Source organism: Lepidochelys kempii, chromosome 10 (genome assembly GCF_965140265.1).
Source record: "Lepidochelys kempii isolate rLepKem1 chromosome 10, rLepKem1.hap2, whole genome shotgun sequence".
NCBI classification, from domain to species: Eukaryota; Metazoa; Chordata; order Testudines; family Cheloniidae; genus Lepidochelys; species Lepidochelys kempii.
In genome coordinates, this window is record NC_133265.1 from 64,705,794 (window position 1) to 64,847,254 (window position 141,461).

Here is a 141,461-nt window from a genome sequence, read left to right on the forward strand (position 1 = left end):
CAAAATATGTAATAATCAAGTTAGTTGAGAGATTATTGCAAAGTTTATAACTAAAAAATATATTATATCCAAAGAGATTATATCCAGAAAAGAAGCATATGTTGGTATTTTCATTTTTTATATATAGCAAAACAATCTGATCACCTGAGTATTCATAAGGAACATAGAAATCCATGGATGCAGAACTTCTGTGCATCCTAGAAGGAGAGGCAACGTTTTCTGTAAAATATGAGCTATCATTTTACATACACCTCTACCCCGATATAACGCGACCCGATATAACACGAATTCGGATATAATGTGGTAAAGCAGCACTCCAGGGTGGGCAGGGCTGCATGCTTCGGTGGATCAAAGCAAGTTCGATATAACGCGGTTTCACCTATAATGCGGTAAGATTTTTTTGGCTCCCAAGCACAGCGTTATATCAGAGTAGAGATGTAGTTTCTTCCCTGATTACAAAGAAAACCTTTGAAACGGGAATTGAAGCAGCATTACTTTTGTGGTCTGGAGACCAACTGAAATGACAACTTTAAGAGCTACAAACTTCCCTATCTCACTTTAGCGTGGAGTCCATTCAGTCAGAAAAATAAAAAAATAAAAAAAATCAATCAGTACAGAATTCCCACAGAAGTAATGAAATTAAGCAATACAGCGACACCAGTTATAAATTAATTAAGGCCAGGGATTTTGTCTTCATACTTCTCTGTAGAGCAGCTAGCACTTTTTTATTGTTGTATAAGTGTTTATATTTGACTTCTTGACCCAGATCCCCAAAACACCAAGAATTATCATTATTAATCAAATTTTACATAAAGGGATTTTTTTTGTTTGTTTGTTCATTCTCTGGTCAATCACCTGATAGTTAGATTGACCCAATGTACTGTAGTATGCATCAACATGTGCTGGGGCCAAAGTTGAGTAGGAACAATAACATGATTCTAAACTTTGATTACAATCATCAGCATTTATTATTAGCATTTACTGCATAATGTGTAAATAAGAAGAAATACAATAATTAAACTGAATTTTATTTTCTGATTCCAGATATTACTAGTAATTAAATTTTAACTCAAAGATTGCATTTGTAGGAAACAAACTGAGGCAAACATTTAAATCCAAAATTGTGCAGAAAATAAATCTTCAAAACAAAATAAAAAAAAGATAAATCTTCCAAGCTTATGTATAAAGAACCCACAGAAAAAGATGATTTCAAATAATTTGTAATATGCACGTGATTTTTCACGATACATAAGTTAACAAAATACTTACAGCTCAGAATTCTATTTATTCAATGTATTGTGCTGAAAAAGTTATTCTAGGAACTTCTATTGATTCTGTTCATAAGTAGATGGGTACAAAGTGGCAGTGCAGGAAGTTCCACAACTAAGTCCCTAATTCTGCAAACACAGATGCAAATTTTTATCTTTACTACCTTGAGTAGTACTATTACTCAACATAGTAAGGTTAAGTAGGTGCATAAGTAATTGCAGGATTAGAGTAATACGTTGTCCACTTTTACATAAGCACTATCTGGTTACAGGAGAATTTAAACAGACTGAAATTTGTCTTTTGATACACAATAAATTTAACATAATGCTTTCTGTACACGATTCCAAGGGGAACAGAGGTGGGATTATGTGTACATGAAACCCTGATACCCAGGAGCATATCTTGCATTTCTTTCTAAAACAACTCCCCAAGTCTACCAACAAAAATATAGGGTAATTGGTTTTTTGTTAAGTCATTGCCATAATTATTACATTCCCAGAAGAAAATGAAAAACTGTGATTAACACCATGTTGCATTTTGATGTTTGCACAGCAATCTGAAAATGCAAGACTCTACACATGGCCTTAAACCAAGAATAATACAAACCACAAAAAACAGGAGTGTGAGCATTTAGAGCCAAGTGCACAACAAAGGAAAACCTGACCTAGGTTACCCCAAGGTATGTAAAATATAATCTACACAAATACAAGAATACCATGGAATAAATGCCTTCATTCGTCACCCCTTTTATAAATGTTTTTATTTTGAATCTGACCTCAAGTGTGTTTATTTACCACAATCCATACTTTTAACATTTCAAATGTCAACGCAGCTTTCAAACAGCCACCATGTATTAAAAGACATCTGTAACAAAATATACTTTCCTCCAAGGTGTGAACTGGGTAAAATGAGGAGCTGAAAGTTGTACTGATTTGAGATCAAAGACTTCCTATGTTCAACCACTGACATCAGACCTTCAAACTTTTACCAGGCAAGAACCATCAGTTCTAGAAAGCCCTTTTGCTTTATTACATTGGAAAGCTGAAATTCCAAGCTTCTTAATAACATTCCACATCTGTCCCTGACAGGTCCTGGCTTACTGGATCTTAAAATAGCACTGTAATTTACAGGAAAGCTGTTAATTTTTAAAACTTTTTCAAAATGTGTTACAAGTACAGATTTGTCTCTATGCACCTGCACAAGAGCATTCCTGTTTCTAAGCCAACCTGGCTTTACAGATGGAGGGATACAAAAAAAAAAACAAACTACAAAAAAAAGCAGCAATGTAAAGTTACAATACATCTCCAGAAAAACGTGGTGTAAACAGAACAGATTATGGTATTTGAAGACATAAAGATTTCACTACTCAAAAGCGATCTGTGGAGTGATGATCAACTCCCACCCATATAATCCTCACAGAATCACATACTTACTGTCTGTGTTACACGTACGGGCTTGGATTCAGCGAGCAGACACACGACCATGCAAGGAAGCGCACTGCTCCCAGTGATCACACCGAGAAACCTCGCCATCGTTAATATAATACAATTGCCTGGCCTCCTGCCTTGCCGCAGGGCCACGCTCTCCGTGTTCCCAAGGAGAGGCTAATGGGATGGGGGAAGCAACCCCCCCCCCTAGAGCAGCACCTCACCGCAGGGCAGCCTTCGTGAGCCTCCCCTCCCCCCGCTCTTAGCCCCTTCCTCTGACCTGCTCGTTATCCCCTTCTCCACACACACCGCCCCCAGGCTACACCACAGCGGCTAACACTAACGGGGGGGGGGGGCTTCTACTTCCCCTCCCAGGTGATGGGGGCTCCCCGGAGGGGGAGGAGCCTTGCCCGAGGTGGGGGGGGGGGCGAGAAGGAGAGGACGGTCTGCCTCTCTACCACGGCCTAGGCGGCCGGCTGAATCCCCGCGCTCAGGTAGCCCCGTTGCCTAGCCCCCTCCCGCTTGTCTCCCGGCTCGGAGCCCAGGCCCAGCCCCGCACACACATTTTGACGCCATTGGCGCTACCACCGCTCTCGGTCGCCGTTGCCACCATCTCCTCATCCTGCTGCTGAGGCTGGTTGTCTGGGGCGGCTAAGGCCTCCTCCGCTCCCCCCGGTGGCGGCGCGGCCGCCGCGGTCTCCGGTTTATCGTTCTCCGCCATTTCCTTGCCGAGCTCCTGTGCCGCCGCTGCTGCTGGGTTTGAAAAGGCCCCTGAGCGCCCTGGCCTCTCCGCGCCGGCCCGGCCAGCTCTCGCGAGAACGAATCCGGAAGGGGGGGTGAGCGAAGAGGGCTCCTGGGTTACCATAGTGACACCATTGTACTGGAGAGGCCTATCGTCTCCATCCTCCCCTCTGCTAAGCGGGGACATCTTACGGGCGAAGGGCTCCCCTTAATTAGCCACTTCCAGCTCGAAGTGTAACCCCCCCCCGCCACAGATATTACCCAGCTCTCTCTGTGCAGCCACCCTCCTTAGAGAGCCTGCCAATTCTACTGCCCTGAGACCCCTTCCCCATGCTCAGCAACACCCCCAGCCTCACTTACCCCCCCAAATAAACACTCCCACCTCTGAATATTCAATAACCCCCTCCCAGCATACCCCCAAAACTCCCATTGCTACATTTTCAATCACTCCCCACCCCACCACTCACCCCCAACATAATCCATGTTCACCACTAATTGTTCCATGAACACACCTAGGATTACAACAAAAATGTCTACATGCAGCGTTAACTGTTCAACAGCCACCCTCTCAGTCCCAAAGATCTCTCCCTCAAAAATAACCCAAGGGCTGCCCTAGTTTTTCAAAAATAACTTAAGGGCTGCCCTAGTTTTTGCCCCAGCAGCAACTATTTCCCTATGAGCAATTCTAACAGTTAGGAATAGCCCTGGCATAGGAACACCCTGGCCACTCTCCTGGCACACTTCTTGAGGTGAAGACTGCTGATGAGGATAGCAAAGAACCAGCTATACTGTGTTGTTGTTGTGCCCCCTCGTTTCAGGTGTATTCCCCAGAAGGGCTTACAGTGGCCTCAGTGCAGGAATGAATTTCAGCATGTCCGGTTGTGACCCTGCCACCCAGAAAACAGAAAACTCATAAAAAACAGAAAGTGTATTTTTCTTCAGGCTCTTCTCTATATTTTTCTATGGTTTGCATTATCACTTGCTACACAGTGCTGTTTATCTCACTCCACAGCTTCAAGACATTTCTGTGTATCCTCTCTCGTATCCCGCTGCCCCTGCCAATGTTGTGACATGGTGTTATTTATCTTGATCTGCAATTTTGAGATGTCTGAGTCGCTTTCCATCCCCAGTATCTCAATATTAATGCAGTACCATGAAGCATTATTATTTGATTATTCAATGCTGCCGCTAATGTATTTGTTTATTAGTATTTAACACTGCTGGGTGGTTCTTATTGTTATTGTAAGTTTAATTATTGTTAGGATATTCAGAGCTTCTGCATGGGCATTAATTTTATCATTAAATCCAAATGATGATAAAAGTCTGCACAGCACTTTACAGATATATAAGAAGATACGGTCAATACCCCAAAGATCTATAACCAAAGGACCTGATCCTGTCTCACAGCCTGCAAATGGAAACAAAAAAGCCTGAGATATTCCTTTCAGCATAGGTTGACTCCCTCTGCCCATCCATTTCATCCAATTTTCTCCGTATCATTTGAAAAAATATTAACGTTAAATTATTTTGGATTTAACTTAGAAATTTATAAAGCAGCCACCAGTCTGGTATCTCAGCATCTTTTAAATGAGGAAGAATATTATATGCCATATGGTGAATCTAGACTATTCTAGAGCTCAGGATCTATCTTCTTTGTGGGACTCTCTTTTGCCCTATATTTTCATGTTATGACACCACCAGCCTTGAGAATACTCCAGAGATTTTGGAGGAAATCCTGAGATTTTAAGGAATCTCCTAAAAGGCTAGACTCAGGCTATGTCTACACCAGTGGTTCTCAGACTTTTGTACTGGTAACCCCTTTCACGTACCAAGCCTCTGAGTGCAACCCCCCCCTTATAAATGAAAAACACTTTTAAATATATTTAACACTATTATAAATGCTGGAGGCAAAGTGGGGTTTGGGGTGGAGGCTGACAGCTTGCAACCCCCCATGTAATAGCCTCGCGACCCCCTGAGAGGTCCCAACCCCCAGTTTGAGAACCCCTGGGTCTACACTATAGGGACTACAGCAGCGTAGCTATGGAGCTGTAGCTATGCCAGCATAACCCCATGGTGTAGACAGGCTACAGCGACAGAAGGAGTTTTTCCATTGCTGTGGGAACACGACCTCCTTGAGTAATGGTAGCTAGCTCAACAGAAGCATTCTGCCATCAGTCTAGCTGCTTCTACCCCAGGGGTTAGGTCAGCATAACTATGGTATTCAGGTTGTGGATTTTTAGGCCCCTGAGCGCAGTAGCTAAATTGACCTAAATTTTAAGTATACACTAGGCACATCAAAAGCCTAGGATTAGGCAGGTACAGCTAAGTCCATCCTGCTCAGGGGTTAAATGGAAGGAATGATAACATTCTATTCAAGCTTTACCTACAGCTGCATAATAGATGGATGTTTCTGCTATAATGATCAGTAATGAACTAGTTAACATTGTCCGTAAATTGTTGTCAATATGTTTTAGAGCTATCATGCCACTGAGATGAAAGGGAGTAATTCATACCTTTATATTATTGGACCAAGTACAGAAACCTCTGCATAATGGGTTTTGCACAAGGGATCTAAAAATGTTGAGGAAAAGGGAGTCTTATACCCCAAACACAGTGCATTGGTGCAAAGTGGCTAAGGGATGACTCCTCTGCCACTTCATGGCCCATATGCTCTAGTAACAGCTAAGATTCTTGCGTACTTCCTACACGGAGGTTTAGAGTCTAAACTTTAGACCTGTGTACACGTATTGAGAGAGCTTTACTGGCTCTACTGTCTTGCTCCCACCATGCCATCATTTATGGCAGTGTGTGTCTTTGGCCTGGTCTATATACAGATTTTGCACTGGAATAACTATTTTTGTTAGAGGTGTGATTTTTTTACTGATATAGTTATACCAGTACAACCCATAAGGCAGATGCACCAGTATAGCTAATTCCTCTTCCTGTATAGGAATAATGCCATTTCTACACTACAAACTTTGGTATACACAACTTATGTGAGTCTGAGGTAAGACAAAATATGATCCTCCTCCAACCCCACTGCTTCCTATTAAACAAAGGTTTCTCCCCCAAACCTGCAAAAATTGGGATCTTTATATTTGTGAGAGCCAAAATGCCAAACACTTGGAAGGGACAAACTGCAGAGGGTTGTTTGTTAGCAGAAATCTCTCACAAGCAACACAGCAGCAGTATAACAAATACAGAACTGAAACCTACTGATATCACTGAGCTTTATAGCTTTATATCTGCTGCTGATTGCTTCCAGCTGTCCTCCTTGCCATTTTAGCATTTTTTCAGTTTGTCTTTTGTCTTTTTGTTTTAAAGAATAAAAGACTTCATCAGGATTCATTGTTTTTCTCTCTCTAGCCTCCTTCTGAGTTTTCAAACAATAGTGCTGGTTCTTGTACATGACTATATGTCCCAGGGTCTGCTCTGCCTTTTAGTTCATTCCCAGGTATAAGTCAAGGTCTAGGTTTTGATCCATTAAGCTTTAATGGTTTCAACCCTACCAAACTGGATATGGACTCTCTCTTCGTGTTTTAACACAGCAGCGACAGCTTAAATTGACAGTTCCCAAGTATATCAGTTAGGGCAGTGGTCCCCAAACTGTGGGGCGCACCCCCATAGGGGGTGCAGAGGAATGTTCAGAGGTGTGCGGCAGGACCCAGGCCAGCCCCCACAGGGGTTGGGGAGGGAGTGTCACCCAGCCCCACTCTGCTGCCCCTACCTCTGCTCCAGCCCCACCCCCAGGTCCCAGTTGTGACTCTACTCTTGTATCTGGTTCTGTCCCCACCTGTGGCTCTGCCCCCAGCCATGGCCCCAACCGTGGCCCTGCTCCCGGCCCCACCTTCCAACCACGGCTTTGGGGAGGGGGGGAGGGTTGGACAGCGGTAAGGGGGGATGTGAGGTAAAAAATTTGGCAAGCACTGAGTTAGGGCCTGGGCTAGGAGGCAGGGCTTTCTCAGTGGATGGTCTCTGATCAGTCCAACAGAGCCTGGGTTTACTAAACTTTTACTCAGGGTGTCTCTATGCTGAAAAACGCTGCACCACTGTAGTGCTTCAGTGTAGATACTACCTATGCAGATGGAAGAGGTTCTCCTGTTGGTATAGGTAATCCACCTCCCCAAGAGGCAGTAGCTAGGTTGACAGAAGAATTCTTCCATCGACCTAGTGCTGTCTATGACAGGGGTTAGGACAGTATAGCTATGTCTCTCAGAGGAGTGGATTTTTCACACCCCAAGAGATGTGGCTATTCCAAAGCAAATTCTTAACATAGACCAGGCCTCAGGCTTTTTTTGGGTGGAATGTGAGTGGTTGTTTGGTGGAGAAGGTCTCCCTGTTTGGCGTTTTAAAGATTATTTATGCACTTAGGCCCCAATCCAGGAAAACACTTAAGCGTGTGCATTACTTTTAGAACATGAAGAGTCCCAGAGATCAGTTTGACTACTCCTGTGTATAATTACATACGTGTCTAAGACCTTTGCTGGATAGGGGTCTTAAAGTCTAGGAAATCTTTTCTTTATTTCTACTTCCAGATTAGTTTTCCTATGTCTAAAACTTTGCTGCCTTATATTTCTTACTCAGAAATGGATCATGTGAGATCTTGGAGTACAGTGTCCTGAAGGGGCATGGAGGAGGAGTGAAGGGGGCTGGTGGAGGCATAGAGAGGAACAGGGTGAGATGGAGTGGTATTTCATTGTTAAAACTTTAAACATTAACAATTTCCAGATATAAATAATTTAGCATTTCAGGTTTGCTATGTGGATAAAAGCCTTTCTCCATCAGCATGTTCATTCCTTTCCGTTGTCCACTACCCATCATGCATCACCCTACTCAACCCTCCTATAGACTTGCTGAAAGCTGTAGGACAGGAACCCTGATTGATCAATGTCAGATCTTTCAGAACAGGGCTCCCTCCATTGACCTTATGCACCAACTCAATTTAAGTTTCTGGCAATCGTTAAAAAATGGGATTTTTAAAAAGCTGTTAAAAATATTAAGTTTGCATGTGTGTAGTAATGGAGCCTGGTTACCTTTCAAAAGAAGTTACATTTTCTTTACAGTTCTACAACTAAACATTAAAAAGTCTGAAAATAAACAGTGACATAAAAACATAACATAAGAATGGCCATACTGGGTCAGACTAAAGGTCCATCTAGCCCAGTATCCTGTTTTCCGGCAGAGGCCAATGCCAGGTGCCCCAGAGGGAATTAACAGAACAGGTAATCATCAAGTGATCCATTCCCTGTCGCCCATTCCCAGCTTCTGGCAAACAGAGGCTAGGGATACCATCCCTGCCCACCCTGGCTAATAGCCATTGATGGACCTATCCTCCATTAATTTATCTAATTCTTTTTTGAACCCTGTTATAGTCTTGGCCTTCACAAGATCCCCTGGCAAGGAGTTCCACAGGTTGACTGTGCATTCTGTGAAAAAATACTTCCTTTTGTTTGTTTTAAACCTGCTGCCTATTAATTTAATTTGGTGGCCCCTAGTTCTTGTGTTATGAGAAGGAGTAAATAACACTTCCTTATTTACTTTCTCCACACCAGTCATGATTTTATAGACCTCTATCATATCCCCCCTTAGTTGTCTCTTTTCCAAGCTGAAAAGTCCCAGTCTTCTTAATCTCTCCTCATAGGGCAGACGTTCCATACTCTCCCCTTTAATCAGCGCTTCAGTCACTTGGTGGTGGTGTCTGTAGATAGAAGTGGAAGAGAGAGAGAGCATGGCAAACATCTCTCCCTTTTATCATGTCCTTTCTTCCCTCTTGGCTTTCCCCCTCCCCTCCCTTCAGAGTCAGGTGAGTATTACCTCACTTTTCAGAGTAACAGCCGTGTTAGTCTGTATTCGCAAAAAGAAAAGGAGTACTTGTGGCACCTTAGAGACTAACCAATTTATTAGAGCATAAGCTTTCGTGAGCTACAGCTCACTTCATCAGATGCATATCGTGGAAACTGCAGCAGACTTTATATATACACAGAGAATATGAACCAATACCTCCTCCCACCCCACTGTCCTGCTGGTAATAGCTTATCTAAAGTGATCATCAGGTGGGCCAGTTCCAGCACAAATCCAGGTTTTCTCACCCTCCACCCCCCCACACAAATTCACTCTCCTGCTGGTGATAGCCCATCCAAAGTGACAACTCTTTACACAACCTGCATGACAATCAAGTTGGGCTATTTCCTGCACAAATCCAGGTTTTCTCACATCCCCCCCCACCCCCATACACAGGGGGATGTGAGAAAACCTGGATTTGTGCAGGAAATAGCCCAACTTGATTGTCATGCACGTTGTGTAAAGAGTTGTCACTTTGGATGGGCTATCACCAGCAGGAGAGTGTTGCGGTTCAGTGATGAGACAGAACACAGCTTTATGCAAGCAAACAGGCTGGTCAGCGGAGATGGGCTGTTCTGCCCCCCCTGCCTTCCACCTTCTCCTTTTATTATATTTCTCCCCCTAAGCATTACACACTGCTACACAAAGGAATGTATGACGTTGATTCATATGCTTAGTTACCATCCTCTATCTACTACAATCCTGGTTCTCAGGCCTTGAGCCCAGGCTAAAGAAACCTCCCACAGTTGCTGTCCAAACAATCAAGTTCTCAGGGTTCATATCTAGCCCTTGTCCTTGGATAGAGCAATGTGTGCATTGCTCCTAGGAAACAGTCAGGGTGTGCCCCGCCTGCTTCCAGGTGGAATAGCTAGACATTAACCCTTCAGGAGAGTGAATTTGTGTGGGAGGGTGGAGGGTGAGAAAACCTGGATTTGTGCTGGAAATGGCCCACCTGATGTTCACTTTAGATAAGCTATTACCAGCAGGACAGTGGGGTGGGAGGAGGTATTGGTTCATATTCTCTGTGTATATATAAAGTCTGCTGCAGTTTCCACGATATGCATCTGATGAAGTGAGCTGTAGCTCACGAAAGCTTATGCTCTAATAAATTGGTTAGTCTCTAAGGTGCCACAAGTACTCCTTTTCTTATTACCTCACTGTAGTCCCAAACTGACCAAGGGAAGGGGAGAGTCCAACAGATCCTTTGTTGATGTCTAGGCCAGTGTCTTTTGTTCCTGTGAGGCTGAGCTGGGTTTGTCCCATACATGTCCTGATGAGGTGTGAACTGCCCCTCTGCTCTTGGAGAGTTTTGCCTGGGCCTCTGCTCCTGAAGAGTTTTTGCCTGGACTTGTTTTAAGCCATGAGGACACATTTTCAGACTCATAACTATATACATGAAATTACAACCTATAACATTACTATAACAACAATGCTCAGTGCATCATGAGCCTTCCGAAGACACCCGACATGACAAACATTGCATTGGATATCACACAATCGTATTATAAGGATGAACATGGGGGTGCAAGGTGTTCTGCCAAGGTACAGAGCATCACACATACCCCAATCATTTCTGTTGCCCTTTTCTGAACCTTTTCCAAGTCCAATATATCTTTTTTGAGATGGGGCAACCACATCGGCAAGCAGTATTCAAGATGTGGGCATACCATGGATTTATATATATGACAAGATATAGCTAGCTTCCCACTGCCACTCACTCCCACCCCACTTGCTTTGCAGCACCCAACCAACCTTAATTTTGCCTGATGAAATCTGCAAAGATCAAAATACTAAATTACTAGATGACTATAAAATTTCAATTCCTATTCAAGGGATCCATTTCCAATGTACCCTTAATTCTCTTTAGGAAAGCAATCTAGGGTCAAATCAGTTCAAACTCTAAATGAAGCCAGTGGGAGTTGTATTGCTGAATTCAGTAGAAATTCAGCCTGATGGAAAATGGAAAATAAGCGGGTGATGAAGGTTCCATCTGTTCAGGTATCTAGCATACCAAACACAGTTAACCGGTTTGCCATCCAAGAATTCACTACTCCAACTCAAGGGGGGAAGTGGTGGCTTCATTTATTTTCATTTTTCATTGTTTTTCTATTCTAAAGTACAACACCTTGGACTACACAGGGAATTTTAAAAAACAGCACTATTACTGACAACCAGCAGCTCTCTCATTCTCAGCTGCTGGCTACCAGCTGTTTCTCTAGTTTGGTTTCCATGAAAAATGGAAGTCAAACAGATAAAAATGCAGTGAGGGGAAATGTTTAAATACAACTGCAAGTGCCAGTTTCAAGAACCAGTTACAGGAGATCAGGCTATTCAAGCCTGTAATAGTATAAATGTGAAGAGAATAGTTCCAATTTTTAAATGATTGGCCTCAGCATCCATTCTTACAGTAGGGTACCTGAGGGGAGGAAAACAGCATGAGGATTTCCCCAAATCATTCCAAGAGGAGGTAGGGGTGAATGAACAGCACTTCTTCTGGCTCTATCAATCTGTTTCTTCACTTCTGCAGGTGGGTATTGTAGTTGTAAGAATGCTTGATAGAGCTCTTGTAGGTGTTTCCCACCATCAACCTCAGCCTGGTCCAGTCCACACAAGAGATCCACTTCCTGGACACTACAGTGCTAATAAACGATGGTCACATAAACACCACCCTATACCGGAAACCTACTGACCGCTACTCCTACCTACATGCCTCCAGCTTTCACCCTGACCACACCACACGATCCATCGTCTACAGCCAAGCTCTGCGATACAACCGCATTTGCTCCAACCCCTCAGACAGAGACAAACACCTACAAGCCAGAAGAGTTCCCAGAAGTCACCTACTACAGGACAGGCCTAACAAAGAAAATAACAGAACGCCACTAGCCGTCACCTTCAGCCCCCAACTAAAACCCCTCCAACGCATTATTAAGGATCTACAACCTATCCTGAAGGATGACCCAACACTCTCACAAATCTTGGGAGACAGGCCAGTCCTTGCCTACAGACAGCCCCCCAACCTGAAGCAAATACTCGGCAGCAATCACATACCACACAACAGAACCACTAACCCAGGAACCTATCCTTGCAACAAAGCCCGTTGCCAACTGTGCCCACATATCTATTCAGGGGACACCATCACAGGGCCTAATAACATCAGCCACACTATCAGGGGCTTGTTCACCTGCACATCCACCAATGTGATATATGCCATCATATGCCGGCAATGCCCCTCTGCCATGTACATTGGTCAAACTGGACAGTCTCTACATAAAAGAATAAATGGACACAAATCAGACGTCAAGAATTATAACATTCATAAACCAGTCGGAGAACACTTCAATCTCTCTGGTCACGCGATTACAGACATGAAAGTTGCAATATTACAACAAAAAAACTTCAAATCCAGACTCCGACGAGAAACTGTTGAATTGGAATTCATTTGCAAATTGGATACAATTAACTTAGGCTTGAATAGAGACTGGGAGTGGCTAAGTCATTATGCAAGGTAACTTATTTCCCATAGTTTTTTCCCACCCCCCCCACCCCCGACGTTCTTGTTAAACCCTGGATTTGTGCTGGAAATGGCCCACCTTGATTATCATACACATTGTAAGGAGAGTGGTCACTTTAGATAAGCTATTACCAGCAGAAGAGTGGGGTGGGGGGGAGGTATTTTTTCATGCTTTGTGTGTATAAAAAGATCTTCTATACTTTCCACAGTATGCATCCGATGAAGTGAGCTGTAGCTCACGAAAGCTTATGCTCAAATAAATTGGTTAGTCTCTAGGGTGCCGCAAGTACTCCTTTTCTTTTTGCGAATACAGACTAACACGGCTGTTACTCTGAAACCTATAACACTATGGATCTTGAAGAATCTGCAGAAGGCAAGAGCTATCCACATACAGGCTGGCTACCTCCACAATGGCTCAGGCCTGCCCCTCCTCTGATTCGCAGCTGTACCATCAGCCCCTTCTCTGGCCCCAGCTATCTGAAGACCCCTTTAAAGGAAGATTCCGCTGTGTCAAGAGGTTCAACAGAAGAGGTAACAGAGCTTAGCAGAAGAGCCTGGAGCTGTTTTACCTCTCCCTAGTAAATGATGATGAACTGGTAAGGAGATAATGAGGACTCTCCCAATGTCTAGCCTAAACCTGTCCACTTCCCATTTCTCCTCTATGCAAATCTTAACTCATGGAGAGCCTTTTGCAGAGTCCCAGAAAAAGGGTGGTGGTACTGCGGAGGCAGCAGGGGAGAACCACACATAGAAGTATATTTACAAGTATATTTTGGAGGCAGAATGTGGCCCATCATATCCTTTGAAAGGATCTGTTTTTAAAGGGACCAAGTGTCTTTACATATAATAATCCCTTTAAAAATTAATTTTATATATGTAACATTTTCAGTAATACACATTGTTTATTCTGTGATCATGAAGGGCCAATACAGGATAATAATCACACAGATTTTTAGTAGTAATAGTAAACATTTCTATTATAAGAGTGCCCAAAGTCTTAGGACCCCATTGTGCTAGGTGCTGTACAAACACTGGGGAAAAAAAGAGATTCATATATAAATATAGCAACACACAGCAGGAAAAAATCCTCCCCCCATTTCCTCAGAAAAAATATTTATTTATTCACAAATATTTATCATATTTATTTAACAATAGTTAAAACTCTATTTTAATTAAAGCAATAAAAAAACCTTTTGAGATATGCATTTATAACAGGACTTCCCCTGTCTTTAGCCTTTAACCTTGTGTTTCAGTACATATGTAAGGTATACAGCTAGCCAGTGTAACCGCAAACCTTGTCATCCTTGATACTTACTTGGATACCAGTCCTGTGCCACTGAGATCAGTATGAATTTCCAATGGGGTGCTTAAGTACTGGAATGCACAGAAATGGAATGATCAGTTAAAATGTGCCTGAGTGGGTTTTTTAAATTTAATATATTAAAACTTAATTTATTAAATTTAAGACAACTTAAAACAATTCTCCATCCGGTAGCCACATACACGTTAATACCACCTTCTAATATGGCAAGTGGAATCCTAATTTTTTAAACTTATCTTTACAAACGGAGATCTACAAGACATATGTAACTTAGGCACAAACTCGGCAAAGAAGCTTCAGCACTAATGACAGCCCCTGGACATGATTATTATTAATAATGATGGATTATTAAGCTGCTGGGAGAAGGGGTGCTAGCAATGCCAGAGGCAGACACAAAATAAGAAGAGACCATCCTTCAGCTCACCCCAGTACCTCACAGAAACCAGTTGAATGTTATGGGCTACACCTTCATCGTTTACACACACCAGTTGCTTGTAGGAGAGCAGGATTTGGGCCCGGAGTATTTAACATGGCTCTTCCGGTCTCATTAATCACTAGATGGTAGAAAGCGTGAGGTCGAAAGCCGTGACAATGTGCTCCCATCGGGCTATGCCGCTCCCTCGGGGGATCCAGGGCTGATGCGGCTAGGATTTTAGCAGTGCACTGATTATATACCCGCGCTGCCTATTTAACCAAACAGCACCCGAGGGCTAAATTAACCGACATAAATAATTCAGATATCCCCCACAGAATGAAAGGCTAGAGCCCCTGCATTGTTCTGGAAATGTGCAACTGAATGCAGATAGTCACAGAACACCTTAGTCAATTTCAAATCCCGCCTCCCTGCTTTTACTTGTTCTGCTTGAAAGCCAGCCTGTGGGAAAAGCCAGCCTTGCAGTCTGTGTGACATTGTTGCTTGCATGGTAAGGACCCCTCTGACACGTCAACGGAGGTGCTGCTGTGCCTCCAGGTGCCATGTCCCAGAACCTTATGTTTCGGGAGGGAAGGTAGCCTGCAGGCTCCGGTGATCCAAGAGAGAAATCGCTGGGCAGCCGCTCTTGCGGCTGCTGCAGCATCTGGATGGGAGTGCAGCAAAGATTTGCTGATGCCTCTCACGTAGTATTTTGCAGGAAGTTTCCATACTTCTTCAGGTGAATCGGTAGAAGGGGGGCGGGGGTTGGAGGGAAGCGGGGCTGAATCATCCTAAAGGGTCTTTCTTACTTTCTTTCTTTAATCCAGTTCGAGAATTTCCAACCGCATCTTGACCCAAGTGTTTGGAGAGGAGTCCCCAAGCGATGCGTCCATCTGTCTGAAGAAACGGCCACGGATGACCCCTGGAGCCTCTGGTGGGGGTTGTAGGGATGTGTCGCGTGGGGAGCCTCACTGGGTTTGTGGCCACAAGGGAGGATCCCAGCAGACATAGGCTCAATCCTGAGCTTTCAACAGCTTGAGAACCTACTGCAACTTCTGCAGTTCATCAGCATGGGGAGAGGGGACAAGGAAGAATGGGGTTTGTATTACTAAGTTTTCATTCGATAAGGATGCTTCTCTATCTAGTTACAAAACAAGAAGGGCGGGGGGGGGGGGGCTGTGCACATCTTGGCTGGAGAATTGCCCTGGTTTTGTCTGTTTAAATTTTGCAGGATATCTTGAGCTTGCTATGCTCTTTTGTTATGATTTCCTAGCTTTGCTGTAGATCTGCTTTTAATAATGCATTTAATGACTGTATTATGGCCAGGTAAGGGATATTCTCAGAGAAAGCTTCTCTTAGGGTAAGACAAAACAGGCAGTTTGTAGCAGAAATTAAATGTTTTTTACAATACTGCTTCTTGAAATTGGCTGTAAATGATTATAGACTGAATTCTATGTTTTTGTAAATACAGAAGTGTCCTGGTGCAAAAGGATGCCAAAGAGAAGTGAAAGCTATAGATAACTGTATATCAACAGTTGCCTTGCAGATACTTCATATCTTATGGTACAAATATAGTACATGCTCATGGCCAGTGTACTGCATTACTTTATGTTCACAAGTCGAAGAAGGATGATGACACTGAACCTTTTGTTTTTCTATTCTGTGTCTCACTTATCCAGACATCCCTAGCTCATAAGAATAAAAAGTGCATTACGGAGCACAGGATCTACCACCAAATGGATACTCTAGGTATTGTGCATTTACTAGGAGTAAAATCCTGTCTTTTTATATTGTATATAAAGGGGGTGGCAATCCCTTGCTGGCTCAGATTTGCAGGGGAATGCACAGTGGAATGGAATTTACTGCTGCTCCAAAAAGATGCAGTATGTCCTGTGATTACATACTGTAGGCCACACCTGGCCCTACTACACTCTCAGAATGGCTAATTACACCCTTCTGATACAAAACAGTGCTGGGCAGCATGGCACTGGGCTCCCTGCATAACATTCTCTTGAATGCCAGGTTTGGGATCATGACCTGCTGGATGTATAGGGTGGGAAGAAGAGGCTGACTTTCCTGCAATGATTTAGGGATGCAGTATGTGTATTAACTGAAGTGAGGCTGGCTCTGCAGTCACAGAGATGTTCTCGTGACATTTCCAGACCAATGTTGTCATCTCAGATGGTCCAGATGGTTTGGATAAACTTCCAAATTCATGGAAACTGGAGAGAACTTTTTGAGGCGTACCCATCACTAATCCTCTCCCTTCATTACCTCCTTCAAATTCCTGCTACAGCAGTTGTACCACCCTGAAGGGCCACTCCTCCAGAGACAGCTTTTTAAAGATAATTTAGATATATAAAGATGCATCCAGGCACCTAAGTGCTTTTGAAAATCCCAGTATGTGCCTGTCAGCATCTTTAGGCACCTAAATACCTTTTAAAATTCTTAGAAGCATTAATCTGGAATCCAGGCCATTTGAAGCATCATCAGAATGACAGGGTCACTGCACCACTGCTTCAGCCATGCAACCTCCAGTACTTCCTGAATGATAACTATCTGCGTACCATGGAATGACTTTTTATTACTATTATGTGATTACAGGAGCCACCTGAAACTCATTAAGCACAATTAGTTTTTTTAACCTGGCTTTTAATACGTAACGTGAATTCTCAGTCAACCCAGGCTTGATCATGCAAGGATCTGAGTCCTCTCAACTCTTGGTGACTTCAGTGGGACTTAAGTGTACTCAGCACCTCACAAGATTGGGCCCTTACACAATGATCTTTACAACAAAACCTGTTTGTTTTTGAGGGTAAGGCTAATATCCAACATGTGAGGAAGACTCTTAAGGAAGTCTTATAATCAGCAACCTTTGGAGGCTGTGGTCAGACTTCTTAGACCCTTTCCCAAGAACATGTGGAATTACTGTTGACACTTTCTTTTTCCAAAGTTTGGAAATGTGAGGGTGGGTAACTAGGGTTGCACAAAAAGTTCATATCGAAACCCTCAAACCACCCATAATCAGGGTTGGATTCTAACGGAACTTTAAACATCAGCCCAGGTCCACAAACATTTGGTGGATATGGGTTGATGCTCTTACAATAATCTTAGGCACTCCAACTTATCTACCTATTTATCTAGGCTTCTATACTGTACTCACTACCATCTTTTGACCTCCTTAGCACCATTCATCCAGCAATGTCCAGTTGCTCCCGACCCTCTGCTTACCATTGTCATCCATGGGGGTGAAGCATTTGTTCCACTCCTGCTTCCTGGTGGCCCCCTTTCTGGTCTTGCAGGGGCACCAGATGGCCTTTTCCACAACAACAGGCTATTCAGGGATCCTTGCTTCTCCCAATCCAGAGGGATTTTGAGGCGCAGTTGAGTGAAACTACATGGAAGCAAACTGTAGAACCTGGACCAATAGGGATTGGTTTGGTGAAAACTCCTGACAAATGAACCCTACAAGTTCTAGTTCCTATAATGCATGCCTCTGATCTCTGACCTAGTGGTTATCTACATACTTTGTTGGATTAGGACCCTCTAACATTCATGGTCTTTTTTCCTCATGATTTTACTCTAGCGCAGATGACATTATGTATGCATAACTGCTGGCTGCAGCCTTCAGTCACCAATCTGTAAACAGATTTATAATGTAAACATATCCCATTCCCCCAAACAAGTAAAATCTTACTTTTATATGGTACACATGTAGTACCAAATTCTCCACTCCAATCTGTGAGCATGCAAGGCCTGAAATGCAGTGGAAATACTACATCTCTGCTGCTCAGGATGGGGAGAAGGAGAGCTGAGGACTCAACAGAGACACACAATATGGATTGACAGGCCCAAGGCCCCTGCACAAGAAATATACACTATTACTCCATATAGCCAATGGCACCCACAGAGTTGTTCCACCCCACTACTGCAGGTTGGGGCCAAGAATTCTGTTCCTCAGCCCTGTATGCATTTCCTTGTACTCCCTGTCAATTTACTCAGGCTTTGCATGCTGAAGATTTGACCCATAATTGCCAGTATGATGAACTGAATAATAAATAAATAAAATAATATCAGTGTGGGCTAATAGCAAACGTTTAGTAGAGCAAGCATGCAAGGACCAATAGCAATGCTTGTTTCCTAGTCTGTGTGAGAAATCAGCCCAAATATTGGTCTAATCCTATTAATTAAGCCATAGGGTCCAGTGCATAATACTCCTGTTGGTGATTTAATACAGGGTTTTATGTGTCTCTTCTTCATTCCTGAATTATGTGATCATCCTAGCTCATTAAAATAAATGGTGTTACTTGCAGGTTTGGTTTGGCTTGTAAACTGTATCTTATCTTGGAACCTGCTTCTGCACTTGTTTCTCAGGCAAAACTCCCATGGACTCCAATGGGAGAGGATTTTTGCCAAAGTAAGACTGCAAGATTGGGAGTTTATGTTCCTCTGGGAGTTGGGGGCAGAGCCCCTCTGATTTCTGTGGACTTCACATAGGCACAAGTGTCCCCCTCCTGCAGAACCAATTGCAGAGCCAGGGCTATAGTTTGTCTCAGAGACTTCTGTATCTTTTATGGGTGTACTTTCTTTTCTGGCACTGTGTCTTCTTGCTTTAGTGTACAAATCATTTCCCAGTATAAGCCTTTCATTTTTTTAATTTCTCAGAGTCCTTGGACTCCTGCAAGGAGAACTTTATTCTTGGCTGGATCCTGTTACATATAACGGATTTGGGCAACAATCTGAGAATTCTGTGATTTTACTCTCCAATCTCTGCAGCTGTTAAACTTTCTGGAAAAACTGGAAACGTGCCTTACATGAAAACGTGTGAATCAGGTGGTTTCATCTATTACATTTGTTTTCTTCATATAGATATCAATTATTGTTATTCAATTGCTGTTGACGTTAATTTTGGTTACTACGGGCCATATAGTGGCACCTGGTCTCTCACCAAGTAGCACCATACGCCGTAAATTGTACCATTTGGTTCAACGGCACAACTCACAGAACAAGACATTACTCAACAGGAGTAAAGATCTCATGGCTCTGATGGACAAGCCTCTAAGTATGAGGAATTAATTTTGCTAATGAACAATGCAGAGGTTTGGACTGGGAGTCAGGGAGAGGAAAGAGATGGTGGTGGTGAGGTGCTTAAACCAACATTTTCCAAACCTTAAAACAGGTGCAGGTTGTAGGGCCAAATCCAATGGGTATAAATCAGTGTAGCTCTAGTGAAGTCAATAGCTCTACACTGACTCACATCAGCTAAAGATCTGGCCCCCAGTTTTTAACCGTATCCTTCCTTCTATTTTATCCTTACTCCTTATTATGGACTAAATTAAATGGAAGCTGCAAAAGAAAAAAATAGGTTTGCTTTCTGTCCTTTTCTTTTCTCCTTCCCTGTTTTTTAATTTTGGTTCTTTATGATCTATATAAAGAAATATGGAGGTTATCAGTAGGGAAAGAGAAGATCCAAACAAGGATCTTTTACTGGTTACTGTTTGTTTTTTCTGGGATGACTTGGAAATTTATAATGGGAGCTTCCTTGGAGAAAGGGTGTTGAACAAAAGGAATGTTTTCCCCAAGTGTTTTAGTTACATAGGTGTTAACAGCCAACAAAAACAAACAAACCATCAGCCTAAAAATTATTTGTCCCCCCCGGTGGTACTTGCTATGTTATTATCCTACCAGTTCTCTAGTTGTCCATAGAGTCGTCAGGGAAGGCAGGATATCAGTTTCTAACAGGAAACCAAACAGACAAAAATTATGAAGAGAAGAAAAACCTCTTTTGCCTTCTTTATCATTATAAAGAAGCTAATAAAAAGGGGTGGGGGAGTCCAATTTCTTTCCCCTTTGCAGATCACCTATAATGCTATGACACCTTGAGGTCTGCTGAGTTGTGGCAGTGGTGATGAGGCAGGTGTGACACCTGAGTGGAAGTGGCTGGAACATAATTCCCATGTAAGGCTAAGGCAGGTGTATTGCTCCCAAGAGCACGGGAGAAAGCATGTTCACAAATGTTACTTGTACACTTCTAAATATGGTGGAATGTGTGCACAGTCAGCACCAGTCTCAAGGCATTAGCTGGTGTGTATGGGTGGGGCCCTGGCCATGTTCCCTAGCCCACCTGGCCACACCATCTTTGCAGCTTTTACTGCCACTACATGGGCTAGCGAGCCCTGCCTCACTCCCCCCCACCAACACTAAGGGAGCACAAATCCCAGCATGGGCTACCTCCAGCGTGAGTGCACTAGAAAGGAGGAAGGGTTCCCTGCACGCCCTTCCCAGGCTAGTGCACTCATGCAAGGGCAAACCATAATTTGGCCCTGTGTATTTTGGGCCCTTCTACATTTCTTGCACTCTCCCGCCCAAACTGCCAGTGAAGTTAGTGGATGTTTTTAAAGTGCCACGAATGCAGGATTGCACCCTTTGTGTACTGCTTATTAATGATGCTTTGAATGAGGAAGCTGTTTTAAGGCTCCTAAATCAGTGTCTTGGGGAACAGCAACATTTTAAAAGGGAAAATAATGGTGATGAGAACAGCATAATGAGGGAAAGAAAAAGATTCTCGCTTCTCCCATTAACCTTTCCGCATACACTAATGGGTGTAAGGATTTCTAATTTCAGTTTGGTGGGGACATATACACTGTGCACCCTTGGGAGCTGGCACATGGCTCAGCCTGCCAATCTGAATGTAGCTTTCGACAGTCTGTGGCCCCAGCCAGACTCTAATCATGTTTATGCTCTACTGAGTAACAATCGCATAGGACAGGAATTCAGAAAAGCAAGTACGCAACTGCACAAGCACATTATCTTTCATTTAACACTACTTACACATACACATGATTAGTGAGAAGTTAAACATTCAGCTGGTCATTTTTACAAGCATTTTTAGGCACGCATTTGTCTGAAAATGGAGCCCAAACAATATTATATAAAAATGACAGTTTCATTCTGTACGTTTGGTTTATTGCCATTAGAGTTCTAGGCTAAAATACATGGGCCCAATCCATTAGTCTGACTCAGGTAAAATGCCCATTGAAGACAATGGGTGTTTCACCAGATTAAGGACTCAGATACTGATAGTGCAAGCTCTCCAGCATAAATTTCCCATTTAGCTCTGCACATGGAGGCCTTGCAAGCACTGACCAGGATTTTGCCCAGTCTGATAAAATGCCATCTAGCGCTGCCTTGCAAAATTTCACATGCCCCTGGCCAGTAGTTTTCTATTTTGGGTGGGAGGGACAAGCAAGTAAATTATCAGTTTTTCATTGTCATTGTCAGGATTAGCAACTCCAACTAGCTTTCGTTCAGGGACTACCAATTTCTAATGACAGTGTTGCCAGGCTGATTTGGGGGTACAAAAATGTACTTTCACTATTAATGCCCATGGAGTTTTTGTTTTCAAATTTTTTTTATGCTCTAAGGACTATGTTACATTTGTCCATAACCAAACTGACTCCACTTTTGTGTACAGGCAAAGAAGGAATACGAGTGAAAATTCTGAAGACTCACCAGTATGTGACACCCAATGATGAGCAGTAGCTACTGCAGCAACGCTTCAGCCAGCATGAGTGTCAACGAAGTATCCACCTTCTCACTGACTTTAGAGCAAAAAACTGGCTTTGCCTTCGTAGGGATTCTGTGTGTTTTCTTGGGACTACTTATTATTAGATGCTTCAAAATCTTACTGGACCCCTATAGTAGCATGCCTTCTTCCACTTGGGAAGATGAAGTCGAGGGTCTTGATAAAGGAACGTTTGAATATGCTCTTGCATGAAAACTCAAGAGTATCCTGCCTTACTTTTGATGTTGATTTCATTTTGAAAACCTAGTACTGATACATTTGTACTATATACCTATGTTTTGAAGATATGATGGTGGCATCCATTTTGTTAAATAAATATTTGTTGTAGACTTATAAAAGCATCTCATGCTGCTTTTATTTTGGTAATTTGCCTTTTGTGAAGCTGGGGTAAGAAACAGCTAATAGCAAAGAAAGACTTTAGGGAGACGATTCACTAAACATTCAGTGAGGAGAAGTGGCAGAGAAATCTCTTGAGAATCAGACCCGTCACCTGTCTCTTCATAGGCAGAATTCATGCCACAACATCACATCAGTGACAAAGAGGGATGGGTGGGAAATATTTTTGGAGGGTAAACATAATAGTAACTCCCAACTCATCCAAACATGATTTCTTTAAGTCCAGAAACTGACCTTGGAGACCTCATATGCAAAAATTGAATCAGCCCAATGTACTGGACGAGTTTAGCTTGCAAGACTAAACAGCACAACAGGATCACAGCACAAGGGGAGATGCCTGCAGGTACTCATGTGTCTGCATGTGGAAACTCTTGTTTTCAGTTACTAAGAGAACAGAAAAACCACCGTAGGAGCTAATGGTTATTGCAGTCACTAATGAAAGTCCCATCCTCAAACACCTGGAGGTGCTGTCACATTGGCTAAATCCATGTGAGAGGAGCATGCTGCTGCTGCTGCTACTATATCCGGTGTTTCCACAGTCTTTTCAGAACAATGTGTAGGGCTCTTTCTTGCTCCCAGTCTGAGAAAACTGTTTACACTTGCCGAAACAAAACTTCCTTTCTCCTGCTCTAATCAAATTCTTAGATGACCAAGCAAGAGTTATTGGGGTGGGAGTGGGGGGTAAATGTCATTGAAGATGGTTTGGTTGCTATACATAAGATATATGGTACACTCAGCATTGCAAGACACGTGCCCATCTCAAAAATCCAACCAGAGCCTCTAATTCCATCCCCACATCCTCATACAGCTGAAAATTGGTTAGTGGCTTTGCAGAAAGCAAAGTCATTCGGAGAGATTCACAGAGATGAGGGGAGGGGAAGAGAAAAAAGCAAGGACCCAGTCCTCCAGTCTAATTGAGCTGTGCTTAGAGCAGGACCTAACGGGGTGTATAGCTATTTTCGCAGCACCTTTGTGCTTCTCTGGGGACTGATTCAGAAGTTGGAACAGCCTTTGCTGCTCTAACTTGTGTTGGATGGTAATAGCCCCCAGTAGCCATAATACCAGCTGGGGATTGCCAGAGTACAGAGGCAATCTGCAAGTCCCTCTATGCCAATGGATCAAAAGAGGATAGAACCTAGACCTGGTTATGCCAGTTGTGCATCATCCAGTGATTCCCCCCATGCTAGAAAAGCCTCAACAGGCAGGGCAGGACAGCTTTTCAGTCTCTTTGCACTACCAGAGTGGTGCAACGGGGCAAATCAGGGGCCAGGATCTGGCCCTACCATTGGATTTTATTTGGATTGTCACTCTGAGGAATTTTGTGGCAGAGGGTTCTCGTAAGACAGAAGAAAGAGAGAAAAAACAGAAGCTGAGTAGTAATACCTCAAGGTCACCTCTTAGCGCAAATAGCTGCTGTGTGAGAGTGTCAGAACTTGACAGTAATTTGATTCCACTTTTGAGAAACTTGGAATCAGACTTTTGTTTAGGCATTGTCACTCTCACTAAACAGCTATGCATGCTAAGAGATGCAGAGACAAGAAGATGAGTTGTAGTGATTGTTTGTTTTACAGTAATTCAGCAAAATCCATATTGTGCCACATGCCATATTTGCTAGACAAGTGGCAGTGAAGGGAACTTGGCTAAGGAAAATGCCACTCACAGGGGAAGACACTGTATTATATGGGAAAAGCCAGGAATATCATGCCTGAGGCTCATAGCAAGAAAGAGAACAGTACTGGTGGTACTGACTCTTGTTGGTGGTCTTCTCCATCCAAAGTGTACAATGTAAAAAGCTGTGTCCTGGAACATGTAACATTTAAATGGCTTGGGTTCCAGTGTGAGAAACCTTTGAGGCCACATAGCTCCAATATACTCTATTTATTTTTGTTTTAATTCAAACATAAATCAAGTACCTACCGTACAAAATTATCCAGTGCAGAGCCTTAGCACACTGTACACATGCTCATAACTATCCTTTTCATCTTGGTAACAAGAAATAATATACTGTTTCATTTTTGCTCTGGTCCATGAACTGTACTTAGTTCTTTGACTTGACAATATTTTGTAGCCATATACCAAATTCCATTTTGATTATAAAGCAACATTAGTTGTTTCTCCATCAAAAGGAAAGACTCAAGCCTACAAGAAGGAGTGCACAAGGCTGGAACTTTTCAAAAGGCTTTCCTCAAAAATACAGGGCAAGGTTTTGAACAGAGAGAGACTCAAAAAAGTTCACACACAGCCTGATTCTCCTCTCATGTATTCTTATCCCCAATTTACTGATGGGGAAATCAAGGCACGGAGCCAGGAAGGTTAAATGACCTCATCAAGGTCATAAGGAGAGTCAGTGGTCTCATCCATGCTGGGGATCTAAATTAATTCAGGATTATGCATAAACATGTTTCCAGCTAAACCAGTTTCTAACAGTGTTGCTGGGGATGTTGACGGGGCTAACCAGCATTCTAAAATGTGTTATAGCTGAACCAAGGAGCTGAGCAGGCCATGATTTTAAACAGTGCCAGCAAAGTGTGACCCCAAGAAACTTTGTTTTTTTAAACAAAATTCCCAAACTCTTTTCAAAGACCTGTCCAAAGCTAGGCTTAGAGCGCCAGAGTACCTGGCACCCAAACCTATACTCAGACCATTAGGCTATGCCTTCTTCAGCATGAAGATTTATATTAACTCCCTGGATAGTGCCACTGTCCAAGTCTCAGATGTGGTGATAGGCACATCACTCACACAAGCTGAAGTTTACCTAGTCTGGAGGCTCAAGGACTACGCCCAGTAGGCATGAGTTTCAATCCCAAGAGGGGAGTTTACTGATAATTATGTAGCTGGCAGATCCCACAAACACATCTTTGCAAAGTCAGAGTAGTCTGTGAACAAATAAACATGCTCATTTCAAATGCAACAGCTACTTGGCCCAATTCTGCTACATGTACTGTTGAGATGGACGACTTGTGGCTAAGGCACTGGATGGGGATTCAGGAGATCCGGATTCAATTCCCAGCTGTGCCACATTACCAGTGAGACCCTGGACAAGTCACTTACTCTCTGTGTGCTTCTATTCCCCATCTTTAAAACAGAGATCATAATACTGCCTTTCTCTCACTCTGTGTCTGTATAGACCCCAGTCCTGCAAAGGCGTCACCGATATTTAACTTTATGCACACGAGCAGTCCTGTCAAACCGACAGTGTCACCTATGTGCTTAAAGCTGAACACATTTAAACTGTGAGTGGGCCCCCTAGGAACTACCATAATAGAAAAAATAAATAACCACAGTTACAATGAGTAGTACCTTATTCCATGAGCCTTTTCCATTTACTTTAATGGGACTATTTGCTTGACTCACTGTTCAAATTCCAAATACAATCTGCTAAAATCGGATTTCCAGTCGTGGAGTTTTAGAAATTTCAATGTAAATTCAGCCACCTTTTATTGTACGTCCTTCCCCAACCCCGAAAGTATCAAAGAAAACAAGTCTAAAATGAAATGATCTTAAAGGAAATAAACAGGAAGGACATACTGACACACAAGTGCACATAAGCAGATCCATAATTGTGGGACAATAACTGATACAGCAGCCTAGAAGCCTGTAGCTATATTTTATAAATTCTAAAGAAAAACAAACCACCATATTTTTCTCCTATGACACGCAGGCACAGTTTTATTTCTTCCTTCTAAGAATTAACAGGTTCATTTATAGTTGATATTTAACAAGCTAGAATGTCCTTCTAAATCAGTCACTTAGGAGCATTTTAGAGCATGTGTCAAAGACAGGGGTTGGGCAAGTCACTTGATATTTTGCACAGAAGAAAGAATTAGCCAATGACGTAAAACCCATGCTGCATAAGTGAGAAGGACGGTCTATATACAGAAGTACATAAGAGGCTGATTGCCCTTCACTAGAGCATGGGACTGAGAGGTAAGTTAAACTACTGAACAGCGTAAGCTTGTTAATTTATGCATAGTGCAAGAATACTAATAATACTAAATTTAATGGCGAATAACAGCATCTAACAGACCTCTGGAAATCTACTGCAAAAAACAAATCATTATTTGCAAAGGCAGCAGAAAGGTAAGAGACTTTTATTTTCCTGGTGGCAGAAACACTTACCGTAAAAGTAAACTTGGAAGGTGAAATTATGGGCCCACTGAAGCCAATGGCAAAATTCCCATTGACTTCAAAGGGCCAGGATTTCACCCAGAGTCTACAAGCACAGAATTAGGACCAAATCTGGTTTTTACTGAAGTCAGCAGCAACACTGCTATTGACTTTAGTAGGATAAGGATCTGGCCCTTATGTAAGAAAATATTTCATTTCTGTGCACTCTTTTTATATTAAAGATTTTTATGCTAATGGGAAAAGCATACAGTCTATGGTCAGAGATTACCAATCAATAACATAACAAATGTAATATGGATCAGAGGTGACCAAGAAAAAATAGTACCAAACAAAGAAGCTGAAAGAAGGAGCTTCTTGTTTCTGGTGGAGTTCACAAAACATTAAGCCGGAAAGAACAGCTTGCTTTGAAAAAACAATATCTTTGGAGGGTTATAAAGAAATTTTGTTGTGACGAGAGTTTACAGCAGAATATTCTATATACACAGAGAGAGAGAGGGTAGATGGGAGTCACGGAATCAGGATCTGATTTACATTCAAGTGCTATAGCTAAGTCTCAGAATGAGCTTTGATTGTATTTGGTTAAGGGGCTCTTCAAGTTATAATTCCCCTGTGTGATTATTAGATATTTTATATAGGTAGGCATATGTAGATCTATCAATATATATGGTTAATTTGTCTTTCAATTCCCAGTTCATTCTTCTAATGGGTTTATTTATTTACCCAATGTTCAGTTGGTATAATCCTTTTATAATATTGCATGTTTTTTCCCCAAAATTTCCTGCTATCAGATATATTTTCAAAAGGGCCCAAGACCCAGCATGAGATCAACAGAGACAGGATTAGACTTTTACTGGATTGTTCTACAGGATGGGATAGCCTAATTTTGGCAATTAATTGATCTTCAACTATTAGCGGTAGCTATGCCCAATGACCTGTGATGGGATGTTAGATGGGGTGGGAACTGAGTTACTACAGAGAATTCTTTCCTGGGTGTCTGCCTGGTGAGTCTTGCCCACATGCTCAGGGTTTAGCTGATCGCCATATTTGGGGTCGGGAAGGAATTTTCCTCCAGGGAAGATTTGCAGAGGCCCTGGGGGTTTTTCGCCTTCCTATGAAGCGTGGGGCACGGGTCACTTGCTGAAGGATTATCTGCACCTTGAAGTCTTTAAATCACAATTTGATGACTTCAGTAGTTCAGACATAGGTTAGGGGTTTGTTACAGGAGTGGGTGGGTGAGATTCTGTGGCCTGCATTGTGCAGGAGGTCAGACTAGATGATCACAATGGTCCCTTCTGACCTTAAAGTCTATGATTCTATGATACACAGGGTTGTAAAATTACATTTCTTTAGTTTCTGAAAGTAGTTATCAATATATGCATTATTTCAAGCCTCATATTGGTCTGGCACAGGATTTAGTAGATCACAAATAATTAGTAATACATGCCATTTCAGTCATCTAACTTGACAGCTTGTTCTCCTTGGACCCAATCCTGAAAATTTAACCATTTGCAGGATTGAGCTTTATATATATGCCCTTGTTTTCCTTTGCGGGGGAGGGGGCAGTTCTAAATCCCTCACACATTTAGTTCTAACCATCTGCCACTATTTATTTAAAATGGTCTTAAATGGGTATTTGGGGACACAAGGAATGCAAGATCAGATTTGTAAAATTATTCTTTGAATCTTGTATTGTCTAAAACTATTGCTAATATATATTTCAGTAATGAATAATTGTCATTTTGCTTTAGTTATTTGAACACAATATGAACCATTGGGCTGTACATTATTCAGAGAAGTACTATGTTTAGTCCCTGAAAAGATAATATACTCAGGCAAGTTACTTTTATGTATAGTGTTAGCCTATTTAGGGCCTGATCGAAGCCCACTGAGATAAATAGTAAGACTCCCATTGATATCACATTGACTCAGACTTTGGATCAGGCCCTGTTTGTAAAATGTTATAAGGCTGCTATCTCACTGGGTTTTTTAAGAAATCATGGAAGACTTACATTACTGTGTAAGTTAATTAAATATATAAAAGTTTTACTTGTGCTTTTGATGACAGAGTCATGCAGGACAACCTTAAGAAGAATACTTAGGAGTGAACACTTCAAGAAAGTCTCCATTGAACTTTGCTAGATTAAGAACCAAGATCTTTCAAATGCAACAGCATTACTGTCTTATTGCAGATAACGCAACACTATCTCCAACTACAGAAGAATAGAAAGATTGGTGACCTAAGCACATAACATCATTGAAGATGTCAATGAATAATTCTCCAAATGTATTCTTGGACCCAAGTCCAAATAGGTTTCAAGTTAATGTAATTAACGAAAGCCATGACAATAATGCAACACCCCAAGAGGATGCCGATCCTCCACATTATGAAGAAACATCATTTACTGAAGAAGCACATGGCAGACACAGGATCAGTCACAGGCCTGGAAATAGAGCATTATATGAAAATTTTATTCAAAATGGGGATACCGTTAAATCGGATGGAAATTTACATCCCTATGATACTCATAGTAACACATATTATCTAAAAACCTTTGGCCATAACACAGTGGATGCAGTTCCTAACATTGATTATTATCGAAACACTGGCAGCATCAGTGGGGCCAAAATGAACAGACCAAGCTTGTTAGAAATTCATGAACAACTGGCAAAGGTAAGTTGCAAGGAATGATACATTTTCCATTACATTTGCAGGCTAATTTTGTTTATTAACATATCCAGCCCCTTATCTTGTGAACCCTGTGCAAGAGAAGAAGTATAACTAAATACTTCCCTTATTTAGACTTGTACCTGCAGGATGTTTTCTGTTCTGTATTCTGCTAGGAGCAAAGATCTTTGTTAAACAGGTTTGTATCTGATTGAAAATAATGAATGTACTCAATCAGTAGGAACATATGCCTATTTCTTGTCTACAGCTATAAAGCCACAGGATTTATTTTATGTTTGACTTACAGTTAAATGTGTAGAAGTAGCAATTTAAGACATAATTTAACCTAAATCAAATATGAAACTGTCTATTCTAGCCTAACACCTGATCATAACCAGAGTTCTATTGATTAGTTTGTTGTGTTCATGCAATAATCTGTTAATAACTGTTGTATTAAAGTTTTATAATGTAGAATAAATACCATTATCAACTAGTCAGAAATACAAAGCTTTACCCATTTGTGCTATGAACAAAAGCTACCAAATTGTAAGACAAGGTGACAAGATGCCATTTAAGATGAGCTTCAAACACAAAAGAATGTGTGTTGGTTCTGAAAGTATTTGCTTTAAAGAGGTATATGTTAACAGACAATTCTCGGGGACAAATTCATCCTTAGGGTACTGGTTACCCCACTGACATCAATGGATTCAGGCTAGTGATGACTTTGGCCCTCATTGTTTATTGTAACAATGATTTTTGGGAGGTTCTGAGAGGCACCACTTCAGTGATCGTCTATCAACCATTTATTCAGAAGTCATTTGGTGAAATCCTTTTTTACTGCCCAATGCAAAAGAGTTGTTTAGAATTCACTCATATACTATGGTGATGGGACTATGGAAGCATAGAGGCAAGACAGACTTACAGAAAACTAGTTAGAACCACAGAGTACAGCTGCTCTCGACAAATGAGATACCTAAACTGCTTTTAATGATTTTCTAGAGTTGGGGTTATTTCCCCGCTCCTTTCTAAGGGGATTGTGGCCCTAGTTTTGATTAACTGATTGAATGGGAGAGTTTACCACTGACTCACAAGACTGATAGGTCTAATGAACAGAACTTCCCCTCCAGCAGTCACTCCATGCATGTTCCACTTTATCTGCACAGCCACTTCTGGTAAATTGATATTAATTAACAAGAAACAGGCCCTTTGTCATCATAATCCTCATTTCTGTTGCCCTTCACACCTACTTTTCCCAAAACGATTAACCAGAAATGCATTGTCTAGGTCTGATCCTCCCTTCCCTGCACACCCAAAACTCTCCTTAAATGTATTTGAAAAGTTTATAACAGCGAGTCTCAGATTGTAATGGTCAAAACCAACCCTCTGAATAGCAGGGTTTCACGAATGTCTGTGCTACTTCATGTGCACTAACGTAATTCATTTCTATAAAAAAAACCTTAATGGACTGCTGGGGGCCTGATTCTGCACTGCCTTGCTCTGTAGTGACACATGTATAAAGTGAGCAAAGAGTAGGTGTAAAACACAACTTCACTGAGAGTTTTGGGTTGACAAAGACTACTAGATCAAGCCCTCTATATAGTTCTTCTTTGCAACAGTTAAACAAAGTAATTGAAAACCTACTGGAATAAATTATTAGGGATGGTTCAACTAATTTGAATAAAATGAGAATCCCTCTTACCCCCAAAACCATGCTGACAAGTTCGCTATAAAAAGCATTGCTGAGATGTAACCTTCACCCCTTTTTTAGAGTTGAAGTCAAACCATTTTCCCCCTGAAATTCTAAACTGTTCAGATGTGTCTTAGGGAAGAGGCAGGAGAAAGGGATTCATGTCTAGCTTCCAGCTGGGACTAGAAGTGCCAAAATACAGTAAGAAAAAAATGGTTTCTTTTCTATTTCTGGCCAAATGTGGAAGCAGAAGTCTCCAGAGCAAGCCTGCTCTCATTACATTTCCAACTCAGTTTTGCATATTTGTGAGGTCTGAATAATTTGGATAAGCATTAGACTTTTGGATGCTGGTTCAAATGCAGTTCAACCTCCAAACCTCTTGAGGTTCACCCATCCTAGGAAGGATCAATCAGAAGTACTGAAATCAAGCCTAAAGTTAACCATTTGAAAATCAGGGCCTGATTTTCCCCCCCATCTCCCACATAGAGACTCCCATTTACAATAAGGCCTCTGCCTGAGCTGTGCAAAGTGGCCTTAACATAAATGAGAATCAGGTCCCTTGTGTGGTCACTTACAGCTACGCAACATGAATGCCAAGTGGGTATAAAACACCTGGTGTAAATGACTGGAAAATTCCAATTTGGTAGCTACTCACTTTGCAGATGTACAAGTGAAAACTCAAAGAACAAGGCAGTGAGGAATCTGGCCTTCCTTGTTCAGATAAGTTTCTTGTATTATATAAATGAATGACACTGGTGCATGTGAAGTAGCACAATGAAACCCTGGTGTCCGGGGCTTAAGTCTTGACCATTGTAACCTAATTCAGTCTGGGGTTTGCTGCTGGACAGCTTTTCAGTTTGGGTATCTGTTTTTGTTTACAGAATGTAGCTGAACTTTAGCTGTTTAGTTTTTTGTCCTTTGAGGGTTTTTTAGTGAGCGAAGGTCAAAGCAAGAACTGTCTGGCTCATTTCAGAAGCTTCATAACATTACTTATTTAACATAAGGTTTTGCAGGTCATGACTACCAGGGGAGAAGGAGGCATATTCTAGTTGTTGACACACAGCACTAGCAGTTGGGATTTCTGGGCTGTAATCCTGGCTCTTCCTCTATTCACTGTATGACATAAGCAAGTCACAAGTTCCCTTGGTCTTAATTACCCCATCTGTAAAATGGGTATATTAATATTTAACTGGACTTGAAGCAAGTGCTGTGAGGTCTAAGTTATCAATGTTTGTAAAGTGTTCTGAGATCTTAACCTGAAACATTGAAGAACACAGGATAAGAACATCGAGAAGGCAATTCTGGTATTTAGAAATATAAATAAATTAGATGTAATTGCACGATAGGTTAGGATAGTAAGCACTATGCAAGCACAGTAATTTTAATTGTCACAGTGTTTTTAGTGCACATGGGGTATTATGGAATTGTTATAATAATTGATTATTAGTGAAATAATCACATTTCATTCCCTTTATGTGGAACAACTCCATGTAAGCTTTAGACCAGTGGTGGACAACCTGCGGCCCACATGCATCCCATCAGGGTAATCCACTGGCGGGCCACAAGACAGTGTTTACATTGACCGTCCGCAGGCATGGCTGCCTGCAGCTTCCAGTGGCCACAGTTCGCCTTCCTGGCCAATGGGAGCTGTGGGAAGCAGTGCGGGCTGCAGGGACGTGCTGGCCACCACTTCCATTGGCCGGGAACGGTGAACCGCAGCCACTGGGAGCTGCGGGAGGCCATGCCTGTGGACAGTCAATGTAAATACTGTCTTGTGGCCTGCCAGCGGATTAGCCTGATGGGCTGCAGGTTGCCCATTAATCCTTTAGATTACAATTTGCACTAGCAGAATGATTATGAAAATTAGTTCCTGTGCAGATGAACTTAGGCCAAGAATTGCAAAAATTACTAGTGATTGGGGGCAGGAGAGTCTAAGTTTTGCAGTGTCTATTTGAGACCTCTTAAAGGTGTGTGATTTTCAGAGGGTGGTATTTTCAGAGCACTTTCTGAATAGCAGCCTACTTCATGGTGTCTCAATTTGGGCCCCCCAAAACTGGGGCAAACTAAAATCACTAGTCACTTTTGAAAATTAGAAATTAGTGATGGAGAAGACCTATCAGAATATCAAACTTCGCCCCCTGCCAGGGTGGGTTGTTCCCTGGAGTACATTGGTTAGTGCTTTGTGTTAGCATATGCACCAACTGCTTCTATGGTAGAAATAACTCAACCATTCCCCATGCAGTTTGTGAAAACAAGCAAGGACTTGATTTCAATGGGACTTTTTCAGTTAGCATTATAATGACTCTAAATTACACAATGGGCCTGCTCTAACTCCCAGTTAAATCAATGGGAGTTTTGCTATTGACTTTAGTTCTGCCCTCCGCCCCACAAACATGTTGCTATTATACTGTGCAAGAGGGAGGTAGGACTTAAAGAGCTTGCCCAAGGTATGCCCATCCATCCTCACAAGCAGTGGAGCCCGCCCTGTGGTAGCTCCCTGCAAACCACAGTGTAGCAGGAACTTATTACGTGAGTCAACCTATTGCTTAAAAACACCTAATGGGGGTTTTGAAGGATGAAGTAGCACCCATGGCAAACTAGCTTCCATGGCTGATCATCCACAAGTGGGAGGAAGAATTCTGCATTATGCACACCCTGGTGTTACTCCTGCTAGACACAGCCGTAGTAGGCTCATCAACCTCCATATGTGGCCCAGCCTACACTAGAGGGAAACAGAGTGTCACACTGAGTGGTGTGAGTTCCACTTGAAGTCCTAGCTGTGCATTTGACGGTTTGAGGAAGGATGGTGGCCTTACTAAATACATTAAGCCTGGGCTCGTGATTTGTATGACCATTTATGCAAACCCCACACAATTTACCATATAAAGCCCTGTAAACCTGCACCATTGCTAGTGTTTGATGCAGTATATGTCATACCTGGCTGGTACATTAAATACTATACCCCTTTTTTCTCAGTGCAGTTCACATAGAGGTAAGCACATCTCAGTAAGAGAAAACTAGATTCAAACAACAAACCAAACAAAGTTGTCAAACATAACTGGCCTGTCTGAGCCCATTGCTGGAGGCAAGAAGCGACATAATTTGTGACTCCAACTGTCTGAGTCCCACATAAGCCTTTCCATTGTGCTTTGATGCTGGTTTAACATCAGAAGATAAAACATTCATGTTTAATACATTTTTTTAAATGTATAATTTTTCTGATGCCAGAATTTAAGCAGGCTAAAAGGAACATCTGAGATCCAGCTCCTTCACTACTGGAGTCAAATGTGTGTAATCTTTTAACAAGATGTGTCATTTTTAGCTTGTATTAAGCTCCAAAATGCCAATTATAGTTAAAGATATATTTTGTAAGAACTATTTCACAGCTGGTAGTTGGTGAGAATTGCTTGGGTCTAACAGTTACCCCACCATAAAAAATAAATTTAACCTTTCTTCATCTCCTTGGCTGTTCTCCACACTTATTATGTAGATTGGATGAGTTCATCGTTACTAGCCACACAAGATACTAAAGCTGAAATGTTCTGAAATGAAGACGGGAAAATGTTTAAAACAGCAATAACTTTTGATTTGGGTGACTTCTTGAAATGTTCTGTCACCTTTACTCCTTACCCTTAATGCATGAATTGCCCAGGTAAAGCCATTTGGTAAATAAATAATCATTCCCTAAAGCACTCCAATTTAAAATGCACCATGGCAAGTTTAGGACCATAATTTACGGTAATGGAATGTGAAAGCACAAATTAATTTGAAGTATGTAAGGAACAACTAGTTTGAAGTGGCAATGAGTGAACCTTTTATTTTTTGTCTTTGAGGACTTGATCCCATGAATGTGCAATAAACAAAAATTCATGTGACAGTATTATGGCTGCTAATCCTCCTGGCCTTTACTTAACAATTGACTGTATTTTGAGTGAATGTAGCCGCTATCATCTTGGTTGGGATTTTCAAAAGCACCTAAGTGACATAGGAGCACAATGGGATTTGTGCTCCTAAATCACATGGGTAGTTTTGAAAAGCCCACCCACAGATGCTCTTAAGAAGATAAATTCTCTCCAAAGAAGTTCAGCATTGGTCTTCATCAGATAAGGTGGTAGGTAGTACCAGAAGGAGAATATAAAACATCAGGTCTGATATGCAGGTATGTATGCAGCAAAGCTATCAACTGTTTGTGTATCTGAGGTCAGAACTAAGCCCATATTTTCTACACAACAAGCATACTTAATTCCGATTGACTTGGTGTTATGGGTGCTCAGCACCTTTGAAAATAAGGGACCATATCTCTCAAGATGGACTCTTAAAAACTGAAGTGGCCAAAATTAGAGTCCACTTCTGAAAATTTTGGCTTTGCTCAGTATCACACATTGAGTGAATGGCAGATCCAGAAATAGAATCTAGTTCTCCTATGTCCCACACGGGTAGCCTTATCCCCTGGAATACATTGTCTTTCATAAGAAGAGATGCTTCTGCTTTATGGTACTCTTAATGTTGTATGAGGGTCATTGAAAGTAGTTGTTCCTGATTTTGTAAGATGTGTGATAATGATTGTTGCTGTTACTGTTGTAATGAAGTATGTTTCTATAGTGTTATCACATTAAAGCAGGTACTTCACAGTTTTAATTACACATACAGTAAAATCTTATACATTATATATTTCTACATTAATACATATATGTGTATGCTACGGGCCAAATTCTGGTTGGGCATGCACATGCCAGCTGACAATAAGCAAGGCGAGTGTTGGTGGGAACCCACCCTAGACATCCGCCAACAGAGTGGCAAAAAGCCCCATTTTCTGACACCTTCCCCTGCTTTTCTCCTTCCTAGCAAGGGACCATGATTTCTTCACCCCGATGGCCTTCTTAAGAACATAAGAATGGCCATACTGGATCAGACCAAAGGTCCATCTAGCCCAGTATCCTGTCTTCCGACAGTGGCCAATGCCAGATGCCTTATCACCCTTGAGTGCTCCTTTAGCATCTTGATCGTCCAGTGGCCTCACTGGTTGTTTAGCAGGCTTCCTGCTTCTGACGTACTTTAAAAAAACAAAAACCTGCTATTACTTTTTGTGTCTTTGGCTAGCTGTTCTTCAAATTCTTTTTTGGCATTCCTAATTATATTTTCACATTTCATTTTCCAGAGTTTATGCTCCTTTCTATTTTCCTCATTAGGATTTAACTTCCACTTTTTAAAGGATGCCTTTTTGCATCTCACTGCTTCTTTTACTTTGTTGTTTAGCCACAGTGGCTCTTTTTTGTTTCTCTTACTATATTTTTTAATTTGGGGTATACATTTAAGTTGAGCCTCGATTATGGTGTTTTTAAAAAGTTTCCATACAGTTTGCAGGGATTTTACTTTTGGTGCTGTACCTTTTAATTTCTGTTTAACTAACCTAATTTTTGTCTAGTTCCCCTTTCCAAAATTAAATGCTATAGTGTTGGGCCGCTGTGGTGTTTCCCCCACCACAGGGATGTTAAATTTAATTATATTATGGTCACTATTACCAAGTGGTCCAGCTATATTCACCTCTTGGACCTGATCCTGTGCTCCACTTAGGACTAAATCAAGAAATGCCTCTCCTCTTGTGGACTTCAGGACTATCTGCTCCAAGAAGCAGTCATTTAAAGTGTCAAGAAACTTTATCTCTGCATCCCTTTCTGAGGTGATATGTACCCAGTCAATACGGAAATAGTTGAAATAATCCCCCATTATTATTGAGTTTTTTATTTTAATAGCCTCTCTAATCTCCCTGAGCATTCACAGTCACTATCATCATCCTCGTCAGGTGGTCTGTAATATATTCCCTACTGCTATATTCTTATTATTCAAGCATGGAATTACTATCCATAGAGATTCAATGGTAGTTTGGTTCATTTAAGATTTTTACTACATTTGATTCTATGCTTTCTTTCACATATAGTGCTACTCCCCACCAGCACGACCTGTTCTGTCCTTCTGATATATTTTGTACCCTGGTATTACTCTGTCCCATTGATTATCCTCATTCTACCAAGTTTCTGTGATGCCTATTATATCAATAGCCTCATTTAATACAAGACACTCTAGTTCACCCATTTTATTATTTAGACTTCTAGCACTGGTATACAAACACTTTAAAAACTTGTTACTTTTTAGCTGTTTGCCTTTACATGATGTAATTGAATGGGACTTTTTTTCTTTTGACTGTTTCTCGTCATATCCTACCTGTATTTTATCATCTTCCATCCTCTCCTCCTTATTAGGACATAGAAGGATGAGGAAGAAATAAATGGAGATTCCCTATCTCCTACATGCACACAACTTGACACATTAATTGGGAACCCAGCTATGTCTATGCCCTAGTATGTTACCCCTCCCCTTTGCATAGTTACTCTCTCTGGAAATGTCCTCACACCCCACCAAGTCCTGAAAAGCACTGAGTTCCCTGAACTACCAGCTTCCTCCATCTCTCTGACCCTCTCACTCACCCCAACGGGCTATGTATCTTTCTTCACACAGGGCCTAACCTGCAACTGTATGTTGTCTGCCCTTATGCGGATTCTCCCAGAAACTTCATATGATGAAACCGAGCAATGAGGCATAATATAGAGGTCAGGGACATGGTCTCTGTGTAAGTCCACAGGTACTCCCTGACCCACCAATGGCTGCAAGGTGCAATCCTCTAACACAACTTATTCCTATCTAAACTGCAAGCTGCAGACCTGGAGCTGAACTTTCTCAAAAGCTAAGGGGAGGGACACTGAGGTTTTTTGTTGTCCCATTAGAGGGACAGATCTAACTCTGCATCCAGATCTGAACTTTCCCAAAACTTTGGGATGTTGGTTCAGCCATTCCTGTGTGTGTAGGGAGGAGGTTTTTCAAAGCCAGGATGTGAGTACACATGAACTCTGCATTTGGCATGTGGTTATGGCACCAGCATGCCAGTACTTGACCCTGTATGCTTATACTTCTATTAGAGCTAGTTAAACAGTAGAACAGATTTTTCATTTAGTGTATTATCTGATGCATTTTTGCTACTATTCATCAAATAACATTCTCACTAAAAAGTACTTAAGCTACAGAGTTGGTCAAATTCTGCAAAGATATATTTGGTGACTGTATTATCTGATGAAAAATGGTGAAATTCATACAATAACTTATTTGCCAAGTAGTATTCAGCAAATTCTAGTTTCTGTAGACAGCAATACTTCTTATGTTATATAAATATATTTTATTATTATTATTATTAACAGCAATAATTTACATTGCAGTAGCATTTAGAGGCCAACCAGGTCAGGACCTCAGTGTGCTATGTGGTATACAAACATATAAATATGGCATATATGATGTCTACCATTAACGCTTACCCATACACACATAGACAGGATTTAAGTCCAGATTATGATACACTTACTCATTTTGATTATATCTTGAGTAGTTCAGCTACTATTTAGTGTAAGAGGATAACATTCTCTTCCAAAAAAAAAAAAAAAAGCAAAATACACTTTTATTTTGGATCCCTATTTTTCATGTGTTCCTTATGCAGCCAGTTGTCATCTGCTTGGTATATTGTTTAATCAACTGTACAGAATATATGTATATATATATTTTGTGATATTTTAGAACATAGCAGTGAACCCCGGTTCAATCGAGAGAGTTACTAATGGAGATGGCACTCCAGGAGATGAAGCAACAGCCAACAAGGAAGAAGAAAGCAAAGGGGGATTTGTGAAGTTTGGATGGGTGAAAGGTGTGCTGGTGAGAGAAACCTAAACCTTCCTACCAGAAAATTATCTGTATATTACAAAAATTAATATATCAACAATGATAAAATCCCTTAAAAAACAGGGGGTTGTTTGCTGCTTTTAAAAAGCCTACTCACTTTCCGCAATGCACCTTATCAAGTTTCATAATACTGTTTGTAATTTTATAATGATGTAAGATCGTTTGTTTAAAACTTAGGTGAGATGCATGTTGAATATCTGGGGTGTGATGCTTTTCATTCGACTGTCCTGGATTGTAGGTCAAGCTGGAATTGGTATGTATTTTTTCAATATAATTTTCAACAGCATAAAGAATAAGGGTAGAAACTACACATGATCACAATTAATATTTAATCTGAAATGTGAGTTTGCATGTTGCACTAACTTTGGTCTTCTAAGTGTTTGCTAGGGTATAAGAGCTACTGGAATTTTTAAGACCCCCAGCCAAATTACAGCTTAGAGGGATGTATGTGTCAACTATACACACAAACATATTACAACCCCCATCTTTGGTGAAATTTGTATTTAGAACCAGTAACGGTTCTCAACTTCATGACTGAAACCAATTTATAATATGTATACTCATGCACAGTTGACCTTTCTACTTCATACTTTGCTAATCCATGAACCCAAACTATCACTCACACACTATTTTTAATTACAATACAGAAACAGTTACTAGTGGCACCAGGAAATATCTTATTAAAACTTGACTAAGCTTTTCAGATACATTAACAAAGTATATTTTGTGGTGCAGGAGGACCTTTTATTTTCATTGTGTCTGCATCCTGTCCAACTCCCACTGAATTTAATGTAATGACTCACCAACTTCAGTAAGAGTTGGACCCTGAGGACTCAGTCCTGCATGGGACTGAGTTCCCTAACTCCCACTGAAGTCAATGGGAGATTATTGTGCTCACCACCTCACAGGGTCTTCAGCATCTTGCAGTATTAGGCTTTTATTCAGGAATGTAAAATCATAGCATCACAGAGTTTAAGGCCGGAAGGGATCATCAGATCATTTAGTCTGATCTCCTGTGCATCACAGGCCACTAACACCACCTAGCAACAGGACACTAAATTCAACAACGGAACAACTAAAATGAGACCAAAGTATTGCAGCCCATGGGAGACTAGACTATTATGTGCACAGGCAAGAGAATAGGAGGGGACCCAGGTGCAGCAGTGCCTGAGGCCCCTGCAATGCCAGGGAAATGATTGAGATATACCCATATAATCCTGGCAAGTGACCTACACCCACACGCTGCAGAGGAAGGCCAATTCCTTCCCGACTCCACATATGGCGATCAGTTAGACCCTGAGCATGTGAACAAGAACCAGCAAGCCAAGCGGCTGAGAGAGAGAAGGCTTGATGCCACCTCAAAGACCAGGCCCACACCATCCTATGTCATCTCCAGCCATGGCCATCCCTGATGCTTCAGAAGAAGTAGTTAAAAAAAGCCCTCCCAGAATATATTGAGGTGGGAGAAGAAATCCCTTCCTGGCCCCTGCCGGGGGCCAGCTGACACCCTGAAGAAAGACCTTTCGGAACATAAGACATCAACCAGAAATGAGCCCCAGGGCTGTTGAGCCCTGCCCCCCATCATCATAAGCAGCCCTGTCATACAACTGTACTCAAGTTGTTTGCCCCCCAGAGCTTCTATTGGGAGGCTGTACCAGAACACCACCCGCTTCTTCTAATTTTCAGCCTGCGCTGGCTCATGGCCAATTTATTCCATATGTTCTTGTGCCTTTTTAGCTTAAATAACTTTTTACCCTCCCTGGTATTTACTTCCTAATGTATTTATAGAGAACAATCGTAATCTCCTCTCAGCCTTCTCTCTGCTAAGCTAAACAAGCCAAGCACTTCCAGTCTGCTCTCAAAAGACAGGCCCTCCATTCTCCATAGTCCTAGTAGCTCTTCTCTGTACCTGTTCCAGTTTAAATGCATCTTTCCTGAACATGGGCGACCAGAACTGTACATAAGACCTGATGTGAAATATTACCCGTGCCTTGTACAATGGCATTAATACTTCTCTAGCTCTATTGGAAATGCTTCTCCTAATACTTCCTAGGATTGCATTTGCCTTTTTCATAGCCACATCATACTGGTGGCTCATAGTCATCTTGTGATGAACCCACACAACCAAGTCTCTCTCCTTCTCTGTCACTTTCAGTTTCTGGAGCAGACCATGCACAGATTTACTTTATATGAGTAAGCTCTTCAGGACAAGTCTCTCTTTTTGTTCTGTGTTTGCACAGTGCTTAGAACAATGGGGCCTTGATCGAGGCCCATGGGCACTAATAGAATATAAATAATGACAGCAATAATCCACAGTCTCCAAATCATCAATAGCAGGTATTTGCAGTGGTTGTTCTACTAGTTTTATCTCAATATAAATTGGTATTCGAGAGGAACTTGAACCCAAACTTTGGATCTGGGGTCTGACCATGCCTGATCTCTGGGGTGATTCAGAATCCAAACGTGGATGGATCTCTGGGCTGAAACAAAACCTCAGCTTCAAGCACCCCCTCAAGACTTTTCAAGGGCTGAAATCTCATCTTAGGCAACACTTCCATTGGCATCACGGAAGCTTTGCTTGCGTGAGGACTGCTAGATGGAGCCCTGAATTTGCAATTAGGAAACCTGTGTGTAACAGGTCTTCTGAAAAAAGAAAAAAACATAAACTTACTTAGACGTAAGGTTGAAAAGGCAAGAAAGTTCCTGAAAGAAAATGGAAGAACTCTGCATATTTTTACAGTGTTTCACATTTGGCTCCAGTACTGTGCCTGTCTCTGACAAAAGGGTGCTTGCTGATTTTATGATGCATACCAAATGAGGGTTTGCAGCCACGGGGCACACATAAGTGTATGCTTTGCCATGAAAACTCTGCATCTTAACATTGCCAAGACTTTGCTCCAGGGTTTCACGCAAAATTAGTTTTTTAAGGGCAGTTTAGTAACTTATTGAGATCATCAAGAAGCATTACTTTGTTTTGAGGTGTGAGAATAGCCATAGGCAAGAGTAATTCATTTTAATGCAATTTACTTAACATCCATATGTCTGGGTTTCAATATAAACTTTAATCAGATCTTATCATTCCTTTTCACAACAGCAGTTACAATGGCCATAGTTTCACATTTAATTTTACAATTCTAATTCACTAATAATCAAACCCTCCCTTCTTACTGTTTATTGCTTTGTTGTTGTTTTATTTAAATTACATGTCTTGTACATAAAGCAGGTAGTTTGAATAATCTCCCAATGCATTTTCTGAATATCCTATAAGCAATGGGCATTATGTCGCAAGAAAAGCTATTAAGGAAAGTAGAGATGTAGCTCATCACTAACATGGCTTGGGGATTTCACTGGGCACTGCTGCTAACATGGAAGTTAAATGAGTCAGTGAAGCTACCATCTGGGCCCCATTTATATCCCAATCATTAGAAGGACGAAGAGAGCAAACCTTTTTCTTGCTAAGTTGTCTTGGGTACAAGCTGTTAAAGAGGAAAAAGGTTGAGACAAGGTTCTCTAATCATAAGAACTTATCAACTATGAAAAGAGGAGTTAAATCTTCTACTGAGAGGGTTACATTTCCAAAACCATCCTGTTAATTTGCACCTGTCATTTTACAGCTCCCCCAAACCTGATAGTTAGGCAGAGGTGAGAAAAGGGGCCAAGTTTAGGCCATTAGAAAATTTTGCCCCAAATGTTACCATATAATAATGAAATAAATAATATTCATAGTGTTTTGTTTTGCCTAGCTCATTTATCCCTTGCACTGTGCCTATTGAATGTTTCCTTTTTTCTGGATTGGTAACAAATTCTGTCCAAACAGACACATCACTTGTCTAATGAGCAGAATATATAGCCCTATTTAGCACATTTGTTTTGATAAAGTATGTTATCAAAATGTAATTGAAAAGCTCTGGAAGGTACTTTATACAAATTACAGGGAAAACATTCAATCTATTTTGAGAGTGATGTGTCTGAATTATTCAATTTAATGAGTTAACAGTTTATTTAAAAGTCAGATTGTGGCCTGCCATTCACCAGGGTGAAAAATACCCATTGGATTCAGTGGGATTTGTGTGCGCAGACTATGATAGGATGTGGCCCCAGGAACTGACTTTGTATACAGAAGCATATACCAAATAGGTGCATCCTTGGTTAAAATTAAAACTCACAAGTCAATAGTATAAGTGTGATTTACCATTTAAAATATCTAACCTCATGCTATATATCACTTATATCTCCTGCATGATGTTGCTCTGCCTTAAAGTGCTGTGATAACATGGCTATCATTTTAGAAACAAAGAACATTGGTTTGGGTATTCGATATCTATAATAATCCAATATGAAATGAAGTCAGCCATCTAATCTGAAATGAAGCCAGCAAGTAGAACTGGGGCAGATAAGTCCATACTTTGTAGTACCTCTAATGGTTTGCTAGTTACAGTGTCCATGTTTCGGTTCTGACAAGCTGTGGCCAATATTTATGGCTATAGGCTAAGTTTAGCCTTCCATTTTAAAGTGAAAATGCACATACCTAATGGGAGCAATAGAATTACTGAGGCAGGAAATGCTGAAGTAGGGACGCGTGAAGTAGTTCGGATACAATTAAGATTTCACACAGAGAAATTAGATGAAAACAGAAATACTCTTGCTGGAAGGTTGCAACTTAATACTATCTTATTCCTTAAAATTCAGAATGATAACACACAAGAACCCAAGACAGAGAGAATATAGGCTGCTCCCAAAGGCAGCAAGGCACAGCTCAACCCACATGGCTTTAAGATGGTTCCTTCCAGCCTGGCTGTCCCCTACTGACTCAGATAATCCAGATCATATGACTTCCTTCAGAGCCCCCAAGCCTGCAAGCAGGAGCAAGGAATTCCTCACACTTAAAGTGAAAGTTTGTCATTTTTAATCAGTTTCCAATACGCCACAGGAAATACAAGCAAGAAAATAAGAGAAAAGCTGTTATAATATTTCTTGCCTGACTAGAAGTAGGAAAGTAGTTTGGAAGGAAAACCTCAGAAGAAGCCCTATTCTCATGGGCTTTCTAGTCCAATTTTGCCGAATGAAGAGAACCTGCACTGTATGGACAAGGTCCAGAAAAATACGCAAACCTATCTGAACTGTAAAGAACCTCAGAACCTTTTGAGGTTCACCTTTTACTAAAATAAAACTCCAGGTATTTTGATTAGTTACATGTAATTCCACAGTATGTTGAATTTTAGTTAAACAAATGGCTCTCAAAGTTTACCTTTTCTGGTCCTCTCGTTAAAATGAAGATTCTCTCAGAGCCATATCCCCTCCTAATTCCAACCCAACCCTTTCCAAGGGCGTCAGCCCCAGAGACGGGGCCTGTAACCTGAGCCCTGCTGCCCAGGGCTGAAGTCCTCAGGCTTCGGCCTCGGGCCCCAGCCCGGGTCCCAGCAAGTCTAAGCCAGCCTTGGTGACACCATTAAAAACGGAGTCCCAAACACTGTTCCCTCTAAGCTGTGCGCATGCACACAGATCCTAAACCCCACGCACACGGCGAAACACCGCGCGCACAAAAATTTGCACAGAAGAAATTTTTTGCGCACATGGCCTGTCAAAAATTAGAGGGAACATTGGTCACAACCCACTTTAGGATCCTGACCCACAGTTTGAGAACTGCTGATCAAGGCTAAATGTATAGCAGACACCTGACAAAAGTGCATATTTCTGTACTATTATTGTGGTCAATCAGCTGGTCAGATACCATGGTGATGGGCGCAATATGAGAACCAAAGCTGAGTAAAACGGAAACCAATTAAACTTTTTTTTTTGTTTTTCCCTATATAAGAACTTGTTCAAGATCCATGTTTTAACCCCATGACTGAAATATGGTTCTCTAAAATGCTTATAGCATGTTTATTCCAACCATCTACACAAGAGAAAAAGACATTATAACATTGCTTGGTTGCTTAATTTTTGTAGTATTAAAGGGGTGGATCAAAGAAAGACATGAGGCACCCAGGCAGAAAGTTGCTTTTTTATTATTATTTTTATTAGTTTCAAGAAAGTCTCTGGAAATCATAGGAGAGTCCGTGACTGGGCTACTTCTGTCAGAAAACATCACTGCTTGAAGACTGGTGGATGCTTTGCTATTGTGATAGAAGTAGCTACATGGACCAGCTGGAATTGCTCCATAGACCAGAAGTGGTCTACAAACTATCATTTCAGTTCAGAGCTCTGATTCTAGTTTGAAAGTTTAATTTAAAGACAATATGGAATATGGATCACAAATAAAATATTTTATCTTTTCATTACTGACAGGTCTTGGAGTTGTCATAATTCTTCTTGCCACCACAGTAACCTCAATTACTGGGTTGTCAACTTCTGCAATAGCAACTAATGGGTTTGTCCGTGGAGGTAAAATCTTTAGGGTTTCTTATGTTCTCAAGACTCAAAAAAGGTTTAATTATATTCTTATGAGAGAAACCAGAGGTCATATTCCCTAAAATAACACCACTACTAAGGATAAACCAAACTGGACACCTAGACCCCAGAAGAACCAGCAGGTAATACATCTAGCCAACACTATCCACAATTTTGGAATGTTTGAGTTGTCATTTTAATAAATCCCAGTTTCACTTCAATTTGTAAAGTACGTTTCAGCTGTTCCTGTATGAGACTGGAGGAGGAATGGATTCCACTTTGTCCTGGAGTTCTTTTGTTCTTATTCTTTTAATAGATCATTCTTATTCAGAGCATTTCAGGTTCCATTTCCTTGGAGAGAGTGAATATTATGAGCCTCATTCCTTTAGCTTAAAGACTGATGCAGATTGATGGATACATTAACTTTTATCACTTCCTGTACATTTCCTTATAAAATCCTTTTACATTTCAGGTGCTTCTTGGAACATAAGTGATTACTCTTGGTGCAATACTACAGTCTAGTACATTTCAGGTACTTCATGAAACTTGTATCTAAAAGTTTAGTGCATTTCAGGGTCTTGAAGGTACACCAGGTGTTTTCCCCACAGTGGATGATGGTGATTTCTAACTATAGGATTCAAGTGCTGAGCAGGTATTTAGGTTAAATATACTCTTTTTGGGATTTTTCAGGTCTTGGAATCGTGGTTATTATGCTGAGTGTGGTAGTAACAACATTAACAGGTATCTCAATGTCTGCCATTTGTACGAATGGAGTAGTAAGAGGAGGTACGTAAATATTACTATATGGAAAATATGGAAATCTGCAGAGCTGATTTAGAATAAAATGGAGGGATTGTAATGGTGTTAGCCCAGTATGGTAAAGCAAAGAAAAACCAAAATATAAAAGTTTTGGGTGATCTGTTTTACTGAGTTAACTCCAAACAACAACATGTCTCTTCAGCAGAGCTGATTTTAAAACATTCTGACATTAAACACTATGGTTCATTATGATAGGAGGAATTATTTAATTGATTGAGTGAGGTTCCGCCTATGTAGAAATGCAAAAACTTTAAAGACTTTATAGCTTAACTCTATGAACTATTTAAGGACTGTATTGTGCATGTTTGTATCTTGGCGAATGAATTTTTACACTGACAACGGGAGGACCCAGGTAAGGAAAAATCCTTTCAGCGGTGATCTTTTCTCTATAGCATCCTTGTTTTAATTATATACCATTAGTGGCTGGTTTGCATTCCAAATAATACATGCTAAAAAGATATTAATGATTCCAATAGCTAGTCATTTTCAATACTTAGTATTTAATTCTACAGTAAATTCTGAAAGCTGAATTTTTGCAAACAGTTTCCTGGGCCCATCCACACACAAATTTGCTCCTTCCATTAACAGGGCAAATCCTCAAGCAAAAAACAAAACTCCCAGTGGTATTGCTCACATAAATAAGCTGAGCAAGATCTGGCAATAGCTGAATTATGTTAAAGCAACAGTCTCTCCTCTTGGCAGGTGGTGCTTACTATCTTATCTCAAGAAGTTTAGGACCTGAATTTGGAGGATCAATCGGACTTATCTTTGCCTTTGCCAATGCTGTAGCAGTAGCCATGTATGTAGTTGGATTTGCTGAAACTGTTGTAGAGCTTCTTAAGGTAAATATGAAAGTATATTTGTTGCATGTGGTTAAACCAGGGAATTCTGTCAATTTTTCTAAGAGCTTCAGTCTTTGGTTCTTATTTAGATCTCTCTAAATGGACCACGAATCCTACTTAATAAGATTTTCCATCACTTCTAACTTATATCAGAAGTGTTTTATACAATGCTACAAGAGCTTCAAAATTACTAAAGGGAATAGGCTCCTAATTAGTCAACCAGTAATCTCAACTACTAAGGCCCAGCAAGTGCAGGAAATCATTAACCCGTGAAACTGTATAAGTTAATTTACTCATTCCATTCTGCCTTAACTGGTTGTCTGATCTCTCCATCTGATCATAAAAACTGTGTTCTTACCCTTTCCAGAGCAGTGGTGCATTGATGGTGGATGAATCCAATGACATCAGAATAATAGGCTCCATTACTGTAGTTGTTCTTTTAGGCATTTCTGTGGCTGGGATGGAATGGGAAGCAAAGGTAAGCTTTAAAAGTTATGTATAAATAAGTATTATTACACTGCAAAATGTGTTATATAAGCATAAAACAAGTGTTTGGGGGTAGAGATCTACATATGACAGGTGGGAATTTCAAAAGCACTCAACATTAGCTTCCCACCTCCCTTTCAAGTCAATGGGAGTTAGCTATTGATGTCAGTGGAAACAGAGTTAGGCCGCAGGCTCCCTCTTTTCCTCACACCGAAATTTGTGGGGGAAGAGGAATTTGGTGTTCTGCCGGCGGTTTAATTTTACTTGTTTTTGTAATTTATGGCAGGATCATCTACAGCCTTGGGTAGATGCCCCTTTTATTTTTTTTATAGCTCTATAGAAATAACAATAATAAAAAGAATACACAGTCTAGCCATACTACTCTGTGTAGAATACTGGCCCCAAAGTGAGTTGTTATACTGCTATCCATTCATTACCCTCTAATGATTCATGCCTTCCTGTCTACTGTTCAAATGTTAAAAATCTCAGTCACATCTATTAATGGGAAAACACCCATAAAATAAAGGAAATGTTACAGCTAAGAGACTGGAATGTACCTGTCAAAATCAGATCCAGAATAGCAACCTTATCTTTATGTTCTGCTGTGAGGGGAATTTAGAGCAACTTGTAAGAGTGGTCAATTAGATATTATAACCCATTATGTAACAACGTCCTGAAACTAAACAAACAATGCAAAATATCTTAATCTAAATATTTATCCATCAGCTGTTTCATTTTTCCTTTTCTTGTAAAGGAAGCAAACTACAATATAAAGCTGTAGTCATAACTTTCTATATTTCATGTCCATTCCTTGTTACAAAATATTTGTTATGGACATAGAACTTAAGGCACTTTTTCTATTTAGTCATCTTGATTACTGAATCATCTGCCCAAGCAGTGTCTGAGTGTGTTCTAATATTGCAGAAATATGAAATACATCGTAAATAATACATAAATACCACTACATACGTAATTACCACCATATTCAAAACAAAAAAGAGTCCACTAGTAAAACGCTTTTGTCTCTGTTAACAGGCTCAAGTAATTCTTCTAGTCATTCTTCTTATTGCCATTGCAAATTTCTTCATTGGGACAGTCATTCCGACCAGCAACGAAAAGAAGGCCAAAGGCTTTTTTAATTACCAAGGCAAGTGTTGCTATGACCAAATAATATAAAATAAATTAATATTTTTGGCCAAGTCCTGCAGCCTTTAGTTCTGCAAAATTCTCATTGATAAATTCTACAAGATCAGGCTGTTTTATCCAAATATAAATGAGCATGTAAACTAAGGGAACCCAGTTTTTTTTTTTAAATATATTTCTGGGTGACTGGGTTTAGTCCGTTTTTACTTTTGAACCTGTGAATGCCTCTGAAGCTGACACACTGGCAGTAGCGGTTTGAGCCGTTTATGTGTGCGTGACACAGTTTTGTCTATTTTAATCTGAACCTGGAACACGCCTGTTATTTCAATACTGAGCTGTAGTTCTGTGATCTGGAGAAACATGCACTGAAGGGAACTAAAGTGAGATGATCAAATTCACCTCACTTATGAGCTAAAATGGATTGGAACCCAGTCTTCCAGAGGTGAAAGGCTAGTTCATTTATCTACTTCATCATGTAACTTCAGAATCAAGTCTTGGTGATATGTTTCATTTTCATTTGTATTTGCAGCCTCAATATTTGCAGAAAATTTTGGACCAGTTTTCAGAGGTGAAGGATTTTTCTCGGTCTTTGCCATTTTTTTCCCAGCAGCTACTGGCATTCTTGCAGGGGCCAATATCTCAGGAGATCTGGAGGTATGGATTTTATTTACTTCATTATACTGGTTAGGCTATAGAAGGGCAAGGATGAACAAGATACAAAATTATTAATCAACACTATATTCAGTTTCAACACACAAATAATTCCATGAGACAAAATTTTCATTTTTAAATGTGTTTTATTATCTAAGCACATCAGTTCCCGTTTTCCTTCTAATCTAATACAGCTATGTATACAAAATTCCTTCATTTAAATTAGGTGTTTCAATAACCCAAAATAACATAACATTTACAGATCCATTTTGGAAGTTAGCTGTATAATTCCATTACAATTGGATTGCTAATTCCCCTTATATCATACTGAAAAGTATACCATAAAACTCAAGTTTACACCCAGAAAAACAAGGAAATGGAAAGCTCATGTGAGGAAAAAAAAAAAAGAACTTTTTGGTAGAATCAAGAGGAGACCAGACACTTGAGTGTTTCCACTTTACCCTTGCAACCAATATAAATTATTTTAGGTCACTAATCTTTCAGTGATTTTTCCAATATTTAAGCAAACTGGTAAATTAAGGATTTTGTTTTAGCTTTAACTATGAGTGCCATCTAGTTTTTATGGCTTTATATTAGCTATTTACTGATACCTAATATTATAGCTGATTGAATCTTACTTACAAAATACAAAAAATCGGGGCTTTTTTTTCAACTCCTGATGAAACAGTCACAATACTTGTGAAGCTATTCAGTACTCAGTAATATTCAAAGAATATCACAAACAAACCAACGGCTGTCTGTGGAGTATTTATGAAGCATCGGTTGTTTGGATTTAGAATTTGAGTTATAAAAATGGTGCCTCAAATATTCCAGTGGGTGGGACACCCATAAATTAAATATTAAATAAAGTTCTTGAGCCTTATCATGCAGTCTGGTTTTGCGGCTGTATGACTGTTAAAGTGCTTAACTCCAGTCAAATTGATTTGATACTCAAGTATTTGCAAAACATCCACAAACTGCTCCAGTTCGAATTAAGGGCCTGTTGTGTCACCCTTACCCACACTGAGCAGCGTCATAGACTCATCGTCTTTAAGGCCTGAACAAATCATCAAGATCATTTTGTCTGTCCTCCGGCACACTGAAGGCCACAGAAGCTCACCTGCCCACTCCTCCAATAGTCCCAGACCCTCTGACTGAATTACTCATGTCCTCAAATCTTGAGCTATTTACTCGAGTTTAAACCAATAAATGACCTGTGCCCCATGCTTCAGAGGAAGGCGAACCTCCCTTTTGCCCCCAGGGTCTCTGTTCCAAAAGCTTGGGTTGCCTTTGTTTTACTGGGGCTGCTTTTGAAGCCAGGTGCTACTCAATAGGAGTAAGCATGATAGCATCCAGTCAATAGCATTTGCGATGGATTTTTTGACTGGGAGCATTCTGTTGAGTCTGAACCAGCCCCTTCTCATTCCATCTGAGAGAATCCCCATTATTTCATCAAACCTAGTGTCTACAAGGAAAGCAGCTGCTTTGATTTAGGCCTTTGCCTGGCAGGCCACTGATGTGCAGGAATTACACATAACTCAGTAGAGCTTCCACAGCAGCATCTCTTCCTTCCCAGACAATGTGGAGTTCTCTCCACAGATCTCGGGAACCACTCAGGAACTAGGACAGGGTGGGAAGTGAGTGGATTGGTGGGACACATAACATTCTCACTCCACATCAGCCCTACAGAGCTGTATTATCCTGACTGCATGGATGTTTCCATAGCCCCCATCCACACTGGGAATCCCCCACTGCCCATGCTCAGATGCATCAAGAGTGATCTAATGAAATTAATCAGCCTAAAGAGAAACCTGAAACACAACATAAGCTGTAGCTTAAAATTTAGAAGTAGACAAACTAAACTGCCTCTAAAGTTTGTAGCAAACCATTATAAGGTCGTGTCTCTGAAACAGGCAGTCATTCATTCATTCATGAAGGGCCTGATCCAAAATTCACTGACATCCATGAGAGTCTTTGCTTTGACTTAGAATCATAGAATATCAGGGTTGGAAGGGACCTCAGGAGGTCATCTAGTCCAACCCCCTACTCAAAGCAGGACCAATGCCCAACTGAATCATCCCAGCCAGGGCTTTGTCAAGCCTGATCTTAAAAACCTCAAAGGAAGGAGATTCCACCACCTCCCTAGGTAACGCATTCCAGTGCTTCACCACTCTCCTAGTGAAAAAGTTTTTCCTAATATTCAACCTAAACCTCCCCCACTGCAACTTGAGACCATTACTCCTCGTTCTGTCATCTGCTACCACTGAGAACAGTCTAGATCCATCCTCTTTGGAACCCCCGTTCAGGTAGTTGAAAGCAGCTATCAAATCCCCCCTCATTCTTCTCTTTCGCAGACTAAACAATCCCAGTTCCCTCAGCCTCTCCTCATAAGTCATGTGTTCCAGTCCCCTAATCATTTTTGTTGCCCTCCGCTGGATACTTTCCAATTTTTCCACATCCTTCTTGTAGTGTGGGGCCCAAAACTGGAAACAGTACTCCAGATGAGGCCTCAACAATGTCGAAAAGAGGGGAACGATCACGTCCCTCGATCTGCTGGCAATGCCCCTACTTATGCCATTGGCTATTTTGGCAACAAGGGCACACTGTTGACTCATATCCAGCTTCTTGTCCACTGTAACCCCTAGGTCCTTTTCTGCAGAACTGCTGCCTAGCCACTCAGTCCCTAGTCTGTAGCGGTGCATGGGATTCTTCTGTCCTAAGTGCAGGACTCTGCACTTGTCCTTGTTGAACCTCATCAGATTTCTTTTGGCCCAATCCTCCAATTTGTCTAGGTCCCTCTCTATCCTATCCCTACCCTCCAGAATATCTACCTCTCCTCCCAGTTTAGTGTCATCTGCAAACTTGCTGAGGGTGCAATCCACGCCATCCTCCAGATCATTAATGAAGATATTGAACAAAACTGGCCCCAGGACCGACCCTTGGGGCACTCCGCTTGATACCGGCTGCCAACTAGACATGGAGACATTGATCACTACCCGTTGAGCCCGACAATCTAGCCAGCTTTCTATCCACCTTATAGTCCATTCATCCTGCCCATACTTCTTTAACTTGCTGGCAAGAATACTGTGGGACACCATGTCAAAAGCTTTGCTAAAGTCAAGGAATAACACATCCACTACTTTCCCCTCATCCACAGAGCCAGTTATCTCATCATAGAAGGCAATTAGATTAGTCAGGCATGACTTGCCCTTGGTGAATCCATGCTGACTGTTCCTGATCACTTTCCTCTCCTCTAAGTGCTTCAGAATTGATTCCTTGAGGACCTGCTCCATGATTTTTCCAGGCACTGAGGTGAGGCTGACTGGCCTGTAGTTCCCCAGATCCTCCTTCTTCCCTTTTTTGAAGATGGGCACTACATTAGCCTTTTTCCAGTCGTCCGGGACCTCCCCCGATCGCTATGAGTTTTCAAAGATAATGGCCAATGGTTCTGCAATCACATCCGCCAACTCCTTTAGCACTCTCGGATGCAGCGCATCCGGCCCCATGGACTTGTGCTCGTCCAGCTTTTCTAAATAATGCTGTGCTGCCCAGTGCAGTAGTTTGGGAGCTGACCTTGTTTGTGAAGACAGAGGCAAAAAAAGCAGTGAGTACATTAGCTTTTTCCACATCCTCTGTCACTAGGTTGCCTCCCTCATTCAGTAAGGGGCCCACACTTTCCTTGACTTTCTTCTTGTTGCTAACATACCTGAAGAAACCCTTCTTGTTACTCTTAACATGTCTTGCTAGCTGCAACCCCAAGTGTGATTTGGCCTTCCTGATTTCACTCCTGCATGCCTGAGCAATATTTTTATACTCCTCCCTGGTCATTTGTCCAATCTTCCACTTCTTGTAAGCTTCTTTTTTGTGTTTAAGATCAGCAAGGAGTTCACTGTTAAGCCAAGCTGGTCTCCTCCCATATTTACTATTCTTTCTACACATCGGGACGGTTTGTCCCTGTAACCTCAATAAGGATTCTTTAAAATACAGCCAGCTCTCCTGGATTCCTTTCCCCCTCATGTTATTCTCCCAGGGGATCCTGCCCATCAGTTCCATGAGGGAGTCAAAGTCTGCTTTTCTGAAGTCCAGGGTCCGTATTCTGCTGCTCTCCTTTCTTCCTTGTGTCAGGATCCTGAACTCAACCATCTCATGGTCACTGCCTCCCAGGTTCCCATCCACTTTTGCTTCCCCTACTAATTCTTTCCAGTTTGTGAGCAGCAGGTCAAGAAGAGCTCTGCCCCTAGTTGGTTCCTCCAGCACTTGCACCAGGAAATTGTCCCCTACACTTTCCAAAAACTTCCTGGATTGTCTGTGCACCGCTGTATTGCTCTTCCAGCAGATATCAGGGTGACTGAAGTCTCCCATGAGAACCAGGGCCTGCGATCTAGTAATTTCTGTGAGTTGCCGGAAGAAAGCCTCGTCCACCTCATCCCCCTGGTCCGGTGGTCTATAGCAGACTCCCACCACGACATCACCCTTGTTGCTCACACTTCTAAACTTAATCCAGAGACTCTCAGGTTTTTCTGCAGTTTCATACTGGAGCTCTGAGCAGTCATACTGCTCTCTTACATACAATGCAACTCCCCCACCTTTTCAGCCCTGCCTGTCCTTCCTGAACAGTTTATATCCATCCATGACAGTACTCCAGTCATGTGAGTTATCCCACCAAGTCTCTGTTATTCCAGTCACATCATAATTCCTTGACTGTGTCAGGACTTCCAGTTCTCCCTACTTGTTTCCCAGGCTTCTTGCATTTGTGTATAGGCACTTGAGATAACTCGCTGATCGTCCCTCTTTCTCAGTATGAGGCAGGAGCCCTCCCCTTTTGTGCTCTCCTGCTCGTGCTTCCTCCCAGTATCCCACTTCCCCCAGGGCTTTGGTATCCTTCCACCGGTGAACCTAGTTTAAAGCCCTCCTCACTAGGTTAGCCAGCCTGCTTGCGAAGATGCTCTTCCCTCTCTTCGTTAGGTGGAGCCTGTCTCTTCCAGACTTCAAGGCCTTTTGCTCAGACCCTGAACGGGTGATGACATATTGAGTAAATGTCCTTCTAGTTAGTGTTTTAAGATTGCAGCATAAGATCCCACCTATACAATCGCTACTTGTCACATGAACACTGGGATGGCATATGTTAAAAGCCGTAATGACTGAAGGTTAAAGATTCATATGCAACTAAAGTGATTTGTTTGGGGATTTTTAGCCCAGTGAAACTTTACTACATTAATACTTGTTTGATAATGTTAAGAGTTAACATAATTAAGTCATTCATCCACATTACACACAATGATTTGCTAAATTTCATTGACAAAAACAAATCTGTTTAATAAAGATCCAAAAAATTTCTGAAAAACGTAAAAATATACCTTTCGTGCTCCTTTAAGTAAAAAAATAAAATAAAATTATCACTAAACCAAAATTAAAAAGAAAATTAACAAAAAATAGCTTTCTAGGCTGAACAAGTATACACCAAGTTATTGCCTGCAAGAATTTTTAAGGTATTAAAATCTCCTAAAAATCATAATTAATAATGGAATGTCTTAGAGCCCTTTATCCACAGAAGCATGAACAGTGCTGATATAGTTTTCAGTTACAGTTTATAGAAGAAATGCTGACCCAACACACTTGCCTCTCCCAGCAATAACACATAGCTGACTTTTCCTGAATAATCTAATGTAAAAGTAAAAGCAACCTGAAAGGTAGGAGCTCACTTCGGACATAACTGGGGATTATGAGTTTCCAACAGTAATAGTAGTGTCCTTTCTTTCAAAATGACTATTTCCCCTAATCTTACTGGCTAATTGAATTGTACAATGGTTTGGGTGAGTGCTTAAAGCAGGAGACTAAGGGCCACTGTTATGTTAGTGCAAAGGGGACTTAAATTAAATGTACAGCTAGGGAGTCTCACAGTGTGGCCCTGCCCTAAATGGAGTTCTGCAGTGCCTCCTTTGCAGCATTCAGGGGAGGGGGATGGTGCCACAGAAGTATCTGACTCCATCCCCATGCTGGAGAGTGAGTTCCTTGTACAGATCTAATGGGTAACAATTTCTCCCTCCCTAAAATATTTTATTTTAAAATATCACAAAGTGGCAGCACCAAAACTTGCTAACTTGTAAATAATCACAGTACACACTCTTAATTTACAAATACATAAAGGACTCACATCAATTTTTGCAATTACAATTTTTAAGGATCCACAAGCTGCTATACCCAAAGGAACAATGTTGGCCATTCTGATTACATCTGTTGCCTATCTAGGAGTTGCAATATGTGTAGGTAAGTAGTGAACATCTGTTTTGTGTCACAATTAATATAGTTAAGTAGTTTTAGAGCTCTATACGCACCCTCAACCTCATCATTACTTTTGATCTGGAGGATTTGCTATGTAGTAAGACAGCTCTTTCGGCTTTATAGTATTTAAAAAACAAAACAAACCATTCAGCAAAAACAAAAATCTCTATGTGGCATCTGGGTAGAATTTGAGCATATGTGTGCTTACATATGGGTAGAGAGATTCTTTACACATTATAAAGAAACTCCACAATGCCAAATGATTTAGCAACAAAGACCATCCATGTACAGTACTTAAGAACAAACTAGTTTGGTAGTAAAGGGTAGGAGAATTACCACAAATCAAACTGCTCATGATTTTGCTCCTCTTTCACATGAAAGTTCTCCAAGTGGCCTCCAGCTGCTCTCCTGCTGACATTACTGCACACACAAGTGTCAGAGTTACATGCAAACTCTGAGTCTTCACATTTCAAGACAGGATAAATCAATTAATTCCCTAAAGAAGAAATGTTAGGCCACAAGGTGCCCCATGGCACTGGAGTTTGGAAATGACAGTTCAACAAAACAAACACAGGATAGAACACAGGCTTGCACTGCAGGCATCATCTGTGTAAGACAAACATTCAATTAAATTCTCATTACAAAGGGTACAATAAATCTTTGATCAAGAAATAAAGGTTTCTTTCCACTTTAACAATGCTGCAAGAAACAATTAGTAAGTGGCACTCTTCCCCTCTGAATATGTGCCCTAGCATGTACTAGGGCTCTGTGGGAAACTTCCTTTCAAAGGAGAGAGAAAAGTAAAGGCTTCCAACTTTTTGGGTGTTGGTACTTTATGCAAAAGTAGATGTGCTGTTGCCCTAGCCATATTCAAACTCTGGTAACTGCATTCTGTATACCTGCATTCCCCCTGCAATTTCAGTTTCAGAATTCAGAAAGTGAAGTCTGCTTTAAACCTGTGTAATGTGGCTGTTCTGTTAAGCAGTTGCTGCACTTCAACATCAGAGGGGGCTACATTTCAGAGGTGGATGTGGTCATTTCTGTTCAGTCTGTAGATCGGTTTGCTACATATGTAATGGTATTTTGCGATCCTTAAACCATTTTTGTTTGGGTATGTTTGAAAAAACTGAATAAACTTACACATTAGCAGCTAAAGCTGTTGATATCAGAGCTCCATAAGTTCACTTCGGGCATGGCTACACTTGCCGATGTAGAGTGCTTTGAGTTAAACCAGCCTTCATAGAGCGCAGTAGGGAAAGCGCTGCAGTCTGTCCACACTGACAGCTTCAAGCGCACTGGAGTGGCCACATTTGCGGCACTTGCAGCGGCATTGGGAGCGGTGCATTATGGGCAGCTATCCCAGCATGCAAGTGGCTGCAACATGCTTTTCAAATGGGGGTGGGGTGGGGTGGAGTGTGACTAGAAGTGTGTTGTGTATATGTGTGGGGAGAGAGAGTGGGTTTTTGGGGTGCTGAGAGCATGTCAGGATGCTGTCTTGTAAGTTCAGACAGCAGCAGACCCTCCTCGGCCTCCCCCCCGCCTCTCTCTCTCTCACACACAGCATTCCACACTAATGGCTTGCTTTGTCTAGGAGCAGATAAGCAGCTGGCTGACAGAAACGGAACTTTCAAAGGGCATTTCCGCATTCCTGCAGCCGATTCCAAACAATGACAAGAGTGGCCACTTGACTTAAGGGGATTATGGGATGTTTCTAGAGGCTGATCAGAGCATAGTAAAGCAACACCTCGTTCACAGTGGCACCGTGGTGCTCCAGCAAGGGCACAGCAAATGTTATTCCACTCGCCGGGGTGGAGTACCAGCAGCGCTGTAGCCATGGAGTCAGAGCGCTCTACGTGCCTTGCCAGTGTGTATGGGTAATGAGCTAGTGCGCCCGGGCTCCTTTATTGAGCTGTAACTCGCAAGTGTAGCCAAGCCCGAATGTGTTTCTTCCCTCTTCTGGGGTTACAAACAAAAAGAGAGTGAACATAAATATCATTAGTAACAAAGAGACTTTGTATCAAATTCTCAGCCCAGGTAAATCAGTACAACTCTATTGACTTAAATGGAGCTACAATGATTTACAGCAGCTGAGGATCTGAACCTATGAAGCCAGTGGGAATCTTGGTTAGACAAGAAATGTATGCTCAGACCCTAAACTGTTTGGCAACATGATTGTTTTTGAATACTGGTAGTTTTAGAAGGGGCCATAGATGGAACATTTACTTCACTACATCAATTCCAAGTTAATTTAGATAATTTTCTGCTGATCTCCAAAGTACCTAGTGTTCCACTCCCATGAGTAAGGCAGTCCCCCTCTCCTCCACTGGCCCAAGTTCACAATCCAGAGAAGTGAACTTACCCTACTGAAAAGCAATACTCTGTGGGATAGAAGCAGCCATTTGTACATAGTCCATGCAGCTAAGCTCCAAAGTATGGGGGGCACATTCTTCTGTTGTCAAAAGAAAGGGAAATAATCACATGCTGTTGTTTCCCCAGCTGCATGTGTTGTACGTGATGCTACTGGGAACACCAATGACACAGTTGTATCTGGAATGAACTGTAATGGATCCTCTGCCTGTACCCTTGGCTATGACTTTTCCAGCTGTAAAGCCCAGGAATGTCGTTATGGGCTGATGAACAATTTCCAGGTTTTAAAGTGTTTTATTTATATAATATGCAAAATCATAAATGATACAAGCGCACACACACCACGATACACACACATATATAAACCCACAAACTTTGTTTACTGACAGTTAAGGCTGCATCAAGACACACGCCCCTAACTCAAAATCTGAAAACCATAGAAATAAGCTACAAAGAGATAAGTCTCCTGCATTGCTTGCCACTTTCACATTGCCTACAACACTCAAGAGCTCTTTCCAACACTCCAGAAGATACTAAAAAGCAGTCCATGCCTCTGCATCATGAAACTGACACTCTAGCAAAAAGCCTTAAGTGACCTTAGCTGCTCTTATATCAAGAAATCAGCACACCTGACTGCCACACTTTCCATACATTTGAGAAGTTATGTTGCCTTAAAGTTGCTGAGGTCATGGTTAAGGTTTTATGCTGATTGTAATGGGAGTTAGGCATCTAAATACCTTTAAAGATTTGGCTCTTAGTCTTTCTGGGCCTCAGTTTCCAAACTGTAAACTGAGAATGTTATTTCCTGACCTCACAGGGGATTTTGCCAATAAATACAGATGAGGTGCTAAGGTACTCTGGTAATTGGGACCATATAAATAGCTATGATGGATCAGTGTATCCTATTTGCGAGCCTGACAGTTCTTTACTTTTGTTGCTTCCAAAGGTTATGAGCATGGTTTCTGGCTTTGGTCCTCTAATCACTGCAGGAATCTTTTCTGCGACCCTCTCGTCAGCTCTAGCCTCACTTGTCAGTGCACCCAAGGTTTTCCAGGTACAATAAAGAGCATTAATTTCCTTCTACCCTACTTTGCTCCCAAGATATGTAATTAGCTGAACTGTATCTTCTTACCAGCAGTGATATAAAATATTTTAGAAAGGTCTTATTATTTTACTACAGAAAGAGGCATGGCCTACTGATCTGAGCATGGGATTCAGAGGCAAGAGCTGTGGGGTTCCTGCATTTAAATCCCAGCTCTGCTACAGACTTGCTGTGTGATTTAGACAAGTCACTAATTTGTGCCTCAGTTTCCCCCATTTAGCTACCTCTCATGGGTCTTGTGAGACTTATCTGGTAAGTGTTTGTATCAGAAAGAGCGAGTGTTAAGCATCACTGATTTTATTTAGCTATTGTACTCTAGGGAGTTGATTATCACCTTACTTCAGTGCTTAGATACCATGATGATAAACATCTTTGAAATACCTGAGATAGATACAATTATTTCTTACTAGAGCATGGTGTCATTTTGGGTCAGCTTTCCCTAGAATGAAATAACTTTTTCTAATGCAAAAAGTGCTATTAAATTCTGATTTATCTCCCAGGCTCTTTGCAAGGATAACATCTACAAAGCACTCCACTTTTTCGCTAAAGGATATGGGAAGAACAATGAACCACTCCGAGGATATGTTCTTACTTTCATTATTGCTATGGCATTCATTCTGATTGGTTTGTATATATGTTCCAATTGCCTGCTATAATTTAGAAACAAATAACTGAGAATTTAAATTCATTTTCATAAAAATATCTACTATTCAATCCCACTCCATCTTGGCATTTAATTTAATGTGTTTTTAATTCATTTCATTTTGCAAGAAAGTAAAAAGTGCAATGAGTGCAGAATGCATTTTAGATTGCTACAGGTTATTAATGCATCCTGTTCTTAAATCATTAATCAAACACTCAGCTTAGATGCTAATTGGTGTGCTCACCAACCAATGGTTGAGCTAGTTCTGGCCACACATTACTCTTGACCCACCTAACTATGGCTCAAGGCCAGAACATTTATTATTTTGGCCATTGACCACCTTCTATCAAATCCTTAAAAAAAACACTCAGGGCAAAAGAATCTTAACTGAATCCATTGATGAAATGTTTGCTGTACAAGGAATAGGTGAGACATTAACATCCACTCCAGAGATGCTAGTATTAAGTTATAGTGAGAAGCAGAGGTAATACTGAAATTGTAGAATCAGAAAATGTATGGGGCTTGATTTTCCCACTGAAAGCAATGGCAAAAATTTGTTTCTCTCAGATGAAGTAGGATCAGGCCCATAATATGAACAGGAAACATAAGTGAACTATGCTAGTTGGTTATTACTGCCATTATGTTGTTATTTTCAAAAGAGCTAAGCACCCACAGGTCCAATTGATTTCAATAGGAGAGATACATGCTCATCACAGTAGGAAATCCAGCACGGACACTTAAGACACTTCTTCATACACTTTCCATTTGGCATTCATTTCAAATCTCTTTTAAGTATTATACAAACCAAACTGATTTGCAAACCTTTCACACTGAAAATTCCCACTGACTTCAACACAAGCTCACAGCACTGGTCCTTGGAGATTCCCGCTATTGCTTTCTAGTACTTATTTGATCATTATTAGCAGCAGTTTTGGATGTCTGGAATTTTTGAAGTTAATTTTTCATAAGACTTCAAATTCAAGTGTGTGACGTGTTGTTTCAGAATGCCTCTTAAAAAGCAAAGAAAATAAATTCACCATCACCCTTTTGCTTTTACGAAGTGCATCATCCGCTCAATTACATTTTAAAAAAACTTAAACCAAAATTAAAGGCCAGATTGTGATGCCTTTCCATTGAATAGTCCCTTACATTACAAGTAGCGTCATTAAAGTCACTTATATCATTTGTAGAGTCAGGTAGTACCCAATCTGAGTAAGGGTTTCACAATCTGGCCCTAAATTAGCTCCCTCTGGAAAGTTACCCAGGTTTTGCAGGTGTAACTTGAACTTCTCCAATATCCAAGTATTAGTGCATTTTGAGGAAACAGCTGTCTAACCCCAAAGCCATCAGAAAGACATGCACATGAAATCTAAGGTTTCAAAGTAGCAGCCATGTTAGTCTGTATCCAAAAAAGAACAGGAGTACTTGTGGCACCTTAGAGACTAACACATTTATTTGAGCATAAGCTTTTGTGGGCTACAGCCCACTTCTTCGGATGCATAGAATGGAACATATGGTAAGAAGATATATATATGTACATACTTATGCTTCTTTCTTGCAGCTGAACTGAACACCATTGCTCCCATCATCTCCAACTTTTTCCTGGCTTCATACGCGCTTATTAACTTCTCCTGTTTTCATGCATCATATGCAAAATCTCCAGGTTAGTTTTAGGGCCCACTATGAACTGATTGTAGGCATCATAGTTTGTGATATCAAAATAGCATAAAAAGGGCAACTTAACATTTAGCTGCTGTCCAGCAAAAGTTCCGGCATCTATAAAATGAGTAAGTTATATGATAGAGACGGGGGGCGGGGGGAGGGGCGAGGTCATATCTTTTATTGCACCAACGTCTGTTGCAGAAAGAGAGAAGCGTTCGAGCTCCACAGAGCTCTTCTTTCCCAGACCTGAAGAGAAATAATAAATACAAGATAAAATAAAATGTCTGACAGAAGATATTAGCTCACCCACCTTGTCTCTCTCATATCCTGGGACCAACATGGCTACAACAACACTGCAAACAAATAAGATATACAATGTGCAGCCTGACCATGCTCCCACTGAAGACTGTGACTTATCTCTTCAAGTTAAGACTAATGGCTCTCTCTCAAACTGTAATTTGGCTCTGGAAATATATAGCTTTATGCTCCCTGCAACTGCACAGTACGGAAGGGAGCAGAACAATGCCACGAGATGCAAAGCTGCCACGAGATGCTTTCCCAGCTACACAGTCACTTCCACCGACCCCTTTGCAAAACTCCATGTGGCCTATCAGCCACTGGGGGAAAGTGGGTAAGCCAGGAATGTGGGGAGGGAAGAAACCACATCAAGTAGCATGATCTTCTCCCCAATAAATGCAGAAGCTCTGCAGTGCATTTTGTAGTAAGTTATTAATAATAGTAAGACTATTATTGGAAATGGCAGCCCCTATAGTGGGTTACATAGAGCAGCAATGAACCAACAAAACAGTGGCAGCATTGACGGTGGGCCTGCCATAGCTATTAGAAGTGTTGTAGAGAAATTGCAGAGAGTCCCTCCAAATGGATGACTGGGATCCATGAGGTCTCTGCTTAATGTTTTGGTCTGAGCTCTGACCCCTGACTAGTCTATACCATTGCAAGTCCTGGACAGGGGAGGAGAGAGAAGAGGATGAAGGGCCTCTCTCCAGGTATATGCAACAGGGGAGCATCCAGGTGTATTTGTAGCACCACGGTCAGAGTAATCCTCTTTATTTTCATGAATGAAAGGTTGACAGCCAAAAATAAGAATAATCTGAACAATGCCCCTTTTGACCAACAGTAAAGGCAATTTTCCGCTGCTGCAAATCAATTATTAATTTCAAACAGTAGAGACATACACTCTATTTCCAGTGTGAAAGAAGCCACAGTGGCGGCATAAACATATATATCAAGTCCCTTCCCACATGTCTGCATGCTGCCAGTTGTTCAGAGGGCAGAAAAAATAAGCACTTCTGCTAATTATCTACAGAGCTGAACAAATGCAGATCTGCTCTGTGCTGCATAGAGCTCAGTACAAATTACCTTTGTGCTCTTCATGTGTGCATCAGTCATGATTCTGTAACTACTTAACATTTCATATAAAACTATAGCAATTTTTTCTCCTTATTTTCCTTGTTTCCTTTGGCTCCTGTCAATTCACAGTGATAGATGTTCCTAATTGCAAGACTACAGGACAGTAAATTTCTTCACAGTGGTGCCTTCTCATTCCATCATTATTATTGTGATCCATGTTAGGGTACTGGGGACCTCCTTACACCTTCAGTGTTTTTCCCTCGCCAAAGAATCTGTTCTGAAGAACACCTGGTAGAGACCCACAAACCATGGATGTTCACCCTTTGACTCATCATTTTAATTGCTAGCAGGGGAAGTATTCAATATCACAGCTCAAGAGCAGTAGGAATAATACCTTTTTAAAGTCAATTGCAATTTTTTTTTCAGTGATCCCAAATGATTTCTAAGTTTAAAAGGCAGGAGCACTTACAATATTGAGATATATTCTCCTCTTGGAGCATAATTCCCATTAACATTAATGAGAGTTATATAAATGCATCAAAAAGGAGACAATAACCTATTACCTGCAGTTATGGAAAAATTCATTTTCAGTTCTGATTCTGTAATCTATGATTTGGCAAAAGCATGTAAATGCACTGACTGTTTAAAACCAACTGGACAAAGCCATTGAAGAGGTACTGTAGGGAACAATCCTGCAATAGCCAGGGGGAGAGACTTCAGAGACCCCAGCGGTCTGAATATCCAAGAGGTCTCAACACAGTCTTCATCCTTTTGCATACAAAACTATATCAAATACTTACGAGAGCCCTTTTACAGCACAATCATTTCTATCTGCAGGCAGTGTGAATATACCTTCCACCTTTTCCATCTCTGATTTTTCTGATTCTCATTTAAATAGGCTGGAGACCTGCATTCAAGTATTACAACATGTGGGTGTCACTTTTTGGAGCCATGCTGTGCTGTGGTGTCATGTTTGTCATCAACTGGTGGGCAGCTCTCATCACGTATGCCATTGAGCTCTTCCTCTATATTTATGTGACATACAAGAAGCCAGGTGAGACTGGAAAAGTTGTTTATTATTTTTTGTTCATGATATGCAGTTAATTGAGGTCGTTGTAGTCATTCCTAAGGCTACTGCCTAGGCCCTATGGTCATTCCTTTTTCAACATAACTTCTGCCATAAGGAGGATTGGAGGCCCCAGGCACTATGGAAGGCACACAATGAATAACAGAGAAATCCCATTCTACAGATTTCTTAAGGCAAAACCTCATTGTATTGTGGATATTACAAGCAGCCCAAGGATAACCCAAGGCCTAGTTCATACACAAAGTTGCACCAGTTTAACTTAAGATATGATTTAAAACCAATTCAGTTAAGCAGATGTACATTTGTGTGTAGATGCTCTGAAATCAATTTGAATCTGGCTTATATACAGGTGTAATTTGAATTGATATAAATTTAGCATAAACAGGTATTAGAGTATTCACAGAGAGGTTTGCATGAGTTTCATTAAACCAATGTAACTTCCGATTCAAGTTAAACCAATGTAACTTTTGTGTGCAGAAAAGGCCCAAAAGTAGTAGAGAATTTGGGACACATGGGTATAAAAATGTATAACTAAGAAATCACAAGAATACTACTTTAAAATTTCCAAAACATGGCACCCTAATAAAGGTCCTTTCCCTATGGCACATTTAATCCAGCCTTCTTGGAAGCAGAAAGGAGATACCCTAATCACAAACTCCAGCTCTTAGGAGGTATGAACTCTGTTACCCATTCCTAGATCAAAAGTCTAATCCTTCCTTTCAGGCTACAGCTTTCATCTAGTCCTCTCAACCAGCCCCATCTTATGCTAGAACCACCTCTGGGGAGAAACTTCTGAGGGAGATTTTTAGGAAACAGCTCCTTTCTACCCCCAAAGGCACATCTCCTTATCAGGCTTTTGCAACAAGCAGTCTAACTCAGTTGGTCTTAGCAGACTCACCTGTGCAAAGGAACAAAGCTGTTCTTTCAGCTTTTTAATCCAGAAGTGGCTCGTCTACTACACCCCTATTTGGAGTCTTAAATCAGAATGGTCACTAATTTTAGGGTATTTCTTCACAGCAGAGTTAACTAGGCTAATTACCTTAGTGTTGCCCTAACCACCACCACCACCACCTTCTTGCTGTCACACACACAAGACCCTCTCACCAGAGTTTGTGGTGCTTTCAACCTGGGCGTGGGTTACAGTCTAGGTTCCTCTTTCACTCAGGTTGGTTACCCACCCACTTTCCAATGAGGATGTAGGCTATATCACTGGAGTGCTGATAGTCCTCCAATGCCTACAAGGATGAACAAATACCAGGAAAGAATCCTAGACCAGCTCAGCTTACTGCAATACAAAGAACCACAGACTATGCCCCCCAGAAGTCCTAGTGACATGCACAGGAAAAGGCAGAACCAAAGAGTACAGAGTAACTCAGGCAGGGCTTTGCTCTGTGGCTGTTCACACGCAGGCAAGACCAACCAGGTGCTCAGACCTGGATTCCAATCACTGGGGCTAACTCTGCAGTGAAGACACTCTCTCAGACTGAAAAAGCAACAAGCTTCCCAGCTAATACATTTGCACAGAAATTCTCTCTCCCTCCCACCAGGAGAGGAGCACTTCTACTAACTACCCATATGAGATGTTACATTCTTTACTGGCAGCTGAGTGATACTCAGAAAGGTGAGACATTCTTTCCTACCTTGGGGGGGAAAAAATCAAAAAGGCCATATTCAGAATTTTAAAAGTTGCATATAATGCTGGTTCTACACTGGTGTAACTGGTGTTACTTCCCATTTACACAGGCACGACAACAGAATTTAGAAATAATTTATTTCCAGTCTGATTCCTTCAGCCAAACATCAGTAAAAGTGTGAAACAAGGATATCAGCAGCAAAAAGATGTGGCTTTTGGAAAGTAATTACATACAGCTGAATGATCACATTCTGCTAGACCAACAGTCTTGAGTATCTTAGAAAACAGCTGGGAAATAGAGCTAGATTTTTATAGCATACCCATAACTAGGATACCTGACTTAGACCACTTGCAGGACTGTGTAATCCCTGCAGAGTTTGGTTCATGAACTGAGCCCAGGGCATTCAGTCTGCAGGGGTTACAATGAACCAACCCTTAGGTTTGACTTGGAAGGTAACATTCCATGCCCTCTCCCCTGCCACAAGCCCAGGACTGACCCCCATCTTATTTCAGATATTTTGATGCACTCCGAGTACTTGCTTCTACTTTCTGCTCTTAGAATCACTCTTAGGTAACATTGATGGGCTAGCTTGCCAGGAGGCACAATATACACAGCTTCTGCTCTCTCCAAATCTTGGATCCTATGTTTAGGATCTTGGGGCACTACTGTTTCCTTTCTTTTCTTCCACTGGTCTAGGGGTAAACAGGTACGTCTTGTCCCCTTGCATCCCTCAAGACCTTATATGAATTAGGAGTTCAGCAGCTGTGCCAGGAAGCCCCAGGAATTTTGCATGCAGAGCTGCCACTTGGATCCTTACTGAAGCCTAGTCCCAGAATAGAGCGGGATTATTGTCATGACCAGTGCACACCCGTGAAGGGTGAGGGGATCCAAAGGGTTGGCTGTTAGGAGAAGGGAGAAAGGACAATGGCATGTTATATTGTTATACAAGGGTTCCTTTACCATGGCAGTATTCTTTGTTTCTCAGACACCATGCACTATAAAGAGGTTGCAACAGTATGCGTTCGATAGCAAGGCAAACAAGCTTGTGGTTGACTGGCATGTCTCAGTAAGTGAGGAAGCGTACCTTCAATTTTCTTCTTTGAAAGCATGTGGTTTTTAACTCATTGGAGCTAGTAATGTGCCTTCCTAACAGCTTCATTGCCTCTGCTGAAATATCACATCAAATGCAACTTCTTTATTCAGGGGTGTCCATTTGATACGCGGGAGAAGGGAAGAGAGTTAATGGAACAGAGAGCAAAACATCTCTTAAGCAGAGGAAGAACATTCCCTACGCTTTTCAAACAAAGAATGAGGCAGGATTTATTTGTATGTTTGTATTTGCATCATGCCCCCTCTCCCGCAAACATTTATGTGGCAGAGAGCATGATAGAATACAGTGTGCTATGGCTCATTGAGAAGACGATGCTGACATCTGTTATACCACTTAGAAAAAAACATGGTTTAATATGCAATGTTTTTCTTTGTCACACACAGAGGTAAATTGGGGCTCATCTGCACAGGCTCTTTACTATGTTAATGCACTAGACAGTGCACTGGAATTAACTGCTGTAGAAGATCATGTGAAAAACTTCAGGTAAGGTTTGCAGGGAAATAGTGAATGGCTCAGTCTGGAGTTAGATAGATAGATTCCCAGTTAAATGTAACCCTTTTTTTCCTTCCTCCAGACCTCAGTGCATAGTATTAACAGGAGGACCCATGACAAGACCTGCTCTGTTAGACATCACACATTCATTCACAAAGAACAACGGTCTCTGCATCTGCTGCCAAGTATATACGGTAGGGTTTATGTATGTGAACCTAAAAATTAAAAGCAAAATTCTCCGGTGTGCACTGCAGAGCTCCATTCTCCACTCATTTGGCACACAATGCTCCCACTGATGCTGAGGAGTAGAACATGTCAATGAATTTTGCCATGCGCCTTGATAAAAAGGCTGTCAACTGATTTGGAGCCTGCTCGCTAATGCCTCATTGAGATGTGTCTCAGAGTTCATAGTAGACCAACCAAAAATGAGAGGAGGTTTGGAAAAATTAGAGTTACAAGGAAAGATTTAAAAAATTGGATACACTGAGGCTAGAGAAAGTGCGGGGACAAGGAGGCACGATGATTTTGGGAACAGAGCACAGGAGTCAAAATACCCAAGGTCTCAGCTCTGCCACTGATTTGCTATGTTGACCTTTGTCGCTCAGTGCCTCAGTTTCCCCATATATATGATAATAGCAATACTCATCAAGCTTTTGGGAGAAAGGGATTCTGCTCCAAAATCTTATGAAGAAAGGAGCTACCTAAGTACACCTTTTTGTTATTATATGAGTAGCTACAACTATGTGCACGGAAAAGATGCAGTAAAGATGATAGGGATCATTTCAATAATGAGCTTATATTGCAGCAGTGAAAAGTGTAGTTTAAATGTAGGACAAACTTTTTTAACTGTAATAAAAACTGAATCGTGGAACAAGCTACAAAAGGGATTATGGAATTACCCTTGTTAGAGCTAGTCAAGTCCAGTTAATGCATCCTTTTCCTCGTGTTACTGAAGTAATTATTAAATCAATGCTACCAAAATGCAGAAAGGTGGACTACAAGACCTAGATAAGCTCCCTTCCAACCCAAACAAGTCTTTGGGCTTCTCTGCATGGTGCCTTAGTCTGCACTAGAGGGGTGTAAATTCTAGTACACACTAGTGTGTTGTGCAACAATTGGCCCATGTGGACCCTGCCACTGCACCCCGAAAGTTCCCTGGTGCATGTTAATGTGATCCCATTTCAAGCAGTATTACACCAGGGAACTTATAGTTCACGGCAGCAGGTGCCACATGGGGCAGTTAGTATGCAACATGTAGTGAGCATGAGAATTTACACCTCTCTAGTGAGGACTAGCACACTATGTAGACAAGTCCTATATGAGTATGTGGCCCTGATACTGCATCACTGAAGTTAATGGGAGCTTCCCATTAATGTCCGTGGGTACAGACTAGACAACTTCGCTTCAACATGGCTTCAGCAAGTTTTCTTATTAGGCATCTTCCTGTATTATTACTGGTTTTCATGTAGTGTTAGGAGATTTCATTTCTGCCTATAAAACAACACAAGTTGGTTGTGCTAGCGCAAGCATTTTTGTTGTTGTTTTTTCTCTAACAATTTCAGCTAAATTTAGTTTAGTGGGTAATAAAAGTGTGACACAATGAACCACTGTGATTTGTATAACTGCAGAAATAACCTGGTGATAAAAACTGCTATGTGCTGTCAGTGGGAATCCCATAATGCCTACAAATATTGTAACTGTTGGATTTTTCCCAATTAAGCTATCAGATGATCACTGGAAAGACACAGTAACAAAGGAGTTTGTGTGTCCAGTTTGTTAAGGTCTAGTTTGCCCTTACTGTCAGAAGATAGGCATTTAATGACTGCTTAAGATCTGTTGAGCCTTCTGTAGGGTTGCTTATGCAGTCAAGTCAGGTAGGGAGTTTGTTCGCTCAGAGATACTTCATCACAATATTGTTCTAAGACGTTACAATTCAGAGTACTCTTTCTTTCTGTCAGAATCACTATATTTAAGTAGCATTAACAGCCTCGGTCCTCTTGAACAGAATGTGAATTATGTTACCAGCACGGTTCTTTTACAAGCTTTGAATCTCCATGGACTCTTTTTGGAAATGTATTTTTCTGACTCCGTCCATTCCCCCATACAGCAGACTAGGTAAGTCCTTCAAAATCACAGTGCGATGTATAAAACAAAGTCTTCTTACTAATATTTTATTGTATCCTACAGGGACCGCGCAAGCTGTGTGTTAAAGAGATGAACAGTGGCATGGCAAAAAAGCAGGCCTGGCTTACAAAGAACAAAAGAAAAGCATTTTACGCTGCGGTGGCAGCTGACAGCTTTAGAGATGGAGTCAAAAGTCTCCTTCAAGTAAGCTTTTTATTTACAAAATGCGTACAAGAGTATTACATCAACACTTCCCTGTACGTCAAGCATTACTGTTTACTTGTTAAAAGGTCTTGTATATAAGGGATAATATGTTAAAAATGTAGAGGGTGTCCTGAGGATACCTCTCTTTGTAGTATAGTCTACTTCATGAACAGATTTGGTTCCAGGCTATGGAACTGAGAAACAAAGCTGGCTGATTCTATCCTAAATGCATGAGGCCCTATTATGAAAATAGAGGTGCCTTTAGGGCACCATACAAACAGCTGTGCCTGCACTTAGTGCACTGCAAATGAGTTCTTGTTGCTGGTATGCAGTATATTAGACATTTGAGAATGTTTTTGTATTTCATATCACAGGAAATATTTATCGTTTTATATATATTAATTTTGCAAACACAGTGAAGCCCATCTCAAATAATAAAAACTCACTGCCTGAAACATTTTCCTATCACTTCGAACATATTCCAGCTTTCTTATAAACAGACCATTAAAATTAACCTAACTTCACTGAAGATAGCATTGTCAGAGTCTAAACTGGTACCACTTTTAGATTCCCCATTTCCCTCTCTTTCACATGCACATGTATAAACATGTATGTCTCGAGGCACAGGGAAAGAATCCCACCATTCTCATGTGCAAAACATCCTGTCAACCTCACCACAAGAGCATGGACACGCAAAAGACTTTTTGTCAGTTCTCTGGTAACAGCTACCCACTGGTAGCATATTATGGGTTTTATCATGTTTGCTGAATGGACAGCAGAGGTGAGTGAGATGATGTATTAATATAGCAATATGTTAATACAGTACATCTTTCTGTTGTATTAAAGCTCAATGAGGAGTATCTTGAGTTTTAAATGCTGGGATTTAAAACAAAACAGCTTGCCAAGCAGCAGTTCTTTTTGTTGTTTCTAAGAACCATTATTCCTGATGATCTTTTCTTCTTCCATCTCTTTTAAAATGCCATGATCAAAATAAAAAAAGAAAAGGAGTACTTGTGGCACCTTAGAGACTAACCAATTTATTTGAGCATGAGCTTTCGTGAGCTACAGCTCACTTCATCGGATGCATATTGTGGAAACTGCAGAAGACATTATATCATGGTCTCTGTGTAATGTCTTCTGCAGTTTCCACAGTGTGCATCCAATGAAGTGAGCTGTAGCTCATGAAAGCTCATGCTCAAATAAATTGGTTAGTCTCTAAGGTGCCACAAGTACTCCTTTTCTTTTTGCGAATACAGACTAACACGGCTGTTACTCTGAAACCGATCAAAATCAAGTACATGAGTGCAAATAAACACTTCCCTTTCAGCAGTTTGGGAAGGTGGCCATACCACCAATAGAGTATCCTGGAGAAATCAGTATGAAATTGTTTTGCAGACAAGCTATTCATTTAAATGTGTACAATATGAATGTGTCAGTACAACTCACAAAAACAATTTTCCCATAGCTCTATCCATTTCCCTTTTGTTAGCAATAAAAATATGCAAATGCAATACCTCAAGAGCTAATATATTTGTGTATTCTAAGAAAATGTTCCTAACATATTGCATTTTTTAGTCTGCACTCATACTTAATCAAATTAGATTAACTGGAACCATGGGGAAGCTTGAATCTAGATCTGGTCCCCTCTTAAATTTGGATCCAACTTTTAGCACTCAGACCCATCTCTACCTAAAACCTGCTTTGAACATTGGAGGAAGCCTGGTCTGATGTTACATCTTGCCAAATTGCCTATTCTTCCTGCATATTTCCAAATTATTATTTACATATAAGGTGTACTCAGCTACTTTTGGATCATCTCCTCAGGGGGATGGCTAGAACTCCTAAACTAAAGTAAAGAATTTGTTTTTAACAAAGGACTGCCACTACTCCTCCCTCTGAGTGCTTCAAATCCTTAAAGGGACTTCAAGACCTAGTTTATTTACTTTATGTTACAAGCCAGACAGAAGCTTAATGCTGTTAGGTAGAATGAGCACACAAACAGCAGCATGAACTGGCTCTTGGTTTTAAGTTACTGAACCATTTTCATGAGAGCATGTCAGAAGAAATGCAAATGAATGTTAAATTAGCAAAACTACATTTCTTTCATCTAAAAACCATGTATGACCGGAATAATGTAGACCTAATCTTTCTACTTTCTGCTTGGGTACAGGCATGAAGGACATTCACAAAATGCAATCAAATCTTAAGAATCTCCAGAACATTACTTCAGTTATCTTTTGCCATTACTTCTCATTTACAGCAACAGCTGGTGTGTTTGCACCTTTTCATGCAGTATTTTAATATCACTAGGCTTCAGGTTTGGGTAGGATGAGACCAAATACCTTGGTGCTGGGATTTAAAACAGACTGGCGGGATGCATCTGCTGTGCAAATTGAAAACTACATGGGTGTTATACAGTAAGTTATGGTTCAGTTTCATCATCATATTTTCTGTGGACTCAAAGTATTTTGCATTTCTAAAAAGAAAAAATAATGTAAAATATTTCTAGTAAGTAAAACTGAAAGTATAAAAAGCTAGCTCAGCTGGTGCTCTAGCCTTTCACCTCTGGAGATCTGAGTTCCATCTCCCTCTAGGCTCATGAATGAAAATATGCTCAACCTAGTTCCTAAAGGATGTATGTTCAGAAGACAAAATCATCCCCACTGTGGCACATCAGGCAACACCTGGCCCATCACTGACACAGTAGAGGTGCTTTGACAAAGCTGCATAAGAAAGCTGCACAGTTCTCAGTTTTGTAGGACTACATTTTCTTCTTTTCTATGGACTGAGATGGGGAAAAATTAACTCCAAATAAATGCTTGGTGGATAAGAGAGAACACTGGCATTCTCCCTGTAGGCCCAAAGCACTATGGAACATAGGCACCAACTTCCCCACTTCCCCCTGGGTGCTCAACCCTACCTCTGGCCCCAGGCCCCACCCCCACTCTACCCCTTCCATGTGGGCCCGCCCCACCTCTTCCCACCCCTTCCCCAAAGTCCCTGCCCCAACTCCGCCCTCTCCCCCAAATCCCGGACCTGCCTCTTCCCCGCCTCCTCCCCCTCCCTCCCAGCACACTGCCAAACAGTAAAACCTCAGCCAGCAGTAAAACCCACTCCATGTCTCCTGATGCTCAGAAGGGATGGAATGGGGCACTATCATGGAGGAGCCACTCAAGGGTGGCACAACAACTAAAGAAGCTGACAAGGGGGAGCTTAGAGGCAATTGTGAGAGGAAGGTCCACCTCGGGGACAACCTCTCCGTTTCTCACAAGCACCAACTCCTTTGTCTTGAGAGGAAGAGTCACTGGAACCCTGCAAATTCACATTTGCTTAGTTTTGGCCACATTTCACCTCTGGTGGACTTAGCCATTGCAGGGCAGTGTGTGGCCCACAATGCTTCATACCAAGCATTAACATTTCTCTGAATGTCATTAAGTTAGGCAGTGACACGTACAGGGTAAGGCAGTAGTGTAGATAAGGGTAAATGCGGTAAATGGAGTTTACCCACTTGTCATTTGAGGAATATGGAGTTTAGTTTGGGTTAGCTTATCCACTTTTTTTTTTTTAACTACAATACCACTGGTGAGAAAGTGCCCATAATCATTTTATTTTTGTTTTCAGTGATGCATTTGATTTTGAGCTTGGCGTGGTTATTGTCAGAATTAGCCAAGGATTTGATATATCTCAAGTCCTCCAGGTTCAAGGTATGTAGTGATGGAATAATGGAATTGCACTTAACTTCTATTATTAAGGTATGCTTGTTTTTTAAACTATCATTTTCCTATTGGTTTCCAAACATAACAATCCACTGTAGTCCTGCTCAATGACTTGTTAACCTACAGCTTAATAATGTAAGATATCCAGAAGCTGAGAACCAATAAAATATGTGTAAATGCTGGAGCATCACACCATTTTCTCCATGTTAGTGAAAAAAAATTAAAGGTCCACTGTCAGCTTGAAATCTAGTCATTCCAAAATAAAGAGCTAAAAACAGTTTCAGACACCTGCCCAAAGGGAGAAGGAGGTTGTGTCAGCAAAACTCTGGCACAGATTACTTGTCGAATCCCCCTGGTCCAAGGGATGAGGCTGTCACTCTCAGAATCACAGTCTGGTTCCTGTCCTTCTCCTGGGGCAACACAGCTACCTACTGCCTCTTACTTGTAAGCATGTAGTCCTGGCCAATATCCGTACTGTGGCAGAGCTCCCACAGAAGTAAATGCACGTATTGCCCTGAGAAAGGCCTTCAAGGGTGGGCCTTAGAACTGATCAGAGGTCCTGCACACTGCTTCACAGAACTGGGGTCCCAAGACACCCCCTCCTTGGCATGGATTGAAGTAGTAAAATCAGGCACAACTAGGGTGACGGGTGGCTCCAATGTATGTTCCCTCCCTGCTCTTGGAGACTCTATAGGGCTGCTCTCCAAGACTGACATTGCTGGGACTTGTGGGAGCTACCACTCTCTAAACCCTGTCTGTGCTACTCTGTGTCACAGTAGATTTCACCTGCAAAATCCACACAAAGTTAGTGCATCTATATGGAGCACCAAGTCCCCATTGCAGCTGCAATTCCCCTTTCCAAAGGGGACAGTGCATAGTTCTAGTGGACATGGAGTGGCGGGGTTCTTCTAGTATGGGGGTTTCCTGGATCCACACAGTTGCCATCACTTTCTCTTTTCATCCTTGGGATGTGTAGGGTTTGTAGGCATCTCACTGCCTCCCAAGGACACTTAAAAAGGAGAATACCAAATGAAACCCCACCAGAAGAACCCTCAGGATTGCAATAGAATTACTGTCCCACTGAGAGTTAGTCCACTGCAGGAGAAACATGCAACTGAGCTATGGCAATTAAGCCACTGTACACAAAATGAAGTATTTTTCTTTTTCTACTGTACATGAAGTGGACTAAATCTAATACAAAAATAGGTATACGAGTTAATCATAAAACAGAATGATGACTCTTTGCTGCCACCTGCTGGAATTTTGCCTTTCTCATTTCTCCTTGCAGTATCCTGTTGGTACACATACCAAAATGCAGTCATTTATACCCAAAGGAGACATGGAATAGCAGAATCTTCTATGCAAGTAATCACAAAACTAAAGCCCATTCCTTAGTGGGCAAGCTAATTTTGTTAAACCCAACAGCAAGTCACCTTTAAGATCTTTAAGCATAAAAAGTTCCAGAACTTCCTTTTAAAAAACTAGAGCAGATGAGCACTCCACTTTCAAACACACTGTTAAATTCCAAATCAGCCTCTGCGGACTTCCCTGTTGATATCCCTAACACTTTGATTATTTGACTGGGAAACAGTCAAGCACTGACTCCTATTTTAAACCTCTCTGGGAAAACACATTCTATAAGACTCCAATGTAACAGTGATAAATATCAATTCTGAACATTTACTTTAGTTTATCAAGGTGCAAATTGTCAAAGAAATAGAAATACAACTAGAAATTACAATTGACCCTAAAAAAGTCAACAATGAGAACTCTTTTGAAGCGGATGATATTTAACATACAAACACATTAGGCTAGGAAGTGGGAAAAGAAACACTGTGTTCTATTAGATTCACTACATCATTATGTTTAAAAGAATAACTGAATCTTTAGTTTTGAGTAAGTGTATGTCAGTGGTTATCATCATGTCCTAATAAACATAGGCACTATGCTATTATACTGGAGTCGAATTTAAAATTTTTTTTTAGCAATTCAGAGCACCAACAGAGCTAATAAACTCTAATGGCCGCAGATGATTTTATATATATACACAGGTAATTTATCAGCCAGGGAAGAATACTTTTGTACCATATCTCACTCCAAAGAAAACAACATTCCTTATTAAAAAAGCTTACTACGAACTAGTGCTTACACCATATTAACTACTACCTCACCATAATAAATTCAATAGCAGTGGATGCCACTTTTCCTTGGAGAAAAGCTCATTTTCTCCAAGACAGAAGGGATTTTTTATATTACATATACAGAATAGTTTAGCGGACTCTTCTGTCTCTGCAGCAAGCATTTCAAAATGCATCAACACAAGATAAAGTACTGTAATATTTTCAATATATACGGTGGTCACATATTCAGTGTAAGTACTCAAATATTTATGAGCATCTCAAAATAGGAGGCAGTCTGCTCTTGTGATTACTGAAGAGGACTGAGAATTAGGCAACTGGATCATGTTCACAATTTAGAGTCTGATCCACAGCCTACTGAAGTGAATGAGAAGACTCGATTCACTTCAGAGGACTGTGCACTGGGACCTTAGTTAGTGACCTCACTCAGCCCCTCGTATTCTCTGCCTCTGGCACGTAAAAGTCTAGTTTCCTGTGGGCTGTAATACTTTGGTCTAATTTCAGTTGTTGGGTTTAGTGTGCAGGTGCTGGGTGGTGGTGTGTGATATACAGGAGGTAAGACTAGATGATTTGGTCGTCCCTTCTGGCCTTAAACTCTATAACTCAGTGTGACACATGGGGCAAATCACTTACTACTTCTGTGCCTTGGTTTCCCAGTTTGGACAAAATCAGCTTTTATAAAATGCTTTGATATCCTTGACAGAAAAAACAAACCAAAGTATTATCTTACTATAAAGTACAGTGATACTGCTATTTCTGATCTGGTGGACTAGCAAACTAAAGATAGAGAGCAACAGAGTAACACTTGATAACAATGCAATCTCTATGGATGAGTATGGTCCACCCTGAACTAGAGCTTTCACATATTGAGTTTCCTGACACCTACTAGGAAAATCATTTCACAAAAATTGTCCATATCCCAATATTTTTACAGTGTATACTAAGAATCATAACAGATAATTATAACTCTCAATGTTATTACCATCAACAGTTTAATTTAAACTGTAAATTATTGTGTTACTAGTTTCCAGTGTTGCTTTCAATTAACAGAGGAATTAGAGAAGTTAGAGCAGGAGAGGCTGGCACTAGAAGCTACCATTAAAGACAATGAATTTGAAGAAGAAAGTCGTGGTATCTGTGGATTGTTTGGCAAAGCCAGAAAGCTCAATATTACCAAGCGTGTAACCAAAAAAGGTAAGCTTGTAAATGACATAAAAGGACATTTTATAACACTTTCACTGATACACAGCTATACCTTCATTCTAGAGAAAAGCTTCTAAGGTACAATGATGTCCTTTGACTTTAGCTAGTGGAGCTGCCATTTAATCCAGACAACACATTAGGGAAATGTGCTAATGGAGTAGCAGAATGCTGTGGACTTGGGTTCTGGTACTACATCCCCCCCCCCCCCCCCGAACATAAATATTGTGACAAAGTTCCTGCGCTGCCTTGGTGGGTCTTGCGCTTATTGGTGGATTTGCTCGCCTTGGAGCTCCACAGCAGCCCTCAGCTTGGCCGTTTTTCTGAATTCACAGTCCAGGTCAACTCCTCCTGTGTCTGACCAGGAGTTGGGAGGATTTTGGGGGGAACCCAGGCCTGTCCTCTATTCTGGGTTCCAGCCCAGGGCCCTGTGGAATGCAGCTGTCTAGAGTGCCTCCTGGAACAGCTGTGCGACAGCTACAACTCCCTGGACTACTTCCCCATGGCCTCCTCCCAACACCTTCTTTATCCTCACCATAGGACCTTCCTCCTGGTGTCTGATAATGCTGGTACACCTCAGTCCTCCAACACTCTGCGTTCTCACTCTCAGCTCCTAGTGCCTCTTGCTCCCAACTCCTCACACGCACACCACAAACTGAAGAGAGTTCCCTTTTTAAAACCCAGGTGCTCTATTAGCCTGCCTTAATTGATTCTAGCAGCTTCTTGATTGGCTGCAGGTGTTCTAATCAACCTGTCCTAATTGTCTTCAGAAGGTTCCTGATTGTTCTGGAACCTTCCCTGTTACCTTACCCAGGGGAAAGGGACCTACTTAATCTGGGGCTAATATATCTGCCTTCTATCACTCTCCTGTAGCCATCTGGCCTGACCCTGTCACAATATATTAGTTGAGATAACTATGTAATAGGTATATAGTGATCTATGCTGGTACAAGATGTTACCTGATATGACAGAATTAATTTCTTTTGACATTTTTCAGATGAAATGCATGGCTTTGGTTTTTTACTTTTTATCTAATTGATAAAATTGGGTATGGATACTAAATGTTTGCACAAACACAGATCAAGTTATTTTCTTATATTGGGGTCATTTTTCTGAAATTTTATAAAAATGTTGAACTGTGCACAGAATTCAGGGAACAATCAAACTCAAATTCTCTATTATACACAAAACCCACAATGTGTGGATGAAAAAATATGTTATAAAAATGGCCACAGTTCTATGTTGTGGGTACACTATCATACTAAAGGAGTGAACCAATGTATGCATAAGCACTGAAAGCAAATGTATAACATGTTATGAAACAAATAAAATGGACTGTAAGTAGTATAGTGTGGTAGGATCTAGACTATTAAAATTTATATGGGATGTAAACAAACCCAAATGAGAAATATAGTAAATCTACAGGTAAAGGTTCACCGAATTAAAATTCTCATTTCACAATTGTTAGGGTATGATAATGACCCATCCAAAACCATTTTTGCATTAATAAAAATATTTTTTTGAATTTTCTACTACAGAAACTATGGTCTATCTATATACTCAACTCCCAGTGATAGCAAGAAGTTATCACAGACTAATAGCAGAAAATGTGATCAATTCTTTAGTTGGCAGTGCTCAGTTAATTTTGCATGTTAGAACAGAATGTCCTCTCATAACAAATGCTACAAAATCTAACATGCTTCAGCCTCTCTTTTCTGGTCAGTTCAGAAAGAAAATAGAGCTGGTTGGGAATTTTGCACTGGAAAATAATTTTGACAGACACTGCCCTTTTAAGAAAGGGATTTCTATTTTCTCATCAGCTCTAATAGGAAATACATATTGCACACTTTTGCTCTGAACGCTTTTCAAACAGAAATATGAAAATACATTATATTAGTAAATATTCCTGTCTTCCCATTTTGTTTATAAATATATTCTCCCTGGAGTTGTTAGAACTCCCAACATAGATGCCATACCACACAGGAAAGCTGATAATTGTTTTAGAATTATCTTGTCAAAACTCTGGGAACACTCAAAGACTGCACAAAGCATCTTCTGAACCTAATACATCAGAGCAAAAGCTATAAAGAAGCCTGTCTGCTCCACTTTAAATATTGCTCTGACACTGTCTCTTTGAAATCACTGGAAGGTAACTGTAATAAAGTCACTGGCTTCAAAGAATAATGGAATGGGAAAAATATTGTTAGTATATAGACATTTTTAGACAGAACCAGCATTGCAATAAGAAGCAAATCCTATTTTTAAATTAACACAAAGGTCTTCTAGGGCGTTATATATGTCCCATGCTTAAATTTTCCTCCCACCCTTAGGGCTTGTATACATGGAGAAATTGCCCAGAAGGTCTTTAGGTCTTTGCCCCACCTCAACCTTCTCTGTATCTACTTAGTTGTTCACATCTCCCTTTAGCAAGCCCTATAATATATTTTATGGAAGATTCAATATTTTGCAAAACATTAATATGTCTGTAATATAAAAGGTAAAAAAAAAAGGTTATTCCTTACATTTTTCGAAACAGTTCCTATCTTCCTATATGTGTCAATGATAACCTATTCTAAAATGGGTATCTCATCCACAGAAACCTGCTCCCTTTTACAGCTCTTATAATTTGATGCAGTAAGGTCCCGATATCATAAAAACTAACACAAGAGCAAATTTGCTTATGCACTGCAGTTCCAATTGGTACCTATGGAAGTTGTGTGTGCTGACACATTAAGGTTCAGAAGATGATCTATTTGTGCAGTAAGGGTTTTCAGGATTGAGGCCTAAGAATCATGTTACCAAGATAGTCCATGTACCTCCAACAGATATAACTGAAAGCATGCCCCAAAAGGACACTAAAACACACATCCTGTAAGCATTTACGCACATGCTGACTTTAAGTATGCAAGTCAAACCAAGCTCATGTGGTGACAATCAAACAGAAGTCATATCACATGTGATACCCCTCACTGACAGAAAGCACCATACCATGCCTTTGTGAGATACCGAACTGAACGCTTTCACTATGTCAATGAAGATGTCTCCTAATGTTTTGTGAGGTTTTTTGGTTTTACTTATGTGAATACATTTAAGCACATGCATAAATGTTTGTAGGTTTGGGGCCTGAATCATTTCAATACATTATCTACATAATAATTAATGGTGAATAAAATACCACCTTATGCCGTGATCTGAAATCAATTCATTGCTTTATAATCCCACATTTAAAAACAAGCATATATTCTTTGTTTAATGTAAAAGATAATATAAACTATTTTGAGATTAGACAAAATTTCACTCCTCATTTTTGATTCCCTACGAGACATTGCATTATTTTGTCCAAAGGGTTCCAATTCCCAAAAAGAAACAGGAAGAAGAAAAATTTCACCCAGATGATGGGGGTTTTTTCCTCCTTGTTTCCTGAAAGCAGATTTATCAGAAAGTTGCTTTGTTTCAGTTCTCAAAAGGAAAGAAGATACACAGTTTTCTTTCTCATTTCAGACAGCAGCATTAACACAATCCAGTCTATGCATGTGGGTGAATTCAATCAGAGGCTGCTAGAAGCCAGCAATCAGTTTAAAAAGAAACAAGGGAAAGGAACAATTGATGTTTGGTGGCTGTTTGATGATGGAGGTAAGAGATTCAAAAGGACACCATAGGGAGAAAGATTTTTATGTTGCCAAATATGAATGCATACTTGGGGATTTATATAAAGTGATAACACTTACATTATGTAGGTTATTTTTTACATGGCTTAAATATTTTACGACAAATTTGTGTATGTCACTACGAAGTAAAGGAGAAGGCTTTATTTTTATCACAAGCAAAGACTTTCATTTTTCTGGGTGGGTGCTCCAACCCCGCTCTCCCCTGAGGCCCCGCCCCCATTTTGCCCCTTCCCCGAAGGCCCCACCCTTGCTCCGCCTCTTCCTGCCCCCGCTCCACCCCCTCAACCCACTGCCTCCTGCCCACACTGAACAGCTATTTTTTCCCCATGGGTACTCCAGCGCCTGAGCACTCACGGAGTCGGCGCCTATGATTTTTACCACACAAGATACTCATTTGATCTCCCTGTGGTTTATATGTTTATCCAGGTTTAACACTCCTAATTCCCTATATTCTGACTATGAGGAAAAAGTGGAAGGATTGTAAATTAAGGATCTTCACTGGAGGAAAGATCAACCGGATCGAAGATGAAAAACTAGCGTAAATTTAACTATTTTCCCCACTACTGTTTAAAATGTTTTGATTGCTTATGAATATTAGTTGTATATAGTCTCCTCTAGTAGTAACCTTAGATTTCTGAGCAGCTCCAGCTTGCTTTATTTTGAACAGTAATAAAAGTATATTTAATATAGAGATGTCTAACACTTGAAAAGGGCCTTAGGGGTCATTAATCTTAAATATAAATGATGACTAGCATAGGAAGATCACACCCCACATATTCTCTGCCTAATAGGTCATGTTCCCTCCTTAGAGAATGAGACTCTTTAGTCTGTAATATGAAAACCTTTGTGTTTTATATGATTTTGACTAGTTAACAAGTGAAACTGCATATGAAGCCTCCTAGATGCACATGCTATAGACCAGTTGTTTTCAAACTTTTTTTTTGGTGACCCAGTTGAAGGAAATTGTTGATGCCCAAGACCCAATGGAGCTGAGGATGAGGAGTTTGCGGTGTGGGAGGGGGCTCAGGGCTGGAGCAGACTGTTGGGATATAGGGGTTAGGGCTGCGGGGTGGGGCCGGGAATGAGGGGTTCAGGGTGTGGAGGAGGGCTCTGGTCTGGGGTAAGGGGCTGGGGGTGCAGGCTCTGTGGTGGGGCCAGGGATGAGGGGTTTAGGGTGCAGGAAGGGGCTCCAGATTGGGGGGATCAGGGCTGGGGCAGGGGATTGGAGCATGGGGTTGGGATACGGGCTTACCTCTGGCGGCTCCCAGTCAGTGACGCAGCCGGGGTGCAGAGGCAGGCTTCCCACCTGTCCTGGAACCATGGACCATGCTGTGCCCTAGAAGCGGCCAGCAGCAGGTCCATCTCCTAGGCAGGGGTGCACAAGTGGCTCCACGCGGCTCTCACCTGCAGGCACCGCCCCCTCCCCCAGCTCCCACTGGCCAGTTCCTGGCCAATGGGAGTGCAGAGCCAGTGCTTGGGGCGGGGGCAGCGCGTGGAGCCCCATGGCCCCCCTGCCTAGGAGCTGGACCTGCTGCCGGCCACTTCCAGGATGCAGCATGGTGTCAGAACAGGTAGGGACTACTAGTTTTTACTGGCCAGCTGCCAGGGTCCCTGAGTGCTGAGCAAGGCAGTACTGGGTCACAACCCAAAGTTTGAAAACCACTGCTATAGACAGACAGCCCACAAAAATGTGATTAGCAAGTACAAACTTTTAAGAGCTGAAAACCAAGTCATTTAGTTTTAAAACTTTCTAGACCTCTGAGCTATAGTCTGCTTTCCATCCATGTGCAAAACAAAGTTGCTAATGTGAGCTCTTTATAATAGTCATTTATATAACACCATTCTTTCCAAAGCAGCCAATTTGGATTGGAATTCAGTAACTGTTTAACACAACAGAGCATCACTAGGCAACTGGTTAGGACAGGAAGTGAAGAATAACTATCCAATTATCACTACAGGGGGAATTTAAGTAGGAAGGATATAACTGCATGAGTTGGAAATCAGTCAAGACAAGACTGCCCTGTGGTTTGGTTGCATTCTCTTATGAGGGCTTGAATAGCTGACATTCCACAAGGGCATGGATGAAGTTCCATGGAGTGGGACTGTGAAACCTCTCTCCCCAGTGTGGCACTGAGCTATGTAGATCCGGCCAAGCTTCCCACACTTGTGTAAAAAAGGCTACATAAGTATCTGTGGAGGGTATTCCAGTCATTGAGTTGGGATAAACTATGCAAAATGGCTCTGTAGTTTCTCTGCTGCTTGAAAGAAAGGATTCCTTCCCCCCACGGCCACAATGCAATGGCTGGCCTTCCTACTCAGACTGGCAATTGGCTTCCAGATTTTGACCTGGCACAGACAACAATCAATTTCATTTAGAGCTGAAGCAAGATGTTTTGGCATTGTTATGGGTACATCAGAACTTAGTAGCCTTACTAACCAATGGGCAGATACAGGTATTTTTATTGCCACCACTGTTTCTGCAAATGCCAGGACCCAGTGCTCAGGCTGATCAGTGCAATCTCTGTGGTCAATAGGTCTTCACTGACTACCATCTTATCATCAACAAGTCCCCCGACCAAGTCTGTGTGGATGACTGACACTGCAGACTCAACATGAGTTTACCTCATTCTCTATACCCATACCCAAGAAAGACAAACTTGGAGGCAAATTGGTCATTCTATTCCTTTTGACCTTAAATACAGGGACATCATCATTTGAAACAAAATCCTTGGTGTATGCCAATTTAATCTGTGAATCCAGAGATGCAACTAACGTCAACATCCTACTCATCTGTCAAACACTAAAAGCTTTCCAAAGGAGCTGAAAGAGACATTACCTGACATGGTGATAAAGTTTAAAAGATTTATCATCTGAGGAGACTTCAACATCAACACAGACAACACTTTTGATACTATACCACAAACCAAACTCTCCACTTTAGCATTCTCACAGTTAATCTCTGCACCCACTTCCAACAGCCAGCCATATCCTGGACTAGATGTAGACATAAACTGCAAGAAATGCTCCTGCTCAATCCTGTTCAGATAACTTCCTCCTCCAAGTGGAAATAAAAACTCTCCTCATAGGCAAGAAGAATTCACCATAATGATCTGCCCTAGGAAACTCTTGGATCCTGCCAAACTCCAAAAATTAGTTATAGAAAAGAAAGCAAGGAATCTAGAAAGTGAATCACTGCAAACACTCCCTGACTACTACTGTAGAAGTAGCCAACTTTGGAACTAAATGCAAAACCAATATCTGAATTGGCTAACACAGTGCACACAAATAAAAACTGTAAAATAATCAAGCTATTTCTCCTACAGGCTGGAAAGGAAGAAATAGAGATAGATAGATAGATAGATAGTTTTTCTATTTTTAATTTTTTGGGGAAGTGCTCACATACTATAGTAGTGGGACCACATGAGTGCACAGATTGATAAAATTCCAAATACTGCTTATCAAACCTGTGACCAAATTCTCCTCTCCAATCGGTACAGTTGTGCTTTATTTATTCAATGCACATAAGCTCTGTTGATAACTCGGATGATAGAGGTCTGTACTGTCAACTGGAAGAGAGAATTCTCTCCTATATTTCTTTGTATCTGACAGATCTTTTGGAATTTAATCTTTTAAAATATTTGATCAAAGAACCAATGTTTCCCCTAAAATGTAAACATATCTCCCTCTGAAAAATTACATGTGAAATAATTAGTAGTAAAGCCAACTTAACCCCAGAACTCTTCCGTCAACCTAACTACTGCCTCTCGAAGAGGCTGATTTACTACAGTGACAGAAGAATCCCTTCCATCACTGTAGTAAGTGTCTACCCTTCAGTGCTACAGCAGCACTGTAGCATTTCTGGTATTGCCAGACCCCTGGTTTATAGTTTATCTATAAAATTCTGTAATTGAAAACAGAAACACTAACTAAAGCATTTCAGATAAATTCACTTGTCATATAGTTAAAGTTAAAATACTAGACGATCGCTTTTGATGACTTAACTCATTTACGAGCACTCTTTGATCTGAGGTACTTAAAAATGCAGTGATGAAGTGTTCTCCCCTTTGTTTTCAGGATGACTTCACTTCTAAGCAAATTCAGAATAAAATATGCTGATATTAAGATCATTGGCAACATCAACATGAAACCCAACAAAGAGAGGTAAGAAACATTTCCAAAACCCATTATTTCACTGCAGTTCTTTATCTGGGAGTTGTTTCTTTTATACTGATTATAAAAAATTATCAAAGGATGAAAGCAAGTGCACAAAAAAAAAAGTCTTTTAAAAATCACAATACAAAGGTTAAAGGCTAACAGATTTATTTGGGCATAAGCTTTCGTGGGCTAGAACCCACTTCATTGGATGCATGGAGTAAAAATTACAGATGCAGGCATTATTGTGTCAGTATAATAATGCCTGCATCTGTAATTTTCACTCCATGCATCCGATGAAGTTGGTTCTAGCCCACGAAAGCTTATGCCCAAATAAATCTGTTAGTCTTTAAGGTGCCACCGGACTCCTTGGTGTTTTTGTGGATACAGACTAACAGAGCTACCCCCGATACTTAATACAAAGGGTGGTACTACAAACGGCCCTCCACTTTATGTTGTAATGATAGGACTTCATTTTGATATAAAGACTAATTAGAAACTCACAGTTATGAGCCACTGAATTTAACAGGGATCATTTTATAATTGCTTTCCATATCTGGTTTTGTTTCCATGGCCGTGACTAAATCATGCTATTCATCAGATTTCACTGCAGCTCTTTTGAAGACTCATCTTCCCCTCTGACTCAGACTTTCAGAGTCCTCTGGGTTTTACCTCACCCAGGCATTCAGTAGCTTACCATCTTTAAGGCCGAACACACACACTGCTCCTTTCCCTAGAGAAGGACATTACCGCTCTTTCCTATCACTCAAATATAATGAAGGCACAACACATTTTTTAAAAGTTAGGTATATTTATTCTCTAGATAAGTCAAGTGAGGCCTGAAGAATAGGTAATATTCAAAAAATTCCATCTCTGAGTGCCTTGGCTAGAGATATTCTGAGAGCTATGCCAGCATTAAACATTTTGCTGTCCCTGGCAAACTAGAAAACTACCGGCCCTCACAGCCACTTCACATTTTCTAGCCTTCTATTTTGCTGCCTTAGATGATCACCCCTCTGTTGCCTGCAGGGTACTAGGAATTCTGTATTTCAGAACTGTTGTAGCTAATCCCCATTCAGCAGGTAAACTTGCCTCCGATCTTCCAAAACAAACCACCCCCTCTGGATTTCTGTTGAACCTTCCCCAAAAAGAAAAGGAGTACTTGTGGCACCTTAGAGACTAACCAAAAAGTGAGTAGACCCTCTAAGTCCTCCTTCAAAGTAAAGATAAGTCCCAAATCTCCCAAAGTAAGTCTCTCCTAAATAGAATATCTCCTCACCAACTCAGAGAAGGATATACCCGCTGCCCCATCAGAATCCAGTACAAAATATCTCCCTTGTTCTTCAAGGTCCTCTGAAATTTAACAGTTTACTCGTACCTCCTTCTGCTCTCCAGCCTAACCTCCATGCTCCTCTGATATCAACTTCTTTCTTTTTCTTCCACACACCCATCATCTTGGACTTCTGGTATAACCATGGGCAAATCACTTAATCTCACTGTGCCTCCATTTCTCTATGTGTAAAATGGTGATAACAATACTTATCTTGTTTCATTAGTGCTTATACAATCACTGGATGGGAGACACTATAGGAATGTTGAGTATTATACTCTTATGAATATGTGAAGTATTTACTATTTGATAACTGTATTTCTGAAAAATCAGCAAAGTGATTTAGGGGATTTCATCCCCTTTCTGATTCTACAGTCAGTATTTTCTTTTTAACTATACCCAGAATGGTGAAAAGCATTATTCTTTTCCTTTTTCCCATGTTAACTGAATAACGATCTTCCAAAGTACATTTGCAAAGGAATCAAACAGAAATACATTTGGCATTCACATGAGCAAATGCATTTGAAAGCTCAGCATTATTTATAACATATAATAAATGTATAACATGACTGGACACCTGCAACAGTGCCATATTTCTCCCTGAACCTGTGTGCATATCCCCTTGATTTTATTAAGAGATGTGCACCTGGATTACAGGCAGGATTAGGCTCTGAAATTGCTGCTGAAAATGATAAAATTATCTATATAGATCAGCCTGCCAATACAGTAGTATCAAAATACCTCACAGTTGTTTATGAATTTATTTTTCCAACTCCCCTGCAAGATGGGAGGTATTATTAACCCTATTTTACATATGGGAACTGAGGCACAGAGAAAATTGAGGTATGTTCAAAGTCACACAGGAAATCTATAGCAAAGTTGGAAGTTGAATCCAGATCCCTCAGTCCCACTCCGGAGCCTTAGCCATAAAACTTCTTTCCACCTGTCATTAGGGTAAACGTACACAGACTAGCTATTAATTTCATTAAAGCTGTATACTGATCATTCAGGTGACTTCTAACACTACAAAACTCTGTTAAATGATTATGCGTGTTCAGTGGTGGTGTAAAGTCCTGCATTCTTTATTAAACATAGACCTTGTCTACTCTAGAACTTACTTTGGTATAATTTACATCACTCAGGGCTGTGAATAATCCACACCCCTGAGCAATGTAAGTTATACCGACCTAAGTGCTGGTGTAGACAGGGCTATGTTGGCAGGAGAGCTTCTCCTGTTGACATAGCTATGGGCTCTCATGGAAGGTGGCATAATTAAGCTGAAGACAGAGCTCTCTCCCATCAGCTTAGAGCATCTTCTCCAGAAGCGCTACGGCAGTGCAGCTGCATTGGAGCAGCTGTGTTGCTATAGTGCTTCTAGCATACATGCAGCCTTAGTAACTAATACTTTCCAGTTTGGGCTTACAATGAAAACATTTCAGCATCTTAAATAGGCTACGTTACAAGGACACCAATGCTTGCTGTAAATTCATTGTAGAGATAGTGGGCCAAATGTAGCTCTTAGTTATACCCATATAAACTCATTTTAGTGGAGCTGCATAGATGTATTCGAGGGCACAATTAGGCCCCAAATGTTTAAAGATGTTGCATGTCATTCAGCTGCATTCTGCAGTCAGTGGGGGACCTGCCTTACCTAAATCATCTGTGAAATAATGAGTTAGTACCCTGCTGGGAGGCCTCTTTCACAATTCTTGTTTCAGCTGGAAATTCTTTGAAGAGATGATTGAACCACACCGCCTCCATGAAAGCTGCAAAGATTTAACAACTGCCGAGAAATTAAAAAGAGAGACTCCATGGAAAATTACAGATGCAGAGCTGGAAGCATTCAAGGAGAAAGTAAATCTTTGTCTACCTTTATTATATATTGCTGGCTAGCTAGCTAAAGAAACTAGTGAACAAATCTGAAATATCAGCTAAGAATTTGATATACAAGTTAACTATGTGTCAGCATTTGATTTTTTTAAGAATTGGGTTTGTATTGTAAATATCATAAGAAAAGTTATTTTTCCTTTGTACAAAGATTTGGAGAGAGCCTATCTAGAGTACTCAGTGTGGCTTTAAATGTTTACCTCTGCAGCTATACAGTCATTCAGGGAAGGCCAAGAGCAGGACTGCTACATGAAGCAAAAGAATGGAGGGTTTTAGCTATGAGGGCAGGCTGAAGAGAGGAGGCCTATACATTTAGAGAAGGACCTAAACTGGAACTTCAGATCTAAACACCCCTAAACTTGGGAAATGTTATTATCCAAATCCAGACTTTGTGGCTTGGGCTCTTTGTTATTAACATAAGACCCAAATGATTGAATAAAAACCTATTTGAACCAATAAGCAACATGAAACCGCAGGGCCACTCACAGAAATAAGAACAGCAACAACAAAGTTTAGGTTTACTGCATGGAGGTTTTTTCTCCCTTCATCCTCAGAGGTTAATCAAAAATTGGAATTCTCTGACCAAAATTAGAACCAGGCTTAAAATTAGAGAGGAAAATAGTAGTAGTTATTCGGATACCAGTGGTACTTTAAGGTATCATACATGGGATTAAATGCTTAACTAAATTATGGTGATTCTTACTCATTACACACATGATTAAACTGAGGGCAAGATTTCAAATTGAGATGGAATATTCCTTAAGAGCAGATTGATATGAACCATAGTTTACTTATTTTTCCTTTCTCTAGAGTATTGGACAGGTGGATTAGGATGAGGAGGATATGCCAAACTCCTTGAAGGTGAAATTCACACCTGTATGGATGTCCCAGCTTAAAACCTATTAGGGGTTAGGCACCAATTGACATTAGTCTTCCCTGTTCTTTTCTTCTCTATTATGTGTGTTGTGTTTTGGAAGCCTCTGGAAACTCAGTCTGACTTTGGTAATAATCCTGGTTGAACCTCAATATAGCATTCATGAATGCAAGTGGTTATAATACATAAAATACATGAAACAACTATAATATCTTTACTCCATGTATATTACAATCAGTCCTCTAGAAAATTTTAGTAAAATGAATAACCTCTGCTAGGTTGCAAGCTGGCTTATTTATTTACATAATAATTTTTCACACAATGCACAGTCAACCTGTGGAACGCCTTGTCAGAGGATGTTGTGAAGGCCAAGACTATAACAGCATTCAAAAAAGAACTAGATAAGTTCATTGAGAATAGGTCCATCAATGTCTGTTTGCCAGGATGGGCAGTGATGGTGTCCCTAGCCTCTGTTTGCAAGAAGCTGGGAACAGGCAACAAGGAATGGATCTGTTCTGTTCATTCCCTCTGGGGCGCTTGGCGTTGACTACTGTCAGAAGACAGGATACTGGGCTAGATGGACCTTTGGTCTGACCCAGTATGGCCGTTCTTATATGTTCTTATTTTTATACCCATTGAGATGGCACCTTGGCACCTGACAAATTAAATGCAGTAACATATTAAACTGCCAACTGCAGACAGCAGTTTCCCCAAACAGCCATAATAAGTAATCTACTACCATAATCCACAGTCAAAGAAATATATGACAGCCATAATCCATAGTCAAATATTTGACCAAAAAAACCCCATGGCTTCTCAAGCTCTGGTATATCACCACTGTGACGTACAAGGGTACAATGCAGACTAATGAGCACCTGTGTTACCCCTGCCCTGCTACCCTGGATGCCTTGCTGAAGGAGTTCCCAGCTGGGCTGCTCACAAACAGCCTGCCAGCATGCAAGCCACACCCTTAGTGTCTGTATGCAACTGCAGCCTGTCATCCACACTTGGGTTACACTCTGGCTCTCACCAGCCTTGGTTATACTGCAGGGTGACTCCAACACACCCTCAGTCTTAGATTTCCCCCCAGAAATGTATGTTCTGTATTGCCCAGCCGCTTCCTGGAGAATACAAGTTATATTAAATCTGTTATTTCTTTAATAGAAATAATATGCACACAACTTGCCGCCCCAATGGAGTTCCCCAGACACTTCAATTTAAACACGATGGATTAGATAAAACAACAAAACAAGTTTATTACCTACAAATAAATACATTTTAAGTGAACACAAGTAATGAGGCATAAAAGTCAGAAATGGTTACAAGAAAAATAAAGATAAAACACTGCTGGTGCCTAACTTAACAAACTATGTTAAATTCAAAGCAAAATTTTCTCACCACATGCTTTCAGCAGTTGTACTGCCAAATGTCTTAGGCCAGGATCCCTTCTCCCAGCATCCAACAAAGGCTTCCTCTGTTGCTTCAGGTGCAGTGAATGTTATGGGCAGGGAGTGAGAGAGGTATTCCTTGGGGCATTTGTCCCTCCTTTTTATCGTTTCAGTCCCCTTCTTGAAAAACATTTCCAGCTAGGTAATAGCAGACAAAAACTCTATGTGGAAGGATGTTCCCTGCTTTTTCCTCACCTGATTGAACTTCCCGTTTCCCTTCCTGCTTGATGACTCTGTTTACTGCTTAAATGCAAATTAAGGAGAGCACACATTCCTTTGTTTAAGATAGACCTGTTTGCCAACTTCAGTTTGAAACATGTGTTAATAATAGTATACAGTGGAATCTTATAATTTCACATGCAATGTTGCCACACGTATTTTATCAGGATGATACTGATCAGCAAATGATGAGTTTTTGAAAGATACCTTACAAGGCATACTTTGTACAAAGATTATTACAATAGTGCGTAGGGTGTGAAAACAGGGGTACATTCTGTCTCAACCACACAGAGTAATTTCCACATCCAGGAAACTGTATTGTCTAATGGAATCTAATTTTTCCCACCAGAGTTACCGTCAGGTCCGTTTGAATGAACTCTTACAGGCATACTCTAGGGCTGCTAATCTCATTGTCCTGTAAGTTGCACAATTTTAACTCAGAAAATAAATAAGTTAACCTGCATACAGGTATTTTTTTGGATATGAACAACAGAAAATGTATGTTAATTCACTCAGAGCGAAATTCACTTCTGTCCAGAGGTCCAGCACAAGGGCTATGTATCATTTAAGTCCCTTTTGAGGCCTTTTGTGGGACTTAAGCAGCGCACAAGCCTCATGCTGGTTCTCCAGATGAAGCTGAAGCTCACTCTTAGTTAACAAAAAGAAAAGGAGTACTTGTGGCACCTTAGAGACTAACCAATTTATTTGAGCATGAGCTTTCGTGCTCACGAAAGCTCATGCTCAAATAAATTGGTTAGTCTCTAAGGTGCCACAAGTACTCCTTTTCTTTTTGCGAAGACAGACTAACACGGCTGTTACTCTGAAACCTGTCTTAGTTAACAGTTCTTTGTATCTTAAAATTAGGTTTTACTCTGAAAAAGAATTATAGGAAAATGGCACCTTCCTGCCCAACAAATTTACTCTCTGCATATTCAGAGTTGTATCTGCTTACTATCATGGCAAAAATAGTTCTTTTTACTATTGTTAACATTGCAAAGTCAACTGATATCAGAAAGAGAAAGAGAGAGAATTCTTCTTTTGGTTTATGTATCATAACCAGAATTGTTAGTTAGGTTCAGATTGCAGGACCAATCTGTTTTTCTCAGGGAAAGCCCAGTGAGGACAATAGAATTTACTCCTGAGGGCATTCTGCACCAAAAAATTAAAAATTCTGCACACAATATTTTAAAATTCTGTAAAATTCTGCAAAATTTATTTGCCAAATAAATATGTAGGCTCCAGTACGGCACTGAGGAGCGCAGGCCACTGGCTGCACAGAGGTGGGAGATCACTGTGCAGCTGCCCCCACCCCAGACACAGATTCTGTGGTGAGGCTGCACCCAACCCTGACACAGAGCAAGGACTGGGCCTGCCCCAGAAACACCCCTCCTCCGTGCCAGGTGCACAAGGTGTGGGCAGGCAGGCTCAGCAAGGCAGGATCCAAGTGTGGAGGGATCCAGGTGTGGGTTGAGAGGATTCTGTGTGGGGCCATATGGGTGCGGGCGGCTCACTGGGGCATCTGGGTGTACATGGGGCCTCTTGGGAGCTTCTGGGTGCAATGGTAAATGGGACTCTGCAGGGAGGTCCAGGTGAAGGTGGTTGGGGCTCAAAGGGGTGGTCTGGATGTGAGAGGGGGATAGAACTTGGCAGGGGGGGTCTAGGTGTGGAGGGCACAGGGGAGGGGTCCAGATGCTGGGGGAGTGGGTCTCAGTGGGGTGGGGATCCAGGTGCGGCTGATTGGGGCCTCAGTAGGGTGGGGATCTGGGTGCGGGTGGCTCGTCTGGGTGGTCCAGGTGCAGTGGGGCTCATCGTGGGGGGTTCTGATTGCGGGGGGGTGAGGATCAGCGGGAGGGTCTGGATATGAGGGATTCTGGATGCACGGGGCTTGGGTGGATGGGGGAGCAGCTCCCTGTACAGGGATCCTTCCCCCTGCAGCTGAAGAGTGATGGGTGCAGGAAGCAGGAGTGGGAGGAGAGTTTGCAGAGCTTCCTGCAGCTGGGGGAGAAATCTGGGGGTGGGCCTGACCCAGCCCTGGATGCTGTGCAGGGGAAGAGGAAGTCCCATCCTCCCCTGCCCAGCCAGGACTAGCAGCTGAGCCCAGTGCAGGGTAGGGAGCCAGGTCTTCCGCAGTCCCACTCCCTGCACCACAGTGATTTACCTCTCTGTCGCTCTTGTGGCTTCCCCTTTCTTCACCGTCAGAAGGTCACTTGTCTGCAGGGAAGCAAAGAAATCTGCAGGGGACATAAATTCTGAGCATGAGCAGTGGTGCAGAATTCCCCCAGAATAGGAATTGCACAGGTTTTACTCAGGGTATAATTTGGATTGAAGAGTCTTTAGGTGAGGATCTAAGAATCAGAAATATGTACTTTTAGGGTCCAGGTTGATGACTGTGCAGGAATGGCAATTAGAAAAAATGCTTACTTGTGAACTTGACAAATAGAATAACCGATACACATGGAACGATGAAACTATTTTTAAGAGAACCATTTTTTAGAGCAGAACCACACTTTAAGTGCTTGAATAAACTTCAGTTACTGTTGTGTTTTGATAAGCCTCTCAGTCTCTGCTACTAACACAATCTCCTGGAGGCAGAAACTGCATTTGCAGTATATATGGAAAATTACTCTATACTGTACAACCCAGATCTCTTAGGAATAACCTGTCCTAAAATAATTTAGAGCAGATCTTGATTGATACAAAGCAGATGGAATGTATGACTTATCAGCTTTATATTTTCTCTCCTCTGATTCTCATCAAGCTAGACATATAACTAATTTGTGATTTCTATGACCCCAATTCTGCAAACACTTAACTTTATATGCTTAACTTTACTATCATGAGCAGCCCCATTGATTTCATTGGGATTACTCACATTAATAAATCTAAATACATATGTAAGTGATGCAGGATCAGGGCCTAAGAGAAACCCCATATATTATAAGATTAACTTTTTGAATGTTCATGCTTAGGTTGTGTGATTGTTTTAAATAGATTGGTTATAGTTTTCTACTCAAGACAGTATGTATTGAAAAGCATATTATCAGGTTTACCCTATATTTATAACATTAATGTTATTCCTCTTTTTACTTCAACAGGAGCTTGCCAGTGGCAAAAAAAGGAGTAGTGTCTGATCACCTGTATATGGCTTGGTTAGAAATTCTCTCAAAGAACCTGCCTCCAATCTTACTGGTCAGGGGCAACCACAAAAATGTACTAACTTTTTACTCCTAGTAAAATATAAATACCTAGAATACAGTATGTTTGATTTCAACACAGGTATTTTTAAAGACAAAGCCATACTAAAGAGACACTATTGTGTAGTTTAGACCTAGAATTTTACCTACTGATGGAGAATGTCCTCCAAATCATAAATATCCTGTTTTAAAAAAACAACTATGTGCCACCCAAAATTTAAAAAGCTACAATTTATATAGAATCTAAAATACTTTGGGCTTTGCTACTGAAGAGCCAATTAACAGAAGGGGCAGAAATTATTTAAACAAACACTACTTTCAGAACTGTGCTGACATCACTGCTGATAGCTATACATGAAGGAGAATGACAATAAAATCGACCCATATTGAAAATATCTCTCAAGTTTCACTGCATTTGACTAAAAACGATAATTTAATGTAATACAGATATATACCTTAAAATAGCCTGTTTAAGTTGTGTTTCCCAATTATATTTCTCAAATTACTGACTATATAAAAATGTACTATGTCCAAACACATATGCTGTCTCTTTGAATGTATGCATCTATCTTAGACACCTACCAGATATATTTGCCAGTTACTCATAAGGCATTATTTGCAAACAGTTTCAAACCAACTAGCTGACAAACAGAAAAGTTAGATTTATGAAAAATTACTTTCTAAATGATAATAGCTGATCATGAATTTTCAAACTATTGTATGGAACTAATTAAATGTATAATTGCAATAATCACATATGGTTATGAAATAGATTTCAAAGTGAAGCTAATGAAATACTAAAATAACATTCTGTTAAGATTTGTTATGAACATTGTGGTTTTCCCAAATGTACAATCTCATATGATTTAGAGGATCACATTTTACACTGATTTGGTAAATTGCAAAACAACTTATAATAAAATAAACATAACATTTACTCTTTAGTTGAATGTCTTAATTTTCCTGGTCAAAATAGATTATTCCCTTAATTGCTGGGCTTTCTAAAGAACATCTGTTAAACATTTTAACTTGAAATAAATAATTGAAGTCCACTTAACTATCTGTGTGCAATGTTTTTTCTGTAGTATATTCTGGAATATTACAGTACTATATTATCATTAAAATAGGCTATTTTATTTCCATTAGAGAATATATGTATAATTAATATTTAAACTACAAATTACTAAAAGGTATAATTAAACAAATTACCCCAAACCCCTTTTCATACATCCTCGCACTGTGTCTTTTCACTGTAAAGAAAAAGTGCTATCTGCACTGCCCTACACTCAAACACTTAGCCTACTCTACTGACAGAATACCACACTGGTGAAATTTAACAATCACTTCCCACTTTAAAGCAGCGCACGAGTATGGGCATACTGAGGCATCACTCAAAGAGGGTAGAGTTAAGGTTACATGGACATACGCTTTAGCTCTGTAGTTCCTCATTTTCTAAAATCTGAATTTTCTGAACTTGACATTCTGAAAGGGCACAAGCTACTGCTGGGCAACCTTAACTCTGCATTAATGAAGGTATTGCCATTTAATTTCCTTGTTTTTTTAACAGAAAGGAAAATGTTTGTTGGTAGGAGTTAGCGCTCATTTATGCATTTGTAATTTTCGCCTGAGTTTGCAGCTGATATGCTACTGTGGTTAGGTAATAATCAAAAGGCCTACCTTTCATATAGTGCTTTTCATCAGTAGATCTCAAAGAACGTTACAGATGGGAAACAGAGGCATAGCACGTTGCCCAAGGTCACTCAACAGCCCAGTGGCAGAGCTAGGAATAGTTCCAGGCCAGTGGTCTTTGCCCTTGGCCACATGGTTACTATGTGATTCCTAAGTGTTCTTCCCTGCTACTGTACATTTTGTTATAGTGGACTGGGGATAATGGTCATACTTTGAAATGTTTGCAATGTGCATCTGTTAACAGGGCCGGAGAGAGAAATTTCATCCATGGTCTATGTCTCAGCTTCATAACATATTGGTTATAGTAACATTAAGCATGTGAGAAGGCTGATATATCTCTCTCCTTCTTTACCGGCTACCCCACCATTCCCTGCAAATGTAGCACCCGCCCCGGCCAACATTTTCAACTCGCCTTCCCCTTCCCATTAAGCCATTAGTGGGCACTGTAGTAGCCATTAACATCTAAAATGTTGCTCCTTGCTGTTTCCTACCTTCTGCTGCTGTGTACACATCACAGCAAGCAGCTTGCTGGAGGGCTACACACACATTACCTTGATTATGTAGCCTGAGTGGCACCCTGAGCTGGACCCCTCACTCCCACTACTCACCCACAGCTGCAACTCCTGCCCCTGCTTCAGCCAGGCTTCCTCACCCATGCCCCAGTCTCTCCCAGTTCACCCCTTTTAAACCAAGCCCCTTCCTCCCCGACATTCTGGCCAGTCCTACCTCCTCACTCCCTGGAGTGTTTATACTTTAACTATTCATTTTCTGGACTGCAGATGTTTAAATTTGCATTACCTTCAGCCCTCCCCCAGATCCCAGATGGAGAGAGGCTCAGATACCCCAGGAGGCGCCAGGTCCCCCAGATTACAGAACACACAAGGGGCAGGGAGAAGAGATCTGTGTACTCAAAAGCATGCCTCTCTCATGAACAGAAGTTGGTCCAATGAAAGCTATTACCTCATCCATCTTGTCTCTATAGTAACTTTAACTAATTACAAATGACAATTGAAAAGATCACATGCAAGTATGCAAGCATTTTACTCATTGGGGAATTATGCACCAAAAAGTAAAAATTCTGAGCACAATATTTTAAAAATTTGCAAAATTCTGCACATTTTATTTGTCAAAATAATACAATATAATCATACCAGTTTCAATTATTTTGGTAATTTATTTCAAAATACCTGTCAGCAGGTATGTCTGTAGCAATACAGACAACAAAAAAAGATTCAGGAAATGTTTTTTGACAAATAGGTTCCATACTTGGCATATTAATACAGAACTCTGAGTAATAATTCATTTAAACTACAACACAGAAACGTATTTCCTGCAACCCGCAGAAGCACTGCAAAAGCTTGGGGGAGTCAGGGCTAATGGAGGAGCTGAGGGAGAGGGAAGTAATTGCTGGGAAGGAGTGAACCTGGAGGATTGGTGGGTGTGAGTGGGAGTGTGTCCTCATTCAGCCACCCTCCTCCCTCATCCCCATGTATCCCTGCACTCCCACTCAGCCACCCCCTCCCATCCCCATGTCCCTTCACCCCCACTCAGTCACCCCTCCTCTTGTTCCTGTGTCCCTGCACTCCCATTCAGCCCCTACCACACTCTGCCCCCCTGACTAGCCCTTATGAACCCATCTATGTGACCCATGAGCAGCCCCTTCGGCCCGCCCCGCCCCTCCCCTATATCCCATGCCTCCTCACCTGACCCCGGAGGCAGGTAGTGAGGAACACAGCTTCTCCAGGACTGGCTGCCTTCTGTTCTTGCACCACAGCGGCCCATGGTGGGCAAACGGCATAACTGCAGTACCTCTCTGCCAGAATGTATTTTCTACAGAGAAAAAAAAAAATCAGTGGGGGACATGAATTCTGCACGTGTGCAGTGGCACAGAATTCCCCCAGGAGTACCATTTCCTCTTTTCCCTCATGGTATGAAAGGGAGGACTGATATATTCCCATTCTAGAAAATGCCTAATTAGACAAAGATTTAGTTTAGTTTCTTTCTATTTATTTGATAATTTGAGAGTCCATGAGCTGGAAAGAGTATGCACACAACTAAAACATTCATTCGCTCTACTTTCTGTATTTACCTCTTTTCTTACATTCTTTTCACTTTCACATGATTTTAAGATTTCACATGAATCATAGGATTTGAAAGGACTGCAAGGTCATCTTGTCTAACTCCCTGCCGAGATGCAGGATTTGTTGTGTCTAAATCATTCAAGACAGATGCCAGCCTTCTTTTGAAAACCTCCACACCCTTCCTAGGCAGTCTGTTCCATTGTCCTACTGTTCGTACAGTTAGGAAGTTTTTCCTGCTATCTTTGCAAAAAGAAAAGGAGTACTTGTGGCACCTTACAGACTAACCAATTTATTTGAGCATAAGCTTTCGTGAGCTCACGAAAGCTTATGCTCAAATAAATTGGTTAGTCTGTAAGGTGCCACAAGTACTCCTTTTCTTTTTGCGAATACAGACTAACACGGCTGTTACTCGGAATCCTGCTATCTTTTTATCTCTTTTTGGTGACTCCTTGGTGAAGAAGAATTCAAAATGGGGGACAGATTATTTATAAAATAGTCCATTGCTGTGTTAATTAGAAGGTATTATACAAGTCTGTCTATGAAAGCAATCAATTGGGGTCAGCTACAGAAAACCCCAGACTGCTTATCTTTATATAGATTTAATTTGCTTTTTTCCCAGTAAACATACCTTTGTAAAAAAATTAATATAAATCTAAAGTAGTGTATTTTAACATTTTCTCTGTAGTGGGCTATAATATCCACCACTCCTCCTCATGCAAAAACAGTGCACCAATTGTGAAACAGAAAGTATCTAATACCAGTAACAAACAAACCTCAAATCAAGCAATATACAGAAATCTGTTTTCCATGACTGGGTTAAAGCGAATAGCAATGGTTCTGCCACCCATGACTGCATTTTAAAAAATGCAACACTCAGTCCCATTTATATCCTTTGATCTTTACTGAAATATCTTTAATCAAATCCATAAATGGAAACTTTGTTAGAAGACTCAATTTTTAGATCAAAGCTCTGACTCTGTGCACAACAGAATGAATGTGTAAAAGCGGGTGTGCAGTTTTGTCTGAGTAAATTTGATCTAGGGGAATATTATGTATGAATATAAGGAGGTATTATTTTACAGAGCATGGTGAAAAAAGTGCAATGAACATCCAAATGTGGTGGTGGAATCAAACAATATTATATTTAAGCAGAAACTAAATGACTAGGTTAAAGGGGTAGTGGAAGTATATGATCCTCCTCATGAAAATCAATGAGTTTTTCACTAATCATATTTTTCCTTGCAGACTGGATTTGGAGGTTCTTATGGGTGTGAGGGTTTTTTGCCTTCATCTGACAGAGTGTTTTGTTTTACCTTTCAAATGTTCCCAGAATTATGTAAACTAGAAGTGACAGCGTTATCAGGAAGGACTTCTAGCCAGATTCTGGTTTACTACTGTATAATGAATTGAGGAGATGATCTTGTGGTTAAGGTGCTGCACTAGGTTTCATGCCAGAACGGTGTAATTCCTGACAGTACCATAGATATCTCCTCACTTAATGTCTCTATCTCAGCTCCCCGTCTCTGAAATGGAGACACCTGCCTACCACACAGTGAAGTACCAGAAGCCCATACAATGAATTATTCTCGGTGAGTTTCAGCCCAGACACTAAAGATACTGTTTTGATCCCCGTGGAAAGTACCACGGGATCTTTGCTGATCCCTGACATTAGTTCTACATCTCAACTGAGACCCTGTACCTCACAGATGTCCTGTGCAGGGCCGGGAGCTGCTTACCGAAGAAGCCGGCCCCGCTACCTGCAGCACCCTGAGTTTTCCTGGGCGGCTCCCACCTCCCTCCAGCTCATGAGCGGAGACCACAGCCGAGGTGATGCCTGAGGGACAGGTGTAAAGCGGGCAGTGCGGAAGGCGCGGCGCGGGTCTGGCCCTCGATGGACACAGGGTCCCTTTGCAGGCAGCGCCTGTATTCACTGCACTGGCTGGGGATTACCAGGGGCGGCTGCGTGCGCCAAGCGAGGCCTACAGCCCGGCCTTCGCTGCTGTTGAGCAGCTAGTTCCCCCCCTCCCGCGAGCTGCAGCAGGCGCCATGCTGGCCAAGCGCCTCCTCGGGCAGCTCCTCCGCAGACACAGTAAGGGGAGGGGAGCGAGGGGCTGCGGCGATAGTAACCCTGTGCAACGTGGCCCTGGCGCCGCAGCACAATCCGGGGAGCGGCAGTGCGGCATGGGGTGGGGAAGCGAGTTGCAGCGGGGGGTTGCAGGGCTCCGATGCTGCCAGGCCCGGGGAGTTGCAGGGTTCCAGTGCTGCAGGCTCTGAGGGGCGGGGTAGAGGTTTTGCACGGCGGGGGGGGGAATGGCAGGGCGGCGGGGGGGAATGGCAGGACTCCCATACTGCAGGGACGGAGGGGCTGGTAGGTTGCACAGCTTCGGGGCTGCAGGGTGGTGGGAAGATGGCAGGGCTCCGGTGCTGCAGGGCCTGGTGGTGGTGGGTTTGTTTGTTTGTTTTGGGGTGCGGGGGAGGAGATGGCAAGTTGCACCGCTCCGAGGTTGTAGGGGGGCGGGAGGATAGCAGAGCTCCGGTGCTGCGGGACGCGCGACTGGCGGGATGTCCCTGAGGGGCTTCCGGCCTGGCCAGAGCCCAGGAGCGAAGTGACGGGGTACCTGACCGGGAGCCCAGCAGCAATACCGACAGCCGGCGGCCAGCTCGGCCCCAGAGTGCTCGCCTCCTGGGTAGGGGCGGGGCTCGGGGGCTCAGGAGGTGGGGTCGGGAGAGCCCATTCTGTCCTTGCGGGGGGGAGGGCCCGACTCCGCCTCATGGGCCGGGCCGGGGCGTGGCAACGGTTCGGCTGGTGCGGGCGGGAAACGCCAGCTCCGCCCCTTCGCTCAGCTCTGTCCCCTGCTCTCTCTCTCTCTCGCCCGCTCTCCCCATGCCGTGCTCCGGAGCAGACCCCGCCGTGTCCCCCAGCAAGAGGCTCAAGGCCTCGGAGCCTGATCTGCGGCTCCGCTTCGCCAAGCTCTCCGAGAACGCGTCCACCCCGTCCCGGGGCTCGGCCCGCGCAGCTGGCTACGACCTATACAGGTGAGGGGCGGCCCGCTCCGTGCACTGCCCGAGAGCCCGCCGCTCTCGGCCAGTGCAGCCGGGGGGAGATCAGCCCTCTTAGCCCCCCGAGCTAGGGCTCAGCAGCCCCGAGGGCGCGCCCGGTGAGCGGAGCAGCTTCTCCTGGGTAGAGGGCGAGTGGCTACCATGCGCCCTGCGGAGCCCGCCATCGTCTCCCGCTTCCCCTGTGGCTGTGAAAGAACATCAATTCTTTCTCAAGACCTACAGGTTCTAGCCTGTACCAGCAGATGAGGTCTCTGTAATTACTGTTATCAGCCTTTTGCTAGTCATGCAATTGGATCAGCACAAACAATTTATTAGGCCCCACCAAGTCTGAATATCTGCATAGAATTTTGTAGATTTGTAGGTGGCTCTTACACAGACACTGGGATAGTTCTTACCCCTCAAGCCCTGTCTTTACTATGTGTAATTATAGGTTTGTGTATTTAATCATTCTGTTACCAACAAGAAAGTACCCAAAACATTAAGTGTTGACATATATTTGCTTGCTTTATTTAGTGCCTATAACTATGTGATTCCTGCTATGGAAAAGGCTATAGTGAAAACTGACATTCAGATCTCCCTCCCTTCTGGATGTTATGGCAGAGTAGGTAAGTTAGACTGTAGAAAAGCATCATTGAAACAGGTTCATTTGCCCCAGTGGCTTGCCTTGAAGCTTGGTCAACATGCAAAAATGGCACCATTTAACCCAGTCTGTTTCTATATTGATTTAGTTAAATGGTTGCCATTCCTTTGCAAGGATGCTCTTAAGCCAGTTTGAGTGGCTGCACAGGAGGGTTGTACCCATTAAAGTAAAATCTTTGGAGAAGTGAATGTGGTTCAGTGGTGTAATTCCTCTTTATAGACTGCACCTTACTGGACTCCTTTTTAATTTCAGCCTATTGATTGTGATGAAATTTAAATTATCTTGAACCTGGTACTCTAGGTAACACGCTATTACCACATCTTTTGGTGAAAATATTTGAAGATTTGATGGATGACTCATAATAAACTATGTGAAACACTTTGCTAATAAAAATGTGCATAACTTGTTTGAAGTATTATACATTTATGAAATTTTTTGGATTTTTTTAAGTGTATAGTGATGTGTAGTAGCTGTAGGTCAAAGCAGCTGATCTGGTTAAAATAATATTTTAAGTTCTCTTAAGAATATTGGGGGGAAAAAACAAAGTACAGTACAACTTAATTAGCACACCCTAGTGCAGGGGTCTCAAAGTCCTGGCCCGCAAGCCATCTGCAGCCTGAGAACCTCCCCACTGCAGGCTGTGGAGGAGAGATGCATGCAGACATGCTGCCGGTGCCACCCCCGCAGCTCCCATTGGCTGAGGGAGAGGGACAAAGATAGCATCATTAGTTGCTGGGCAGAGTCAGCCATGGAGGCAACATCATTTTTTCCCCCCACAATGAATATAAACAAGTCAAAATACCAAACAGAACTATCTGATGCACACCTGGCTGCAATCCTGAAGGTTTCAACTGCTCAGTCACTGAGGCCAAACATCAATAAACTGACAGAACTGAAACGTTGCCAGGTGTCCGGCAAACACTAAAGACTCTGGCAGGCGACAAACTGTATAAAGTTGTATGACACTTATTATTTCTAAGAAATTCAAAATAAAAAATACAGTATAAATATTTTCTTTTCTGAACACCATCTTCAGTGACATTATTGGCCCGATAGGAGGATTTGAGGACTGGCACTGGCCCCAAGGTAAATTGAGTTTGAGACCCCTGCCCTAGTGGAAATAACTCAGATTGCTGTTGGCCAGCTTATGAAGACTTAATTGGTATTTTAGTCAAGTTCCTATTGAAACATGGTCACTTTCAGAACTAAATGCAAAGCTCCCTGATTTGGATTCCCCACCAAGTTCTAGACATAGAAAACTCATATAAACTAATCAAGCCATTTCTTTCACAGGCTGGGAGGAAAAAGATGTATCTGTTTTTAAATACTTGAGGTGCTTTGATACTACATTGATGAGGGTTATAAGTACTTCAGTAATGATTGTCTTATCACAAAAACAACTTCTACAATTGGCACTAGTGTCCTCTTCTTGGTATCTCAAGAAAGGTCAAGGATAAAATGGCTGTAGTCTCAAGTATGTTCTTTAGTGGTGGTTCCTCCAGGTAAGAATTGAGGTACTTCCTTAGGCTTGTGCTACTACTACTCATTCTTTATAATTATTATGTGCACTTAGATTTACAAGTGGTAAAGGGGGAAGCCTGTCCTGGGTTCTAAATGTAGTGTGTTCAAATACTCAATGAAATGAAAGAGGATCAGCAATGAATCCCAAATTAAGAAAATGACAGTGTTTCCAACACTGTTTACTACTAAATCCTCCAAAAAGGGAGATTGTACATTTCTCTTATCTTCAGCCAATTTAAAATTTTTGGAAATAGGTAAAGCTGGTAAGGTAACATTTAATCCCCAAAGTAAAGCAGCTTGAAGTAAAGCCTTAGCAACAATTACCTTGCATTAGCAACTGTCATTTAAAATCTGTTAATGGGTTGCAGGCTATGCCAGAATTGCAGTTTTAAGTGAGTTAGGTGTATTATTGTTTTGTGTAACTAGAGTGTATTCCACTATACCTGACTTCTTTGTGATGATTACTATGGAACAGGTGTTTCAACGATAATGTGAAGAAGGGCCAAAGCGTCATATAAATGGCCATAGTCTGAACAACCTTTTTTAGTGGTGTTTCAAGGTAAAACAATGCATTTTCAGCTACTCTAATCATACACCCAATTCACTTAGTCTGCAATCTTATTATAGTCTGCAACTGTTGATATTGTCACCTACTGCGGTCATGTAATGACACTTGCTGTACATTTTGTAGGATTACATGTAGGTTTTGGAAGGAGCTAGTTCAGTGTTTTTGGTGGTGGGACTTACTGATTTTGAGCAATTTAGCATACATAGACTTCATGCTAAAATTCATTTTCAGAAGGTTTCTTAAACTTCTTTTCATTTTCTAGCCCCACGTTCTGGATTAGCTGCAAAACACTTCATAGATGTTGGTGGTAAGATGTTTATGTTCTTTTCACAGTCTCTGTAAATCTTTATTCTATGTCTCAAAGTGAAATTTAGATACTAAAACTATAAAGTGACAACTACAGCTTCATTACTTTTAAGGACTTCAGTAAAATAAATGGAAACTGTGATTTAAGATTTTCAATCATATACTCATCCCAGGATCTAAGTTCCCAAACTATTTTGGACTGAATCTTGCTTATGGTTTTCATTTTCTTACCGTTCTTTCAGATTGATTTGGACTGGTAAGAAGAAAGTTTAGGTCACATTTTTGGGCTCTAGTAAAGCCGTAATTCTTTTCTAATCTGCATATTAATTTTTTTTCAGATACAGAAAATAGTAACCAAATGATATTCTCTCTGAAGTAATGCTTGATGTAGCCAGTGTTTAATGGGCCAAATGCCTGTCTAACAAACATTCATCAACCAAATGATGATGATAATCGAACTAAGTACAACATATGTTCGTCTGTATCTCTGAAGTTTAGATAAAGCATTGGGACCAAATTCAGCTCTGGCATGAACTCATTTACATTAGGGTTGAATTTAGACCTTTTCATAATCTCTTGTGGTTCTCGGGTTTACTGTAAACTGTAAGTACTAGGGATGATTTTTTTTCCTTGTTCTTGTATTTTTCTGTCTTGTTCAGTAAGATTCAAATTTGCTGCTTTGCACTCTCCGCTAACTACCGACTTGTTTTTCTGTTAGATTTGAATTCCTTATTAGTTTTAATCCAAGACAACAAAAACAATTGTTTCATTCTTTCCTACCTATTTATTTTTCTGCCCTGAACTTTAACACAAAGCTATAAACATCATCCCAGAATTTCAGACTTAATTGTGAATGTTCTTGCTTCTGTTAGTCATCCTTTTACTGCTATGTCCTCTTATTATGCCTTGGAAATAGTCTTAAACATGTTATTTAGCTGCTATTTAGTAATAATTATAACAACCAAAATGTTATAGTAACTCAAGAGTAATTCATTTTTACAGCCAGTTTCCTCCATTTGACTATTCATCTTTTTCCTTGCCCATTTTCACCCTTACAAAAAGTTTAATATTTAAAGGTTGTTGGCATATAAGTTTAAATGGATATAAGAAATCATTATTTGAGTATCAACAGTATAAGCAAAGGAAAATTTTATTTTTATTTCCATATCTAGTTCTTCACAGTCAGAAAATGGCTAATTAAGATGAAGACTTAGCTTTGACATACTATGGTTTTACATCTTATTAATCAAAACTAGGTGGGAAATAATGAGATAAGGAATCCCAGAGGCAAATTTGAAAGATAAGGTTAACTTTATACTTTGTTCTAGAAAAAATGGTTTGGAAAAAGAACGGTAACTTAAATTTTAGACTCCACTCATTATTCAACCTTTGTATAGATCTAGTGAAATCAGAGTGGCTTTGAATAATAGTGAGGATATGTGATACTTTCCTCTGAATATATCTCAGTTGTAATTATAGATACTTGGCAGACAAGCTCCCTTATAGCAGTAGGTAGGATAAGTAGGTTATAGGGAAAATAAGTAGGTTATAGGGAAGCTTCAGCTGTACCACCTTCCCATCAACCATGCTCTTCATCACACTCAATACAAGTCATTATATATGAAGATCCAGATCCTTGGTGCAGCTGAGCTGCAGCCAGCACAGGACCCATGGAGGTGGGGAAAGATGGATCTAAGCCATTTGTTTCCCTCCCCTGATACTGGAGCCAAAGCTGAAACCACTCCCAGTATAACTTAGAACAGCTTACGGGCCCTGTAAACCAGCTGAGGATCACTGGAACATATTAAGGTCTGGCTCTACCCCTGATATATTCACTATGCCAGCCTATTGTCATAGGGAATTTTCCTTCTGGGGAATCCTCTATGGACCTCAGGACAACTCTCTTCTCTTTATGCCTGTCTGATGGAACAAAAGAAACAGGGACAAGATGTGACCCAAATATTTTCCTGTAGTAGTGTATTGTAGAATAATATATATTTGCATCTAAGGTTCTGAAAATGTGATCATGTAATCAAACTATCAGTGCATATACACAGGGTAAGAGCAGGGGTAGAGTAACTTTGGTATTTTCTGAATTGAGTGCTTAACCGTGTAATCTTTTATGTTTAACTTTTGTGTTCAGCATTTCGAAAAAAGTGACATCATAAATGAAAATAATCATTACAGTTGGTAGGGTGCCTCTTATGAAAAATCAGACATTGATGTTTTCTTTGGAACTCAGTGTCTTGTATAAGCACACTTGACATAGCAGAGAAATGTTTTATTTCAATACAAATGTATTGTCAGAGGTCCCAGGCTGTAAATAAGGGGCTGGGGAAAAAACTGAGCATGCAGGATTCTGTTCAGAATCCACATCTGGTAGGCGTGGATGGTTTTCCAACAAGTGACATGCCAGAATCTCAACAGAGTAAGGGCTTTTGCATGAAGTCAGTATTTCACTCTGCCAGTTCCAATGCATGATTTTTCCAGTAATGATTTAGATGCTTTCCACCCAAAGTAGATCATGCAGAAAAGTCTCCTAGTGTTCAAGAGAGTGTATAACTGTTTTAGCTAGATGTTTTTGAATAATAGAATCCCAAAAGGTCTGTTACGTTAACCTTAAGCAGACCAAGCTTCTGCCCTGCTACCTCCTGTTAATCCATAGTAATTACTTAAATTGAGTGCCTCTTCCTATAGAGACAGAGGATGTTTTAGGCTCCTGCCCCAAGTACCTTTACATTTTGTGATACAGACGATGTAGTTTGAACACCAAATGGAGGTCGGTCTCTGGTGCACTTTTTAAAAAAACAAACCTATCTATTGGAATACTCTTTAAATTCTTTCCTTACCAACCCTTTTTCTATTTGGCAAACTCCAACCCTACTGTGTTTCTAATGGAGCTTGAAATTAGCATGGCTTTGGCAGCATTTCTGCCACTTCATTCTGCACAGCACTAGGTTAGTGGCAGTGGCTGCAGCATATTCCAAAATCATTTTGTTTATCACATCTTAGCTTTAGGTTCCCAGGGCAGATCCAGCCTATAGCATGTATGTTTTCAGGGCAGAAGTCATCTTTCTCTATTCCATCCTGAAAAGGAGAACTTTTCACACACACTGCATAGAGCCAGAAATCAAACTCAGGCTATTAAAAAAGAGATTCTATCAGGCTACAGAATCATTATAACCTCTGTCTAGTTCATAATTGCACCCTAAGAGGTGCTGTTAAATCATTAAACTAGTTCTATCTAGTGTAATGATAATTTCAGTTGCTTATTCTTTTACTACTAGGGCTGGTTTTGACAGATTTCTGTGGCTGAACTCCCTCTCTTAACTTGGCTTTTATCAGATGTAGCTTTTAACTCATGGGGAGGATATTTTTCTCTTCCCCACCTGCAGAAGGCAAGAGAGGGACTGAATAGCGAAGTTAACTGATCTATTTATTTTAAAAAAAAAGATCAGGAAATCCTCCTCTAGTAGGAGTTTGAAGAGAGCTCTGACTGTTCAGGGAGTAAAACCTCCAAACTCACACGACCCGGGGGATTGGTGTGATGGTGTCCCCAGAGAGGGTGGATCTCCTACCCGTTTCCTCTGTCAGCATGATTCCATATACTGACACTGGCTGAATCTCCTGGTGCTGCTTGAAGGGACCTAATGGCAGTTAATTCTGTTGCAAGCAGTCTACTTCTGTGTAGAAATCACATAAGAATACACAGACTGTGCCATGGAGAGTGGCTGGTTCAATGCTTCAATCTAACAATCTATCTAACAATCCTGCGGAGAAGTTTCTAGTTGTCTGAGAGAGGGGAGCAAATGATGCTGATAGGCAGCACTTCTGTGTAACCCGGGAATTCTGGCTGTATAGGTGGATATGATTATCTGGGTCTTGCTGTTAAGGCTTAATGAATCAGTAAATGGGGTGAATTATGACTGAGTCAAATGGTGCATAACACCTTTTATAAAAGGCAAGTCTAGTCATCTTCAGGAAGGGTTCCTACTAGTTTACCTACACAGAAGGTGAGGTATTTAGCAAGCTTGCTGACTGAATTTGGTGTTTTTGGAACATCTCTTCAAGGCGGGATTTAGTCCTTAAAATATATGCATTTAACTCCCATGGACTTCAGCTGGAGTTGCACATGCACATTGGAGTATAGAACTTGGCCCTAAGATGTCTGAGAACAAGATACCTGTTTTTAAATTTGGGTACTAGGGAGCCAGGTGTTGTGTTTGTTAAATGTTAACTCAGCAAGAAACAGCACTTAGACGCTATTTTGTCTGTTATGTGTGCTGTTTGTTTCAGGGAAGTGGTGAAATGGAGATGGCGCATCAATGCCAAATCTCCATGGCAACATTTGAGGGGGTGATCACAAAAAGCAGGAGCCTGTTCTTCAAGGAAAATATTTGGATGGCAACTTTATGACATGCTGAAAGTGTTTGCTGTAGTGACTAAGCTACAGTACTAGTCTGAGACTGGGTTACTGAAGCAGCATTATGAAGCCTTCCTACTTCCAAAGGCCCAGCCAGTAAAAGGTAAAGGAAAGACTTCAAGCCAGATCCTCCTCAACTAGCGTAAATCAGCATAACTCCACTGCTCCCCTCAACAAAAAATGGAGTCTGGCACTAAATAAAACAACAAGAATTTATAATAACTCTAAATTTAAAACTTAACCTGCAGTAAAGTAACTGTAAAAAGTAAAATGACGACTCTGGCATTTCACTTTAGAAACAGTTAAAGGGGCATCTTAACTCAATGGGGCTATGTCAGTTTACATTAGCTGGGGACCTGCCCCTTAACTATTATGGCTTTGTTCCACCATCCCTGTTAGGAGGCTATGGGGAAAGAGGTCTAGCTGATGCTCCCAGCCATCTTATTTAATGCAGTGGCACTGATTTCCTCCCTACTCATTATTCCTGAGTTTAGTTTATGTTTATGAGCACTAAAACATATTGATGACCCTCTCAACTTCTCTTTGTAAAGCAAAAGGTGAATATCACTAAATATAATTTTATTTTTAGTTTATTGTAGATTCCTAAATAGCCAATTAATCTTATTTTCACTTTTTTTTTCCACTTTGACCCAATTTCTGTTAAAGGCTGGTGGTATTTATTTTAGAACAAACAGATTCACAATTAAGACTTTTTTTAAAAAAAAAAAACCTCAGTGGTTTTGTCTATATAACTAGACTCTTAAAATAATATGAACTTCACCACAGAGTTAATTAGTCTCCAGTATGCACAATACAGAAGAGTACCTCTTTTTATTACTAGAATAGGAATGAGGATCATGTATGCAGAGCTGTATGAATTGTCTGTTGCTGACAGATTAAGAAGGTAAACTAGCAGCAAGTAGTCTGCTCTAGAGTGACCTAAACCAGCATTGCAAGCATGGCTCTGGCATTACATGGGAAGGGAATTTATTTAAGTGTGTGGGAGTTAATGCTTTAATTAGAATATCTGAAATTGCCAGAATTCTTCTCTTCTACGGATCTCCGACACAAACTTTAACCAAAGAGCGGTACTAAATTTAGATTTTTGTGCTTAGATATCTAAGCAGGCTGTCTAAAAGTCCATTGTACTTAAAACTTTAGAGGATGACTGAGCTTTTAAAAATACTAGGACTGTAGTAATCCATCAGTACGCAAAGTCGAACCACTAGAGAGTATTTTGTGTATTACTTTTGGAGTAAAACTAGCTCTGATTATGTTAAATTAGCAAGCTTCATTCTCAGTCTTTGTAATAAGTAGCAATATCTAGTTCACATGCTGGGACAGAAAAAAAAAATGTACCTCTAGCTGAATAGAAACACTTTGACAATAAATGTCTTAAAAATGTAGTAGTCTCTGGCTCAGTGTGGCAGTGCCTAACTAATTTAGGAGCGTAAATCCCATTGGCAGTTGGTGGGATTTAGGCTCTTAAATCAGTTATGTACTACTACGTTGAGTGCAGCAACACCTAAATACCTTTAAATATCTGGGCCTTAATGATTTTTAGTAAGTATTTAAAAGCTTATTTGTGTGCACTGTATGTTCTCTCTCAGCCTTCCTACCACATTGCTTCCATTCAGAAAATGCTCCGCATTAGCTGAAGCTCTATTTAAAGAAGAACTTCAGTAAGGCTAAGAATATAAGATAGCCAGTTATATTTTTAACTTCATATATGGCAGCCAGGCTATGTTTCTCATCAACAGTGTCCATTTTAAATCCAGAAGAAATCTATTGTTCTAGACAACCACTTTGATGTAGTCCCTTTCTCAGCTAAATTTGTTCAATCTTTTGTATGGGATAGACAAAAGAAACCATCATATCACTGAACAGTGGTATTAAATGCTTGTTGAAATATGCATGTTAAATTTTAGAAATAACGTTCTAAAAAAATGCAATGGGGTCTTTTTAGTTCATAATCATTGCAAATTAGACTTGCATTTGGATATTCCAGTATTTTAATATCCAATCTCTTAAGGGGATGGATGGATACACTTAATGTGCTGAAATGTATCTACAAATCTAACTTACTATTTCATGAATATCTTTCTTCCTTGATATTAACATCTCTCCAGCAATTGTAGATACAGTTTTTAATTACTCCCTTTATTACAGCTGGGGTCATTGATGAAGATTACAGAGGAAATGTTGGTGTTGTACTTTTTAATTTCGGCAAGGAAGATTTTGAAGGTAAGCATTAGATTGGAGAAAAATCTGTATTTGAGATTGCAGTCGGCAACCTAAACTTGATATTTGCATATTCCCTAAGGAATACTTCACCCAAGTTTAAGAACATATGCCTCCCTCTTCAACCAGTAAACACGTGGAAAATCAAGTAAGTCCTCATCCGTGCCTTGCAACAGGCAACCATGAAGTCTTATGTTCCCAGTATAACAGGTGGCATGGAAAGACTTGTAGCTCCAGGACTGAGCGACCAGCTCTGCCCAGTGGCAATTTTTTCATCTGGAAAATTTCCCTGTGGTTCACCAGAAGAGGAGTCCCAATCTGATGAATCCAACTGAGCCAATAGTTGGGAATGATGAAGACCTCCCCTGGAGTCTACGGGAATTAGTGTGTGGGGAAAGGGATGGCTTACCATCAGCTATGCTACCTTCTCCTCTCCCTCCCCACAAACACAAAAGATGCCCACCCCTCCAATGCTTTACTATTCTACTTCCCCTGTGCTCATCAGAATATATTTTGAGTCTGGGGACTGTTGTTATCTAGCTAGAGATATTCAAAGAAAAGGGAGGAAACCAGGGTTGCATTTCAAAAAGGGAGCACTTAAATCATCGTGTGCAAAAAGTTAATAAATATTTTTCTGGAAAACTTGTCTGAAGTTATTAAACTAAATTTAGCAATTAGTGGGAAGTTGAGTGACTTTTAGTCTTGCTTAAGTGCAAATTTCTAGGTATAACCTGAACTCAAATTGCTACAGATGCCTACATAATTTAAATTTCAAAATTTACTGCTAATGCCATAATGTTTTATGGAGTCTTAAATATGAAGATTGAAGTTGTATTGGGCTTGTTACTTTTTAAAAAATAACATATTAACTTCTCTTAAGTTAAAAAAGGGGACAGAATTGCCCAGCTGATCTGTGAACGCATCTTCTATCCTGAGCTGGAGGAAGTTCAAGTAAGTTACTGGAATGAAACACTTGCATTCGTCTGAGTGTACAGGAAGAGCTGTATTTAATCTGTCAAAATTCAGAGAACAATTGGGCTTTTCAAAAAGTTATTTACTTCTGTTGCTGCCTGTAAGAACATGTAAATTATTACTGTTTGAATTAAAAAGGAAAATGTCTGCAGTTTAACACTTAATTGTAAGTCCTTACAAGCCTGTTGGGGACGCAGGGGATGTGAAGAGTTGAAAAATCAGTGATTCTTAAATATAAGAATTACAAACAAACTTTGGTGTTTACTTGAAATCTGGAATAATTTCAATTTGTAGGCATGTCTACTTAGAGTTCTATAGTTTATGACAACCCATGCAATTTGCCCATGTCAATGCAAGAGAAGGAATGGGGTGATAATCCCACTCTGAATTTAAAGAAAAAATGAAGAAAAGATGGATGCAGTTTTCCTGGAAATGAGCAATTTACAGTTTTAAACTGTTGAAAACATGGCAGACTGACATATATTTTGAACATGTAAGATATTGTAAAAATATATTTTAACATGTGTTCTGTTGACTCCTGAACTTAATTTTAGTTTAAAAACTTGAAGCTTATTTATGCTTGTGCAGTAAAGATCTTCTCCATAAAAGAAAATGTACTGATTTTTCTGTGGGGAAGATGAAGAACATGCAAGAAACAAATGAGTATATATACACAAGCATAAGTCTTTAAAAAGCTAACCTTATTAATCTCTTTTCAGGTTCTGGATGACACTGAACGTGGTACAGGTGGCTTCGGTTCCACTGGCCAGAAATGAAGAGAGATGTTAGATGTTATAAATTCTTACTGTATTTGGATTTTATTGATTAAAAGGTTCTTTTTGTAAACAGTCTTTAAAGAATAGTTTCAAAAGGGGAGTTGGGATTTTAGGATCTGTGAAAGTAAGGGACTCATAATTCAAGCATTGTACAAGCGTCTACAAAACTCTGCCTTCCTGTCCACTTCCAAACTGATAGCAAGTGACGTTGAACAGCATGCTGGCTTGCAGTACAGAGAAATCTGCACAAGAGATTTGACAAAGTATTTTTTGTTAACTCCTAGGATTCTGAACCAGTGTTTCTATTGATATGGAAGTTTAACGGTACTAATTACACCTCCTTTGTGGCAGCTAGATTTTCTGACATCTTCAGATAAGTGTGTGAAGCTATCTTGCAGCAGATTAAGAAAAACATAACTCATTTTCTGGAAACTAACAATTTAGCTTATGCCCTGATACTGCATGGTGTAAAGATTGCTTAATACAAAACTTGTCAATGAATCCGTACTTCTGCGGTCATGTCATTCTGTCTTTCTGGTAAAAATGTGACCACCTCAAACTACAATTAAGCGTCTTTTCAATGTCTCAACACAAGTCTTTCATGTAAATAAGCCTGAGAGACTTCAGTATAATGTTCAAAAGATAGTTATGTTGGAGAAATATGATCCTCAAATGTTGTAAAGATGACCTGTAAATACAATCCTTCACCTATAGGTGGCTTTGGTACATGCAAAGAACAGACATGTCATGTCAGCAAAAATAGTTCATACAGGGTGATGTGTGAATAAATACTTCACAGAAAGGGGACTCTGAATAATTACTGGAATGGTCCATCCAGAGTAGTCTTTTAGGTAAGTCATTACACCAATTAGCAGAATGTTTGAGTATATCCCAAACCTGATTTCTTTAAGTGCAGGAAATCTATAACTTAACTGATCTATCAATATACAGGTGAAGGAACATGCACTATAAAAGGGGTAAGGAGGAAGGAATGTGAAGTAGTCTTTTCTGTAAAATGGCTAGAAGAGTTGTGGGGAAGTCTTTATTTAAAAAAAAAAAACCCACCATCCCCTTATCCAGGAAGAATTGATTAATTTTCCTACAGTCGCCTGTATTATATGGCACATCAATAATAAGAAAAAAGTTTGAATGTTGCAGATCTGTGGAAACTTTCATTTAAGGATGTCTGTACTTTACAACTTCCCATTGCTGACAAAGGTAAGGGATATATAGGCCTACAGGATTATGATGAGTGTATGCCCACTCCACAGGGCAGGTCTACACTAGAATTATTACAGCAGTGCTGCTGTAGCGCTGCTAATGCACACGCTTTCGGTTGCAAACAGCAGAGCGCTCTTCCGAATTACTCCACATCCCCGAGCAATGGTAGCTATGTCAGCGGGGGAGCATCTCCTGCTGACATAGTGCAGGTCATACCTATGCTTACATCAGTGTAACTTACATCCTTCAGGGCCATGGCTTTTTCCACACCCCCCAAGCAACTTAAGATATATCCAAGTAAGCACTAATGTAGACTTCCTGTCTCAAGCTTTATGGCCTGAGTGCTTTTACTCCTTTCCCCTCTTCTAGGCCTAAATCATATAATGCTGAAGATCCCGACTCTTACTCAATATCATATTGGCATTGTTATCCATGCCAGTTTCTCAGTATTTTAATGCCACTCATCTCTTACATCTTGTAGTTGTCCTAGTGTCTGTTGGAATTTGGAACCTAAATACCAAGTGACCAGATTTCTTTGGTTGGCTAGGATAGAGAACTTTTCCGCTCATGTACATCTAGCTGTAGTGACTGCTTTTTCTTTCTGAAACATGCTTAAGGTATTTGATCATGAAGGCCTTACAGAAGTTGGCTCACCATGAAACAGCCCATTTCCTGTCTGAGACAGTTTGATGAGGGCATGTCTCAGTGACCAACTTTTGAATCCATCTTTAAGTGCTAGTCCTGCTCTTTACAACGGTTAGAAAGTCAGGTCCAAGACAGCTCAGTTATCTTGCCGTTTGTGACCTGCCAAAGCAGCTGCACTTGTCAAAGATTGTGAAGTTAAGTTCTGTTTTAGGATAGAACTTACACATATAAATGATTGCTATTGTACTTTTAGATAAGTGATCGCACTACATACAGCATTTGCTGTTCATGAAGGAATACCTAATATATTGCAAATGTTAAAGGGCAGGGAGGAGATTAGTGAGCCCACTCTCAGTAGAAAGACAGCTTTAGAGTGGTTTCAGAGTAACAGCCGTGTTAGTCTGTATTCGCAAAAAGAAAAGGAGTACTTGTGGCACCTTAGAGACTAACCCATTTATTTGAGCATGAGCGTTTGTGAGCTACAGCTCACTTCATTGGATGCATACTGTACGATGCATGCTTTAGAGTGTAATCTCACAAGAAAGGGTGTATGCAATAACTATGATATTTTATAGAAGTGGTTAGTTACGCATGTACTGTAAAACAACTCTCTACGTATGTGGACCATTGCGAATCCTTGGCAGAAGATCAGAAAAACTTGAAATGTTTCATTCCATAGTCCATTTTTCACTACCTATTCAGAAAAGTCAATATGTAGCTGAAGTGAAGCTGCAGGACTCATGCCTATAACGATCTGGGAAAAAGTCCACCCACCTCACAGGGAAACTACACTACCTTTTAGTTCATGACAAACTGAACTCCCTGTGTGAATTGAACCACAGTGCTGAGGAGAACTCTTCAACTAAAGTCACTTACTGAGAGTCCCCGCTCTCCCCGTCCCTATGGCTTTGGAGCTGTGTATCTGGTTCAATATAGTTTTGAATGGCAAATCTTTATGCTCTTGTGAAGAAGCTGGTTACTTTTTATAGGCACCTAACTTCTGTAATCCAAAGAACCATGGAGTAAACTGTTTACCATTCATTATTTTGCAGTTAGGCTTAACATTTACTGTAGAAAGCCCACTAACTGTAGATTAAGGCCTACAGGCTCCCTTCATGGAAGGGGAAAAGTTAATAAAAATAGTCACTACTTTTGAAGTAAATCTCTTGCCATGTGGGAGAACGGTTTGCTGGCACTATCATATCCCCTCTCCCACAACTGCACAGTGAGGCCCATAGATTTAAGAAACACTGAAGCAGAGGTTCTGCCCTTTTGTCGTAATCTTCATGTTTCCTCTTTCTGACTTGCTATGGAGCCATATTGTAACTTGCCATCCAGCTGAGCCTCCAACACTACACACGCACACAATATACAGACAGGAGTTAGTTAGTGGTGAAACTGGCCATTAGCTCCCACTGGAATTTCTGATTGAAATCCTGCAAGTATCAAGGAAAATGCCTTTTTGGAGTAGCTGTTCCGAGTCTTTCCAGTCTGGCCATGCAATGTTCAGCTGGATTCATTTCCCTCCCCTTGCCAACCAGATTTGGTTTGTATTTATGCAAATATTATTCCCACCAGAACAGGGACATGGAACTAGGCCATAGGAAAAGGGTTCTTACAAGCCAGTTTAAAAATCTGGGATGTGTGGGAGCAAGTGTTTTAAGAATGTTAGTGTACAGATTTGATTTAATTTAATCCCATTTTAATAATGTATACATTTACTGCCCTGATTGAACAAAACTAATGGGGGATGGCTTTTGCATCACAACAGTCTATAGAAATGCTGCCATCAACATGTTTTCTTTGAAACCATTCAAATTAAGTACAAATTAGCTTTTAAAAAAGAACAAGAGGCTGGACAGCACAGTGGTGCTTGCTTGTTGTGTTGCTGTTACATCAGGTGAAACCTGGTTTTCGGTCTGTAGTGACATAAGCTAGCTGTACACGTTTATGAAACTAGTTTGTGTAGTTCCATGTGTTTGGCCACCACAATTCAGGAGAAGCTAAAGACTGTTCTGAATAGCTGTGAATTGCACCTAGCTAGTAGTTTTTCCAGATTAGGGAAGTTGACAGGTTGTTTGCAATCTGCCATACCTGCTATAGGATGGCTGATCTATGAGGAAAATACATTACTTCAATTTTAAGTGCTTTCAGTGCCCAAGTTCAAGTTGTTAAGTAGGCAAGGCCTGCTAGGTGGGGGTGGGGGAGGAGCAAAGGTGAAAGGTACCAAGAAATCGGAGGCTCGCTTGCTTAATTCACAATAAAATCACTTAAATCAAAATGTTTATGCAGGATGAAAAATTTTCCTCATCTCCCTTCAGCAAGTTTAGTCTGAACTTGATTTAATTTAAAACATCAACCACTGAGACTGCTTTAGAGGTAGTGTATCCCCAGCGGGGAGAGAGGGGACTTTGGTGTGGACACCTAGGGATGAATACAAAGCAGGCAAAGATGGGATTGGCTCCTTCACCAAGGCTCTTCAGCATGAATAAGTGGGATCTGGTGCCTTCATGGAGAGAAAAGTAAAGATTGATCGGATTTCTCATGGTCAATGAAGACCCTTCCCTCAGAGAAAGGAAAGAAAATTACGACACAAAGATCTGGTGTCCTGTTTAAGAAATGGCCTTGTTATAACTAGAGTTGGATGAAATCTGAACCTCAGTTCCAAACCCTAATCAATTTGCACGGGAAGGGTGGCTTTCGAATTCAGATGCTTGGCTCCAAATCCATACCTATGATTTTACTCCCAGGAGACTGTTTTCTAGTTTGAATTGAAATGCAGCTGACAGCTTGAAACAATAAACATTTTTACAAGATGTGAAACTCCTGAAGGAACAGGTTATTGCTATGAGAGTTCTGCCATTCAATATCTCCATTTGGGGCCAAAAATCTTAGAAGGATTCCTTAAAAATCATTGATACCATTGAATCAAAGCCCTCCAGCTTATTCCATACCATACTGAATCCTGTAACCTGGCTGTGAATTTGAACACAGCCTCCACAGCCCATACATAGATATAACAAATGCATTGCCCTGGGGTATGCTCAGAATTATTTTTGTATGCAGAATGTAGCTTTGTTGGATCCAGCATATCAGAATGGCAAGGTGGGGAAGAAAATATCTCTTATTGGACCAACTTCTGTTCGTGAGAGAGACAAGCTTTAGAGTTTACACAGACCTCCTCTTTGGGTCTCAGAATTATTTTTGGCCCTTTCAAATGTTTTCAACAAATTAGCCACTAGGTGGCACTTAAAGTTTGCTTTTCCATCCTGCATCTTTTTTTGCAAGAGATATTTTTCAAGTTGTTCATCTACAATTAAGAGTGGATGACTCCCAATGGGACTGTTTTGGCAGAAAGCAAGATGCAGCAATATTTGAGTGAAAGCAGGCAAAAGTATAACCATTTAAAAAGGGAACAATGACTATAATTTAAATAAGATTTGGGTGGTTGCAGCGTTTGCATAATCCCTCCTGGCATACAAGAACAGTAGAGAAGTCTGTGGCTTTGCTCTCCTGCTGTGTTTCAACAAAACAAAACAAAAATGGAAAAATTGTTACAGCAATATTTTCCCTATCTTTCATATTCTCTCTCTTCTCCCTTCCCCAACCCCCTACTTTCAGTGGAATGCAATTTACTTAAAGATTGCATTATAATGAAGCTAGTTTTGAGCCTTTGTATTGGGCTGTCTAATTTGGCTGCCTTTTGTTGTGAGTTCTGAACATAAATTTTAAAAATACTTAACTTCACTAAGTAAAGTGCAGATGAGCTACAGTAACATGGCAGAATTATGGGAGTTTTTAGTAAGGTTCTCTGGGTTTTGTATTGGCTGGAACTCCTGCAATAGTTTACAGGTACTCTGTGTCTGTCTTTTTTTGATAGATTGTTTGTTTGTTTTAAACTGCCATTGTATTTTGGCTTCAAGATGGTTAAATAAGTTTCAGTATTAAGTAAACTTCTCTGACCCTGCCTACTTCCTGTCCTGTCAAACCTTTCCTTGTAAGAATAACAGTGTCCTTTTATTTGGGAGAGTGCAGCATGATGTTTTTGGCAGGCCCAACATTTTTGACTTACATAAGTTTGTGACCTTAAGTGCAAGAAAAGTGAATGCTTGCTTCAGTGCTGCATGGTTTCTGCCTAAAAAAGAAAAGTGCCCACTTTTCTGGTCATTGTAGTTTTTGAATAATTATCAGCATAATTATTCCACCTTATTGTACATGATTGCACTTCCATATGAAAGGATCAGAACTAAAAATGGGATCATTTTGTAACTAGTTATATAAGATGCTCAATCTCTGAATATGTAGGGCAGACTGTACTAACTTATTGATTTCTAGAATTGGCACAAAAGGCCCTTGTCTCGCTAGCAAGTATTTGGCAACCTCTTCCTCCATAAAGATCCAATTCTGCACAATATAAACCTGGGATTACTGCTGGGTAAAGGGCTCATTGCATGACTAAAGGCCACAGGATCAGGCCCTAATTTTGAACTGAATTAATATAGTTGTTCATTTTATTTACTTTGAAACTGCTCTTTCATTAATTGTGGGCTTATTTAGTTTTTTACAACTAAATTTATGATACCCCCGTGCTCCATTATAACACATATCAGTTAGGAAACAACCACCCACAGCTGATTAAGCAGTCTGATCTGAATATTTAAAATCCCCAACTAAATAGTAACTGCTTAATTTTAATACTTAAAGAACTTAAGAAAGAATAAGGGTGTATTAGCTGTACATGTACCTGTTATTTTTCTCAATAGGTTTTGATAACTTTTCAATGATGTTACAAGACTAACATCTAATTATGGATTCTGTACTTAAATGTTAACACCTGTTTAGGTTTTCTTGTGTACCATAATAAATATTGTTTATAGCCCCGTTAGCAATTAAAGCTGATATGTTTGAACTGAAGTAAATATTTATCTTGATTAATGTTGATTACAATAAAGTTTGAAAAAGGGAAGCAAGAAAATCAAACAGTCATAAAAGAAGAAACTTGGACCAGATTCTTTTAACATGAGCATTTTGTGGTTTACAGATTCCTAGCCAGTCAGAAAGGTTGTCTCCAACTGTCCAAGACAAAATAACCATGTGCCCTACTTGGATGAAAACCTTTCCCTTTCCTTTGCAACTAAGCTGATTGCGTATGCTGTTTCTAGTGAGCGAGGCAGTAAGCATAATATGCCATGCAGCTCTGCTACTGCACCTAAAGACTGACCAAAACATCCCTGCTATGCCAATCCAGGATTGTGCTAGATTGCATGGTGTTTTTCAGCAGATGGATTAAAGACTCTTCCCCTAACAAGGAGTGTTTCTATCCTGGAGGGAAAAACCATTGTTTATGCCTTCCCATTAAAAGAAAAAAAAAAAAAAAAAAAAAAGCTTCCCGTATCCCCAGGTCGGAGTATACTGCAATCAGCCAGGCGTTAAGTGGTGCTACTGTTGTTTAGGCCATTAAAAGATGCTTGGAGAAATAAGAAGTTTTCCCCTCCTCACTTTTGTGAGAGGGGTGTGTCAGAGATAAGCAGGCCGGCACTAGTCGAAGAAAGGTCGGAACAGCTTTTTTGAAGGGGAGAGTAGGTATAAAGTTTCAGCTGGAGCCCTTGTTCCGATCTGTCCAAACCAGTGTTGGCCAGAGCCAATTTATCAAACCTTATTAAAGAGGAAGGAGTTGCAACAAAGGTAGAAAATCAAGTCTGGCAACTTAGAGTTCACTACCATCCCTTGACAGGAGGAGGAGGGACACCTATGTCAGGATGGATGGGGTCTTCCTTTTCTGGGTCCACATCATCATCTTGGTTTTAATCCCAGGTAAACGATTCAAGCCCTTTTTGCTTGCATAAGGGGATCATCTTCCCTAAGTCTATTTTTGCTGGGCTTCCAGGAGAGTGACGATATCAAGAGAGAGCATGCCAAGCCACACCAATAACGATACAAATAAACTGACAGCTTCTCTACCACTCTACAGGACTGAGACAACTGACTATTTCCCCCAAGTAGCAGCAGCATCTTATTTGCATTTCTGTTTCTATTTGATATTTACCACCTGTTGCTTTATTTAAAGGTAATGGGTAGGGTTGGTTGAAACCATACGATCCAAATTTATTTTTAGACTACAATGCACTCTAGAAAATTTCTTTCATTCAACATTTTCCAGGTTTTAAACAAAAAAATGAAAACCGAAAGCTTATGCTCAAATAAATTGGTTAGTCTCTAAGGTGTCACAAGTACTCCTTTTCTTTTTGTCCCGGAACTAAACTCAAGGCACTCCATCTTTCACATCAGCTTCTAGTCAGTAGAAGTCTGATGGATTTGAAGGGGGCTTCAAATTTCCCTGGCTGCTGGAAAGGTGAAGGCATAGTCTCTCCCTCCCTTCTATCCTGTACACCAGGGCTTCCTGGCTATGGTGTGAGAATGCATTCTATACTTGTCTAATTTTACCCAACCTCTATTTTTGAGTGCTCCTCCCTAATGCCTTCCCCTGCCATTGCTCATAGCTTTCCGAAGTACCAGCTGAACGAATCTGACTAACATCAGTAAAGAGATAAGGTGGGGGAGGTAATATCTTTTATTGGATCAACTGTTGGTGAGAGAGACAAGCTTTCCAGCTTTCCAGGAAAGCCTCTGGACTAGGAAAGGTACTAGTTGTGTCACAGCTAAATTCAAGATCTAACAGATAGTTTAGCATAAGTAGTTAACATATATTCTCAGGGACCAGTCAAGGAGAAGTGGCCCATTAACACCCCTGTAGTAGTAGGACAAAAAGGGGAATAAGTTTGTTACAGATTGTTGTAATAAACCATAAATCCAATGTCTTTATTAAGACCATGATTTTTAGTGTCTAGCAAAGTTGTGAATTTAAGCTCCCAATTTTCACTGCTCTATCTTGGGAAAGTTCTGAGCAGCAGCAGAAGCACTGAAGCTGTGTGTCTGCTGACTGAGGAAGACTTCACTGCATCAGTTTGCATTTGGTTCACGTTTAGAAAGTTTTCTTTGCAGCCATGAGGACTAGCAGATTTTTTCTTAATGAAATTTAAGATTCTGCAGAATTAATCTCACTTTCCTAGGAAAAAGTTCCCTATTCACCACAGAAGAGTGGATTTTTTCAAGTGTGTTCCAATTTACATATGATTGCAAACTGCTTTTTTTAATCTGAGCTTTTCTGCTGCTAAAGGTTTACTTGAAAGATATTGATGGTCTAGACCAGTGGTTCCCAGACTTGTTCCGCCACTTGTGCAGGGAAAGCCCCCGACGGGCCACGCCGGTTTGTTTACCTGCTGCGTCCGCAGGTTTGGTCGATCTCAGCTCCCAGTGGCCGCGGTTTGCTGCTCCAGGCCAATGGGAGCTGCTGGAAGCGGCACAGGCCAAGGGACGTACTGGCCGCCGCTTCCAGCAGCTCCCATTGGCTAGGAGTAGTGAACCGTGACCACTGGGAGCAGCGATTGGCCGAACCTGCGGATGCGGAGGTAAACAAACTGGCGTGGCCCGTCAGGGGCTTTCCCTGCACAAGTGGCGGAACAAGTTTGGGAACCACTGGTCTAGATTAATAGTGAATCTAATAATAAATAGGATTCCTCATATACATGACACCTTACTGCTTAAATTTGCCATTTAAATGTTAAGAGTTCATGTTCAAAGGTATATATTTTTAGAGTATGCAAGTGATTAGTGAGATTGAGATTTTTTTCATTTTTGATAGTTGGTTTGTATCTCAATTACCTCATTTTTTAAAGAATTGTATATACAGTACCTGGTACCAAAATATCCTGAAAGATTAATTCTAAGCGCAGACATTTGAGAAGAAAATACAAATATGTATGAAGTTATGATGAACACAGAACAGTGGGAGCTACTCATGTAACTGGTTTGCATAGAGGTAGTTATTTTTCTGGTTCTTGCTAGAAGTATTAAAAAGAGGCGCAGTGTAAGTGGGGGAAAAGTTAAATGTTTTAGATTAGTATTGCTGCGTCTAAGCAAACAAATGGGCTGTGGGCTTTTGCAAATTTGTTTCACTAGATAATAATAAATGTCAAATCTGAGATCCTTTTTGCATGTGTTAAAATAGCATTTGATTTTCTCGGTTGTCTTGATAAGTCAGTTGTCTCTTTTATAGTTCAATTATGGTGTAGTACAAAATAAACTCAGCTAAAAACTTTTTCTAGTAAAGCTACAGTCCAATAAAAATTGCTTACAATTTCTAGTAAAGAAAGTCTACATCTACTGAACTGGTATGCCTGCTATTCTTAGAACAGAGAATTTGGAAAGCATCACATGCACCATAGCTGCAGGGTAGAAATAGACGTAACAATGTACTGTAAAACTGGAGCTATCTAACTGGCGTAGTGCTGTCTATAATGACAGTAACTTGGTCCGGTACAGGCATTTAACTACGAGGTTGGGAACATGGTTTGCATTTATTATAAACTGCTCCACCACCAAAATCCAAACAAAACACTATAGTGACTGTACAAACAGAAAGTTATAAACCTGTATATGTAATTTAAAAGTACCATATCTAGATAGTGTCCTATAATGGCATCACCCTCCCACATGCCTACCAACCATACACAATCTGTTTCTCAATCAGTGTGTCTTGCTTCACCAAACCCTTTTATTTTTTATCATGCCAGATGACCCATGAGCGAGAAGGCAATCATAGGTGCTTCAGATGCTATTCTTGAATAGTTAGTTGGTAGATTCCCATAAAACATATTCCTTTCTAATAAACAGAAGAGGAATCTTCAGGCTTTACTAAGGCTTGTGGAAGAGAAAAGGTACACATATTATAGTGGGAATTAGAAAAAGGTGATCAGAAACACACACATTTCACCTTAATTGTGTTCTCCAAAGGGTCGTCCAATAGAAGGGCAATAGGATAAGATTTCTGTTGGGCCTCCTTTAGTTTAATAGCTTGGTTGTCTCTTCAAGTCCAACCCTTTAAGAAATTCCACCACAGGGGTCTCACTGGCCTGAGACTGTTGGTGACCAATTCTTGTTGTCATATTACCTGGCCTGGCACTAGGACGCATGGAGCCCTGTGTGGAATCTGATAAAGAGACTCAACTGCTAATGGCAGAGGCGATGCGTGCGGGGGTGAGGATGCAGGGTCATGTCCCCGCCCCCCCAGATTTGCTGTTTGGATTGTACTGAGCATGGTCAGTAACACTGCTGAAGCCGGCTGCCCTTGCTCTACCCGGTCCCACCCCAAATGGCAGGCACAGGCCATCTCTGGCTAAAAGATCAGGGAATTGTATCCCTGCTACCACTGAAGGCACCCTGGGAACTAGGGTCCTCCTGCAGCCACAGAAGCTGGAAGTGCCTAGAGCCAGCCTAACATTGCCCTCTGCCAGCCATCTAGCTATTCACACTACAATCAATAGCCCAACCTGCAAACACATGTGTAATCAAGTCACAAGTAGTCCTGTTAGAAGCCAATAGGACCACTTGTGTGAGCATGTGGCCCCAGATGCCCAATGGGCAAGAGGATTCCTGCCTCGTTCCTTTTGTACCATACAATGCCGCCCCGCCCCCCGCTCCACTCCAAAAAACCTCCCAAACCCTTTAAAATTGCTCATATTTAAAGAGCAAAGTGAAAGAGGTAAGGCCCCACAATGCACGTTACAAGATATTCATGGTTCCAACTATACCCTTTCTCCGGGATGCTGCCTCATTCAGTGTGCACCTCCCATTCACAGCTATGATAGTTACCCAAGGATACTCATGGTGGCCTTCTATGGCTGTGGAACTTAAAAGTTTGGCATTGTATTGTTAAAGTTACTGCACATGCCCAAAACAATTTTCAGTGAGTGATAACAGCCAAACCAATATCAGTTCTCACTGGAACACTCAACAGGGACTCTTATTTATTTATCTTGGATACTTTGACTCTTGAGATGTTAAAAAAAAAAAAGCTGAAAGTGTGGTTTTATTTCTGTAACAGGGAAAGTGTATTTCTTTGTCTCTCCAGGCTCAAAAATAATCGACCCATATTCATTCAAATTTCTCTCCTTGTCTCTCTCTCCCCCAACACACACCCACACCTTTATACAAAGACTAGGTCTGGAAAATTTCATTGGAAAAGATTCAAGTTTCAGAAAATTATGGTGATAGAATGAAGAGAGGGTCTGAAGGGGGGTTAGAATGGAAACACTTGGGAGCCTTAACTATATAGCTGCCTCATGCACTTTGCTCTTTAAATATGAGCAATTTTAAGGGTTTTTAACAGTGTAGTTGGAGAGCTTCTGGCAGATAAAGTTTGTTGTCTTAACAGCTGGACAAAGCAGAAGAGATATTTAATTGTAAACATCTCATCAGTAAACATCTGTTAAGTGTTTTTTATTCACCTCAGAAACATGCTGGAGTGATTATTTTTCAGTAGGTTTCGAGGACATCCCATTACTAATAGCCAAAGAACTTTGGCACAGTTAAAGGGAGTTAGAGTCAGAGAAAATAGTACACGTGACGGCAAATTCTGAGCATTAGCCAAATGAAATGCAATTGTTTGGGGGGTTTTATATGCTTCTCACTGCTGCCGGATGACTTATAACTATGTCCAAGGAATAATTGAAAGAGACAGCTGTGGGGTGGGACATTGTTAGCCTCATATGATCTGAATGCAAAAATAAAAGGTTAAATTTGAGATACAGTACAGTCATAAGACTAGGGTCCTTCACCTATTTTCTGTCCACCTGAATTAAACAGTTTACTTTTATTATTTCACAGAATCAAGTTTAAGTTATCCCTAATGGTGACATCAGGTAGCCTCTGTAATAGCTTCCTGAGGGAAGTGGTGGAAACCCTGGCCTTGGTGCATTTAAAGCCAGACAAGACAAAGTAGAAGAACAGGGAACAATCCTGACCTAACTGATCTTTTAAATGATTTTCATGCCTGAAGACCCTGTTCCCATTCACAACACTGCTGCTTTATTGGAAACATCAGTCAAGGTTTGCTTTTGAATATGGCACAGTTAATAACCCTGTATGAGTAACTTTGGTATGAGTTGACAGGTAAAGAGAGTGCCAATGCTCTCCTAGTGCATAACAGCCCACACTGCTGAATGTGCTCAGAAAACCCCTGAGCCCCAGGAATCTGCATTTCCCAAAGCTCTCTCTTCCCCCTGTAGTAACTGTACATTCTGCAATTGTTATCAGCGTATTACATTGGAGAAGAAAGATTTGCCCTGGATGGGAGATACAGTGCCCAAGTGCAGAAGACGTTCATTTCCCAGTATGCTATTTGGATGCTGGGTGGGCACTCCATTAGTTCCCTACTCCCACCCCTGGTCCCACAGGGAGATCTCCCCTGCTCCCTTTGCACAGGAGGCAGGAATTCACCCAGAAACAACTCCAACACCGCTATTGGTAAGAAACGCTCAGCTTATCAGCAACAAGTTGCCCTCGTGCCCACCCTCCAGCATCAGCCTCTCAGGCACTGAGCAGGAGTTTCTTCCCTTTGGGTGATCCTAACATCCCTCTGGATCCCTCTGGCTGATCCTAACATGAAGCACAACACAAGCGCTACATGCTCAGACTGTGCCCTGAGCCTGTCTCCTCGCCCAGAGCTCTCAGCCTCTCAATCTGTTGCGTCCCGCAGCTTCAGCTGTCCACTATACATGGTGTCTCCCTCAGCAGCCTGTGCAATTGTAATCTGAGGTGTAGAAGAGCTCACAGCTGGGAGTAAGGGCAGGATTTCCTGCCAGCTCTCTAACCAACCTCTCAAGCTCTGTGGGGATGGGGAGGCCAGCTTCTCCAGTTTGCGCTTCCCCCTGCCCACCAGGACTCTGGGGGTAGGACCAGCTTTTAAAGCACTGCTGTTCATCTGTGGAGCTGGAAGTCACGTAGACACGGGCTCCTAACTTTCAAAAACAAACCAGGTCTAAGTTGTATCCCTTGGAGTGTTTACAGGAGGTGTGGCCAAGCATGGCAAGCCAAGTTCCACAACATGGTCCATGGCCATTCTCAATTTTAATATAGAGATCCAGCCTGTGGAGACCATGGATTTCATCATGCAGTGCTCTAACTGGGTCAGGCAGCCTCCCCTCAGTTCAAAACAGATCATTGCAAAACAGCCACTCATGTCTCCGTAGGCTATGCATTTGTGTTCCTGATGAGACCGGCTACATCTGGTCTCTTGTATGCACATGTGATCCCTGGCCATCAAGATTTTGTTAATTCCCCAATATAGACTTTAGTTGGGCAACTCTGGGTGTCCCTGGTTTAATCAGATGATTAACTAACAAGTGGATCCCATTGCTGCTTCATACACCATAAAAACAAAGTTTGTAAGAGATCTTCCAATTGCAAGAGGGTTGGTTCTGAAAGATTTGATACAACAGTGTCTGATACAACAATTTTGGATACAGTTGTACATCTCTTATGTGAAATATCTCTCATTTACTTATGGAAATGAGCATTAAATTAAAGTCATATATTGCTGCAATGTAAAAGGCAAAAGGTAGTGTAAGCTAAGCTGGTAAAGCCAGGTGATTTTAAATGTATATATTCTTTAATGGCAAACTAAATGTTAGGAAATGAGGCTTTGCAGTGTATCAGAGCACTTGTCTAACTTTTGGATTACTTGTATGGAAAAATATAGCTGTCTTTTGGAATTCAGAAAAACAAAACAAAATACTGCATGGCTTAGATTCCAAACCATTCAGTCTACTTCAAAATGGCTGCTATATGGAGAAGCCTTTTTGAAATGAAGGTTTAGGGGAATATTCTTCCCAAGCCTATATCCTCAGCCACTGTACTGAAGCAAATAGGTGGCAAAGGTACTTAAGGCAGGCTAGAATTTGCCATATTTGGGTCATTTTAATTTCACACTATTCTTATGACTTCGGTGAGCTTTGTATTGCTCTGTTGTAACCAGTGAGCTTTGTATTGCTCTATTTGTCCCTGTAAATTACTGAGGAAGTTGGAAGGGTGAAGTTGAAACCAGGTCACTGTAAAAAGACAGAATGACAGATCTGTAGATTGTTAAATTAGTATGGAGGGCATTTGTTATTTTCAAAAGAATTGCAGGTGAAATCCTGGCTTCACTGGAGTCAATGGGATTTTTCCATTGGCTTCATGTGGGGAAGGATTTCACACCCTATGGAGATGCCCTGATTTAGCTGTAATTGAAATCATTTGGAGTTTGCCATTGACTTCAGTGGAAACAGGACTGTGTCCTGACAGGGGGATTCTTGGTTGATTTAATGTGTTGCTTGGTGCTAAATCCCACAGTGCTTTATTCAGGCAAAACTCCCATTGGAATGAATGGAAGTTTTGCTTGAGTAAAGACTGCATGACTGAGCCTTTAGTAACAGGTATAAAACCTCAGAGTGGGTCCTTTAACCTCCTCCTTCGGTCAGGCACGCTGGAACAATTTTTATAGTGGGGGTGCTGAGAGCCATTGAACCAAACTGTAAACCATGTAAAGTATATAATGGAAAGCACTTCAAGCCATGGGGTACCCACGCTACTCGTTTCAGCACCTATGCCTTCAGTCTTGAAAGACGCATTGAGGTTGAGATTTTGATGATATCTCAACACTTTCTACATCATGGACTAAGTTGTGCCTGGGTGTCTGTGGGCACCATTCCTTCATAGTGCCTTATGCCAGGGCTAACCTCTTTCACATTCTATCCCATGATACCTCAGTCATCCTTCTTCTGAACACTGAAATAATTTTGTCCCCTCAGCTATATTCAGTTCTGAAAGACATTCTCCCTCTATCCTATGCAAAGAGTTTTGGTTTCTTTGTACGATGGTATAGAAAGTGCATTTGAATCATACAAATACATTCTCTCTGGTTAAATCAACAATAGGTAATAGCCATCTGCAAGACTGGTAGTAAAATGCACTGTGACCTTGAATCATGTTGAGTCAGTTTGTTTCCATCTGAGTGCCTGGCATAGCTGTATTTCTGTATGTTTTACCATTTCTCTATTCCTTATGGCATTTTTGTGTGTGTGGTGCTTAAAGAGAAGTCATTTTCAAACTTACCTCAGTGCAATATTGCATCTGTGAAGGCTCCCAGAAAGAGTGGTAGATACTGCAGCCTCACAGGCTGTTCTCTACCCTGAGTTCGTTACATGGATGACCCACCCTAGTATTGCTGGGGCTGAGCTTGGGAACCTCAGTCTGTTCCAGAAACCAGAGTTCTCATAATTACATAATGCATGGCTATCATATTACTAGGCTAGCCTCAAATTGACTAATGTCAGACTCACTAAGGATGGTGAAGTTGTAGTATGCATAATTTCCTGGAGAGGGTGATTTGTTCTTTACTGCTGAAGTACTTTAGATATCAACACACGCAAATAATAAGTCCCAGTGAGACAAATGGTCTGACAGTCATATACAGTAGAAAACAAAAGGTAATTCATAGTGAAGGTTTCCAGTGTCTTTAACTTGGCCTGTTGTATCTAAACATTGCAAGGCCCTGAAATCAGTCAGTGAGGTTACATACCATCTGTGCAGCTGCCACTGGGAAGCATAGGTCAAGATAAGGCTATCATGTAAGACCACGCATGGCATGGCCTTACTTTGGGGGGTTGGCAGAGCATTAGACTGATGTCAGGTATTGTTCCCTCTCGCTTGTTTTCTGCATGTGGAGTGAGAGGCTGACTCAATTCACATTTAACGAGCACAGCTCCTTGTTCCCCCCCTGCTGACTCAGTCTATATTAGAGGCAATCAACGAACCTCACTTCTTAAGCTCTGGATTTCTTATAGCTACTGCTGAACCCAGATTTCAAACCATTACAGCTACTGTTCACTCATCCCTAGTAGTCTATGAGCGTCCTATCTCAGCTGCAGAGCTAGGACTCTGGCTACATCAGCAGCTCTGGTTTGGAGACAGCAGGGCCTGCTTACCTTTTCTTCATCATCTTGAAATCTTGGGCACATTAACAGCATCCTTCATTACATCAGACCTGCTACATACCTTCTAGCCAGCTGGGTATAACAAAAGCCCATATCTCAACCCTTTGTAGTATCAAACTCCAACTAATCCACACAAGTTGTACCACATAAAATCTTCTATATCATGAATAGACCAAGTAATGAAACATACTAGCCAGTGTGCCTCAGCCCACGCTCTCCTGAAGAAGGCTGCTCGCTTACAGTTAGGATTACGGATCTATTTTGTACAGTTCTTCTGAAGCAGTCTCCCAAATCCTCACCAACAAAAACTTATCTAAGAAAGCTTGCATAACTGACAAATACTGCCTAGAGTCTGGTGGACTTCACGCATTGCAACCACAGCAGGCTTTTCTCAGTTTAATTTGCATATTCATCCATGAAGGATTTAGTTCCAGCAGAGTAGTTTTACATTCACTATACTAGGTAATCTTTGTTCATCTGAAACGCGTCACTAGGTTTGCTTCTATAGCACCATGTATTCAGTCAACAGAGATAGTGTGTCCTGGGAAGGTCCCCCCCCAAAAAAAATAACTAACTCATACTGAACAAAGGCAAGGGTGATCTTTTCAACACCACCTCATCCCATTCTGCAGGAACAGGTGGAGCATTGCTTGTGATGGGGTCAACGAAAGCTTGGTAATATTCAGAAGTCAGTTCTAATCAGGCAGGGTTCTTAGGGCCACAAGGGCTGCTGAAAGGCTATGCGTGCTTTCCGGTGGATTTTAGGGTATATTTCCTGTATGCATCCCCCATGGTGACCTATAGATTCCAGAGTTATCAGCAAGATTCATTTAATTCTGGTGCCCAAAATATACTATATACATTTTGGAATATCATTTGTGCCTCTCATTCTCTAGCTGCATTAAACAGAGCCCACCCTTTCCTGCCCACTTATGTGGCTGCTGTGATGGACATCCTTCCCCATAGGCTGGCTGCGTCTTGCCAGAAGTTAGATCCACAAAGGAACTTTGGTGCCTAACTGCCATGTTAGGCACCTGAATCAACAATTAGGCACCACGAGATCCTCAAAACCCTACTCAGCTGCTGCTTAACCCTGTGTGAGCCTAAATGCCATAGATGCCTAAGTGCTTGACAGGAAAATTCCCTAGCTGCCTCAGCGCCTGCCAGTGGGAATGTACAAAACTGCCTAAATCTTCATGGGCCTGAGCTACTCAGCCTAAGCCCCAGTACAGTTCAGACACTAGAGTTTCTCTATCTGTCTCCACAGTGGGGCCCAGTCCATTAGGTGTTTTCCAAGCATACCTACTGGGGTCTGAGCCCTGCACAAAAGATGGACGGGACAACCAGATCAGGAATTTTGGGTGGGTGTCCCAGAATACCCAATAGCCCAGTGCTCTGAGCACTCACAAGGGATACCCAGGTTTCAATCCCCATTCTGCCTCATTCAGAGCAGAGACTTGAATCCAGGTCTCCTACATCCCAGGTGAGCACCCCAGTCCCCACACTAAAGGGCATTCTAGGGTAGTTTTTCTCCCATTGAAGCTGTTAAAGAATTAAATAGTCATTGACAAAGAGAGGGGTTGAGTCTAGGCACTCACCTGGGAGGTGGGTGACCCAAGTTCAAGTCATTGCTGCAGAGCAGGAATTTGAAAACAGGTTTCTCGCATCCCAGGTGAGTGCCTTAACTACTTGGCTATTGGCTGTCATGGGGTGGGGTCTCTTGCTTCTGGGGAGAAAGGGCTGACCTGGTGTAGTCACCTAGCTCCAGGAGAGAAGGTATGGCTGGGAGTCTTGAGCAAAGATAGGTACCTGCCTCCCTTTGAGGGGCAGAGCCTAGTGTTTCCTACTGGCTAGCTTAGGCAGCTCTCCCTGCTCCCCTCCAACTCATCTTGCTGGCTTTTCTACAATTCCCTTATGTGTGTAATGGTGGCAGGGCACCTACAAGCTAGGCATTGCAATGCTGAGCACTGTGATATCTAAGTGCCTTGTGGAGCTAGCCCTTAGTTTATATTTTTGACTCTATGGGCTCAATCCTTGGGCCCTGCTCTGGCTGCTTTGTGCCGCTGTAGGAGCGGGAAAGATGCCTTAAAGGGGCAGCCAGGGATTCCCCCTAACAGAGAGGAATCCTTGGCATTACAAGCTCTGCTTCCCTGGTACAGGTCAGTTTGGAAAGTGGTGGCAGGCTTACCAGGTGTGGGGGAGGGGCAGGGTTCTAAGTTACAAGGGAGGCCGTTTCATCCACTAGCTAACCCCATATTGGCTGAGAAGAGTTTACAGCCACCTTTCCACCCCACTCTCCCCTCAGATAGGCCAAATGTAAACCTGGGGCTGCTGAACTCTGAGCCCTGTCAGCAACACAAAGGGCCACCTAACTTTTTAAAGCTGAGATTAGTTCTGGCATTTAAAGGATCCCACAGATCAGAAGCCCGGCAACCACAGTCTGCATGCACTACAAAAGCCAGCATTGTCAATCAGACAAATACAGCTCACCTAACCCTGAGCTGCCTCCACAGCTTTTCTCTGATCAGTAGGAGAGTGGCTAAGTGGGAATGTAAAAACCACTTGAATCCCAAAAGGAGGCTTTTGGTGAACCTGGCTAAGGAGATGACTTAGGAGAGCTATCAAAAAAAATCAGTAAAAGGAGATTTTGGATACCAAAAAGCAGCAAATATGTCTACTCCCTGTACAACTTCTTTAAATATAGTTAAAAGACACAGATAGTGAAAGAGAAAATTAATCCACTTAAACCAGTAAGAGTGGGAAACTGGTGAAAGAAGTTCCATCGGGGAGCTAGCAGCTTTGAACGCCCATTGTCTGACTCATCCCATTACAGATAATGATGGGTGAGCACTGTACCTGTGGGAAACTACAAAATGGTTGGGAAATGATGAGAAGCTCTGGATGAGACAGGTTTAGGTAATATGCCACCATGTTTTTGAAGGTGACTAGAACAGCTTAAGCTATGGTTTGAGTTCTCAAGGGACAGGTCAGAATCCACAGAACTGTAAAGTGGCAAATGTAACATCATTATTGAAACCAGTGTTGGCAGGAACTACTGGTTCTGCCCTCATTTCTAATAACATTTTAATTTATAAACTGTTCTGGAGTTGTACAGTCCATTAAACACACACAGAAAAGTCACCACAGAGCGTGAGTTATTGGTTTGAAGCTGAGACACTTCTGGGTGGATGTCTATCTCCCTAACCACGTTTCTGTTTCTTACACTGGCTCTGTAAGGACTTCATCCTGAGCACACTGAAGTCAATAATAAAACTCCAACTGATCATAATAGTGCAGGAGCAGACATTAATTGCTCGCTGCGTTGTGTCTCTGTGCATCCTTTGACACTCTTCTCTAGCCCTCTGGTTCCCACTTGCCATGTCTCTCTGATCACTTGGCATGTCTGTCTTTCTCTGTGCATGAGCCCATTTCACACTGCTCCTCTAGCTTGTCCCCCCTTTGTTCCCTCTAGAAGCATAAGTGGCAAATTCTGATTTGGTGATGTTTTACACTAACTCTCACAAGCATGGGCTCAGTTGCTCACTGGCCTGCCCCTGGAACAGTTATTCACAGCAGTGTGAAATGCTGCTAAATCAGCACAGTAGCACTATGATCTCACCTTGTGCTGGTGTAAATGATTGCACAACATGCAGGGCAATGGTGACCTGGGCCATACCTATTTATACTCAAGGTACAAGGAGTGCAGGATTCAAATCCAGAACTAGCCTCCATTCCTCCATTCTGGCCCCTTTGCACTCCCTGTCACTCAGAGGCCTTACCTCCACATTTTGGATCCCACTCCTGCCAGGGTTTTGAGGTGCGGCCTTCACCTCTCTGCCTCACTTTCCCCAATAGAGATAATAATCCCCCTCCCCCTCAGAGGGGCATTGTGAGGATGGCTTAGTTAGCATTTGTACTCTGAAGATTGGGGCTCAAATCCTGGCCCCATGGAAGCCAATGGGCATTTTGCCATTGACATCTATGTGGCTAGGAGTTCACCTATAAAGCACTTGCAGCTACTGAGTATTGATATGTGTTTCTCAGCCTTATTGGCAACCTCAGCAAAAGGAGGGTGGAACCTGAATTACCCTCTTACTCCTAGAGGTAGTCTCTCTACCTCAGGGCTGAAGTACACTGGCCCCAGTTTCTTATATCTAGGATGGCAAAAGGAGCCTGTAGGCAGACGTTAGCCCCCAATACCCAGGGACTAGCCCGAGTGCAGAGGACCTCTACACCAAGCACAGAGCAGGCTAGAACAGTTTTGTGCCATCATCACAGGAGACGATGCGCCTCCTGGCATAGGGGATGTTCTGGGGCAGGCGGGGAAGTGGTGAGGCTGGGATGGTTCTGCATCCCAGCAATGCTGCTTCCTTGGGCCCTGGCAACAAGGGTGGACTTCCCTAGCTTACTCTGTGGCCAAACTGCATTAAGTGAGGCACAGACCACATAGTGGCACTGGCCCAGTGCCAGCATCTGCCCTAGCTCAGGGATGAATTGGTCCATTGCCAGGGCACGGAGGGAAGCTCTTGTGCTAGGGTGGCCAGTCGTGGCTCTATTCTGTAGCTAGACGGAACTCCAGTGCCAGTCAAGTGCACTTCACTATCAGGACATTGACTATACTTAAAAAAAGACAACAAAATAACAAACAAACCAAACATCTTGCTGCAAGCAGAAAAGGGCTGAACTAATTCAAACCAAATTCAGAAAAGAAACTCCTCCCTGGCGGAGACACTTTCTGTCAAGTTTCAGCCCTGGGAGAATTTTTGCAGCTGAGCTGTATACATTCTTGGAAACAGAGTTTAAGGGTCTCATGAGCACCAGGCTTCTGATATAAGAAGCAACCCTCAACAGTGTTCAAGATTTATTCCAAAGGGCTGGGCTGGGCTGGGCTGAACAGACAGTGCACAACATCAAGGATGGAAAGGGTTAATCACAATGTTTGCCCAATGAACATTTCCTAATTTTGCCACTTTTTACTTACAAGTTACAATTTCTCTGTTACTATAGAGGCAAGTTGTTGATACTGGATCCATTTTCTGGTTTATATTCCTTTTTGTCATTTTTCCCATGAACTAATAAGCCACAGTGGATTTGAAAATATGAGCAAATGTGAACATTATACAAAGCACTTTTATGTTCTATTGACATTTGCTTTCCACCCTAATAATTTAGAGCTGTTAACAAAAAAAAAAAAATCATACTTCCCATCACTTTTATTTCCCAAGTTTATGAAGGAAGAATCATGAGTAATTTCCCATAGTTATTGTTTGTAGCACAACACATGGTCATAATTATGGGGATAAGAAACACAGAAAGGGTTTGGTAAGGATAAATTATTTATCTATGGCTTTAATTCAGAACTCATTTTCTATACCATAGTTTACATTATATTGATCAGCCATCATTTTCTTTTAGCATTTTATTAACATGATTCAGACATTCTTACCAAGACTCCAGGTCATGAGAGATTTGCCCTGCTTACGCATATATGGAATCATGAAACATAAGTAGAGCAACCATCCACCCAGTCCCCCAAGTACACCTGTCTTTAAAGCACCCTTTACCTCATGTACAAATTGAAGCAATAGACATTTTAATACTCAGTTCTGTCCTCACTTACTGCTTCCAGGGAAGACAACAGGGATTATACATGAGATCAGAATTTGCCCCAGACCTTCATAGTGAGAGGAGTAATCCAGGCCTTCAATTTAGAATCATAGAAATATAGGGCTAGAAAGGACCATGCAAGGTCATCTAGTCCATCCCACTGCACTGAGGCAGAATCAAATATACTTAGGCCAGCCCTGACAGGTGTTATTCTAACTTGCTCTTAAAAACCTTCAATAATGGGGTTCCACAACTCTCCTTGGTAACATATTCCGGTACTTAACTATCATTATAGTTAGAAAATTTTTCCTACTATCTAACCTGCAGCTCTTTTATGGCAGTTTAAGCTGCTTTTTTTTTGGTTCTACCTGCAGTGGATATGGAGAACAACTGACCACAATCCTCTTTATAACAGTCCTTAACAGATTGGAAGGCTATTATTAGGTTCCCCATCAGTTGTCTTTCCTCAAGACTAAACATAACTAGTTTTTTTTAACTTTTCCTCATAGGTTAGGTATCTAAATCTTTTATAATTTTGTTGCTCTCCTCTGGACGCTCTCCAGTTTGTCCACATCTTTCATAAGGTGTGGCACCCAAAACTGGACACAGTACTACTGGCCCAGCTGAGGCCATGCCAGTGCTGAGTAGACCCCAAAACATTATTTCCCATTTCTTACATATGGTGTTCCTGTTAATAAATTCCAGAATGATATTAGTCTTTTTTGAAAGTGTCACATTTTGTTGGCTCATATTCAATTTGTGCTCCACTGTAACTTCCATATTCATCTTTGCAGTACTACCACCTAGCCAGTTATTCCAATATTGTGTTTGTCATTTGATTTTTTTCCTTCCTATGTATAGTACTTTGCACTTGTTTTTATAACATTTCACCTTGTTGATTTCAGACTATTTCTCCAGTTTATCAAGGTCATTCTGAATTCTAATTCTGTCTTCAAGGGGGTTGCAATGGGATGAGTATTACTTATCAACATATTATTCTCTAGATGCTCATAAATTGATTGTTTGACAATTTGTTCCAGTATCTTTCCAGATGTTGAAGTTAAGATGGCTGGTCTATAATTTCTCACGTCCTCTGTTCCCCCTTTTAAAGATAGGGACCATGTTTGCTCTGGACCTCAACTGTCCTCCAGGAGTTCTCAAAGATAGTTACTAACAGTTTCAAGCTTGCTTCAGCTAGTTCCTTAAGTAGCCTATGGAAAATTTTGTCATGCCCTGGCAACTTGAAAACATCTAATTTGTCTAAATATTCTTTAACCTGTTATTTTCCTATTCTGGCTTGTGCTCCTCCCCCCTTGTTATTACTGTTAATTGTGTTAAACATCTGGTCACAATTAAACTTTTCAGAGAAGACTGAAGCAAAATACGCATTAAACTCCTCAGCCTTATTGGGGTTGTCCATTATTAGCTCTCCTTTTTCAAGAAGTAGCAGACTTACTCTTTCCTTGGTCTTTCTCTTGCTCCTTCTGTATTTACAGAACCTCTTCTTATTGCTTTTTATGTCCCTTTCTAGGTGTAACTCATTTTATGCCTTAGCAAAAAACATGTGCTTTCCTTAATGAAAAGCAGGTTATCTAGGGGTATGTATACACAGCAAAGAAAAACCCACGGCTGGCCCATGCTAGCTGACTCAGGGTGTGGGGCTGTTTCATTCTGTGTCGACTTCCCAGCTCAAGCTGAAGCCTAAACTCTGGGACCAGAGTCACAGAAAATCTCTAGGGCTGATTCTCCACTGCCTCCCACCTTATGTTGTCCTTTATCCCTATGCAAAGCAACCCTGAAACACTGCCATTTTGGTTTTGTAGCACCATCTGGCTGGCAGGATGAGTCAGCTAAATGCGCTACATGATTACGTAAGGTCCCAGAGCCTGACACCCAATAACATGGTATGGTCTGTTTTGCCCCCCAAATGTTGTCATAGCATCGAGGTGCTTAAAAAAACAACCCATGCAGCCTTCTTCTAATGTAATATATTTTACACCCTGTATGCAAGAAGCAGAAGCTAAAAGCCTTCAGTGACGGGAAGAGGTATCTTTGGCAAGTCTGTTTTAAACATGTGGACTGGGCAACCTTTTAATTTCTTTTTTGCTGAGTCATTTTCACTTTGGGTTCACCAAAGAAGGACTCATCTTTGTGTAGTTAGTACTCCACACTTGACATTTACTAGTTGTTTTTTTTTTATGGTTACCTGGATTTGACAAGTTTTCAGGGAGTCTTTTTTGTTTCATGAGTTAGCTTTGTTCCTTCCCTCTCCCTGGAGTGATCAAAACCTCCATAGGAAAGCCAGCCTCAGAGCCTGAAAATCACACATACAGTCTCCTTTGACTTAAGTCCCAAAATGGCTTTTCTGGAAATGATGTTGGCACATATGCAGTATGTTGACATGAAGTGTTCTGGATAGTTACCCATTTAAGGCCCAATTCTACCCTCACTTACACAGGTTTAGCACTACCCTCTAGATCCAAACTCTGCTCTGAAGGGGATGGTATAAAGCATGATTCAGAGGAGAATTTGCCTCTTACTTTTTAAGGTCCTTGTGTACTTTCCCCCCTAAGCCAATTGTGCCTAAGATATGGTCCACACTTGGTAGCGGGAGAAACCACAGTTGATTTTCCAAAAGACTGATCCTCCCAGATGCGTAAGGCATCCCATCTTTCTCCATAGCTTCTCTGATCTCTTCACTAGCGAAGTATTGGACCAGGTAAGAAACAAGGAGAGGTTAGATTTTTTTTATGGCTTCTCCTCGCTCTGAAAGGCAGTATTGGCAGTAATAGGGTGGGGAAAGTTTGGACATTCTAGACCTGCAAAGAATGATGGGCAGAAGAGGAAGGGAGTAGGGAACAAAGGAAAGAATAAGAGAAAGAGTAGGACTGAGAGCAAATGAAAGCTTCCCCAGTACAGAAAGAGGGAAGAAAATTACCTGAAGCCCCAGGAAGGAAAGAACCATTATATCTTAGTCACCAAAACTCTGGACTTAGAACCACAACAACATTAGTTTTACAGCGCATTTCACCCAAGGATGGCAAAGGGTTTTACAAAGGAGGGGAACTATCATCATTCCCATTTTACATATGGGGAAACTGAGGCACAGCAGTTCAATGACTTACCAAGGTCACAGAGCAAGTCAGGAATAGAACTCACCTCTTAGTCATGTGTGTCTCAGCCACTACAGCATGCTCCCTCCCCCAGATGTGCACCATTCCACCTAACCAGATCCACGTCAGAGCCATACATGGTACAGCAAGTCCTGTGTTTTAGGACTGCAGCCAACAGTGTTGAATCGTGTGGGGGAAGCTTTGCACTGAACCACCTAGCCCCCAAAGCTGGTAATTTTCATTCACTGGTGACAGTTCATTTGCATGAAACAGTTAGTTAAAGATCACTCTATAGCTGTGATGAACCAGCAATGCCTAACAGCTAGTTCCTCTATTCATTAATCCTAGTTTCCTGTAGTTTCATACCAGTATAGATGTGGATTGACAGTGCAGTTGTCTTCAGATTCCTAGTCTACTTTTCATTGGCATCTTGCTTCTCATTTCCTGTTGGCCACTCCTAGAATGTGTGTTTCTCAAAGCAACAGTAACTTGTGCTATCACCCTGCTCTGTAGCCTTACATTTATATTCCATGGTCAGCTGCTCATATCCTGCCTGATACTTGAAACCAGCTTCTGCTCAAATATTTTCCAGCTACATTTTGTGTTTGGAGCAGAAGGAATCTCAAGATCAGGGGTTTTAGTGACTATTATTGTTATTTTTTATTTAAGACAAGTTTATGTCTCCAGATCACTTTAAAGAGAATGAACAAGGAAGTCTTTTCAATTGTTGGCTGTCCAAAAGGCAGCCGTCTTATGGCTAAACTGGCAGCCCTAGCTTCTGGGCTGTCTCTTGTAACATTACTGGTAGTTCTGAACTGTGGGCAGCGCTGGGCTGAGAAATGATGCCAAGTGGCTCTGAGTAGTTCATTAAAAATAACAGGTGAATATTACATTTTCCCACCAAGTGTGTGTGTACCATATTCCAGCACAAAACCATGGGGCCCATATTCACCCCTGGTGTAACTATTGCTTTCAGATGTGGATTTGTCCCCAGGGCCTAAAATGTGTGCTATGGGACTAATCTGCTCCCACTGAAATCAGTGGTTTAAACCGCACTGGGGCTGGCTCAGGCACTAAACCTATATATATAACCTCAAAACATGAGCACAGGGAAGCCCCCATTGTGGGACTGAGTTTATTAGAGCAGTGAAAACCCAGGCAATCTCAGCTCCAGGAACTCATGAGTGGAACTTCAAACAAACTTCCCCTTGGTTTTCAGGACTACTCACATGCGTAAAGTTAAGCACATGCTTACATGCAGTGCTGGGTTGGGACCTCACTTTGCGAACCATTTTCTCTCAGATTTAGTTTGTGTGGCCTCACTCCTCTGCCTCTTGCTATTTTGCTTTCATGCTTAAAACTCAAAATCAAAGTGACATGCAGCCAAAAATGCCAAGATTTCTTAGTTTCAGCTTGAAACTAAGGACAGCCTCCAAGTTTTGCATGGTTTCCACCTAAAACCATATATCATCCCTACTTCACCTGAAATTTGTTCCAAATTTGCTCAAGAGTTGGCCCAGGGTTGCTTGAAACAGAGCCCAGTTTCAATGAGAGGTTCATGAACCTTAATAAACCTGGCCCAAGTTTTGGGCTGGTAACGAAACCAGAAACATGCAAGTTTCACCTGGTTTGGGTTTTGTTACAAATGCTTCTCACAGAGCTAGTATTTATTAGGATTACAGTTATAACACATTTAGACGGGCCTGAATGTATACACCACGTTACAAACAGAAAAAGCCCAGACCCATTTCCTGCCCTGTGGAGCTTATAATGTAAATAATATACTGATTTCTGTTTAATTTACATATATGCATAACCAAACATTTATCCCACACCACTTACTTAGCTATTCTAATGGTTTGTTGCAGAAAAGAATCTCCGTGAAGAGTGTGCAATTGGGACCCATTGGAGTGACAAGAGTTAAGAAAACAAAGCCGAAGCCTTGTGTTGATGGATACATTCATAAAAGCCTGGTTTTGTAGATGACAAAACCGAGATGTTGGCTGAAATGATGTTGTGTTCATCAGGTACATTCTCAATTGTTACTGCAACCTTGACTCTTCCAAATACCCAGGGAGGATTGGTCTAATAATTAAATCATGGGTCTGAGACTTACAAGAACTGGATTTTGTTCCTGACTCTGCTACAAATTGTGCTGTGACCCTATGAAGGTACGTAGTGAGAAACCTCTGTGCAGCGGCAACAACCCACCCTGATTGCAACTATCAGCTCTGAGTGTCAAGGGAGAGCAGGAGAGTGTGGGCCTTATGCTACCACCTTAAACAAGTGGATAGCTGGCTGGGTATGTGAAAAGGGGTCTAGTAAGTTACCTTTCTTATTACCCCAACTCTGTCTGGCCCCAGAAAGGAGCCCTGGGAGGAACTGTGCCTCTGAGGGACAACTTTGTGAGGCAGCAGTACTATGTGCCTTTCTATACTGAAGGCTGAGCCTAAAGGCCTTACCGTGTGAGCTTGAGCAAGCCTATTAACTCCTCTGTCCTCCATTCAGAAAATACTTAAACATGTGCTTAAGTCTGTCCCTATTCAGGAAGGCACTTAAGTTAAGCACATACTTTCTTGAAACAGAACCTCTGTTTTTCAGTTCCCTCTCTGTAAAATGGGGATAACACCACAGCCCTACCTCACGGAGGTGCTGCAAGGATACACACTAATGTTTGCGAGGTGGTCAGGGCTGGGAGCCATAGAGATGGGACTACAGGGCTGGGAGCCATAGAAATGTTATAAATAAACAAACTAAAGAAATATTAAATTGCGGTGCTCAGACCTGTGAGAGTTCTGGATGCTGTTCCGTATGATGAAAGCCTCCAGCAGGCCTGTGTGAAAAAGTAATATAGTTTTTGGGTACTTAGCAAAGGTTTAACATAGTGCACGTCTGCTTTGGCAGATGCAATGGGAAATAGCCTTTCTACACTCTTCTGTATTTAAATATGTATGAGAATTCAGAGTTGTGACATAGTGATTGAAACAACTGGCAAGCTCACATGGTTATTTTTTCAGAAATGAAACAGTCTCTGTGCATTAAAGGAAAGGCCCTAATCCAGCCCATCCTGCACCCGCCCATCTCATGGATAAATTTCATCTTTAGAAAAGTATTTTAGAAGTGGAAGAGAGTCTCTGACATACAGAACACAACATTTCTATGGCCCCAGTGCCTTCACCAGGAGTTGCTTCAGGGCCTTTAGCCCTAAGAGTACTTCTGCTAATGGGGGATTCTAAAGTGTTTCTCTAGCTTTTAAAAACATAAAAAAGTGACGAGTAAAAAACAAGCCTTTTGTTCATGCTGAAGTGAGACATTGTCATTCACATGTGAAGACGGTAATAATGTATAGACAACCAAAGTGAAGTATCCCCTAGGAGAAATGGAGCTTCAGAGGGTGAAAGTTTGAGTGCCCTTTATTCCTACTGAAGCCAATTGGAGTTGAGCATGCTCAGCTCCTCGTAGGACTGGGCCAATGGTGCCTTAGGATTTATATGTGAGCTGCTTTAGGTAGCAGAGTCAGGACTCGCACTCCTGCATCGTCTTTGCCTAAGCTACTGGCATGATGAAAAGCACAGGAAACAGAGGTTAAACTACCCTTCATTTTAATTACAAACACACAGCATTGGCTTTCCTTAGTCCTCTTCAAGCTCACCTGTTCCCCTCACCCCCATGACACCAGCTTCATTGCTAATTAATTATTGGGCCACATGCAAAATAGCATGGTAATGAGGGATGTGCAGAAACCTCCCTCTTTGGCATCTTCCAGTCAGGCCTTGCTGGAAGTCAACTGACGTCTTGCATTTCAAATGCCCCTCTTGTAGAGGTAGTCTAGGCTCAAGTAACCTACATCTCATCTACCCCCCAAGAGCAAGATCCTTCTCAGAGGAACAGTTTATGTGCGAAAGTCACAGAGTGCACAAAGCTTGAGGAGCTCAGGTTTGCTGTGGAGACTCAGTTACTGTATGATCTATATGCTCATCTTGCTGGCTGACAACTCAGTGCACTGAAGATGGCCACTGTGAAGAATACCCTCGTGGTCATGCTTCAGGAAGAGGAAGGTTGTGAAAAGTGGCTGCAGAATGAAAGCGTAGGGGAACAAAGCACTGCATCTGAACTGGCATTCAGGACAGGGCTAAATGTGTTCAGGCAGAGCAAGGACTACATGCTTAATGACATCTCGGGGTATTAAACAACTTCTATACAATGGGCCTAATTCTGATCTCAGTTACACCAAATAACTCTAATGCAGCCACAGAAATTACTCTGGATGTACACTGGTATCACTGAAATCACAGTCAGGCCAAATACATCACTGCATGTCGTGGGGAAAAAAGGGTAATGCTTCTTTCAGTGAGAAAGCACCCAGTAGAGTGGATCACATAATTGGTGACCTTTTGCCTCTGAAATGAATCTGAGCATCAGCAAGACTTTAGCCTGCAATAATCCCTACAATACTTTGAAGGGTCTGAACCTTTAATATTACCACGGGCCAATAACTATATTTCAGTGTGACAACCAGCATGCAGCTGTCATCAGCTATAATCCCCAATGGCAATGAACTGAGGGAGAGTGATTCTAAACTTTGCTGATAAAGTATTGTGTCGTGACTAAATTGTAAAGTGAAAGGATGAATGGTCTTTTGCCAGGGCACTTTCACATAAGAATGGCCATACTGGGTCAGACCAAAGGTCCATCTAGCCCAGTATCCTGTCTTCTGACAG

At 41.2% G+C, this 141,461-nt stretch overlaps 4 protein-coding genes and 2 long non-coding RNA genes across 15 annotated transcripts in view; 3 read left to right on the forward strand and 3 right to left on the reverse strand.

The window, feature by feature from the left end:
* The window catches only part of MYEF2 (myelin expression factor 2), a 33,795-nt gene extending 30,171 nt beyond the window's left edge, over positions 1-3,624 (reverse strand). The window contains exon 1 of the mRNA XM_073303950.1: positions 3,260-3,624. Within this exon, the coding sequence (XP_073160051.1) occupies positions 3,260-3,624 (365 nt within the window). The remainder of the gene's footprint in view (positions 1-3,259) is intronic.
* An 11,366-nt stretch (positions 3,625-14,990) lies between these two features.
* Positions 14,991-22,435, forward strand: CTXN2 (cortexin 2). Of its 2 annotated transcripts, none has more exons than XM_073303896.1 (5): positions 14,991-15,036; positions 15,353-15,623; positions 16,205-16,274; positions 19,191-19,358; positions 22,000-22,435. In XM_073303896.1, exon 5 carries the CDS (start codon positions 22,054-22,056, stop codon positions 22,300-22,302), a length of 249 nt encoding a protein of 82 aa, XP_073159997.1. In that variant the 5' UTR covers positions 14,991-15,036; positions 15,353-15,623; positions 16,205-16,274; positions 19,191-19,358; positions 22,000-22,053; the 3' UTR covers positions 22,303-22,435. The 2 variants fall into 2 exon arrangements, with proteins under 2 accessions (XP_073159997.1, XP_073159996.1); XM_073303895.1 differs by lacking the exon at positions 14,991-15,036 and adding an exon at positions 15,096-15,264.
* On the reverse strand, positions 15,537-18,261 carry LOC140894945 (uncharacterized). The gene is made up of 3 exons (XR_012154003.1): positions 18,223-18,261; positions 17,757-17,943; positions 15,537-15,580 (listed from the first exon to the last, which is right to left on the reverse strand). It is a non-coding gene; the product is annotated as an uncharacterized lncRNA (long non-coding RNA).
* A 3,920-nt stretch (positions 22,436-26,355) lies between the features above and the next one.
* Positions 26,356-93,948, forward strand: SLC12A1 (solute carrier family 12 member 1). Of its 6 annotated transcripts, none has more exons than XM_073303910.1 (28): positions 26,356-26,433; positions 28,700-29,305; positions 38,607-38,741; positions 38,946-39,021; positions 45,057-45,152; positions 45,849-45,944; positions 46,680-46,819; positions 47,187-47,297; positions 48,341-48,452; positions 48,978-49,102; positions 55,282-55,366; positions 57,878-58,029; positions 58,695-58,802; positions 59,351-59,474; positions 61,055-61,156; positions 63,425-63,580; positions 66,742-66,841; positions 66,933-67,044; positions 69,038-69,178; positions 71,489-71,595; positions 72,800-72,882; positions 76,083-76,226; positions 79,734-79,865; positions 80,327-80,438; positions 83,975-84,061; positions 87,101-87,236; positions 90,160-90,227; positions 92,906-93,948. In XM_073303910.1, exons 2-28 carry the CDS (start codon positions 28,895-28,897, stop codon positions 93,039-93,041), a joined length of 3,387 nt encoding a protein of 1,128 aa, XP_073160011.1. In that variant the 5' UTR covers positions 26,356-26,433; positions 28,700-28,894; the 3' UTR covers positions 93,042-93,948. The 6 variants fall into 6 exon arrangements, with proteins under 6 accessions (XP_073160011.1, XP_073160010.1, XP_073160013.1 ...); XM_073303909.1 differs by having other exon boundaries at positions 26,416-26,586; XM_073303912.1 differs by lacking the exon at positions 45,849-45,944 and having other exon boundaries at positions 26,416-26,586.
* Positions 59,347-99,471, reverse strand: LOC140894954 (uncharacterized). 2 transcript variants are annotated; one of them, XR_012154012.1, is made up of 5 exons: positions 99,393-99,471; positions 96,397-96,523; positions 91,969-92,041; positions 89,542-89,729; positions 59,347-61,401 (listed from the first exon to the last, which is right to left on the reverse strand). It is a non-coding gene; the product is annotated as an uncharacterized lncRNA (long non-coding RNA). The 2 variants fall into 2 exon arrangements; XR_012154011.1 differs by lacking the exon at positions 59,347-61,401 and having other exon boundaries at positions 89,413-89,729.
* Positions 98,241-111,846, forward strand: DUT (deoxyuridine triphosphatase). Of its 3 annotated transcripts, XM_073303946.1 has the most exons (8): positions 98,241-98,363; positions 98,481-98,601; positions 99,678-99,810; positions 100,348-100,439; positions 102,826-102,870; positions 109,462-109,536; positions 110,414-110,484; positions 111,225-111,846. In XM_073303946.1, exons 2-8 carry the CDS (start codon positions 98,481-98,483, stop codon positions 111,279-111,281), a joined length of 594 nt encoding a protein of 197 aa, XP_073160047.1. In that variant the 5' UTR covers positions 98,241-98,363; the 3' UTR covers positions 111,282-111,846. The 3 variants fall into 3 exon arrangements, with proteins under 3 accessions (XP_073160047.1, XP_073160049.1, XP_073160048.1); XM_073303948.1 differs by lacking the exons at positions 98,241-98,363; positions 98,481-98,601 and adding an exon at positions 98,621-98,863; XM_073303947.1 differs by lacking the exons at positions 98,241-98,363; positions 98,481-98,601 and adding an exon at positions 99,091-99,142.
* The last annotated feature ends 29,615 nt before the right edge of the window (positions 111,847-141,461 follow it).

Bases quoted from the DNA above. Each gene is read 5' to 3' on its own strand.
- SLC12A1 (XM_073303910.1), top strand. From the start codon at position 28,895: ATGTCAATGAATAATTCTCCAAATGTATTCTTGGACCCAAGTCCAAAT. The intron at 59,475-61,054 runs GTTTGTATATAT...TCTTTCTTGCAG, and splicing joins TATGGCATTCATTCTGATTG to CTGAACTGAACACCATTGCT. The intron at 76,227-79,733 runs GTAAGCTTGTAA...TTCTCATTTCAG, and splicing joins CAAGCGTGTAACCAAAAAAG to ACAGCAGCATTAACACAATC.
- DUT (XM_073303946.1), top strand. From the start codon at position 98,481: ATGTCCTGTGCAGGGCCGGGAGCTGCTTACCGAAGAAGCCGGCCCCGC. The intron at 102,871-109,461 runs GTAAGATGTTTA...CCTTTATTACAG, and splicing joins ACACTTCATAGATGTTGGTG to CTGGGGTCATTGATGAAGAT. The intron at 109,537-110,413 runs GTAAGCATTAGA...ACTTCTCTTAAG, and splicing joins CGGCAAGGAAGATTTTGAAG to TTAAAAAAGGGGACAGAATT.
- CTXN2 (XM_073303896.1), top strand. From the start codon at position 22,054: ATGATGAGCAGTAGCTACTGCAGCAACGCTTCAGCCAGCATGAGTGTC.